We start from the raw sequence: 144179 nt of genomic DNA on the forward strand, positions 1-144179 counted from the left end.
GATGGGCTTTTTTCTCCATTAACTCAAATCACTCAGACATTTTAATTTTAAAATATTTAACTCCTTGTAACAGTTTTACATTTCTTTTATAATAGGACAAAAAGTACACCCTATTTGCATAGTGCACTTTGCTTTAAATTAGCAGAGCTACATGAAGGGTTTCATTTAGTGAACAGAACTGTAATTTTTTACTTTCCATCCAAGAAAACAATGTAACAGTTTTAATAAAGACAGTGGTTCACTAATAAAGTCAAACAAGTCTCGAAGGCCAGGTTCCGAAGCATACTTATTTTAAATCTTTGTTTGCTCAGTGTTATTTACAGGATACCCTCAGAATAAAGACAGCAGTAGGACATCATGGGAAATATAGCACTAGCACATGTCTGTACAAACAAGATGAATGTCAGGTTATGATGTCCAACTTAGTTTATAAGTATCTACATAATGGATATACCAGGGTATTAGTACTGCAATTAACATTAGCTAGTGGATATTTTTATCATCTCTTCTGATTACTAGATTGAGGTCAAGATGTTTACTATTGTTAGTGCTAGCCTAGGTGGATGCACTCAGACTATACATTCTGTTCTGTCTAATAAGAGGTAGTTAAACATAAATTAGTTCTTTGATTTTACAGAAGCCATGAGCCACATTCTTTATAATCCTAAAACTACATATTATAGTCCAGTTTAAAGAAAATTAGAATACAGAATCCTTTTATTGCAGATGTGTTTTTATCTTTGATGTACAGTTCTAGTTGCAAACAATCCACATTTTAGCAGCAAACAATTAAGATCCTTCTCTAACATTTCACAATACATTAATTTTCAAATCTGTATTTTTCTATTAAAGCAGTTTACATTAGATTATAAATCAACTGAACACTAAAGCAGTAATTTCAAATATGTTCAATCAAAATAAAATACCTATTCAGTATTAAAACAATTGGTATAGATGAAATTAAATCACAATACAAGTAAAAATGTAAACATGTTAAGCTAACATCTAAGATACAATTGCAAAAATTAGCTCCACCTACATACAAAAACCACATAAAATAGTTAGGACATTCTGTACAGTACAAGAGATTACTACCGTATTAATCTTCTCATAGCCAGTGGTTCAAGCATCACAATAAAGAAACACTTTTACTGAATTTCTACAAAATGAAAGGTTGTGCCATCATTGACATCTAAATTGTAGTTCACAGTATATAGGGCTTGTGGACTATTTCCAGCACCCGTCCTCAAGGTCTCAACCACACAATTTTTAAAAATTGCATTAACATAAAACTGTACCAGGTTGTTCTTTAACTCTAGATTGGGATGAAACGGATTAATTTTTAAGGCCTGGTCTACACCTTGCTATGTCACACAGGGCTATGAAAAATCTTAAACCCTGAGCACCGTAATTAGGTTGAGCTAATCCCCTGGTGTAGACATGGCTAGGTGGATGGATGAATTCTTCTGTTGACCTAGGGTACTGCCTCTCGGAGAGGTGGATTACCTACAATGATGGAATACCCCCTTCTGTTGATGTAGGAAATGTCTACTCTATCGTGCTGCAGCTGTGTCATAGCGTAGACATAGCCTAAGCATGAAGCTAAAGGTCCTGAAAAAAAATACTTAGTGCTGAGAATACAAATATGATTAAGTGACAAATGAGATGCATAAAACTCACTCATTTCTCTTTTCATTGTGCTACATTCAAAATGTTTTGGCAATACATTAAAACACAAAGGTTCAAGTGTTTTCAAATGAGTTGTAACAGGCGCCCTGATAGATGGCACCCCTGCTCGACTGCCCAAAAATACAGGATAATGAATTTCAATGACTGCGGATAAGCTGCATGCCTGGTGCTGTCTAGTAAACCTAGTCACAGAAATAAATGTGTGAATTTGTATTAGCTAAAAAATTTCCTCTTTTGTGGACCTTTATTTATTTCATGTTGCTTTACTGTTCAGTTATGGATGCTAATCAAATAAGACTTGGGTTTTTTTAATGCTTTCTACACTGCTTATCTTTAGTTCAAGTCATGAAATAAAAGCAAATATCATTACAATGTATTATGAGTCTCATAACTGACAAGATAAATGAACTGGCGTAGTCTTCTGAGTACCAGGAAGTGCCAATTAAGAGAATTCCATTATATTCATTCAGGTATCAGACAACTTAAGTAATACTATCCCTTTGCTACATGCTTTACTCCTCAACAAACAACTTGGAAGATAGAGGTAAACAAGAAAGCAGATTACAATTTGTCCAACCCAGAATACTACTGTTATAAAAGCTTCAGCATGGATTTTGTACCATATATTCACATCTTGGGAAATAAACTGACGAAAAATCTTAAAAAGTACCTTACCAAACTTCAGTAAAATGCTGAAATTAAAAATACAATATAATTGCATTTTTAAAGGACCATTGGAGCGTTTGAGGTTTTGAACAACATTAAAACCAAAAAGCAATAAAAGTAAACAAACATTCATGTTACAATTCTAACCAATCAAGACATTTAAAAGTGAAACTCAGAAAAAGCAAGGGGGGAAGAAAGAGGAAGGTCAGATTTCTAGAAAGTGTATGTATGATAAAGAGAAATTTGCAGCTTTTTCGGTATTGGTAACCAAGTATGTAACCATGCATAATGTAGAACAGGGGTCAGCAACCTTTCAGAAGTGGTGTGCCGAGTCTTCATTTATTCACTCTAATTTAAGGTTTCGCGTGCCAGTAATACCTTCTAAAAATGTTAAAATGTCTCTTTCTATAAGTCTATAATATATAACTAAACTATTGTTGTATGTAAAGTAAATAAGGTTTTTAAAATGTTTAAGAAGCTTCATTTAAAATTAAATTAAAATGCAGAGCCCCCCGGACCAGTGGCCAGGACCTGGGCAGTGAGAGTGCCACTGAAAATTAGTTCACGTGCCACCTTTGGCACACGTGCCAGAGGTTGCCTACCCCTGATGTAGAAGAACAAATAAACATTTCCTCTCCATATCTAGATTTTTAACTATAGTAATGTTGCAAAAACTTTGTTTCAGGTGTATTACTGAAATGTTTGTTCTCTTTTATGGACAAAACTTAATAAGTAAGCCCCCGAAAACATTGTTTAAAAGTTATTTTCCATCCCCTCCCCTCTGTTCTCCTGCACCAAAAAGTTTTGTTTACAACTTTATTCCCTGGAAATAGCTTTATTTCTAAGGTCAAAGTGTGCCATCAAAATGAAGAAAAAAAAGCACCTGGAATGAAGCTACTGGATTTGGGACATTGGGCACACATGCCAGGACTTGACTCCTTAAAGAGACTATAAATTCCTCATATGGGGAAGAGGGAGAAACAACTTTGGGCATGCTTGGGGCACAGTCAAAGACCTGAAAACTTATGAGGAAAATGTGACTAAAGCCAACTGATGGTGAAATAAATACCTATGCATTTTTTTAAGAATCTCTCCATCTGTCTTCCTTTTTCCACCCCACTTCTATGATAAGCAGGTCATTCTGACCCACCATTGAGTCCTTGATAACAAGGAGATTCTGCCTCTCTAAGAATGAGGAAAAATCTTTGTTTGGTAAAAATAGTCTGAATAGGAGTAATGAGATTGCATAGTTGTTATTACTGAAACCTGATGGGAGGATTCACAGATTGGAAAGTTAGGGCAGGTCTATGCTACAGAGTGAAGTTGACTTAAGTTAGGCAACTCCAGCTACATGAATAACGTAGCTGGAGTCGACGTAGCTTAGGTTGACTTATTGCGCTCTCTACACTAAACCTGCGAAATCGACCCCAGGTGGATCAATTGCCACAGCGTCAATCCACGGTAAGTGTAGACATACCCTTAGGCACTGGCTAAATCTATATTGGAAAGATGATGAGGGTTGGTGCTGTACACCAAAGACAACATTCCCTGTTTTAGAATTGACAACATGGAAGCAGAGGCTCTTGAATGTTTATGCATCAATGTTTTCACTCATAAAGCACAAGATTAAATAATCATGAGGGAAGCTACAGGCCAAATCAGACTAGAAAACAGGATGTAAGCATTTACAACCTGAAGAGAAAAAAAATGACCTTACCATGGGGGATTATAGCCTGGGGGAATAAATCCCGGAGGACTCATCCTGCCAGTACTAAAGTGACCGTGGAGTTTACCAATTAGATGCGAATTTCTTTAAAAAAAATATTGGACCTTATTCTGACAGATAAAGATGAATTGATCACTGAAATAAAAAGCAGTGTTTGCCTAAGTGCAAATGAACAAAATTGATTAAGAAAAATGTCAAAAGTAATGTGAAAAAAATTCTAAATAGTTTACAAACACTTTACTAGATGCCCAAATTGCTACAATTCCTGTCTCTCTCTCTCTCTCTCTCTCTCACACACACACACACACACACACACACACACACACACACACACACACACACACAGTTTACTTAATTAAAAAAACTGATTAAAAGGGGGATGTGAAAGCAGCAATAAAAAAGTCAATATATAATAGAAAGGAAATAGAAGTTGATGGCTATAAATATAAGTTAAATTGCAGGCAATTTACAAGACAAGCTAAAAGTATGAATAAAAAAAATCTAGGGCAATAGACTTAAGGGCAATGAAAATAATTTAAAAAAAAAATTCTGACAGTACGAGCCAGAAAAAAAATCTCGTAGATCTCCGACTGAGCTGGCAGAGTTGTTCAAAAACTTCTTAATTTATAAATTGAGCACATCTGATATGGAGACACTGAAACAAACCTTGGAATTACTTTTTAGAGCATGACCATGCTTTAAGGGTAGCACAGAAATTTCAGATATTGCATGTAGTGTGGAGAAGGACAAAAGTTTAAACATCTTGGAGATGTTCCCTTCTACCACCCACCCACCTACAGTACCCTTTATACTTCACTAGAGAAATTCTTTAGATCTTGACAGTGACAAGCTGGGCTGAGATTGCAATACAAAGTATGGGCTTAGAATTATATATATTAAAAATAGTTGTAATGGCCCAGTTCTTATCAAAGACTCAGGTCACTGTCAAATACTAGTAAACTTTATATGTTGGTCACTTTCATAAACTAAATGTTACACTTGTGACTGCAACCATGATCTAGGGTCTAGTATTTCTTTGATGGATTTCTGTCTAGGAGCTGGCACTGGTTTGGTTTCAGACTCTGTCTCAGTAACTGAAGAGAGGGGATTTTCACTGTCAATTGAGCTACTTTTCCTGCAAGGAACCAGTTTGCGAGGAGCAGCAATGGGCCTCTGCAACTGATGCATCATGGAAGATAACTTGGCATCAAAAGAAGAAGAGGTCCTACGTGCAATGGCAGGCTTCTTCCACAAGTTTTCCTTGTCCAACTGATCTGTGTTCATCTGAGTTTTTGAGCTGTATGGTAGCTTATCAGACGGTGGAAGTGGAGCTCTTCTTTTCTTTCCTTTGCCATCATTAGGACTTACTATCTCACTATTTGCATCTGGAAACACAGTATTTTTCTGGACAAGCATCTGGTGAGAACCATCAAATAATGGGGCCCATACAGAAGGTACAGACTCCTTCTGCTGGCCAATAAGGAACTCTCCATCAGTCTCCTCAATTTTCCTTTGTATGATATCTGTTAAACCTTCATGTTTCACTGGAGAATCAATACCTACAATTTTAGAAGAAATTAGATGAACTCTGATTAAAATGGTTCCTAAATATTTTACTCACCCTGAGTGTGGTTATTAATTGATTGAATACAAAACTGTGCAAAGTATGTGCCCCAAATCTTAGACTAGCATTAAGACCTACAACAGTCTAGAAATGGAAAAGATCATATTTACAGAAAAAGGTCTAGAAGCTTTTCATGGTTTCTAGGACTCATGCGCTTAGTAGCTGGGGTCACAGTTTAATTTTTATTTATTTTTGTGGAAAAATAAAAAATGCAATGCATTACTAGAAATAGATCTAGCTATAATAATGTTGTTGTACACTACTTGAAACATTTCATTTCAGCAAAGGTGTACAGAATCTATGCACAAAGATCAATGCAAAAAAACCTAAATCTCACATATTTAAGTGTGCAAAAGTCAAAACTATTAAATATTCTTGTCCTCCCCCCCCCCTTTACCTCCAAAGGACACTTTTACACTCAAGGTTTTTTCTTCAGTAAATTCTTGAAGATAGCCCAGTCCAATTCCTCCTCCCCCCATAATGTAATTTACAGTGCATCAGCCAGAATATATGCATAGTTTGTTGATTTCCCTGTTTATAGATCAGTATCACTTGTGCTACCTCTGTCTCTAAAACATCAATAAGAGCATAAAGATATCACAGTGTGACACTGCACCCCATATTCTTCATAGTGATATTATTATGATATGATTATGGCATAATTATGATGCATTTTGTACAAGACGGGACATGTAAGGTGTCATTGGAAAAGTTATGATTTGCTGAATAGGATTATCCTATTTGTATGCATGTATCATTTTTTTTATCTGAAGTTATGAATATTGATTATGTATCTGTATGTCACATGTAGTCCCACCTGGGTGACACTCAATAGGCAAGATGCTTCCAACTAAATACCTGGTTGTGAAGAGCCCATTCAGGGTAATGGGCAATTAGGAAGAACAATAGCCCTTAGGAGAAACTTATCCCTCACCCAGTGAGCCTTCCTGTGAACGTTTCGGCCAATATGTAAGTAATTGCTGCTATGACTCTGCAAGGGCATGTGACCAGCTCACAAGACTCTGGACTCCATTTTGGGGGCCTGTATTTTTCCCACAAACTGGGCTGGGAACTCTTTTTGAACCAAAGGGTTCCAGCCATATGCTAAAGCTATGTAAGTCAGGGAGCGACATCATCTGTTGTTCTTCACTCCCCCACAACTCAACATCTGAGAGAAGCTCCTAAAGAAAAGGACTTGGAATGGGGTCGGAGATCCCAAGCTGTAAAACAAATGCAGCTTGTTCCTTAAGAATCTGCAAGCCTGCTTATACCATCAGCCAGTCAGCCAGGGTGAGAATTTGCTAATTCATATCCTATCTTTCTAATATCTTAGGCTTAGTTTGCAGTTTTGTTTATTTATTAGGTAATCTGCTTTGATCTGTTTGCTATCACTTATAATCACATAAAATCTATCTTCTTGTAGTTAATAAACGCGCTTCTATTTTAATCTAAACCAGTGTGCTTTTTGTGCGAAGTGTCTGGGGAAAAATCTCATCTTGGTTACCACCAGTGTGCATATTCCTCTCCACACTGAGGGAGGGGCAGACATATTAATGAGTTTACACTGTACAGATCCCTGTGCAGTGCAAGGCGATATAATTTTGGGTTTATACTCCCGGGGTGGGGGAGGGGAGCACGGTGTGTGCCTGGGGAGGTGGCTGGAGTCTGCTGTTTGTACTTGGGTGGCTTAGGTAAAGCACTCTCAGGTAGCTCAGTTTGGGTGTGTAACACCACCTGCTGTTGTGTTGGGTGATAACAGGGCCTGGGTGAGGCTGGCTGTGTCCCCAATCCGGGAAGCAATGTGAGTACAACTCAACGGTCAGAGGGGTGCAAAGGTTTCTCACGGCTCCCAGACTGCACCCCAGGGTGACAACCCATCACACACAGATCCTACATAAATAACTTTAACAAATTCTTAGCATCTAGATTATGGATTTGTATTTATTTATGAATGCCATAATTGGTCAGGAAACACTTAAAATTCCTCAGTGATGTCTCTAAATATCTGCAGCACCATGCTACAAAACTTAATATATACCCTCATATGTCTTATGTGATTTAGTGTTTTTCTGCTCTTCATTCATAGTTCAAATATGACTCTTTAGACTGTTAAATTAATGCACGGATGCATTATTACTCAATGACCCACATGTCAATTTGAGCATTTTTGCAATTCAGACAGGAGATCAAGCAGCAGGCAATCAGACATTTAAACTTATCCCTATAAAATGTTTTTCAGCCAATACCACATCAGATCCATTAAAATAGAGTGACCTACTTCTAGTCTATAAAAAACTATTTATATAACATATTTTATTAAAATAATCCCTCTGAATTGTATTTCACTATGCAAAAATTGATGTCTGAACATTGGTACAGGTCAAATACATTTTAGAGAGATTTTTTACAAGTCTATTTTTCAAGGTTGTTGCCAGCAACCACACAATAAGTTCTAAGTAGATCTTACATAACTTGGAAAAAACAGGTAATTGAATGCAACTAGTTAAAGGCATGATTGGTCTATAGTCTGGACTATTTAAAACCATTACATTTTAATCCTCTGGATTTTGAACTATTTCTATGGTGAGTGTTTATTTCTAGCGACAGCTTTTTTGTTTAAATGTTTTCAGGGCTCCTTAATTACAGCTCATATTGAATTTTTTTGTTCAAGGTATGAAAATGTGTTCAATATTTTTGTCCTCTTATTAAGAAAAATATTTAATATGAACTCCTTGGTGTGCAATTATGGTGCTCTATTATATTATCTGAATTGCCTTTGAAAAATTCAGCATTTTAACACCAACAGCAGAAGCTATTTGAATAGAGACAACATTGTTTCTGTTACCCTGCAGCTTGAAAAGACAAATCCCACTTACTCATATCATGGTAGACTGAGGTTGCCTCTTTTGTCAAGAACAAAGGTGGTTTCCGTGGTGACATAATCTCAATTTTCATAAATTCTTCACAACAATGTTTCCACTGGCCTGAGAGGGAAGAGAACAATGATTAGAACTTAAACACTCCACCTTTTAAAGAGTTTGAAGTCATTAAGTTGCATTTGTGAACTACCTATAACAGGCAAATCTGGACAGTATCTATATTTAATGTTGCAACAGTCCTCACTAGATAATGTATTTTCAACTGAAATTTCATCCTAACCCTTAACACAAAGATTATAAACAGATATTAAGCTAAGAGCTCCAATTTAATCAACCCAGCAGTACTATCAGACAGCAAGGCTAAAACCCCATAATTCACACAAAAATCCTCAAAAACAAGCCTACAAGTGTTTACATGTCTTCAAATATAAGATAAAAGGTAAGAGTTTAAAGCAAGGAAGCTTCATGCAAGTTATTCATCTGAAAGTATAAGAATCCAGTATACAGCAAACCTACTGTTATACCATGGCTATTCTTGGTAGTTTTGACTTTAATAATTTTCTTGGCTATCAGAGCACGAAAAGCCTCTTAGCAGTTAACCAAAGCCAAGGAAACCTCTGTTTCTATTAATAGATTTTGACCTTAAGGAAAATAGGCCCTGCAAGTAAAATTGCTTTTTACAAACTAATCTCTCACTCCCATTTCTTTTCTGACCACGTTAGTTTTAAGAGAATTTTAGAACGACCAAGGAACAACAGGCATTTGAATGCCAAGTGACCTAGTTTTTCCCATACTACAAGAAATTGTCTCAGAAAATCCACTGGTATTCTAATGTTATCTATAATGGGGGGGCGGGGGAGAAATAGTCCTTTCACCCCTCCCATCTAACATAAGGAGGATATTCTAGTTTTTACATTGTGTTTTTTCTAATTGATAGAATATCTTATTGTAATCAAGACAGAGCTATAAAAGAAGAAATACAAACTACAGAACAATACCCAGTTTCTAAAACCCCAGTTCTTTGATTTTATTGATGTGGTTCCCAATTCAATACTGATACTCTGTATCTACCTGGCTCAGTTTCCCCATGATCTGATGAAGAATATGATTTTCAGACTCCAGCTAATTTTTTTTATTTAGTCCATCAAATGGTATCTATTCTTTATATACTTAGGCATTTAACTTGCTATATTTAAAGGTATAGCAGTGGGAAGACTATGGGCAGTTTTATACTAGAAGCACTACAGCATCAGTGCAGCTGCGCCACTGTAGCACGTCTGGTGAAGACGCTCTATGCTGATGGGAGAACGCTCTTCCATCGGCATAATTACTCCACCTCCACGAGAGGCGGAAACTACATCAGCAGGAGATCGTCTCCCACCAACATAGCACCTGTGTGGAGTGCTTAGGTCGCTGTAACTTGCGTCGCTCAGGGGAGGTGTCTTGACTTATGCGTAGACCTGCCTTAAGATTAACCAATCCCTCTGCACTCTTCATCTTGTTAATATTTGGAGTTAAGTTTAAACAAGCAACACAATATATTACTTAAAGAGACTAAAAAGGCAAGTGAGATTTCACTGTCCTACACCTAGAGAGCATATATTTTATCTAGAGTAAGAACAGTGAAGTCACACTGTTTAGCCAATGTCAGTAAGTGATCTTCCTCTAGAAATCTAAAAGTGAACACACTGAAACATTTCACCACTGGAAAAACAAGACTAGGGAACAAGGCAGCAATTATCTCATTTGTCTCTTGAGCAGTAAAGCCCCCCCTACTTTTTTATTAGCCCTAAGCAAACAGTCATGTGCCAGGTGGGAGTGGGAAATGCCAGGTATAAAACCTTATGGTCAGGAGGGGTATCAAAACGGAGGAGGTACCACTGGAGTCAAATTATCCCTGACTGCTTAGTTCTATAAGACTGACAACTCCTTCACCCAGAGTGCTATCTGAGCAAAAGCTGAATCATGGGTGCCACAATCCTACATAGTTGGGCCTAAGTCATTATGTACCTTTTCTCTTTGCAATAGTTAATCCAATTTTGATCCAAAACAAGTTTGCAATAAATTTCAAAGGTCAACCATCAGCTCAGCATCCTCAGGTTCCCTCTAATGCTTCATACCCAAAGGTTTCTATTTTTCTCAAATGATGTCAGGATTCTATAAAATAAGTAACTATATTTTACTACTACAGATGAGGGAAGAATGGTGAGACTCCAGCAGGCCTTTGAAAGATAACCTAGTTAAATTGCTAAACAGACCAATCTCTTCTGAAACATACACACAGAAAACACAGGAAGTCTACGTCTATTTTGATTTCCGGAGAAAATTCAGACTGTATGTTTCTGGGCTTATTGGCATTTATAGGATGATTTAAAAATCATAGAGCCCTGAGGAGTTGACTATGGTTCAGTAAAATACCTCTATTTTTCAGTGGCAGAGAACACACTACCTACTGTGTTCATGGAGAACATTTTTGTTCTCATTACAGGTGACAGATTATTATGTAATTTCAGTTCACATTGTTCAACATTTCTTTTGATGTTACATAGCTACACCACTAAAAGGACATGCTGCCAAAACTGCATACTTACTAAGATCGTAGAAATGCTGCCAGAAAGCTTCCATCCACTTATGAAGTTCTTCCCTGCTGTCAGCTGCAAAAAGTTGAGTCACAGCCTCTCCATCCACAGGGTTGATAACAGTAAAGTTATTAATTCTTTTCTCGGTGCCCTTATCCACAGCACGGATTCTGGTTTCCTATGAGTCACAATATTGAGACTCTGGTAATCAGTTATTTCTCCACCCAATCATAAATCTTCAGTTCATCACAGGCAGATACAAATTAGGGTATTTATCCAGTGTAGGTTTAGTTTGTTTGGTGGTGGGGGTTTTTTTTTGGTTTTGTTTTTTTTTGGGGGTGGAGGGAGGACTTATGAAAAGGTAAACAGAATAACTGACAATACAAATTAATTTCTTACATAATTATTAAAAGAAAAGGTAACCAATATAAAAGATAAGACAATAAAGCTGAGTTGATGCAGTATATGTTAAGAGATGCACCACGGAAACATATTATAAGTTATTTGTTCCTTAAACAGTTCATCCTGCTGTGGCTCACCCTTCCTCAGTACAGTTCAGTTGATAACTTAATAGAGACAGTAAGTTATTGTGTTTCTCAATTATTATTCTGGTCATATTTCTATAGATGGTATTTAGTTTTCGGACAACAACAATGGAAGACGTTTCTTTTGGCTGCAGTTGTGCATTCTCAACTGGAACTATTTTAGTTTAGTTTCAGAAAATCAAGGCATTTGTCAAATACCATAGTTATAGGAATTTGGAAAAGGAAACTATCCAGTCCAAGTTGAAAGGGACATTTATAGAAAGTTACCCACACAGATCTAATGGAACAAATTTCCAATATTCAAAAATTCAAACTTCTGAGTATTATAAGTCTTACATTTTACCCTCATGCCAAAATTCCATCTGCTCCTTTAAATGAAATATTTGAGTATGTAACAGCCGTATTTAGTGAGTTCTGGCTAGATCCAATTAAAATATTATTGTCCCATAGCATAAACTAAAACAAGGTTCTAGCCAACAGTATGGAAAGAACTTTGCTGTTTTAATAGTGTTCTTGAACTATGCTGCAGCACTACTCAGCCCAAGGTTTTGCACTGTTCAGGGACATGGTTAAAACAGTTTCAAAATATATACTGGACCTAATGGTATTTTAATCATATGTGGGTTCCCTGATATGATGTTACTACAGTGCAAAATAGCACTTGTTGCAATCTGATTAAAAATAGAGGTTAGGTCATCATAAGTATTTTTTCTAATGTAAGATACCAAAATATTTTAAGAGACTAAAAAACTTGTAAGGTACAGAGTAAAATATTCTAACACACACTTTGACAATAATGATGCTTTGCAGTACCCACACTCATTCCATGAAATAAAATATAGCCATTAACCATACTTCATTTACAAGCAAAAATCTAGATTACACTGAAATGAGACATTACTTTCTCCTTTAAACTTCTTTCACTTCAAACTGATTGAACTCCCCTCCCTGCAACCCATTTCAAACTAATGCTAAACACCAGTTACAGATTTCAAATGTAGAACTATAGAAATTAAGTTATATATTTTGTCCTCTAGGAATAATCCTAGTGCTGATAGTATTTCAAATGGTTACCTCAGTAATGCATTTAAAAATCTGGGGGATGTTCTACAGAACAATCTTTGTTTTTCAGACTAACACAGCTGTTTGCAGCATAACTGATGGATTTGCTCATTTAAATTCTTCTGTCTAAAAATAGGAGATGAAGTAATTCATCCATAAGTGCTGAACATCCCATTAACTCAGGTAACCATAGATACTGGCAAAAAATTAAATAAAACAGATTAACATTTGACAGGCAAAAACTTCAAGCATACCCTATATAAGTTTATTATATGATGTTTGCTGCAAGGTTTATTCCACAAATATGTTGTTATTCTAAGGAGATAAATTCTCAAGCAACAATCTATACCTCACACTTGAGTATTTAAGTAGTGATACAAGATGCCACTAGAGTAATGAGCTGATCAGTTTACCTACCAGTGCTGCATTACACTACATGCACAGCTTCACCAAAAACAAATACAAAAATGTACCATAAGGCACCATGTTATAATACAACAGCGTTCCTACCTTTCACAATGTTAAAATTATTGAACAAATTATGCTACAGCCCTTGTAAAGGCCAGGACCATCATGCTGGTTGAGTTCAGTGCTTCTCGTGTAGGCAGTCCTGAGGAGTTGGTATTGCTCCTGTTGGGGACAGTTTTGTGCTCCAAGTATGCATGATGCATTCTTGAAGGGGTGGAGAAATGTAAGGAAGAGAAACGGAAATTCCATGACATTGTATGATAAAGCTTAGAACTTCCCTTTCTCACTGTCCCAAAACCAAAGTTCCTTTGCCCGGCAGTACCCCTCTCCCAGGAAATTTCCATATGTGAAGGGTTGTTATAAAAGGGAGGGCCTCAGGGTTAGCTCAGAAGATTCATTTCAAAACACAAGAACTAATTAAGTTTCTGAAGTCAAGACAAATGCTAAATAGTTTAGAAACTTTGTATACTCTAAGATTAAACACAATTTATCATTTATGACACAGTTCATTTTTATTCAAGTTTTAATCCAGAAACAGATAAAGATAGCTTTAAAATCAAAAGAGTCTGTTTGTGCACTGTTTTTATCTGTCATGTCAAAAGTAATCTACAATTTCCCCTAGTTTTGTTTCAGGTTGGCAGAGAATTAGGATTAGACTTAGAACAATGCTCTCAAACTTGTTAATAGTGAAGATCACATTTTACAGATTAGCTCATGGATATCTCCCCTCCCTTTCATCATTCTGAACCACCTCCCTCCCATTTGTAATTACATAATATCCATGTGACAACTACAGCAAATGCCTATGCAGAATAGGAACTTTAGGAAAGCACATGATGTATTTTTAGCAATGTAGCAGCCAGAAACAAGGAGAAGGAATCAGCACCACATGACAAGCCAGCCCTCAGTGGAGTACCAATTGGCCCTGAAACATAGTTGCAAAACCACACAATTTGAACATTTATGTTGCAAGATCCATCATGTGGGATCTGGATATGAGATCTGCTTCCCAGGGTCAAATCCACAAATTCTTTCAAGCAACCGTAAAACTGAGTTGATTGATACCACTTGGATTATCATAAAGATCAGAGATTTGGAAGGATTTTACTAATGTTTGCATTCCCACTGTATCTTCATGTGTTTTTTTTTTTTTTTTTTGCTGCTTACCCAAGGCTATTAGCCAGGTAGCAAGACTGTAGATCTAACCACAGGGGAGATTGCCACAATCAGGACTGTGGAAGAGGAATCAGTCCCACAAAGGTGATTTAAGCTTCTTACTTCCAAGATCCCAAACTGTGGCGACGTCTGCCACAGGGACTTTATTGATCAGGTAAGAGATATTAGTCCACTTTAGGGGTCAAGAAATGTCAAGAGGTTGTGTCCTTTTCAACACACACACTTTTTGTGACAACATATTGGTACCCCTCACACAATCAATTTGGGTAGGGAGTCTGGCTTGAATAATCTACCCTGCCATCAATATAACCCTTTCTCTGATAACTGAAGAAAATGAACTTTGCCAGGAGGGTTTTGTACTCTTCTTCCACAAACCTTTCCCTCCTCTCCCCCCGCCCCCCAACTCTTGCTTTCTCAGTGAGGACTAGTTCAGAGTAAATGAAGGGGGGAACAGACTGGAGGAATAAAAGATAGACAAAAAAGAAGGGTCCCCATCAGGACTAGCCATGATGCAGGAGACAGACTTAGGTGGTATAAAATGATGGCCTTGGGCTAAAAGCATCACTGAGATACATGACAACCCTAGGTCATAGGAAATACCTTTAGGTAAGAGGAAAATAGGAATGTGTTCAAGGCTGTGCCGATGGGCTGGAGGCACGTCACTAAAAATGTGAGGACAGATGTGAGGAACCAGCAGGAGAGCAGTCATAGGATGCACTGGGGAAGAGGGTCCAGCAGGAGAAACAGGGTTAGTTGATGCCATCAGTCCGGCTTTTACATTTTAGAAGTCTCAGTTGAACTGGGCCTGCAGAGCCTGAACAATCAGTAGTGCGGAAGGAAGCAGAGTTGGTGTGCATGAGATGAGGGAGTGAACTGGGCAAATCTGCTTTCATCAGGCCAGTGGTAGGGTCCCCCTCATGTGCATGTTGAGCTGAAAGTGGGGGGGAAAGCCACAGAGAAGAAAGTATGGATCAGATTCCTAGTAAGACCTAGAAGAGAAGGGGCCTGCCAACTGGCTGGAAGGACAGAGATGCTGCTGTGAAGTTGTGGAGCTATTGTACTGGAAGGTGCTCCTATGCCTATAGCTCCCAGGAATTAGGCTCCAACAAAATTAATTTCCCAGAGATTTTCCTTTGTGACAACAGTCCTGGGTAGAACTCCCCAGCAGACCTGGTACTGGACACAGTATGAAAATCTGGGCACCTCTGAGCATGAGCAACTCATGACGAGCATGTCCAAGTTAGCACAACTGAAAAGCCTGTCCCCAAGCAAATGTTAATTATCATGTCAAGTCAAAAGGAGACACTATCATATTTTCAAGTTATATTTTTAAAGGGTAAATTCAAAGGTCTTTACTCAGATTTGACTCCGGCAAACTTCCTTGGTTACAAGGAAAGATTGCTTCTTGCTCTAGTTGCTTATGCAACATAAAGTGCTTCAGTGGCATTTATTTGGCAACATAGTAGGTTCTATGACGCCTCTTTTGCAAGTGTTGAGACATTCCTGCTCAACAATGTTTGCACTGAAGTCATTTGAAGTTGAAGTGATGACTTTCAAGTTAAGGGCTACTTCAAGTTTGGATTCAGAGGGGGAAGGGAATAGTTCTGTTGATGTGAATATTTCTATGGCTAGTTTCTTGTAAGGCTATGTCAAGTTCATTCATTTTAAAGATAAACCATCTTTGAAAGAATAAGGGTAAGAGATCACATCCAGCACTAAGAATAAAAAATGCTATGTATCTTAGCAACTAGAGGAGATTTTAGCTTGAATGTCAACTTTAGAAGTTCTCTAAATCTTATTTTTTAAATTGCTATTTCCATACAACAGGGAGGGGAGGTAAAAATGAGTATTGTTAGATTAATTTTAGCGCATTTAAGGATCTGATATCCAGACATTTCTAGACAAAACTCAGTATACAACTATTGGCATTAAAAAAATATTTTCAGTAGACAGTTTAAGTAGAAAGGTACTCATATATGTTTTGAACTGTGAATTTATTTGGTTTTAATTTAACTGAAGATAGATTCCTTTTCTTCATTCTCTCTAGCAGCTTATATACAGCAGCCATAAATGTCTGACATTTTCATAAAAAAGGCCATGGATTCATGTATCGCATACATATTATCTTCGACGAGAATCTGCATCAAACATGTGGACCAATTCCTGGCAAAACCATGAAAATGGATTTTAGGTTGTAAGTGTATTTATAACTTCAGGGAGAACAATCACCTTAATAGAATGCTGTAGTTTTAAATGACAAAAAAAATCTCTGACTTGCAAAAAATACAAAACTAGGCTATAGACTAAAATGGTGATCTACAAAGAAAAGCTATAAGGGTGGTCTGAAAAAGTCTAAAATATTTTTGCTGCTTTTTTAATGTTATAAATTCTATTAATATATTTTCCCCTGAATGGCATTATGAACAACTGGAGGGTGGTAGAACTACGACATTAGAGAAGCCATGCAATTAAACCTGATTGAAAGAGTAAGTGACTTTTAGTCAGGTTGTTTAAATCTGTATCATGTTTTTAAAAAAAAAACCCACCTATTTAACTCAAATACTCAAAACAGCTTTGTTAAAAATTCAACACTATTAGAAAGGGTGCCCTTTCTGTTAAGGATTCACCTCAACAAGTTAAAATAAAATCTTACAGCTTGCCCTGGCTACAGTAATGTGCTGGTTAAAGTTAACATTTTTAAAACATGTTTTATGCTAGACTGGACAAGGATTCAGAGTCAAGACCAACTTGTGTTGTAATACCATCTCCCAACACATTCAATTTGCTTACATAGTCGTGCTCAGAATCTGCAACTAGGTCAACAGGAAAAAATGTTAACTCGTTCTATTCATCTCTATGAGGTGTTAACTGCAATCTTTCAGCACTTATGAGTATTGTACCACAAACATCCTGTGAAAGCACAGATTCACTGTAGCATTCACTGGAAAGGCCTTCTGTGGAAATAACACGGCAAATATACTATACCTTTGATTACACCACTACCCCGATATAATGCGACCCTATACATCACTAATTCGGATGTAACGCGGTAAAGCAGTGCTCCAGGGGAGCGGGGCTGCGCACTCTGGTGGATCAAAGCAAGTTCGATATAACGCGGTTTCACCTATAATGCGATAAGATTTTTTGGCTCCTGAGGACAGCGTTATATCGAGGTAAAGGTGTATTCGGATAGAGCTATTTGTTAATTTTAAATATGATATCTTTAAATGATGGTAGAAATGGTGCCATCTTTAAAGTACTGAAGTCCTTTTGCATAGTTTGTAAGTTAAGATAGGTTTTATATAAAATTTTGGATCATTATTAGCAAAAGGAGTTTATTTTAAAAAGCTAAAATATTTCTGATTCACGCTCATTATGATTAAGAGTAAGGCCAAGTAACATTATGAACAATTAAAATAAAATTGCAGAAATTCCACAGATTTGGGGACAAAAGTCTAAGAGAACATTGCCTACATACCGTGCAGATCTGCATGATGCCTCATGTGTAACTTAAAAACTGTCATAATGTATCAGTTTTTCTAAAGGAAAAGGCTTTTTTTTCCTCCTTGAGGATTTGTGTTGGTTTGACCCATTTCTAGTACAGCAGAAGGAGCCTATGTCCATTGCTAAGAACTTACATGCCACTCCTGAATCAGCTACAAGGGGTTGTTTAGGCCTGGTCTACACTACCAAGCTAGGTTGACGCAAGGCAGCGTACATCAACTTAACTCTGTAAGTGTCTACACTAAAATTTTGCTCCCACCAATGTAACTCACTCATTACGCTGACTTAAGTCCACCTCTGCAAGAGGCATAGCACTTAGGTCAATGGAGTGTCAGTGTAGACACTGAGTTACTTACATCTTTAGTGGCGTCCAGGAGCTATCCCACAATGCCCCACCATGACCACTCTGGTCACCATGTTGAACTCTGCTGCCCAGTGGCCAGGTACACGCCCCTCCCCTTTTAAAGCCCCACAAATATTTGAAATTCCGTTTCCAGTTTGCTCGAGATGGAGAGCCCACCTAGCAACTGCCCAGTTCACCATGCCGGCTCCATGTTGCAGAGGCACTGCTGCATGGAGTACACAGGAGATGTTGGATCTCCTGGTTCTGTGGGGAGAAGAGGCTTTGCAGGCACAGCTCTGATCCAGCAGTAGAAACATCAATATGTATGAGCAGATCGCTCCAGGTGCGGGGGAGAAGGGCTATAACAGGGATCTGCAGCTCTGCAACATGAAAGCCAAGGAGCTGTGGCAGGTGTACCAAAAGGCAAGGGACGCTAACAGTCACTCTGGTGTGGAGCTGAACACATGCCACTTTTACAAAGAGCTGCATGCCAACCTCGGTGGAAACCCCACCACCACGATACTTTGGGGGAGCTGCAGTCACAGGCCCCAGAGTGAACAGTGGGGAGGTGGTGTTGCATGAGGAAGGAGGAGGAGGAGGCAGAGCATGGGGGACAGGCGATTGGGGGATCTAGTGGCATGAGGCAGGACGTGTTTTTGACTCCAGAGCAGTAAAGCCAGTCCCTATAGTCCAGCCTGGTGAGCCTGATGGAGGGGAAGTATGCAGTTTGTTTTGATATTGCAGGAACACATCTGTTCATTTACTTTTTTAATCATGCTAGAAGAGGTAGTGAAATAACCAATAGACTTTCTGCTTCTCGTTCCCCTGTGCAGTTAAGGCAGAAGGGGCCCTGAAGAATAGTTTGTTTATGTGCACTGGGATAGAGATCTCGAGGAAACTTTCCTGGGGATAGTTTGCAATCCTCTTCTGAAGGTTTCTGGGGAGAGCTGCATTATTTCTTCCGCCGCAGTAAGACACTTTCCCACACCACTCAGTAATTACTTCACCAGGCACTATTGCAGCACACAGGCTAGCAGAATATGAACCCAGTCTGCAAGAGCTGTTCCCTTTCAGTTTCTGTTACCCTCAGGAGTGAGAGATCGGCTAAAATGATCTCCACCTGTGGAAAACTGTGCCTGTATTATGCCCGTGAGCTACCCCTCCCCCCCCCCTTATTGTCCCAACTCACCCCCTCCCTCCCAAGCCATACTCACCATGGCTGGGACTACTGTGGTGCTCTATGAATCCCAAGGAGAAATGAGAATGTAGTGCTTGTAACTTGCATGGATCAAGGGGAGTGAGTTCAGTGTACCAAGTTTTCATTTATCTTGTGAATACTTCTACACAGTAGTACTTCTGTGCATTGTCTCTCTCCATCCACACTAGTGGAGCGGCTCAGCCAGAGAAGGCTAAGGAAGAAGCATGATGACATGTTCCAATGGCCTTTCAAATGGCCAAAGATACATTCAACTGTCATTCTGCACATGCTGAGCCTGTAGTTGAAGCGCTTCTTGCTGCTGTCGAGGTGTCTGGTGTACGGCTTCATAAACCATGAGAGTAAGGGGTAGGCTGGATCTCCCAGAATCACTATTGGCATTTCAACACCCCCAATGGTAAACCTCTCGTCTGGAAAGAAAGTCCCTGCTTGCAGCATTCTGAACAGGCTTGTGTTCTTAAAGATGTGTACGTAATGCGCCTTCCCTGACCATCCCGTGTTGATGTTGGTAAAACATCCCTGGCAATCCACCAGTGATTGCAATCACTATAGAAAAGTAGCCCTTTTTGTTGATGTACTTGGTGGCAAGGTGGTCTGGTGCCAAAATAGGGATATGCGTGCCAGCTATTGTAGTCCACCGCAGTATGTATACCCCTTTGCTGCAAAACCATCCACTATGTCCTGCACTTTGTCCAGAGTCACAGTACTTTGCAACAAGATGCGATTAATGGCCCTGCACACTTGCATCACAGCAACCCCTACAGTGGATTTCCCAACTCCAAATTGATTCCTGACTGATCAGTAGCAATCTGGCATTGCAAACTTCCACACAGCAATTGCCACTCATTTCTTCACTATCAATGCAGCTCTCATTTTGGTGTCGCTGTGCTGGAGAGCTGGGATGAGCTCTGCACACAATTCCAAGAATGTGACCTTGCACATCCGAAAGTTCTGCAGCCACTACTCATCATCCCATACCTGCATAAAGATGCGATCCTACCAGTCAGTGCTTGTTTCTCCGGTCCAGAACTAGTGCTCCATGGTCTGCAACTACTCTGTGAATGCCAACAATAATCTTGAATTGTTTCTATGTCCCACAGCAAGCTAGCCTCTAAGGAATTGCATGTTCCCCGCAGCTCCTCTGGAGGCTTTGCAAATACTGCAGGATCAGGCGTGTTGTGCTCGTAATGCTCGTCACAATAATGCAGAGCTGTGCAGGATCCATGCTTCTCACATAGATGTCGGACATGCAGGTTTGGGGGGCTTTTGAAAAGAGGTGTGAAACATTATGGGATGCTGACAGAATTATGGGATGGAGAAAACTCCATCATGGGGTGTTGAAACCATGTTCCCAGTTACCCCTGCACAACTCGTTTGTCCCCATAAGGCATTGAAACCCTTCGCAAAACACCCTGCGCTATATGGTGGCAAGTTGCACAGCGGGATAGCTACCCACAGTGCACTATTCTCTGCATCGATGCAAGCACTAGTGAGGATGCACACTGCCGAACCAAGGAGCGTAGTGTGGACATGCAAAAGTGATTTAATTACTGCGACAGCTGTAAATTGACATAACTTAGGTTGACTTAATTTTGTAGTGCCCTTAATAGTGAAACAAGGCATACCCCTCACACATGCTTCTTGCAGAGTACTTTGCAGCTTGTCAGCTTGGGACCCAAATTAGACTATGTGAAAAACTGTTAAATTTACCTTGTTGATGGAAACTGTCAAAGCTGGCTCCACGTTCGCTTCAATTTCTTCGGGTGTATAATAACAAAAGAGTTTACCACCTCTTAGTACACAGTACAGCCTCCTCCAGTTAGTCAGGCTTCCTACCATTTGCTAAAAAGGAGAAACATTCAGTAAGTTGCTAGTCATACATTAGCTTAACAACAACCTAATTTATGGATTACTCAAAGTTGTATTGAATTTCCATGGGTTACATCTAACGGAGTCCATCTTGTGAACTATACAGTCTGATGTCTGAAAGATCAGAGCTGCGCACAACACACTGTCAGAAAGGAATGGCTCCTGCAGAATATTTTACTGTGTCACTCAAGGACTTAATTATTAGTAACATTCAGCCAAGCCAGATGTTTGTTTAACTGAATATCCTTCAGTGTTTTACAGTTTTGCCAATAATAGTGTCTCATGGTACTCTTGGAATATGGAATGTGCTGGTTGGCCGATAAGGAAAAAAAGAGTAATTTTATTTCTAATGGAATCTACCATTAGAAGAAAACTTTAATGGCTACACTAACTTAGCTGGTTACAGGAAGGGAGCAAAGGAATGTCCTCTCATTTTAAAAATTATGACTTTAAAAATTAGACATGCAGCTATACATACCAATTTTCATACCAGCTAGACACTTACAATTAATTGGTCTTTATGCAGCAATCTAGGCTGTTTTACTAATAATCCCACTGAGGAAACATTTGATTATCTTACTCTTAGCCACACAGTGATTGCCATTAAAAGATCAGTGTTTAATAGCAGCCACCACAAGATAACAGCTTCCTGCATACTTAGAGTAAGAGATACCAGTCCTCAAGATACCACCAAAGGAAACTACTCACTTTTTAATACCACTGAAAGTCTATTGTTAATATGAGCAACATTCCCTGTAAATTGCACGCATGCATGGCTGCACAGCTGTCTTGAATATACAATACATGTACACAAACTGAGCCACTCAGCTGCCCACAGCATATGTGATAGCAGGTGGGCCAGACCAGGTGACTGCTGGGCTGTGGCAAGATAAGAGGCTGTGAGGTTTTGCTCCACTGGTGGCTGCAACGTGTCACTAGCTCCTTCCTCCGCTCTGCAGATGGGTGGTGAGTTCCTCCTACCTCCCCTCCCCCCAAGCCCGTAGAATTGGTCATCTCCCTCCAGGTCCCAGAGACCCACACTCCTCTGGGAGCACATCCCTTCTGGGTATCCCATCACCTTCCCCAACCCCAAGGAACCTCCCCTTCCCCCCGCAACTTACCAAATTGACTCTCCCCGATCTCCCCAAAATTCCCCGTCACAAATATTCCCAAGGCATTCCACTCCCTCCTTCCCCTGTCAAGAAACTCCAGGAAATAAGGGGGTGCAACCTCTCTAGCCCTGGTGGTGGGATTGATGTTGCCTCCAGGAGCCCTCTGACTCCATGGGGCTGAACAAGAAGGACTCGCCGTTTCCACCTGTGAGCTCACCCTTCCCACCCCTGCCCCAGCAGTTTCTGCAACCTCCAGTGTCCCCCACAGGTATTCAGGCTCCTGTTCTCTCCCTGTAGTCTGCATCATGAGATGCCAAAAATTCCGGATTTCCAAGATAGGCAAGGACTGGTTCTTCCTGATCCTGCTGGAGCTGCTAATAGCACTAGTGAGTTGGGACAGTGTCAGCCAAATAAACAGGCATCAGGGTATGTGTGGCTGGGTATGCTGTCAGTCAGGGGAGCAGGACCCAGGGGGGCGGAGGGAGGTAGCTGCATTTGGAGTCAGCCAAAAAAAAAAAAAAAAAAAAAAGAGCAACTTAAAACATGGCACATATATAGTAGTAGCAACACAGTGATTCATTAGTTCAGTGTAAGCAAAAGTGTAAACTTCTCCAACGACAAAAATGTACTGCTCAGTGGAGTTTGCAGAAAATTTAGAGGGAACTTGGAGATTAGAGGATATAAATCAAGTAAACTCGTTTTACCTGCTGATTAAGAAATCCTGTCATCACATCCTTGGTCATGCAGAATGGCTGAGCAACTAAACGACAACACATGCTTCCATATAAGGGAAACCAGAACGACGACTCCTCTAAAAGAAAAATTATAAAGTTATGACCATTGACCATAAACTCACAGATTAGGGATCTGCATACATTTTAACTTAAGAACATATTAAAGAAGTAAATCTTTTCATATAAGCAAAGACTGAAAATAGGAGTTTGTCCTCTCTCTCTTTTCTATGACTGACAGGTCTACAAAAAGCAGTAGATCGGAGAGGCACCATTCTTGACAGTAGTCATGCTGGTTTGTTCTTATGTTCGGAAGTATTTTATGGGTATCTTTAATTATCTTTTCAAACAATTTAGCCAATATTTAAGTTAGGCTCACTGCTCTAATTCTCCAGATCACCACTAGCACCTTCTTTGAAAATAAATACATTTGCTAGCCTCCACTCATTCAATATAGCAGCTGATTTTAACAAGAGATTGCATATTTTTTCTAGCAATTCAGGCACTTCATCCTTAAGTACTATCAGAACTCTTGGATGAATGCTGTCTGGTCCTGGTGACTAGTTGTGTTTAATGATTTGTTCCAGCACCTCTTCCTAACACCTTAATGGCTGACAGTGCATCACCTTTACTATCCAAGAGAAGTATCTCCCCAGTAGCCTCTGGGATGAAGAGTGATACAAAAATCATCTCCCTGTTCTCACTCCTTGGTAGCCACATGCAGCCAGACACAGACTCCCTCCTGATATACTGAAAAATTTTACAGGGTGTATATTTTGGCTATTTCATCATCAAATTCTCTTAATCTTTCTAATATTCACCTCACCTTTTATCTGACATGTGGATGCTCCTTTCTCTAGGCTTCACTTGGGTTGGATTTCCATTTTTTGAAGAAGATGCATATGATTTGATTAATCTTTTGAACATTACAATTTAATTATAATAGTTTTTCTTACCTTTCTGGTTCATTTTTTGTTAAGAAGTACACATGCCTTTTATGTCTATTATGGTATGTTTAAAATTCTTAGATCATTTGGACCTACTTCATTTCCTCACTTTTAACTCACTTTTTTAAAAAAATGCAAATTCCTAAAATATGCTATAATAGGGCTAGCTATTGGTACAGCCCCTCTTGGAAGAATGAGGAGCTTAATTAAATTGTGGTCATTATTCTTTAGGGGCTCAGGTATAATTATTTCTTAAACGAACTCCTATGTTATTTTGGACTAAGTTTATAGTAATTTCTCATCTTGTGCTTTCCACAACAGGTTCCAAGAAGAAACCACTTAAGGTACCAAGAAACTGCTTTTCTATTCCTTTCTCATCATGTCATATGACCAATTTATGTATGGCTAGCTAGCCTCTCATTACTGTTGTACTGGATTTAGTTGCCTCTTCCTCAGTGCTGTGCACTTAACATCCTATTCCTGATTACAAGGGCAGAAGTATAATCATAGCTAACATTTGTATTCCTACAGTTTGTGATTTGTAATCCTATCAATTTCTACTGTATAGTCTTCTATAGTCAGAAATTTCATCGGATATTCTAAGGCATTTTTCAGGTATAGTAGTATTCCCCTCATCTCTGCAACATAATTGGTCCTTTCTTATTTAGTTTAGACCCAGATATTCTAGTGTTCCATTGACTGGCCATTCAGCACCATTTCAGAAATGCTTATTATAGATCAAAGAAATCCCTATTATGTCAAGTTGCAGTTCTTGACTCACGGACCAAGGTAGGTTGTGATACTAAGTTATGGTCAACATAAAATTGAATCTAAGGAAAAAAGAGTCTAAAATATTGATCTTTGTTGGGCTGCAACTGTAGGGTACAAGTGTGAAAAGACTCTCAGAGGACATGATATATATCTAGAGAAAATTTTGAATTATTAAATGTAATAAGCCTGGAAATACAAGATATCATCTTACCTCTTTTCAATAAAAAAGCTAAAAGAATGAAGTTTTCTTTGGGGGAAAGCTGTAAACTTGTATCAGATAAAGATACTATGAGCTAAAACAAAATAAAGTAACAAGTCCAGGGTTTTATATATTACCTGCTGCCATGATTGCAGCAGCCCCAGGTTAGCACGCTAGATCTGAGGCTGCTAGTAGTTACTTGTGCTGTCTCAATGCTGGGATCTACCTAGGGGCAAGAACTCTTGCTGAAAATAACTTTTAATTAGGACCCCCAGTACAATAAAGCACTTATGCGTGTGCTTAACTGAGGTGTTGAATCGGTGCCTAAAAGACCTAATGGCGTTTGAGCCTCTACTCTGTTTACCGCTTCTCCTTCTGCCTACAGAGGAAGAAACAGCTCTCTTTCCTGTGACACTGTTCCTTTCTTGTGAGGAAAGGAGAGAATTTCTATACAGCTATAGGAATTGGAATGAAAATGGCAGAGAAAACTCTCAGCGGCTGTGCGAGACTTTTGTGAGGGGAGAGGGAGATGCAGCTCCTGGAACCAGTTCCTGGATACTCTATTCCCAGCCACTGCAAGACTGTATACTGGGGGAGATGATGCAGGAGTCATTGCAGTGAGGTAGCATTGTGGACAGAACAAATGCACTTGGGGCTGAGTGACTGGACAGTCAGTTAAGTGGATTTTGGGGTGGAGAGATATAGAGATTCTTACGAGATTCTGGAGACCGGGGACAGCAAGGGAAATCAAACTAAAGCTAAAAATCAAACTAAAGTGAGATTGAAGGGAAGAAGAAAGAAAACAAACCATAGAGTGGGTTTAAAAAGGAAGGAACAATCAGGTTTAGAAGAGCTCAAAACAACATGTGGAAATAAGCAAAAAGAAAAATATAACAAGATAAAAAGTTAAATGAAGGGTAGGAAATAGGAAAAATATGAATTATAACAAGTTAATTTTTTAAAGAGTTAAATGTTAAAATATTGTAATGAAGTAGACATGAGTAGCGTGTATGTATACACACTGAAGGCCAGGGTGCAGAAGTAGGGGATGCCCGTCTCTGGTACAGTTCATCTCCCTTCTCTGGATACTGTTTAACCATCTGCAATAGGAATTCTCTTTTGAGTTCGAATATACTTCTGAAGCACATCACTTGTTTTGGAATAAGCATTTCATCCAATAGCCAGACATTTTCCCATATACCCAGGCTTCCTCAGACCCCCTAACATGGAAATTACTTGTATCTATTTAGGGGAAACACTCTTGCTACAGTCTGCCTGTATACACAGAGCATTTCTCCCTTGCATCCCTTCCACAACTGCTTTATTCACAGCAATACATGTTCCTACCTACCATTTATGACACTAAAAGCATTTCCACACCGACAGAATAAAGAGTATAGTATTCAGACCACAAAATCCACACGAGTATTGAATCTTTCCTTATAAGTGATCAGAAGATATTAATGTGGGTAAAAATGTTACCCATACATGTGATGCATTAAATTTGGATCTGAACTTTAAAAGAGAAGTTTTACAAGTCTTTTTTCAATTTAGTAAGTTACACGTAGATGTTTATTTTTAAACAGTTGAAAATATTTTATTTAAAGTTGCCACATATTAAGTACCAATAAAAATAATCTAAATCTTATAAGCCTTTTAGTTTACTAAAAATGGAAATACATGATTTTACTAGCTTTTTTTTTTTTTTAAACATACTTCCTTAAATCGGGACCCTGTGTACTTACCATTTCCTGTAATGGTAAGGTTGTGGGTCCTGAAATTGTCCTCAGCACTCTCCAACCCCAAAGTGGTATGTGCCAGCAAACTGTATTTTGCACCACTGATTGTGAAAAACAAGGCAAGGTTTAAATATTTCTACATGACTTTTCTCAGGCAGTTATTAAAAGGAGTCTAGACAGTCCTAGAGATAACCATCCCACCGTATCTAAATATGTTAACTGCCAGGCAGCACTTGTTAATAACCACAAAGTTTAGCTAATCACCAAGAGTCTGCATATGCCTGTTTTAGCTCTTTGTCCCCACAAAATAGTTTGTGTACCTTTTTGAGAATATTTCTGTTTATCATGTATTCACATTGCTTGGAAATAGCCACTCTGAATCACTGAGTGAAGGATTTTAATTGTATCACCCGTTGCCATTAAAGGAATATTTTGTGAGAGAGGCAGAGGTTTTATGACTGACATGTTCTGTTCTTCATTTACACTAAAACTAACTTGGGTATTCTCTTTTATTTTTATTTCACATTTATTCCTTCGAACAAACATCTTGTTTGAAAAACTATTTTGTTGACTTTTATGACCCATATGCCATTATGTTTCATAATATATTTAGTACTTAGCCTGGTCGGTTTTCTTATGTTATTCTAATTGCATATCTCTTTAAAAAAAAAAAAGTTTTATAGAGCTCTGTGTTCTATGCTTTGGTTTGCCTTTATAGCAGGGACCAAATCACACGTTCTAGCAGGACTGTAATATGGTTTTGTAATATTAGTATAACAGTTTGATTCTTTCTATACAGAAAGACCAGGCTATGCGGTAATGAAATCATTGACAGTAAGTTTTATAGTGTAGATGGATCATTTGACAAATTGCACTTACAAACCTCAGAACATTAAGTTTTTGTTCTGGCTTTTATCTAGTGGGGGGAAAAAATCATAATTAGAATTCAGCATAGTGCATGTGGAATGCTGCTCTTGAAATGACCTAGTACAAACTTTGTTCATGTTTAATCTTTTTTCAAATACACTTCAGACAGATTAACAGATTTATAGCCCAGCAATGTAATACTTATTCCCTTTGGCTAATGAGTTTAAACTAAGTGAAGTTCACAAGAAAACTGCTCAATACCACTCACTATTCACACTAATAGCTTTAGCATCATACCCTTAAAATATCTTCAGTACAAAGTAAGACTATTGAGTAATAGGGGAAAAGGACAGAAAGCAAAATTAGATTAAAAGATACTTAAAGTTTTGCTCTCCCATCACCTTCTACTCTTACTAAAGTATATTAATATGTTTTTAATAATGTTTCTCCTAATGGCATTGCAGAAACAGGCGCCAAAGAGGAAGCACGAGCTGCCCTGCCCTATTCCTACCTGTAGGAGAGGAAGCCAAAAAAGGAAACATAGCTGGCAAAGAGGTAGTGCCTCCATTCTAATACTCAACTACCTCATGGCAGTGTTGAGAGGCTTGTGATACTGGCATTGTGTGTGTCAAGTATTATTGTTGTATAACCTATTAAGAGGTGGGGTGGGAGGGGGGGAATCCTTACATGCCTGAACACAAAAGTGTCAGCATACATGTATGCATCGTGATAAACTGTCCCCAAGCAAAAGATTCTCCATAACTAGGTACCAATATGGTATAAATATAATGTATAAATCAATCATCTGTGACTGTGCTATTTAAACTGTACACAGTTTAGTTTCTTCTCATAAATTTTTGTACTGATTTTCAAGTTACATCAAGCATGACTAATTATAGCAGTAACTTTGCCAAAGAAAACGACTTCATTTTTAAAATATGTTTTACAGTAATGTTTTCTAAAATTTAACAGTCATTCCTTTCAGCCAACTTCAATATGATTTCCAAAAGTTTTAATTTAAAAAATAAGTACTAATAATGGGCTAATCAGCATTGCTGACAGTGTTTTGTCTATACATTTGAGATAATTAGCTGACTGTCTTGTATTTCAGTTTCTTTGTGGTCACATCTAACCATTCTTGGTCAAATGTCACTTATGGAATAGTATTCTGCAGTTGTATAGCAACCTTCCATCTAACAACCTCAAAAGTGCTTTATCAAGTCATATTCACAACATTTGTGAGGTAGAGGAACATACCTATATACTGATAAGGGAATAGAGACACAGAGGTTAGTAACCAGATGCTCTGACTCTTAGTCCTGTTCCTTAACCACATGACCACCTTTCCTATCAATGGACATTTGTTCATTTCAGATGCCTAAACTCTAAATAAATAAATATCAAGCAAAGATTCTCTAAGTTATCCACAACCAGATGCTATAACACAGTTGTTCCCCAGAACCTCACAGGTAGCCACCTTGAAAAAAATATATTGACGGCTTTTCTATCAGGCCTGTTAAAGATGCAAGAGTCACTACTAAATGATATAGGTTGGAAGTGGCATCTCTCAAGGAAAGATGGGAAGCAAAATTTGATAAATTACCATTAGATAAAGAAGCTGTTAACTAAAATATTTAAGTGATAGTGTGTGCAACTGAAATTAAAACTGTTTTTTTGGGATGAATGACTGTGATTTGTCAGTCCCCAAATGTTACTGTTAATAGCACGTAACACTTCAAATTGAGTTTTGCTAGTACCAACCGAGCTACAGTGACACTAATTTGGTCACATCTCATTTATAGCATAAGAAAAAAGTTAATAGTGGAAACAGTAATCCATATATGTGTATAATGTCAGTGTTACCTAAGAAGAAACTCATTTCATTATTTGAATATTTACATTTTTAACGTTAACATTCCATTTACTCCTCTCCTACCCCCACCCCCAATCCCCTTCCATTAACATGTTGAAGGGCATCTCTCCTCCCAAAAGAAAGATAGTAGAATCTATCTCAGGAGGCTCTTAGTCACCAGGAGTCAAGACAGAGAGCTCAGGAGAGAAGAGGGCTACTTTTAGATGGTTTGCTGTTACTTTTCTCTTTGAAAGCTGTAAACCATATGCAGGTAAATATGGCTAACAACTAATTTATCTGCTACACCTAAAAACAAAACAAAGCCATTGAAGGGATGTCTCTGCTTAACTTGGATACATGGCAAATGCATCTAGCTGAGCTAATCACCAGACCCTCTGCAACATATTTCTTTCTAAATTAACCCATTACTCCAACACAGGCCTACTCAAAACCATTGACGACAATAAAGTTGAAGCAGCTAAATGAACATGCCTAAATCCTCTCATTGCCTTAGCCACTAGAGTTCTTTTTAAAACAAAAGTGTTGGATAAATGTTTGGTTGGTGTTTAGGGGTTTCAGATACTCAAGTAATTATTTAAATAAATTTGTGTACCATTTCTGAGAACAATAGTTCAGGACCTGGAACAGAAGATAGGCTAGAACTAATGTGATTAAAATTGTTACCAACCAGATTTTTGTATTTGCTATCGATGTTGCCTCTTCAGACTTCTAATAACACTTTAAGAGGCTGGCCAATTCCTATGAAAAATGTGGGAGACTGGAGACTAGGTGAGGCCTCACTGGTGCACAGTATTACTCTTTAAAATTCAGATACTTTTAGGACTATTGCTTATTGATACATGGACCAAATTGTATACATTGTACTGAGTTGGAGCATGCTGGAATGAGCTTTCCAAGATTTTGTTTCGTCCTACTGGGTAAGATTTCTTGGAACAGGCCTGTTTTTGAGCTAAAGCCAATAAACAGTCTTGCTAGTTTGACAAAGAAAACTGGAATTTTTTTAACGTTTCCCTTTACAAAGCAGTAGAACAGATTTATGAACCATGACTCTGGCTTCACTTAATGTCTAACCTAGAATATGACACTAAAGAGTACCACTATTCTGTCTTACCTTTTTATCCACAGAAACAACATCCATTGAATAGTTTTTTAAAAGTTCCTAATAATTACCATTGAGGCACTCTGTTTAAATCACAGGCAAACTAAAAATGTTGGAAAATGTTACTGGGCAAACTACAAAAGTTTAAAGATTATTTTAAAAATGACTATTTATTATGGGAACAGCACTTACAGATTGTGTGACTGTGGAAAAACATGGAATCAAAAAGGGGAGGTTACTTACCTGTAACTGGAGGTTCCTCGAGATGTGTGGTCCCTATCTGTATTCCACTGAGGGTTATGTGCAAGTGCCATGTACCCGGAGCTTTTGAAAATAGTATTGTTCAGTGGTCCGCACATGTGCCCCTGTATTGCTTTGTGGTTTCGCCCAAGACAATAAAGGGCCAGACGGACTGCCACCATCTCCAGTTCCTTCTCCACCACAGATTTATCAGATTCACAGTAGAGGGGAAGGAGGGTGGGATTGGAATACAGATAGGGACCGCACACCTCAAATAACCTCCAGATACAGGCAAGTAACCTCCCCTTCTTCTTCGAGTGATGGTCCTATGGTATTCCACTGAGGGTGATTGACAAGCAGCGTCTAGATAGGAGGAGAATGTGAGGAAGATGACGGAACTGTAGAACGGAGGCTCACTGTACCGAATGAGGCGTCTGTCGTGGAATCACATACTAGAGCGTAGTGGAGGAAAAGGTGTGTACCAAACTCCACGTGGCTACATTACATATATCTGCAAGGGGCATGTCGTGGAGTGCAGCTGCGGTTGATACTTGCGCTCTCATTGAATGGGCCTGTATCCAACCTGGAAGGAAGCATCCCAACAATTGATAGCAGTGCATAATACACCCGGAGACCCATTTAGAGATTCTCTGGATGGAAATGACCTGCTCTTTAATTCTCTCTGCTATGGTGACAAATAGCCTTGGAGACTTCTGGAATGGCTTTGTCCTCTGGAGGCAAAAGACCAGGGCTTTACACACATCAAGGGAATGAAGTCGTCATTCCTCATTAGAGGTATGTGGTTTGGGGAAGACGACAGGTAGATATACGTGTCGGTTGAGGTGGAATCAGGAAACCACCTTTGGTAGGAACTTGGGATGCAATCAGAGTTAGACCTTGTCTTTATGGAATGTAGCGAAAGGGGGGTCTGCTATCAAGGCTCCCAGTTCAACCACCACTCCCCCCCGCTGAGGTAATGGCAACAAGGAAAGGGAAAAAAAGAGCAGAAGGCCAATGGTTCAACTGGGGGCTCATTAATGAGGTAAGGACTAGGTTGAGGTCCCATTGGGCAGTGATAGGTTGAACAGGCAGGTATTTATATAAAATGCCCTTCCAGAATCGGGCAGTCAAGGGGTGGGTAAAAATCAAATGGCCATCCACAGGAGAGTGGAAGGCGCTAATGGGAGCTTCATGAACTTTGATGGTGCTGAGAGTGAGACCTGAGGTTTTCAGATAGAGGAAATAATCTAAGAGCTTTGGGATGCCCACAGCCTTGCCGTTGGGCCCAGGAAGTGAAACACCCATTTGGCCTGATAGGAGCATCTCGTGGAGTCCTTTCGGCCAGTGGAGAGGACTTCTTGCACTGCTAATGAGCAGTCTCACGCTAATGGAGGTGTCCGTCCAAAAACCAAGCTTTCAGGTGTAGCATCCGTGGATTTGAGTGCTTGAGTCTGCTATTGTGTTGTGTCAGCTTGGCGAAGAAGGGCATCCCAGTGGTAAGGAGATGACTTCCAGTGGGATGCCGAGTATAGTGTCCAAAGATTGGTGTATAGAAGAGTAGACCCTTTGCAGCCATAGCTGTAGTCCAGCCGAGGAGAAGACCTTTCGACCCATAAAGGTCTTACTTTCCCTGTCTGCCGGGATGGAGCATGGGTGCTGCTGTTTGGTTTGCTCCCACACAGCCTATATCACCAAGGAGTTTGGCGGAGGATGTGAAAATAGAAATTCTGACACCTTAGTGGGGACATAGTAACCTTTCTTAGCCACCTTGGTGGTGCACACGTGGCCAGGGTATGCCACATGGTGTGTGCTGGTTGAAGAATGGCCTCGTTGATTGCCAGAGCCACCCTTGCTGGTACCGATGCATGCAGAATGTCTAGTAACTGATGTTGACTGTTCTACAGCTCTCTTAGTGGGATCTCAAAACCATTGGCTATCCTCTGTAGCAGCTCTTGAAACTGTCGGCAGTCCTCTGGTGGGGAGGAAATTGTCGATGACTGGCAGCATCTGGAGACAACAAAGGGAGTCTCTCCATATTCACCAGTACCATCTGAACCGGGCAAATCAGTGTGTCATCTAACCCCATTACTGAACGTCTGCCGGAAGAAGGTTGTGGGGATGAGATGGGGGAGTCCTTTTGAGGCAAACAGGACCGCTCTGAAGGCAAATACTGAGGCCGTGAGCTCCAATATGGCCAACGTGGTTGATCTTGCTGCTGTTGAGCTCGTGCACAAGGAGCAGGGTACCAGCTCCATGGGTAAGGCAAAGTGCGGAACTGCCACGGTGCCGTCAGAACCCTTCCGTAGTTGTGCTCCGAGAGTGGGAGTGGCAGGCTGTGTCGAATGTTCATATCCTCCGAATTGGAGACCTCCACAAATGGCGTTGCCGATAGAACCATTGGAACGGGGTGTGTCAGAGTAGCATGGGTAGCATGTGGCAGAAGTAGTGGGGGAGGAAGGGGCCGTCTCAGAAGGTGAGCACGTCAGAGCACGGGGAGACCTCAGTCCCTCCAAGGCGAATAGCTCATGGGGGCCCCAGGAACACTTCTGAGTCTCCCAGGCATCAGTGGTATCCGGTCTGTTGATGGGACCAGAACTGGTAAGGGCATCTGTCTCAGAACCGACGGTTCACGAGAAGCTGGGACTCATGACTGGGCCTCAGCACGGGGTCCGCAGCACTGATACCAGCAGAGCCGAATGGAGGTTCCGCGGTACAGGGAGGGCTTTTAGGTTGCTCAGGCTGATGTACAGGGGGGTTCGCTGGCTAGGATCCAATTTCGGCCCCATGGCAGCCTCCATTAAGTGCTTTTTGAGTCAAAGAACTTGGCTTTTCCAACTATGGGCAAGGAAGGAGAGGCAGATACTACACCTGGACACAATGTGGGACTCCTCCAAACAGCACTGATGTTCATCACTGATGGAAAATGAATGAGGGCAGAAAGCGTATGTTTTGAATCCTGGCATCTTTGGTCTAATCCAGTACCCAGGCATGGATGGGTGGGGAGGAGGGATTGTTTGGCAGGAAAACCGCTGAAGCTGCATTCCAAGTCCTTAATCCTATCAGCTACTATGAAACTAGAAAGTACTTATAAAAAAAAAAAATCCTAAAACAATAAAACCATAACTATGAATGAGGCCAAAATCAATTTTTCTAAAATCTGTTGACAATGTGTCACTAAGGACAAGAAAGCAACAAAAGCTCTGACTTGGACCATGCAGCAGTGAGAAGGAACTGGAGTCGCTGGTGGTCCATCCCACCCTTTATCACCTCGGGCAAAACCACGAGGCAATAGAAGGGCACATGCTGAACAACACTACTTTCAAAAGTTCTGGCTCCGGGCACATGCGCATAACCTTCAGTGGAATACAATAGAGACCATCGCTTGAAGAAAATACTGTTCTGTGCCAAATTCAATTAAGTAAGCTCCTGCCAAGTGGCTAGTAAGCATTTAATGCCTTAGATATTGCACACACTTGTGTTTTACAGCAAGTGGGCAGAAAAGCTGCTATAAGCATATACTGTGGAAACAACAACAAATGAGAAACTTTGGACACTGGTGCATGAATGCAGAGTGGAGATAATAATGCAGAGAGGATAAAAGAGCAATCTTTCTAATAAAAAAATCTAGTACATTTTACTTTGTTTCTTCCAACATACAACAGAGTAGAACACAATGTTGGGAAAATAGGGAGGTAATATACCCTTTTTCTAAGTCACTGTAGCATAAACATATATGATAGTGAACTGTGTAAAGTGCTGGCTGCCTCAGTATAAAATATTAAAGATATGAAATATTTAGAGTACAGCTATCAAGGTGTTAAAATGCTTGAGGAGTTCTGTATAAGAAAAAAAAACAGAGCTGCAGGTGTATGGCTTAGGGGAAAAGGAGCTTACATACTTAGAGTTTACACATCTGAAAGAACAAGTACTGTGATACAGAGAAGGATAATTAGGAGTACCAGAAAAAAGGGTTTTTAAAAAGTATAAAGGTATTTCTATTAGAAAGAATAGTTCAAATATGGAACAGGAACCAAGGTAAGATGCAGAAGCTCCATCACTAAATACACTATTCATAATTAGGGCTTTCAAGTGATTAAAAAAATTAATAATAGAAAACTATTTAAATATTTTTGGATGTTTTCTACATTTTCAAATATTTTGCTTCAATTACAACACAGAATATGAAGTGTACCGTGCTCATTTTATATTTATTTTTATTACAAATATTTGCATGGTAAAAAAACAAAAGCAATAGTATTTTTCAATTCACCTAATACAAGGACTGTAGAGCAATCTCTTTATCATGAAAGATGAACTTACAAATGTAAAATTAGTTACAAAAAATAACTGCTTTCAAAAATACAAACAAACAATGTAAAACTTTAGAGCCTAGAAAGTCCACCCAGTGTTTCTTCTTGTACAGCCAATTGCTCAGACAAACAAGTTTGTTTACATTTGCAGGAGATAATGCTGCCTACTTCTTGTTTACAATGTCATCTGAAAGTGAGAACAGGTGTTCGTATGGCACTGTTATAGCTGCTGTCGCGAGATATTTACATTCCAGATATGCTAAAGATTCTTATGTCCCTTTATGTTTCAACCACCGTTCCAGAGGACATGCATCCATGCTGACAACAGGATCTGTCAGATAATGATCCAAAGCAGCGCATGTTCATCATCTGAATCAGATGCCACCAGCAGAAGGCTGATTTTCCTTTTTGGTGGTTCGGGTTCTGTAGTTTCCACGAGAGACTTCTGAAAGCATGCTCCACACTTCGTCCCTCTCAGATTTTGGAAGGCACTTCAGATTCTTAAACTTTGGGTAAAGTGCTCTATCTATCTTTAGAAATTTCACATTGGTACCTTTTTGCATTTTGTCAAATCTGCAGTGAAAGTGTTCTTAAAATGAACATGTGCTGGGTCATCATCTGAGACTGCTATAACAGGAAATATATGGCAGAATGTGGGTAAAACAGAGCCGGAGACATACAATTCTCCCCCAAGGAGTTCAGTCATAAATTTAATTAAATGCATTATTTTTTTAACGAGCGTCGTCAGCATGTCCTCTGATATGGTGGCTGAAGAATGAAGAGGCATACGAATGTTTAGCATATATGTCACGTAAATACCTTGCAATGCCAGCTACAAAAGTGCCATACAAATGCCTGTTCTCACTTTCACATGACATTGTAAATAAGAAGTGGACAGCATTATCTCTCGTAAATGTAAACAAACTTATTTGTCTTGGCGATTGGCTGAACAAGAAGTACGACTGAGTGGACTTATAGGCTCTAAAGTTTCACATTGTTTTGTTTTTGAATACAGTTATATAACAAACAAAAAAATCTATGTTTGTAAGTTGCACTTTCACAATAAAGAGATTGCACTACAGTACTTGTATGAGGTGAATTGAAAAATATTATTTCTTCTGTTTATCATTTTTACAGTGCAAATATTAGTAATCAAAAATAATAATATAAAGTGAGCACTATACACTTTGTATTCTGTGTTGTAATGAAAATAAATACATTTGAAAATGTAGAAAAACATCCAAAAATATTTAATACATTTCAATTGGTATTCTATTGTTTAACAGTATGATTAAAACTGCTATTGACCACGATTAATTTTTTTAATCGCCATTAATTTTTTTTAGTTAATCACATGAGTTAACTGTGATTAATAGGCAGCCCTATTCACAATATGTTAGATATGGTATAGTCAGTACGGACAGTACTGAGTACTGCACAAAAGGTGGACTAGAGGGCCTCATAGATTTTTCCCACCTTAAAAAGTCTAATCATTACATTAACAGTTTTTTTCCATTTAATATTAAAGAATTAAGATTTCAAACAGCAGTATTAAAGGGTATCAAGTGTGCTTGGCACCCACAAATCCCACTACAGTCAAAGAGAACAGAAGGTACTGTGTACCTTTGAAAATCAGGCCACTTCTATTTATATAGATTAATGAGGCCTAACTTTAAGCACCCCAATTTGAAAACCTCAGTCAAAATATTTGTCAACTATTCCACACTGCACAGTGTGCAGTTGTGGTGTTCCACCTGCTGATTACTACCATGTATGTTTTCTCATGTCTGTTTAAAAAAGAAATTGATTATGTAGCTTGTAAACAATAGTAGATTTTTGTAGCAGTATGGTGATGAGGTAATACCTGTTCATGTATTTAAGGTCAGAATCAGGACCCAAGGCTGATGTACATGATGTGAATTCACTCCTGCATTCTGATTTTCACTTGAAATGAAAATTGTGTTCCACATGGACATATATTGAAATACTCGTATCTTAGCAATTTCCTAAAGTTCTACAAGATATTTTAGCCTACAAGAAACAATTAAAAAAAATAGCTTACGGTATGATTGGATCAGTGAATGAAAAGGATTCAGGGTTGTCTTCTTCTAGCAAAGAGTTGATTTTCTTTCCAGTAGCTTTACCAATGGATGTCTTAAGCTTCTTGGCTAGCTTCTTAGGAGTGTTTGTTATAGTTGGAGATTGGTCTGTACAGCAACTATACACTTCAAACTTTACTTGGAAGTCTGGCCCCGCTTCATCACTGAAAACAATTTTTTTGGATAGTTTGTGAATTAACTGAGTACAAATTGAAGGTACAATAACATATACTGTTCATTAAGGTAAAGAATTCCATAGAGTACGTATCAGCAATTTAAGGATAGAAATCATTATAGTGATGTTATAATTATCCCATAAACTAACATTATAAATACAGATTTCTAAGTGATGGTTATGAAAAGTCTAGATTTGTAGAAAATGAACTGCATAAATAGTAAAAAAAAGTGTATAATAAAAAAAATAAATATTCTTAACACACTGAAATTGTTTGGTTTAAACTATGCCTTTGGATTAGTTTCTCCAAGAGCCCTGCATTCTCTAATGTGCCTTTGCTATATGTATCAACAACAGCTGCGTGGATTGAAATGTTCTCTCAAGTTGTTAGACAGAAACCTGGGCAATTAAGGGGTTGACTTAAGAAGATCTACAAATATTTTTTAAATAGTTTGTTGCCCTTTCTACTTTTTTATGCTTTAGAAAGAAAGATTTTATAAAAATTCTTTAAACTTAGAAACATCAGGAATATCAAAATAGTCTTCTGTGGTTTGCTGCGAGACTTACTGCGGGTCTACTGTTAGCTCTCCCATCCTTTAAGGGGTGGAGTTAAATCTTTGCCTTAAATATTCATTTGAATAGGGGTTAACAAAAAACATTCTTAAAGTCTGTTTAAAAATCCCTTTCCTTCTCAACGTCTCAGTTTTTAGTCTATCAACTTTTGTTTTAACTAGTTCTTGAGTTACCAGAGAGCTTCCAGGGTAGATATGATTCAAATTTCTAATTAAAAACGAGGAAAAAAAACCTAAGTGCCTCACAACCTTTCTTTGTACTTTAAAAACACACAAAGGAATACAAGCCCAATTCCTCCTCCACCTTTAAATGGGGAATTAATAACTTCCTGTCCAGTTTTCACAAGGAGAAGGATGGTGGCTATGGCACAGGCTCATGAAGGTGCAGTGGACGATCAAGCAGGGAGTTTGTTTGTTTTTCAATACCTAGTGTCAATAAGGAGGTGAACTATGGGATCCTTAACATAAAAAAAAACAAAACAAACAAACAAACAAAAACATAGCAGCCGTATGTGGTGTTTGCATCCAACATTTTAAGTATTAATGTTTCTTGTTTACGTGAAGCTCTGTATACTTTCAGTTTCAATGCATTAATTTAATTTCACACACACACACACACACACACACACCAGCCCCACTCCTTTAAATCACAATAAGACATTTCTGAATATGACACAATGGAAACGGCATATAGTGATGCAGCTAAATATAGCATCACTATACAGGAGCCCAAATTCCTTGGGTAAAGAGATGGATTCAACACCCATCCAAGTCATCAGAAGAACTTCCATTTATTTCAGTAGCTGTTGGATCAAGACCATATCACTTCATGTCTTTTTTCATAAGAAAACACAAAAGTTAACACGTTTACTTCGTTCAACAAAAATTGATACTCACAATATGGTTACATTTTCAAAACAGATATCAGTTATTGCTTTATCCACAATAACCATGTCTGTATCAAAAACCTCAGCTCCCATTTTGAATAAGCAAAAAATTGCATAGCGCTGTGATCCTGGGAAGAACCAAAGAAACGTTTTAGCAGAGATGTTATGTAACACAACGTTAAAGGTTTCCTGTAAATGAAGACACTGAAATGAGTTTCAAATGAAATTTAACTTGAATCTATGATGCGTTATCAAAGAATTCTTGTAATCATAAATTATACATTCTAGAGTGTTATGCATTTTGTAGTTGAACCATCAAACCTACTGCATCTGTAGAGCAACATTTCTAGAAAAAAAATTAATTTCAACCTCTACTCAAGCATTCCTTTCCACAGGCATTTATAATATTTGCTAATAATTTCAGAAACTTTAATAAAAAGTATTTGTGCTCAATAGGATTGATTTAAAACAAAACAAAAACAGCTGAACACCAGAGTGCATACTGTATTATGAATGCACTCATGGATTAGAGTATTTTGCCATACTAAGCCCCTTTGACCCTACTGAAAAATCAAAGTGAAATCAATGCCTGGTGACAGCTGGAACAGATTTAGGGTTAATCTCCATTACATAGCAAAGTATGTGTATTTGTGAAGACTACCAAATAATCCGCTCAATGTCAACAGACAGAACTTCCATTTAAATTCTTCTTTGGCAAAGGCATCTCCCACCAAATACTCTTTCAAACTCAGGCAAAAAGATACAAGAAGTTTATTCTGAATTTTTTCAGCTATTAGTCAACTTAGTGGTGCCACTTTTCTATTTCTTCCTCTGAAGTTTCAATCTTTCTCTCTCAAAAGCATCTCCAACACCCACCTAACATACAGTATTAGAGTTTCATTCAGCTCATATATGCCCAAGCTTCTCCACAGCACCACTTTCTCAGTAGTAGCAATTTAAATGAATAGAAACTGCATCATTCTAACCTATTTTAAACGGCTGCCACCACTACCTTCAGGGTAAGGGCTACTGTGCAGTAGTGCAGATAGTACATAGTCCTGAAAAACTCTCTCAAAAAAAATAGGTGAAAAAGAGGGTCTCAACTCCATGTCGTTTAAACTTTGATTAACATTACCTGTTTATATAACAGTTCAATAAAATCTAACATACTTTCTTTGTTGTTGAAGTGATCAGAGCCTTTCCACATTAATGGTATGCGAATATCTAAAGAAGAAAAGGAAAAATTAAGTTATAAGCAACAGTGTAGACCTGCAGTCCAAATAAAACACAGAATATTTCTGGTCTGTTTTTCTACCGTTCTATTTCTGGCCATAGTAGGGCCTACTCTTTCTATCCAACAAATAGCATAACTAATTCTATCGCTACCACTAGTGCCAAAAGAAACTTCATAATTTAACTAGTTCAATATGAAGTGTCATTCTCCTTTAGAAATGTTCTTTATCCCAGCATAATTTATAAACTTATTTAAGAATCTGAAATAACATCTCCGGGTGGCTGCTGGAACGTGGCTCTGAGTGATATTTAAGTCCATTGTACAGTGAAGACATGTTAAGTGAAATACTCTTGCTATGTTTGTGCTCGGAACCACTCATTTTGCTACAAGAAAGACAACCCCTCTATATTTAAGGCTAACTTGGAGAAGTTTGTGCGGCAAGTGCTTTTTCTTGCCTTCCCAGTCATTGAGCAAATACCACTTGAAATTACATACCAAGTTTGGATCACCTTAGCTGACACAAAAATTTTAAAAAAGCTTTTTAGAAGGGCTGTCAATTAATCGCAGTTAACTCACGCGATTAACTCAAAAAAATTAAGCATAATTTAAAAAATTAATCATGATTAGTCGTAGTTTTAATTGCACTGTTAAATAATAGAATACCAATTGAAATTTATTAAATATTTTGGATGTTTTTCTACATTTTCATATATATTGTATTCTGTGTTGTAATTGAAATTAAAGTGTATATTATTTTTGCTTACAAATATTTGCACTGTAAAAATGATAAACAAAAGAAATAGTCTTTCAATTCACCTCATACAAGCACTTTCTTACAATCTCTTTGCTGTTAAAGTGAAACTTACAAATGTAGATTTTTTTTTACATAACTGCACTCAAAAACAAAACAATGCAAAACTTCAGAGCCTACAAGTCCACTCAGTCCTACTTCTCATTCAGCCAATCGCTAAGACAAACAAGTTTGTTTACATTTAAGGGAGATATTGCTGCCCGCTTATTTACAATGTCACCAGAAAGTGAGAACGGGCATTTGCATGGCACTTTTGTAGCTGGCATTGCAAGGTATTTACGTGACAGATATGCTAACCAGTCGTATGCCCCTTCATGCTTCTGCCACCATTCCAGAGGAGCTGATGATGCTCACTAAAAAAAATAATGTGTTAATTAAATTTCTGACTGAACACCTTGGGGGAGAATTGTATGTCCCCTGTTCTGTTTTACCCGCATTCTGCCACATATTTCCTGTTATAGCAGTCTCGGATGATGTCCCAGCACATGCTCATTTTAAGAACACTTTCACCACAGATTACACAAAACGCAAAGAAGGTACCAATGTGAGATTTCTAAAGATAGCTACAGCATTTTACCCAAGGTTTAAGAATCTGAAGTGCCTTCCAAAATCTGGGAGGGATGAGGTATGGAGCATGCTTTCAGAAGTCTTAAAAGAGCAACACTCCGATGTGGAAACTACAAAACCTGAACTACCAAAAAATAAAATCCACCTTCTGCTGGTGGCATCTGACTCAGATAATGAAAATGAACATGCGTCGGTCCGCACTGCTTTGGATCGTTATCGAGCAGAACCCGTCATCAGCATGGACCCATGTCTTCTGGAATGGTGGTTGAAGTATGAAGGGACATGTGAATCTTTAGCGCATCTGGCACATAAATATCTTGCGATGCCGTTTACAACAGTGCCATGAGAACACCTGTTCTCACTTTCAGGTGACATTGTAAACAAGAAGTGGGTAGTATTATCTGCTGCTAATTTAAACAAACTTGTTTGTCTGAGCAATTGGCTGAACAAGAAGGAGGGCTGAGTGGACTTGTAGGCTCTAAAATTTTACATTGTTTTATTTTTGAATGCAAGTATTTTTGTACATAATTCTACATTTGTAAGTTCAACTTTCATGATAAAGAGATTGCACTACAATTCTTCTATTAGGTGAATTGAAAAATACTATTTCTTTTGTTTTTTTACACTGCAAATACTTGTAATCAAACAAATATTAAGTGAGCACTGTACACTTTGTATTCTGTGTTGTAATTGAAATCAGTATATTTGAAAATGTAGAAAACACCCAAAAATATTTAAAGAAATGGTGCGATTAATCACGATTAATTTTTTTAATCACTTGATAACCCTATTTTTTAGTTAAAAGAAAAGGTTACCTTTTACTTTATAACCATATTAAAGGGCTAAAGGCAGAGCAGCTTACTTCTTCTAAGTCACTTGCTGTCGGTAACTAATAATGGAGTTGGTATTTCTTTAAACAAACATATTAGTTCATCTATCCTGTTAAGTTCAATTATATCTGACACTGGCAGACAGCAGTGCCTATTGTTATTTATAGATTTATTCCTCAAATACATGTCACATGAAGCAAACTCCATAAAACAAAGTTGGCTCCAGAAGTACAATACAGCAACTGTATAAAGAGTATGCAATATATTAGGTGACTTGGGACTGTGAACGGCATTAGTGCAAATATGCTGGTTTTCATTAAAAATCTTTAACACATTTTTATATAGGAACTTTACTGGTTGTGGAATTGGTCTGTACAGAAAGTACACAGAAAAAATACACAGATACTTCTTCAGCAAATTCCATTAGTCAGTTATTCCCAGAGGATTTTTCATCCAAGGTTTCTTGTTGTTTTAATTGTAACAACCTTAATGCTGGTCCAAAGTGTTTGTTCAGTACGCAAGTTATCTAGACCAGCAGCTTTGCCATTCTTGAGGTTAATTCGGTTATTTTCCATTGTGCCTCAAAATTATAAATTTCCTGCTCTTCTTGCTACTCAAGCTGCAATTTGGGTTGTCTGTTTGGTGCCCTGCTATTTTCGAAGAGTTGGTGTTTGACCTGGTCTGCAAGAATGTGGTAGTGTTGCTCTGCCTTTCTTGGGTCGTTGTTAAGCTTCCAAATGGTAATCCATGCTCTCTTACTGCTATGGGTCATATCCGTACTTGCAATAAGATTCTGCCATGACTTCCATTTTTCCTCCATTAGTGCAGAGACCAGTTCTTCACAATTGTAGTCTGTGCACATTTTAGCTACCAGGTTGTGTTTGGCACACCAGAGCCCTTTGACATTTGCTGATATTATTGTCAGTGCTGTCTTGATGAGGACCATTTTGAATGACATTGACGACTGCTTTGATGTTCAGGTACAGTCAGTCGGTTATGCTGACGACTGAGTTGGTCTGCAAGCATAGAAATTCTTTGGTTATATTGTAGTCACAGGTGTTCAGCAGGATTTACAGCTTTAGAGAATCTAGCCACCAGATTAGCTGACATTCGGACTGACCAAATCAAACACTTTGAAGCAGCAACAAAGAACCGGTTACTTACGTTGTTTAAAGTGCTCAGCTACACACAAAACAATGAGCATGTGTTGCGGCACTCCTGAAGCCACAGAAGGATGCAGTGGAGCCGAAGAATTCAGGCTTATATCACTATTATCACCTCTGCAAACTGTACAAGCATCACATCTCAAATCATCTATCACCACATGTTGAAAAGCAACTAATCCCAGAGTAAGGTGGATTCTACCCAGGAAAATTATGCACCGGAAAAGTACTAAACATCAGTCAATACTACAAAGATGGCCTTGAAAAGGATATGGTAACAGGCACTATGTTTGTTGTCCTATCAGCAGGATATGACATAATAAATTACTGAAGGCTCCTCTCTAAAAAATACAACACTTTGAATAACTGATACAATCTCTACTAGAGCACTGATGTTCTTACATTGAACGACACAGGAAGCAGAGCTTATGGCAGCAAAAGAAAATGGCCTACCACAAGTGAGCATACTCTTGCAGATACTCTTCAACATCTACACGAATGATCAACTGTTCCATCTCGGCACAAGAAGTTTTATCTATGCCGACGATCTATGTGTTGCTGCTCCAGCCAAGGATCTCACCCTGATGTAAGCTACATTAATATCGGCACCATCTGGTCTATTACACTAAGAACCAGTTGCATGCCAACACAGCCAAAACACAAGTGAGTCTCTTCCATCCTCAGCATCTGAGGCCAATATACAGCACATCATCATCTGGAATGGGGTATTGGTTACTCAGCACTGAAATCCTGTCTACCTTCGAGTGACACTATACGGCACTCTCTCCTCCAAGGCACACATGAAGAAGACAACAGGCAAAGTTAGCACCTGGAACAACATACTCAGGAAACTTGCAAATTCTAAATGGGGAACCAACCCAGCAACACTAACAGCCACTGCACTTGCACTTTGCTATTCGACAGCTGAATATGCACGTCAACTGTGGGAAAGATCAGCTCACACAAAGAACCTGGACCATGTGCTGAATTAACAGCTACTGCTACACCATATGATGCCTAAATCAAACAGTGAGCAGCCTTCTTGTGCTTGCTGGAACTGCTTCTGTGGCTATTAGGAGAGCAATTACAAGCAAAATAGAATGATTGCAACAGGTTGAAGATACCAGACATCTGCTTCATGGTCACAGCAGTTAGTTGCCTGAAATCTTGGAAAAGCTTCCTAACTGCAACAGAACCACTTAAAAAGTCACTGACAGCTACACAAGTGGAAATGTGGCTCACGTGGCTCAAAATACTCAATGAGGATGTCAAATGCATAACTACATTGCCAAACACCTTCCCCTAGGTGCAGAAAAGGATTGGTTAACCTGGAGATGTTTAAATCACCTCTGAACAAGAGCTGGCAGGTCAAGAGTCAATATGCAGAAGTGGAGCTATTCCAACTACCCAGACACATATGACTGAGGAGAACTGCAAACCACAGAAAATCTATTTTCCTCCTGGAGGAACTGTGCACCAGGAAAGATCTCACCAGGATTACGGATCAGGCCATATCACGTGCCCAACACTGGAAAAATCTATGGTTGTGGTAGAGGGACACAAGAACATGAACCAGAATAACTGTAGAAACAGTTTCAGGAGTTACATTAAATACAAATAATTTACATTTAGGCAAGATTCACTATATTAAGTGTCACAATGGTGGAGCTTACAGGCTCATCTATTTTTAAGCGTGTACAGGAGACCTGATGAATTTTCTTTTAGTCTTTAAGGTGCCACCAGACTTCTTCTTGTTTTTGTGGATACAGACTAACACGGCTACACCTGATACAGTGGATGGTGAGTATACAATTTTAGATGATCCTAACTTTTAAAAATCAATGCCAAATAGTCAAACTAAGCCAAGACACATTCTGAAATTTCCTTTCAGTTTCAAAATTTCAGTCATTCTAGAGGTCTAAAAGTAACGGTTTTTAAAATAAGAAAAGTATTTTTGTCCATTTTCCTTTTATTAATTCAAAAAGCTACAAGAATCTCTCAAATTAAAAAAAAAAAGAGCATGGAAAATTTCAACCTTAAAAGACAAAGGTCTGAAAGTTATAAAATATATGGAAACGGAGTTACAGTAGAAAAGTTTTTGAAACTTTAACCATGGAAAGTCATGAATGACTGCTTTAAAGCTCTAAAAAACTACGTTGGCTAACAATTAAAAGTACTTTTGTATGCCTCCTTCTACATCATGAAAGATGAAAAATTTACGCCTTAATCAGAAAAAGTCATCAGGATATAGACACTCAATTACTTGAACAAGTTTAACATGATACTTACAAACCATTTATCAAAAATTCGGATCAATTTTCACACATTTTAATTTCAGTTACAATTAGCTGTAAAACCATATGGATTTAAATTAGATACATTCATGTAGTACAATTAATCAGTTTTAAATCCAATGATTCCTTTTGACATTTTATTTATAGATCATTATAAAAACAGACCTTTAAATTACAGTTATGCTTTTTGATCAACATTTAATTTATTGTCTGCTGACAAAGTAATTGGTAAAACAGATAAATTACATAGTTTATTCATGCAAGGGGGATTTAAATGCGTGAAAACAATATAAGAGCAAGAAAAATTATGGATAATGAATGTATTCCCCACTCCATGCTGAGATAAAGCTGCCACCCTTCTGAGTCTATTCTATGTGCCCTCGCATCCAACAAAATGATTACAAGATTCCATTAAGCCTTGGTGACAGAACAGCATATTTCACACACCCCAAAAAAGAAAAGACAAATTTAACTTACTTTAAAACTTTCTCTACTGTAATAAAAAATAGAGTCATTTTAATTTGTGTTTTTTGGTGTTTATTGCTCATTTAAGCAGTGAATTAAAAAAAAGCATTGTCAATGTCTACCAGATTTTTGCGGGCACCATCAGCAACCAACCTCAGTCGTGGTTAAGGCTACAAGTCAGTCACGGATTCCGTGATTTTATGAGACCTCTCTGACTTCCTGAAAATGTCAATGATTCAGCCCTGCAACACTTGGGCTCCAGCTTCAGGGCTCCGGCTTCAGCCCCATGGCAGTGGCTTCAATAAATCTGTAATTTATTGTTCATTGCCCATGTCCTGTTCGTGACTTAATAAAAATACCTGTGCCAAAATCATAGCCTTAGTCATGGTATAAGGTCAACAGAGTAGCACATGTTTACATTAAGGCTAAAGCTGTCCCAACATGTACACGTGCTTGTTTAGGTGCAGAACCTACAGTATAACCTTTTTAAAAATGTATTAAGGAAGTGAACACTTGATTCATCAAGTCGGAAGAACCTCAATTCCTATCATAAAATTTTGAAAGATACATTTGGAATCTAACATTTCAGTTTCCCTGTAGTTTCCTTACTTATCTTGTGTCAAATCATGTCAAAAATCAGTGGCGTATCTGTAAATTGAGGATAATACTCCTTCCCTACCCCATAGGGGTGCTGTGAGAATAAATAAAGGATTGTGAAGCACTTTGAGATGTACTGATGAAGTGCTAAATAAAAGTTAATTATTATTACAGTAAACGCTCATTAGTAGCAACATATTGGTGCCCTTTTGCTATGTTGCTCCTAAGGGTACGTCTATACCCAGCCGCTAGTTCGGCGGCTGGCAATCGAACTTCTGGGTTCGACTTATCGCGTCTTGTCTGGACGCGATAAGTCGAACCCGGAAGTGCTCGCCGTCGACTGCGGTACTCCAGCTAGACAAGAGGAGTACCGCGGAGTCGACGGGGGAGCCTGCCTGCCGCGTGTGGACCGAGGTAAGATCGAACTAAGGTACTTGGAACTTCAGCTACGTTATTCACGTAGCTGAAGTTGCGTACCTTAGTTCGATTTGGGGGGTTAGTGTAGACCAAGCCTAAGTGGCTGTTGCTGTTATGGGGAGTGTTGACAATTCACAACAGAGAAAGTGTTCCCAGGGGAAGTGGTGCTCGTAAGCAGCGGTTGCTCTTACACGGTGTTGCTGCAAACAAATGTCTACTATATTATATTATGTATCAGAGGGGTAGCCGTGTTAGTCTGAATCTGTAAAAAGCAACAGAGGGTCCTGTGGCACCTTTGAGACTAACAGAAGTACTGGGAGCATAAGCTTTCGTGGGTAAGAACCTCACTTCTTCAGATGCAAGACTTTGGGTAGACAAGACTTCTTGCATCTGAAGAAGTGAGGTTCTTACCCACGAAAGCTTATGCTCCCAGTACTTCTGTTAGTCTCAAAGGTGCCACAGGACCCTCTGTTGCTATATTATATTATAAGATCCTACAGATTTCATGATAGGATCATGTAGAAGTTGGGCTATGAGGGATCACAGAAAACATTTTTAAAAGCACCTAACACAAATCCTATTCACTTTCAAAAGGATTTGGGCACTTTTCAAATTTTTATCCCAAGACTTTAACACATTTATTTTCAAGTAAATGAATATATTTACCTTTCAAATGTGTTTAAGCATTTAGGCAGATACAAAAGCATTCCATAATATGAAAGTCCTTCAAAGTAGTAGGAAGATCTTGGATGGGGTTTTCAAAAGCCCCCAAATTACTAAAGAGCACAAGTTCCACTGAAAGGCAATGGCTTATGCTCCTAAATCAATTAGGCATTTTTTAAAATCCCACCTTGTTTGTATATTTGGCCAAATGAAAAAAACTGTCCAATCATATATACTTTGTAATGCTTGAGAACTGCTAATATATATAATTTATTAGATTTTTCTACATTTACTACAAAATGAAACGGTCACCCAGTTGTGTACCTGATATGGCAACCTTTCCTCTACATGCTGCACGCTCTTTAGTCCGAACATCTGAACACCTGCCAAAAGAAACAGAAGGCTTGGAATAATGTACTTTTACCTCTAAAAGCAAGCTTTTGAATAACATTAGCAGTTTTTAAAACTTCCACAGCTGAATAGGTTTAAGATTAAAGTTTCACACATGCTCAGTCCAGATGCTTTTCTTTAAAGAAGAATTTGGGTACCTTTGGATGCAGAGGAGCCCACGCTTAAGTTGTTGGGCTCTGCGTATTCTTGACGGAAGATATTGTAAATTTACCTAATTTCACAGAGGATTGGATCCTTAAACCGTATAAACTGGACATTAAAGGGTAAGTGAGCAAATTTGTCTTCCCTGCATTTTCCAACTCCAAGAGAATCTAGTAATGCCTATTGCTTCTCCCTTTCACACACACACACACACACACACGAAGAGACTATAATTTACTTTCTCCATTTGTTGTATTAAAAGTTGGAGAGATAAACATTTCCTCCTCAACTAACAGAAGTTCTTATTGCCAAGTGTTGTGTTTTCAGGGTGATAATTAAAATGCAGATTACCTGAGATTTTGATAAGGGAAAAACTCTAATCAATACACCTTGAAATGAACCTAGAAACAAATCCAATACAGCCAATACAATCTCCGAAGCACTGGTGTGGAGTATTCCCTGAGAGAACCACCACCACTAAATATGTGGCCAGCTATATTCTGTACTAACTGAAGTTCCAAGATGTCTTCAAAGTAGTCCCATGTAAATCATATTGGAATGGACCAATCCGGAGGTAACAAAGGAATGAACAGTAGTGAGCCCCATATCCATTTGCAACCTTTCCTATCTCCTGGGCAAGTTAAATTAACAGTTCCTAGTCACTACTGATATCTGGGCATCCAGAAGCAGCTAGAACACCAGACTGTAAATCTAAGTAAGAAGAGGTGAGCACACCACTCATTTGCGAGGGCAGAAGTCACTTCCACAATTACAACCAATTGCCTCCCATATGCCTCAGACACCAGTGTTATCTGGATTAAATCTCAACCAAATGTCAGACACTGGAACAGATGATCCACTACATTATGACCATTCAACAAAGCAGGGACAAAATCCAAGGCCTGGCCTATACTACATTGGTATACTTATATCACTCGGGTGTGAAAAATCCACTCGCCTGAGCGACGTAGTTATGCCGACCTAACCCCCTGTGTAGACAGCGTTATGTCGATGGGAGAGCGTCTACTGACTCTTGCGAAGGTGGATTAACTCTGCTGATGGCAAAAGCTGCACCAGTGCAGCTGCGACATTGCAACTCTTTAAGTGTAGACCTGCCCCCAATGTTGTCAGAATACTGATGGCACTGCAACACAAAGCTAATGGTTTCAGGTGCCCGCTGAACGGGGAGGAGACAGAACTCTATACAGTCCCTGTCAAAGAGAGCTTTTTGGGTAGACAAGCAGCCATCCAGTACTGTTCTCTAAATCACTGAGGGGAAAAAGAAAAAAAAAAAAAAAAAAAAAAAAGGTGGATTGGTTTAAATCACCTAATGGAAAGAATCAAGTTAAATAATGTATTTTAATCAACTTTTCCATTTGTATGTCAGTTATTATCTAAAGAATGGTGCATTCTCATTGGTTGATATAGCCATTATGACATGTTGATTTACAAGTAAATAAAGCCTTTACACTAGATTTGGTACATCTTTTTGCTACCTAGGAGGATACACTATAACTATATACATTTATTTAAGCAATTATATAGTTTAATATTTTCAGACTCTCATTACTTGTACATTTCAGTGTGTCAGAAAATGGTGAACAACATACTGATTATTTACTAAATAATTAATGTTTTGCTCAAGATTTGTGTCAAGCTGCATTAGGATAGTAACTTGAATTTAATTAAACATACAAAACAGCATATAAAATGTATTTTTATTAAACAACACAATCTTAAATGTTTTGGATCCATAAATTTCTCTTATCAAACCAGGTTTCGCATTTACAACTAAATGATTTATTAAACCGTAGGATTAACTATACTCAGCTAATTTAACTGATTATTTCAGGTCAGTTGGGGAAAATTTTAAAATATTCCTAAATGAAAGTGATCGAAGCTTAATTTCCTACTCACCTAAGTCTCTTGACAATAAGACAGTCTCTTAAGTTAGTTAGACTGACCTACTGTGCCATATTTATAAAGCTTGACCTCAAAATCTAGAATTAGGGGGGGAAATATCTTTCTTTATATAGAAAAGCAGCCTTTAACTCAAAGTTTTTGATAGAGGCTCATGGAGTCAGCATATTTTAAGAGATTGTAATAAGTTTAGACTTTACAATATTTTGTATTAAATTCAAATTTCATTTTAAACATTCTTTAAAAAAAACTATTTAAATATTAAAAATATCTGATTTAAATACAAAAGTCCATTTTTTTAATTTAATTTTGTTAACATCATAGGTATTTAGCCACCCTAACCACTACCTTGTAGTCAATGATATCAAAGGCCTACAGATCTAAGAGTCAGCATAAATATTTGGTCTTTCTGCTTTTGGTGATGGAGAAAGAAAAGAATGTCATATAAGTCTTTAACTTATTATGAAAAAGCAATATAACTGGTAAAAGTTTGATGATGCCATAAAATGTACTGTGGTTATATGCATATGCAATAATTTTAAAAATTAGCTTTAATCATCAGGGTTAATCTGGCCACAAAATAAAATTCTCTAGCTTTCTCCCCAAAAGGCAACATTTCTAGATGCAAAATGTTAGAAGTTTGTTGCTATGGATACATTGGGACTAAGCCCATAGTTGCTTGAAGAGATTCTGCACTGAATTGCTACATAATACTTCATTAAAATGATAATCTGAAAGAAACGGTAGCTCTATTCTCAATATTGCATACAAGTTCTATTCCCTTTTGCAGAGCAACATTTTACAAGTAAGCTGGTTATGGTTTAACTCACCCAGCAATTATATTTCGGGCATATTTTCAACCAAGCATTTGTCTTCATGTTTGTGAAGAATTGTGTATTTTGATTACTATGATGTAGTTAACTAAAATGGCCAGCAGAGGGTACCAATTAACCATTGTGTACAGTCTATCATTAAAGTACATTTAGAACAGGGGTTCTCAAACTGTGGGTCAAGACCCCTCAAGGGGTTGCAAAGTTATTACATGGGGGGGTCGCGAGCTGTCAGCTTCCAACCCAAACCATGCTTTGCCTCTAGCATTTATAAAGGTGTTAAATAATTTATAACGGGGGGTCACACTCAGAGGCTTGCTGTATGAAAAGGGTCACTAGTACAAAAGTTTGAGAACCGCTGATTTAGAAAGAGTAAAAGATTGAAAACTAGAAATAAAGGTATGCTGGTTTGGAGATATTCCCGTAAGTAAAGCCCTACTTAGCTTGCAATATTGAGGATTCCACAATATTAGTCTTCCACTGTGTGTGGAGCTGACAGTGGGAGCCCCAGTCACCCCGGGACGGAGAGCAGGAGCCCCTGCTGTCAGCCCTGTATTCCCGCTGTCAGCCCCGGGCCCTCACTCTCAGTCCCAGGTGGCCGACAGCGGAAAAGTAATAAGGTCCATTATTACTTTTCTGCAATTTTACATGGTTTGTCCACAACTCAGCTGCAATTTTTTGACAATCATCCTGCAATTCAAGTAGGGGCTTACCCATAAGGTTTTCCATGCTTTGTTCCTTCACACACCTAACCTGATATCTCTGCACATGTTCAACATAAACTTCTCTTGTACAAAACATGCTCATCAGGGTATCCCATACTTACATCTTGAACACTAATGGATAATGCCCATAATATGTTTTAGTAGAGAACAAATTACCTCAATTTACATTTTCTAAAATACCAAACCCAGTAGCTTGAAATGAGGTTATGAAATGCAGATTTAATGCTCCAGTACAATGCAAAGATCAAGTTGCTGTAGGTTTTTGTTTTGGGTTTTGTTGGGGGGGGGGGGGAGGGAGGAGAGAGGAGGACAAGCCAGTACTAGATCCAATTTTCTGGGTAAGCCTCCTGATACAACACTAACAATTACCTAAACTGTTTTATTTTATTTTTTTAAATCACAACCTAGAGTTTGCCATTGAATTCTCAATTTGTAACGAAACACTCAAGATTGTTACTCACCTTCCTCCTATTCCGTACATGACTGGTTCCTCTTTTTGTTTCTGTAGTTCTGTCTTGTAGGCAAGAACGCGAGCATTGCAAACCATCAGGTTTTTAACTGCATGCAGCACTTGATCTTTTTGGGTGCTCACTGCAAGCAGTTTACAGATTCCCTCTCGCATGCGGATTTCAAAGTCAATCTTTTCTTGAATGCTGCATTCCTAGATATCAAGATACATACAAGATTGTCAAGAGACCAAACATTGTAGAACTACAATAAAATCCAATTAATAACAGTACAGAAATTCAGAGTGGTAGCCGTGTTAGTCTGTATCAGCAAAAACAACACGAAAGTTTATGCCCAAATAAATGTGTTAGTCTCTAAGGTGCCACAAGTACTCCTCATTGTTACTACAGAAATTGCATTAAGTATTTTTTAGAAGAACTAAGTATTTACTATATCATCGAAAGAGTATGGTACCCTAGGTCTTTAATCACTACACAGTCAGTAAGACTGTTTCAGTATTTGAAATGAGTATATTTTTTCATATATAAAAGAGAATACTGGATTATGCATTCAACCAGAAAATTAGGGTGAGCTCTAATTCAGGTACTGACATTGACTCACTGTATGATCTGAAAGTTACTTAACATATATGCTTCAGTCACCCCATTTGTAAAATAATGATGTTTCTCTACATCATATAGGTCAGAGGTGGGCAAACTACGGCCCACGGGACGGTCCTGCCCATCCCCTGAGCTCCTGGCCCAGAAGGCTAGCCCTGGGCCCCTCCCCCACTGTTCTCGCTCCCCCGCAGCCACAATGTTGGAAAAGGGGCAGGGGGTTCTGGGGGGCAGTCAGAGGACAGGGAGCAGGAGGCAGTTGGATGGGACAGACGTTCTTCAGGCAGCGGTTAGGGGATGGGGAACAGGGGGCGGTTGGATAGGGCAGAGGTTCTGGGGGGGGGACAGGGGATGGGGAACAGGGGGTTAGATAGCAGGTGGGGTCCCGGGGGAGGCGGTTAGGGGCGGGGGTCCTGGGAGGGGGCGGTCAGGTGACAAGGAGCGGGGGGGGGAGAGGGTTGGATGGGTGGGGGTCTCTGAGGGAGGCAGTCAGGGGGCGGGAGGTGGGAAGGGCCAGATATGGGGTGGGGGCCAGGCTGTTTGTGGCGGCACAGCCTTCCCTACCGGCCCTCCATACAGTTCCGCACCCCAATGTGGCCCTCAGGCCAAAAAGTTTGCCCACCCTTGATATAGGTGTTGTGAGCCCTAATTAAACAATACTTACAGAGTATAAAACTTTTAAACATTCCACTTAAAAAATGTTTTTCAGTGGAGCATCTGTGTATTAAGGGGAACACAGTACAACTAAAGGAGATGGGAAAGATTTGAAATTAACTAAAATATTTTTTTTCCTCTTCTTTGGTCATCTTGAAGGGGATATAATCAATAGTGACATCCACTTTTTGGTAAATGTAACTAAAGAGTTCAAATACACCTGAATATGTAAAAATGTAGACTGCAGGATGCTACTGTCCTTTGTTTAAATAGGATATGAATTTAATGCTTATTAAAGTGAACTAAAAATCAGACTTCAATTAGCTTGTAATAGTTTAAAGATTAACCTACAAAAAGTTCATTCTCTCTGACAGATGAATTAATATTTATAAAGCACTTTTCCTCCAGAAGGAAGCTACGTATATATTATAAAATATTATCTCACTTACCACTGAAATACAGCATGAAATATATTACCTTGCTATTTTGGGAGGTGGGGAAATATTCTCTGTGCATTATACTTAAGATCTTGTGGGAAATATGAATTTTAGTTAACTTTCCATATTACCTTCCAAAATATTGAAAATCTGCAAGGGTTACTTGCACTATATCTTCTTGATTTGCAAATTAAAATTGGTCAACTATTCATATTAATATAGAGGAGAATTAATGTTAAAGGAAGCCAGGTCTCACAGCTAGCACAATGTTGGGGAGCAAGGAAACAGGAGGGTGTATAACACACAGCAGATTGCCATTGGCAGTTGGCCCCTCTCAGCCAGTTCTCTCATTAAATGGGCTAGCACTAGTCAGAAGATGGCAGTTTGTAAAAGGTAGCACTGATCAGAATCAGGTCTTTCTTCACTCCAACTGCTACAGACCATCACAGTAACTTTTTCTTTCGGTTACTGGTTGTATAGGCTATCAATTTGCTATTGTAGTGAAGGAGGTTGGATCGTGCATCGGGTTAGAGCAGTGATGCTCAGATTGAGGCTTGCGAGCTACAAGCAGCTATTTAATGTGTCTCCTGCAGCTCTTTGCAGCATATGATATTGAAACTCTGATTTAATTATTATCCAGTCAGGATGTTTTTACTATGTTATTAATCAATTGTCGTTGATAAAATAATAATACTTGGTCAGCCATTTTTCTGTGAGAAAAAACATTTTATTTATATATGTATGTATGTATGTATGTAAAAATAGTAAATGAAACAATCAATTCAACATTACTGTGGCTCTTTTGGGTAATGTTGATTGCTAATTTGGCTCCTGAACCACTGAGGTCTGAGTATCACTGGGATACAGCAATGCGTCTTGATCTCAATTGATGGTGAGGGCATAAATTACTTCTGGACTATGAAGCAATGGGGCAGGTTTGTATTGAATGGGTGTGTTTATTCCACAGGGCAACTGCCCAGTGCCCTGTGGAATAAACAAACGACACCTCTACCTCGATATAACGCTGTCCTGGGGAGCCAAAAAATCTTACCACGTTATAAGTGAAACCGTGTTATATTGAACTTGCTTTGATCCACCGGAATGTGCAGCCCTGCCCCCCGGAGCACTGCTTTACTGCGTTATATGCGAATTCGTGTTATATCAGGTTGCGTTATATCGGGGTAGAGGTGTATGTTAGCAAATAATTGAGGTTTTGTGGTACAATTAATTTGTCTTGTTTAAAAGACTGAAAACCTTAAGATGCCTGCTCCTGGCAGCAAGCAATGGATTCCTCTCAAAAAGGGTAGAATTAAAAGGTGCACCAGCTGCTTCTCACAACCCTGCAGAGGTTGGAAGTTTGGAGAAATTTCCTTTTTCAGTAAATTTGACAACAGCCCACCTTCAATGCAGGGGAGGGGGGAAAAAAGCAGGTTTCTTCCATTCCCTTCTCCTTACTCTATCCCCTCCATCATTTATTATCCTCCCTCCCCGATTCATTCCATATCCCACATTCATTATCTCCTCCTCCTCCTCCCACTCATGATCTCCCTCTGTCCTGCTCTCTCTCTCACACAGGAGAGAAAGAGAAGTAGGGAGCCCCAGAGCCTACTGCCCTCCAGCTAGCGGGAGTAAAAATGGCAAGGAGAGAGGATGGCGAGCCCTTACTTCTGGCAAAGAACATCAGCTGAAATGGAGAAGGGCCTCCTCCCAGATGTCTCCTAATTCAGGAAGCAAACATGCAGTTTAGGGTAAACTTGCTTGACAACCACTACCACGACCCACCTTTTTTTGCAGAGCTCTTTGGTTGCTTCTGGCCAGGCTTTTCTGCTGCTGTACAGAAGGCCCTCAATCTTCCAGCTGGCGCTCCTCTCTCACCGCTACACTCCAGAAGCCCCACTTTCCCTATTTTTAAAGGGATCAGCATCTCAGAGTTTCTGTCTCCCGCCTCCCAGCTTTAAAAAAGGGAGCAGCTCCCATTACTCCTTTCCTCTGTCTTCAATCCTGTTAACAGAGCAGTGGTTCACAGACCACTATACTCCTTTCCTGTCCCATTCTAAAGAGTCAGTAGCTTCCTAACCACAGTCAGTCCATTTGCTAAGGCAAAATTTCTCCTTCTCTCAGTAAGTGGGTTTTCCAAGCCCTGAACTTGTTTCTGCTTGGGCAAGTCAGTTAAGATGGGCAGAGGGAAAGACAGAAATTAACAAGATATCTTGAGGCAAATTCTGTTAAAAAAAATCTTTGTGATAGGGTATTTAGGACTCAGAACAGTTGTGGTGATTGCTTATGCTATGCAGTTCTTCAGCATGCTGGTTGGAAGTGCTCCTCATGTTCAGTTGAACTTGGGACCTTCCCCAGGAGTGGAATAGTCATACATTACTTACATCCATCCCCACACTATTGTGTTTCCTATCATTGCCAGCTTCAGTATAACTGCAGAACAGGCAAAGTGCAAACACTCACCAGTTTTTTCAGAGTAGCCCTAGATGACTAAAGAGAGGCAACTAATTGATTAGAGGAGTGATTTAGTGGCCTAATTTGGGAATCACTTGGGTTCCTTTTATCGGCAAAGGATTGCTTGATCTTTTCTAAATCGTACCGAGCTTCCCTCTGAAAGTAATAGCATGCCATTGAGAGGACTGGCAGACCATAATTTAATCAAAGGCTGAGTTTACCAGTACATTAGTCTTTTTATGCCAACAAGTTTCTCCCATTGTTAATTTCACCAATTCAGTTCCATCACTGGTAGCAATAGCATGGACAGGGATCCAGACAGGCACAGCCATTTTAAGCACTCTAGTCTAAAGGATTGTCTATAGGGGGAAATAGCCCACAATGGGTAGTCTGCAATAGCTTCCCTGTGGACACTTATTTAGCTGAATTCGACGTATTGCAGCCGACTTACCCCGTTGTGAGGACGGCGGCAAAATCGACTTCTGCCGCTTTTTGTCGGCGGCGCTTACTACCACCTCCGCTGGTGGAGTTAGAGCGCCGATTCGGGGATTGATTGTCGCGTCCCGACGGGACGCAATAAATCGATCCCCGAGAGGTCGATTTCTACCCGCCGATTCAGGCGGGTAGTATAGACCAGACCTAAGAGTGCTTGTGTGAGGTTTAGCTTAATCTACTTTACAAGTGAATTAAACTAAAGTGTACACAGTCATTTAGTGCAGAAATATCCATGTGGGAAGCTATTACAGCATAACTACTGCCCTTTAAATTCACACCCTTGCTTACTTCACAATAGCGTCTCCCTGTAGACGAGACCTAACTCTTCTCAAAGCAGGTTTCCCTTTGCAGGTTACACTTAACAGGACCGGCTCCAGGGTTTTTGCCACCCCAAGCGGCGGGGGGAAAAAGAAAAAAAAAAAAAGCTGCGATCGCAATTGCGATCAGCGGCACTCCGGCGGCAGCTCCACCGCGCCACTTTCTTCTTCGGCGGGAATTCGTCGGCAGGTGCTTCCCTCCGAGAGGGACCCACCGCCGAATTGCCGCTGAACAGCCCGACATGCTGCCCCTTCCCCTTGGCCGCCCCAAGCACCTGCTTGCTGGGCTGGTGCCTGGAGCCAGCCCTGACACTTAAGCTGCCACAAGTTCCCAGGGCCTTATCCTCGTTAGTGGTTTCTTAGCATTCCTACTTTTGGTGCAAAATTCTAGAAAGTTTCCCAGTGTTGACAGGGCCAGGGAGTCTCACCAAAATAAAAGCAGCTATGGATTATAAAATATAAATTGACTATATTTATAAAGAATGCCCAAGTTACTCTTACCTACAGAACTGCTATCACAACATTCTTGGAGCATTTCAGGGCTAAAGCAATGGGCTTTTTTCCCTTCATTGAAAGACTTTTAAACGTTACATTTATAATCATTCCTGGAAAAAAAGCCATAGAAATCAGTTGGAATGGAGAAGTTAATTTACTAAGCTTTTAGTGGACAAAAAATCATCTATGCCACAATAGCTACTATATATCATATACTGTAAATAGATGGGTTCTCGGTATCTCAACTTTTGGTCTAAGCAAGAGTACAAGTGCTGTTTACATCAGTAAATCATTTATTAACAATTCATATGTTCCACAATTTGGAAGCAAATAATTTTCAAAAATGCATGCAGTTCTTTGCAATGGCTTTTCATACACTTTGAGCAGGGGTCTCAAACACACGGCACGCGGGCCATTTCTTGTGGCCCGCCGAGCGGCCCACGCCCACCACCTCGGCCTACCTCCAGGCCAGGGGTGGGCAAACTACACCCGGGGGATTGCCCCCCTCGAGCCCTGCGCTGGCTGGCATCACGTCCCTGTGGCCGGAGATAGGGGGGCCAGGAGGGGAGAGAAGCAGAAGGCTCCGTCCATGTGTTGCCCTGGCTTCCAGGCACGCCCCCCCGTAGCTCCCATTGGCCAGGAACGGGGAACTGCGGCCAATGGGAGTTTCGGGGGAAGTACCTGGAGGAGCGCAAGCTGCGTGCGGAGCCCTGCATCCCCCTCCCCCAGGGGCCGCAGGGACATGGTTCCAGCTACTTCGCGGAGCGCAGCGGGAGTGGGGCTGGGGCCGGGAGCCAGCACCCTGCCCTGGCCCTGGCCCTGGCCCCGGCCCGGTGTGTACCGCTGCCACCCCGGAGCCCGAAGCCCTCCTGCATCCCGCCCCCCAACTCCCTGCCCTGAGCCGCCTGCCTGCACCTCAACCCCCTGCCTGCACCCCAACCCCCTGCCCTGAGCACCCTTTCTGCACCCCCAACCCCCTGTCCTGAGCCCCCTGCTGCATCCCATACCCCTTCTGCACCCCAACTCCCTGCCCTGAGCCCCCTGCCTGCACCCCAACCCCCTGCCCTGAGCCTCCTACCACATCCCACACCCCTCCTGCACCCCAACTTCCTGCCCTGGGCCCCCTGCTGCATCCCACACCCCTTCTGCACCCTGAGCCCCCTGCCTGCACCCCAACCCCCTGCTGCACCTCAACTCCCTGCCCTGAGCCCCCGCCACACCCCTCATGCACCCTCTGGGGGCAGGGAGGGGGCAGAGTTGGAATGGGGACTTCAGGGCAGGGGCTGGAATGGAGGCAGGGAAGGGGTCGGAAGAGGCGGGGCCTCATGGAAGGGGTGGAGTGGGGGCAGGGCCGGGGGCAGTAAGGGGTGTGTGTGTCAGTGATGAGGCCCTCGGGTCAATGAACTAGCCCTCATGTGGCCCTCGTGATCATTTGAGTTTGAGACTCCTGCTTTAGAGTATCTCTTCTACAGAATTTTGCAATAAAATAATAAAGCATGTTTAATCTAGATGATAGCACTGCAATAATTTATTTCCGACAACTAGTTTCTTGCTGTGAAGCTTTTGTACTGAAGTGCTAACTGTTTTTATCATGACAAAATGCATTACCATGTTCTGATTACCCTTTTGCTTCCTCCACGCACAGAATCTTAGTGGTCCAATAATAGTACCTTGCACCTACATAATGTTTTTCATCTGTATCTCACAAAGCACTTTAGAAGTGAGTACAAGTATGGGCCCCATATTACAGATGGGGAAAATGAGAGAGAGTAAATGCAAATCAAATCAAGGGCACAACTGACAATAAAACCCAAGCCTCTTGATGCCAAGTCCTGTGACCTAACCATTAGATCAGACTGCCTCCCTATCTGGGAGAATTCTTGAAGTACATAGTATTAGAAAAATGGGATTCCTCCCTGTTTGCAACTCATAAAAGTACTGGTGTTTGGCTCCAACAGCAATTGATCTTTACTGTATTTAGATGTATGTTAAAAAATAAGGGACACCTATCCAACACTCTATACACACATCCTGCCGTAATTTACAAAAATAAAATTAAACTCCTCTCCATCTCCACATGCTCAACCCTTATCAAAATTCACCTGCAGTGGCAACCCACACAAATAGCGGGCATCTTGCAGTGTGCTCTGAAATTCAAAGTATATCCATTTACAGAGTTATAAAACTGATACTGCTCTAGCCAATACAATAGAATTTTTGTTATTGTGGTAATATTGCTGTAGTGCCCCCTCAGGACTTGATTCTGCTAGGTATTAGGTGTGTGTGTTTAATAAAAAGGGGGTCCCAGCCCCAACTAGTGTGTAATCCAAGGCCCCGATTCTGCAAACACTTACATACTTGCTTAATATTAATAGCATGAGTAATCCCATTGATTTCATTGGGATAGTACTTAATGTCATCAGCTGCTGAGCCTTATATCCACTAGTGTCCCCACGGTTGACCCTGCTGATTTCAATGACATTGATCACGTGAATAAGTGTTGAATTCTGAATCCTGATGAGAATGATTTTAAGATTATGAATTAATACATAGGACAACAAATAGGAACACCTGCACCCTCCTATCCAAGTAAATATTAAGCAACTGAATTTGACTTCAGGCAATTCAAATATGGCTGAATAGATTAAGTAAATTGTCATGAATAAGTTATTTTTTGTCATAAGTATAAATTAATTCCTTTTAAAACATTGCTAATTTGAAGTTATCTTGATTTTAAGTGGATTTAAATTTTAGCATGGCAGACCGACAGCATGGGAAACCAAAGTCATATACGCATCCATCAACACAGGTAAAGCACAAAAGTCCCTACATGAGAAAGGGGTGCCGCATCATTCCATCAGTATGTTTCATCCTTGTCATGGAATGAAAATGTCTGAGAATGAAGGTGTTTGTTACTACTATTATTATTTAAGAGCCCTAGTCATGGACCAGGATCCCAATGTACTAACTGCTGAACAGGATTCCACACAAAGGAATCCTCTGCCCCAAAGAGCTTACAATCTAAATGAGAGAGACAAGGTGGTGGAGGTAATATTTTCTATTAAGACCAACTTCTGTTGGACGAAGAGACAAGCTGTTGAGCTTCAGAGATCTCTTCTTGAGGTCTGGGAAAGGTAACCAGAGAACCACAGCTAAATACAAAGTAGGACAAATTGTTAAGCATAAGGGATTAACACATGTTGCAAGAAACCTTTTCAAATGAAGTGGGTAATCCTGGGACCAATACATCTACAAAACTGCAAACTACAAGCGAAGTATAGTACTATAGACAACAGATGGATACAGATAGATTAAAAGGGGCCACAAGGAACAATGAGACAACATTGGTCAACATGATAGGCTGTGGTCTTAGCACACGAGTGGCCTAACCACTGTCCTGCCTCAATGCACAAACATTAGTCTCACCATGGAGACTGTCAACAAGGGCAACTATCATAGCTTGGTATGGGGCTAGATGGCTCAGGGGACAGTAAGCTGGCTAACGTCATTTACTCATGTTTGGTTAACAGTATGTTGTAGATCGTTGGGGATAAGGTCCATGTTACAAGACCCACCCATTTTATTTTTAATGAGACAGGGCCATAGTTGTCAGATGGAAAGAGTTAAGCCAGTGACACAGTTCTTTCTCCTATTATTAATCATAGAATATCAGGGTTGGAAGGGACCTCAGGAGGTCATCTAGTCCAACCCCCTGCTCAAAGCAGGACCAATTCCCAACTAAATCATCCCAGCCAGGGCTTTGTCAAGCCTGAACTTAAAAACCTCTAAGGAAGGAGATTCCACCACCTCCTTAGGTAACCCATTCCAGTGCTTCATCACCCTCCTAGTTAAAAAGTTTTTCCTAATATCCAACCTAAACCTCCCCAACTGCAACTTGAGACCATTACTCCTTCTTCTGTCATCAGGTACCACTGAGAACAGTCTAGATCCATCCTCTTTGGAATCCCCTTTCAGGTAGTTGAAAGCAGCTATCAAATCCCCCCTCATTCTTCTCTTCTGCGGACTAAACAATCCCAGTTCCCTCAGCCTCTCCTCATAAGTCATGTGCTCCAGCCCCCTAATCAGTTTTGTTGCCCTCTGCTGGACTCTTTCCAATTTTTCCACATCCTTCTTTTAGTGTGGGGCCCAAAACTGGACACACCAATGTCGAATAGAGGGGAACGATCACGTTCCTCGATCTGCTGGCAATGCCGCTACTTATACAGCCCAAAATTCCGTTAGCCTTCTTGGCAACAAGGGCACACTGTTGACTCATATCCAGCTTCTCCAGCATATCCACTGTAACCCCTAGGTCCTTTTCTGCAGAACTGCTTCCTAGCCATTTGGTCCCTAGTCTGTAACCGTGAATGGAATTCTTCCGTCCCAAGTGCAGGACTCTGCACTTGTCCTTGTTGAACCTCATCAGGTTTCTTTTGGCCCAATCCTCTAATTTGTCTAGGTCTCTCTGTATCCTGTCCCTACCCTCCAGCGTATCTACCACTCCTCCCAGTTTAATGTCATTTGCAAACTTGCTGAGAGTGCAGTCCACGCCATCCTCCTGATCATTAATGAAGATATTGAACAAAACCGGCCCCAGGACCGACCCCTGGGGCACTCCGCTTGAAACCGGCTGCCAACTAGACATCATGTTTATTTCAGTATTACCTAGGATCCACCCAAGGTCAGGGCCTCATTATGCTAGGTGCTGTACAGAGCAGCACAGTCCCTGTCTTGAAGATCTGGGGAGAATTACTCCTAGTTTGGAAATTATGGCAGTTGCAGTATTTTAAAGCGGCCACCTTTGTAGGACTAGGAAGGCCAAGGTGCCCAACTGGGCACTGAGAAGACACCTGCTAGAGGAGGTGGCCAGACCCAGCCTGTGACCACAATGAGGGTATTAACAGCCCAGCACTGCAGAGTGGCTTGCTTGGGTTGAACAGGGGAAAAAGCCGGAAACCACCCCCCAATCCATCCTGCTGAGGACTGAATGACCCCAGCCACCTCCCAGATGGCACAGACTGAGTGCAAGACAATCACAGGACTGTGGCCTCCCGCCAAACAGGCACGTTATGTGGGCAGAAAGGGGATAGGACCAGGGCAGGACCCTATGATCAGGCCAACTCCGTTCAGCAGGCTGCACAGGGGTTGTTACAAACTGCTACCATCACAATTTGCTACCAGCAGCAGTTACTGACATTGATTGGTGTTCTTTTTTGCAGCCTCATCACAATGTGCTACCTCTCACCTTTCCTGTCCTCTGGTCCTGGCAGGGCTGGATTATGACATTCTGAGGCCTAAGCTATGTCAAGTGTAAGAGGCCCCATACCATTAAAAAAAAATTAATTTATTATTTTCACAGAAAGGAAATTGAATATATAAACATGAAAGCTTTATATTTGCATATATACAACAGCAAAGTTGCAAAAATAGAATAAAAATCTAAAACACGTCTTGCAATATGCCTGTTTGCATTATAAAATTGTTTCAAATTAACACATTTTTGTCTATGATTTCTTAATTAGTAGATATGAAAACTTTATATCTACAGCAACACAAAAGCAGTTACACTTACACAGACGAGCTTACTTAATGGAATCAGTACAACCTGCAGTATGTCTGTCTGCACATAACATTAATTTTAACACTGAAATTTAAAACATTTTCTTTCATGATTTTTAGAGAGTAAAGTCACTGATGATGTCCTCAAATGATAACCTATGGAGTTTCAATGCACAGAATGCTTAGGGCAGATAGATTTTCTTGCAGCATTTTCTAAGCAGACATCTCTCTTCGCGTTTGCTTTTCTATCCTCAGTCTCCCCCAGGACCACTAATTAATCTCGAGTAAACACCTCAGACACAGAATGACAACAAGCTATATGCGCGAAAGAGAAAAAGAATTTATCAGAAAAAAGACTGGTAATCTCTAGAAATTGCATCGAGAAAGTGAAAAAAACTAGCCTATATTCAAGCAAATATAATGAATATTATAGGCTTTAATAGCCTATAAATCATATATGCACGTAGTTTGAAATAACTTGCTCACCAAGTACTCAGAATATTTTGATATATATGCACATCTTCCTTCACTTCTCTCAAAACCCTCTATTTATCCTTTCATCAGCACTCTCTGATATTTACTGCTAAGGTTCCCGAAACTGATGGAGGGAAGCCAACACAAATGTATCCTCCTCAAGATCCACTCGACCCAAGTCCATAAGACAATCATCTGCAAACTCAATCATGCGAAGCATGGATAGTGCATGAAGCAGAAAGCGGCGTGTGCACTAAAATATACAATGGTATGTATGTACAGATCAAAAGAAGAAAGAACACACTAACACTTAAGAAAATGAAGAAAAACAGGAGCGAAGGCACTATACGACTGAGCATGCTGGACCGTAAACAAAATAGCCCCCTTCCGGCTATTACCAGGCAAGGGGGACGCTAAACATGACAGTTTTCAGAGTGGTAGCCATGTTAGTCAGCAAAAACAACGAGGAGTCCTTGTGGCACCTTAGAGACTAACAAATTTATTTGAGCATAAGCTTTCGTGGCCTAGAACCCGCTCCTAGGATGAGTCCCTTACAAGTATGAGCTTGGCAGGATTGCTTCATGACACTGCCGTTTCCGACCTCACATTTTCCCCCGATTCCATCGGCAGTGAGATTATTTATTTAAATAAGTTATGAAAGCACGGTCTGAATTTTACCAGTATCAGCTGGCCAACAAAATGCTGCCTTAAGAGACTGATAGACTTACTTGTAGGAATACTAATTTTACAAGTGCAATTATGGTTTTTTCTCAGCCCTGGCCTCTCATCTGTCAATAATGAACAATTAGTGAAGGGTAAGGTAAGAGTATTTGTGTAACCAGATATGTATATTTTTATCATATTTGAACAAAAGTGTCTATCTTTAGAGAGACTCTTTTTCCCCCGTATCTCCTTTATTTATCATCCGATTTTGATAAAATTTAAAATGGAGTCAGTTTTTTCTGTTTTTAGAGGCCCCTCATATTGCAAGGCCCTAAACTGTAGTTTAGTTAGCTTATGCTTTAATCCGGCTGAGGGGTTATAAATTGTGATGGTTGGGTGTACACTTGTCAGAATGTTGCTATCTATCATTCTAAGTGCTAAGAGTAAGCAAGATAGCATTTTTAAAAGTAAATAATTTAAAGGAGCAAAACTAGATTTACAGTGGATTACAAGAAAAAGGTAGTCCAATTCAGGCAGTGAAAGGAGCAGCTGAGACAGATTTGTAAACGGCTATAGGGCTTTATGCAGATATATAAGTGGCTAAGGAATTATTTTAAAACATTAAAATAAGTAAAATAATTATAATTTTGGAAGGGGATGGCATGTGAAATATTTCACTGAATCAAGTCTGCTTTTGCAGCTCAATGTATCATACCAAAGGGAAGCGCTGCTGTTTATAAAGCAACAAAGAATCCTGTGGCACCTTATAGACTAAGAAACGTATTGGAGCATAAGCTTTCCTGGGTGAATACCCACTTCGTCAGACGCATGCTGTGTCTAGGCACTGGGAGGCATTACGCCTCTAAGAACACAGCCCTGGGAAGTGGGAGCTGAGCGGCACCGTCCTGCCGGGGGAGGGGGGGGGGGAGAAGCCCCGCTACCCCCCACACCCTATTTTTTGTAGCCCCTACAGAAGTCTCAGCCCGGCCGGGTAACTCCCCCGGGACCCTCCCTAGCCCGGCGGGGGCTCCCCTCGGACTCCATCTGGCAGCGCCCCTAGCCCCGGCCCTGACTGTGCCCCTCAGCCCCCCTCGCAGCCAGGCTGCCCCGCGCAGACTGCTCCCCTCTGAGCAGCAGGGAGCAACTGTAATCCCCAGCGAGGGCAGTGGCTTCAGCGGACGTTACTGAGCATGCTCAGTTCGTAAGCGCACGCTGGACACCAGCTGCGGCCCTGCCTCACTCCCCCCCGGGTGCTGGCCTGGGGGTGCCGGCCGGCCGGCTCGCTCCTCACACACTTGCCGGAGGGAAGCGGCCCGGGACCCGGCTCGGCAGGCTCCAAGCACGGGGCAGCCTCACGGAACAACGCGCGGGGAGCTGCTCACCGGCTCCTCCTGCTCCGGGCAGGTGGCCCAGGGTCCCCGGCAGCGCTGCATCTCGAGCCGCCCGCACCAGCGTTCAAAACTCCCGCTCCCAGCCTCCCATCCGGCCCAACGGCAGCCTCGGTCCCGCCCACAAAGGGAGAGCTCGGCCCTAGCCCCGCCCCCACGCAGGGCTCTTCAGCGGGCCCCGCCCCCACGGCGACTTCCCATCCTAGCCCGTCCGGCGAGCAGCGCTCAGTGGTACCCGCCGCAGGCCCGTGTCTGTTGCTGTCATGCCCGTCATGCTGCTTGGCTGGAACTGAGCATGCTCAGTAATATCCAGTGAAGCCTCTGCCCTGGCGAGGGCTAGGGACTCGGGTGACAGTTACCCGGCCAGGGCAGGGTGAGCTGTCTGCTGAGGGGCTGCAGCAAAATTAGGGGGGGGGGTGGGCAGCGGGGTCCCCCCCCGGCAGGACGGTGCCGCTCAGCGCTCGGTTCCCAGGGCTGTGTTCTTAGAGGCGTGGTGCCTCCCAGTGCCTAGACCCAGCAGCGCTTCCCCATCTGGGCTGAGGTATGGCGCTGCTAAAGGAGACTTGGAAGTGTCCCCCACCCATCTGTCGCAACTTGCTACCCCTGCTGGACTAGAGGATGGTGAAAGGCAGAGGCTGCTAATTGTGGCAGAGGCAGTAAAACAGCACACCCATCCTTGTCGGTAATAAAGTTATGTGAAGGGATGGAGGTATAGAAATTGAAAGGATGCCAATATTTATAAATGATAACAAAATGTATACTTTACTAAAGTTAATATTTGTGGTGTTTGCAATAAAGTTCTGCATTTTCAGAGTATTAGCAAGTATATTCATCAAGAATATAATCATGCATCATTAAAATACATTATTTTGAATACTTGGATAACATTATTAAAACATTTAATAATTTCATAATGTCTAACCAGGAAAATCAATCAAAGTTGAATAATGACCTGTTTCAAGAGATTAATTTTCTTGACATTCATTTTCTTTACTATTCATTATCTTATTTTTTTCTAAAATAGGTCAATACCAGTTCTTTCAGATTTATATTCGTTAAACAGACTGAAAACAGACAACTGTTCCTGAGCTTTTAACAGTAGGAGTGCCATATGTATTCAGAGTTCAAAATGAAGTAATACATCAATTTTTAACTGTATTTTTGGGATGTCAATTTTCCTTTTAATTATGCAATATTAATGTGATGATACTTCAGTAATTGTGTTAGTTCTGCTAGTTATGTGTATTGTGAAAAATTAAACATGTAATTATTCATCACATTTAACATCATAAGAATAGAAACCATCTCTGTCTTCTGCAGTTTTGCAGAGGCGGGTTTCCTTTACCAACTCTAACCTTGCTCAAAAGCGTGTTTGGTTGGGCTTCTAAGTACTACCTCTTCCTCTCATTTGTTAGACCTTGGCTTTTCCCTTTAAGCCTTTCCTTAGATAATAATTCCCATTTACTCTCATGAAACCACATTTCTTCAGAAAATATAAGTTAGCATTTGTGACACAACTGAATGCTGGAGAGGGATAAATACTTGTTGTTAGTAGCAAAAGGCATGGCTTTATGGAGAAGACAGAATGGATGGGACAATATGTTAATATAAAGTACAAAAATGTGATTTAGAGAATCTAAAACCCCATTGCTTCATCAGGGTTACACAGGCACGTTTGAGATTTTATGTAGTGCAAAGGGCCTTATGCTGGATTGAATTTCATCCACTGTGAGAGGCCACCTCTTCCCAAAATTTAAAATCATCTTTACTGCAATGTGTCAGGGCTCTACTGGCCTAGGCAAAAACGATCCATGTACTAAACTTGCATCCCCTACATATTTTAATACTAAACCACAGACTTAGCAGAATATTTTGGGGGACATTTCCATAAGTATGAATGATTTCTAAGAATTGCTTTGAAAATTGATTCAGAAGGCTAGAGGTTCTTAGTCCCATCCCAAACTGTTAAACAGAGCATGTTATGATACTGCATAACCCGTAACATGATTCCAATGAATAGAACATGCTAATTATTACTTATTTGTCTTTTGGTAGCACCTAGAGGCCATGACTCCATTGTGCTAGTGTAACCCACACACCTTCTGGGTGTGGTGTTCTGTCCCATCTAGAGGCACCGAGACCAATTAGAGAGAGAGATTGAGTCTACTCTACAGCCTTAGCTAACAACCAATTGGCTTTTGGCGCATGCTTTAAGCTCCAGAGGCCCCAGGTTCGATCAGGGTCTGTTGGCTTTACACTAGGTACTTGCAATGCAGATACAACACCATGCATCTGCAACCCAATAGTTGCTCTCGGTGTTTTACAACTTAGCCAGTTCTTCCAATCGATCACCCCAGAACAAATCAAGTTATATTTAAGTTTCCCAGGAGCACTTGCTTCCAGAAATACTACAGAGTTTAACAAGATACATGTCTCAAGAGCACAGAGAATGGTTCTGCCAAAAACAATGTGGGTGTGTGGCTGTGATAAATCATTGCAAGGACAAGTGAGGCCAGTCTCCATTAACTACTCTTTTAACATCTCTTAAAGAGGGTTTTTTTTCCCCTGTAGTGAAGACAACCAATGGGATTCTGTGGGAGTCTTGCTAGAATTTTACATTGCTAATTAGAATGCTTGTGAGGCACACTTTGTCAAATCCGCCTTAATGGACCCTACATTGTGATTCTATTAATAGCATAAAGGGGGTCATGCCTGCAGTCCTTACACATTTAGCAGACATTGACTTGAATTGGAACCAAGAAGAAATCAATGAAAGTTGTGTGTGTATAATCACAGTGTGGCTGGGTCCCAATGAATGTGAATATTTATTACTCTCCTTGAGTCAATTTTTTTTCCTACCTGGTTCAAAAATCATTTTATTTTATACTAGAAACATTTTAAATTCAAAATGTAGTCTTTCATTCAGTTCCATTTCTATTTGCTTTGGTTGTAATTTGTTTTTATTTACTAAGCCCCTAGTTTTGCTATCAAATCAGGGTTTATTATTCATTTGAGCTGAAAGATGTTTAAGTTAAAAAATAAAACATGTCAAAAGAGGGTTCCCAACAAAAGTGTTATTCCTTTTCTCTTAAATAAATGTGGGATTGATATTTTTACAAAGAGTGAGTTGTTTTTGTTTTTGCAGGCCAGGCTTGATTAACTCTCTGACTAGGTTGACCTGCTGTGGAGATACTGGCAGATATTCTGAACTGGGGATGAAGGGGGCTTTATGCCACCTTTGCAGTCGAGTGGCATAAAGCTGCTGTGCTGGCCCTTTGCCACAAGTGGAGTTTCTAGATAGTCAGTAAAACCAGCCTCTGGCTCCTTTATTCTGCTGGAGATGGAGCAGCACAAAACAGCAGGAGGAGGCCAGAATTAGGCCCAGGGTCCATATCCTGGCTTTGGCGATGCACAGGCAGAAGATTTTTTCAGAAGAATCAGCACCTCAAACCATCCTTTTATTTACCACCTGTTTGTACATCACAGCAGTTAAATGGTTAAAAGGTTTAGCTTTCTTTTAGCAGAAGAGAAGTTGGGTAGTAGAGGAAACATCACTATCTATCTAAATTACTGCACTGTTTGAGTGTTGCATCAGCAAATTATTCTAAATGTAAGGCCTTTCCTTTTAGTTTAGCGCGTATAAAATGTCTACACTTAGTCTTGAAAGCATTGCAATATTTTTCTTGGTTCCCACAGCTTGTTACACCTACTCTTTGAATATCAAAGCTTTCTGGCAGAAATGTGTTCAACGCATACTGTACCTATTTAGATATTCTCCTAAGTGGAAATACGTCAGATATAAATCTTTGTATAGGCAAGTATTTGCAAGGCTTTATAGCATTTGGTTTCTCAGAGTTTAATTTTAAACTGAAAAAGGAAGCTTTACTATGGATTACCATCACATGCCACCATTTTAGATACAGCTAATGGCACAAATTTATCACCGAAGGAATTTAGTTCAACTTTGATCTTCTTCTGCTTCTTATTAAAGTAAAGTTAGTGCTAATTTAAAGAGGCAGATGTTAGCCCTAGCAACAAACATCTTTTATTTGAGCCTGGTCCAACAACAGTTGAAGTCAATGAGAGTCCTTCCATTGACCTAAATAGTCAGTGGATCAAGCTTTTTGTCCATAAAACATGCTGACTACAAAAAGGGGGGAGGGATAGCTCAGTGGTTTGAGCATTGGCCTGCTAAACCCAGTGTTGTGAGTTCAATCCTTAAGGGGACCACTTAGGGATCTGGGGCAAAAATTAGTACTTGGTCCTGCTAGTGAAGGCAGGGGGCTGGACTTGATGACCATTCAGGGTCCCTTCCAGCTCTATGAGATAGGTATATCTCCATTTTAAAATTCTTTCCATGTGTGTCTCAGTCTTGACCTGGATAAATGTCCTTTATGAGGGTGAATGTCATCCTTTGGATGAGAGACAGCTGGCTAAAACCTAATTCAAACAAGATGGAAATGATGGATGAAGAAAGGACATTGAGGGTTTGATGGGTAATAGTTTGCCCATCTTTTGTTCAAGAGTTTTACAATTTTGGAGTGCTCTGCTAGTTGCTTCTGCAATTCCAGATGGCAATGGAAATTAAATTAGATTAAGAAAGTGCTTTTCTACAGTATTCACGGCAACATCAGAGATTTACCAGATCAATAAAATATGTCGGTAGTATCTGTAGTTTGTAATATTTCTAGCAGAAATATTAAAAGACTAAAACAGTATAAGGCTAATAATTATTAGCATGTGCTTTTCTCCTATCATATAGAATCCAGAAATTGGGACTACTCTAGGACTAGATAGCTCAGCTTCTTGCAAATGGCTTTATTTTGGATAAATGCAGTCAGAATATATTTTGTAATAGAAATATACAGTTACAAAAAATCTTCCCAAGTAAATTTGGAAAGCAGTTTTGAGTTGGTCAAACAATTATATTCATAATTAAGGCAACTACATCTCTAGTCCTGAACTTCAATTTGACATTGCTTTAGATACTAAAATTGCTCATACAAAGTTTCTTACCCCATTATCACTGTGTTGGGTTTTTTTGAGAAGTGTTGTGCACAGATTCCACTTCTGTTGCACACACGCCCATGCACATGAGATCAAATTATTTTGGCCAGCAGTGTCTACTAGATGCTCCCATGCCCTGCCTCCCTGCCCCCATCTGAGGGCATAAAGGGCAAAGCAGCTCCAACTGTCCCTCAGTTCCTTTGCCAATACAGAATCTATGTGTATATGACTCTGTAGTAGTCAGAAGGAAGGGGGTCATGAAATTCATGTGGATAACACATCTCAAATAATCAGTTACCGTGAGGTACATAACATTTTTCTCTTTTTCGAGTGATTGACAATATGTATTCCACATCTAGTGATTCAGAAGCAGTGACCTCATAGACAGTGGATGTTCAGAATCTATTTACAGAATACTTCCAGGGCCTCAAAGGGAGGACCCATTAACCCAGATCAAACTATATTAAGATCCCATGTAGGAGGGAGCTCCCAGCCTGGGGAGGACACATGAATGAGGCCCTTTAAGAATTTAGCTATCTGACAGATTCCCCTGGGCTCAGATCACTATCTTTTCCCCTACCCCCAGGACAGGAGTCTGGCAAATTTTGTTTTTATCTATGGTAAACAGATCTATTATCTGGCATGCCTACTTGTAGAAGATATACTGTAGGACAGAGCCCTTCACAACCCATTCTAGTGAATTGCCTGCTTCACTGGTTTGCTTGGATATTGTAAAAGCCTGGAAGGGGCAGAGTTACTGATGTGGTTTTGTGATGAATACACCAGAAGTATTCAAACCCAACTGAAGGTACTCTATAGTGCTTGTCTACCTTTTTGGAGGTTGGCACCACAGATGCTAGGATCTGCCAAAGATGGTTTTCTGGCTCTAACAGCCGCTCATTAACTGGCAGGGCCAATCTTCCACGCATTGACATGTGCACTGTGTCAAGCAGCTTGTGAGATTTTTTTTCTGCTCTACCTCTACAGGGATTTCAATAGTAACTGTCATTCGGAGCTGAAGTTCTTGAAATGTCTAATAATCATCTGGTTGAATAAAAGTAGTGGACACAACTGCATCACATGGGGAGGACGAGGAGATAGCTGCTGGAATCAGTGGTTCCTTAGTTTGCAGGTGTTCATCTTCACTACCTTGTTCTTGCTGAAAAGTGTGAGGAGTGAGCGCCACCTGTGCCTCTTGAATAAACCTGTGGGATTTTCCAGGGAATGGAGATCTAGCTTTAGAGGAGGAAGTAGAGCTCGGTTTCCTTGCTGGCTGCATGTCACAGGCCCTCAGTAGGGCCAGGATCTAACACAGGGATCTCAAACTCAAATCACCACAAGGGCCACATGAGGACTAGTACATTGGCCCAAGAGCCGGATCACTGAAACCTTTTCATACAACGATACAAAAGTATAGTCAAAAGTGAAAAAAATGAAGAGTAATATAGTATGCTATTAAAAGTCAGTGTATTAACTTTTTTAAAACTGTAATGTGAAAAGTCAGTGCTAATTTTGATAGTCATTTCATTTTTGGCCACTTAGCTGGCAGCATTTTGCATCAACCAGAGCATCAATATTAGGTTTGATATCCTGAGACGAAACCAATCTCAGTGTAGCTTGCAAATATTCATCAGTGAGCCTTGACCTTAACACAAATTTGTTAATCTTCATGGAAAAGAAAAACTGTTCACATATCTAAGTATTTCCAAACATTGTCATTATCTTTGCGGATGCAGAGAATAACATGGGAAATCTTTCTTGTGAAAGAAACCGATAGAATTCTGGAATTCCAACATCTGTATACTTCTGTTTCAAAATGGTATCACACTGAAGCTCCACTAACTCCATCTGCATTTCCTCTGCAACATTGTCAATTTCCACAGCAAATGGTATGGAAAAAAGTTGAAAATGTGGTTCAAGTGCCTTGAAATCTTTAAACCGCACATCAAACTGTTTGTGTAAGTTAGAAATGATATCTGCATATTCTTTCAAGGATTTGGGTTCAACTTTTCCTAAGGAATTCAAAGTCGAGAAATGAACGAAATTGCCAGCAGTCAGCTGTTTCTCCCACAAAGTAAGCTTGACTTTGAATGACTTAACACTGTCATACATCTGTGTTATCACCTGTTTTCTACCCTGAAGCTTCAAGTTCAGTGCATTCAGGTGATCAGTTCAATCTGTAAGAAAAGCAAGGTTGCAGATAAAAGTGGAATCAGCAAGCTGTGGAACCTCCTTGTTTTTCATTTTCATGAAGGACTCAATCTCCTCTCTAAGTGCAAAAAAACGCTTCAAAACATTTCCACGACTCAGCCATCTAACTTCACTGTAATACAGAAGTTCCCCATATTCGCTGTCCATATATTGACTTCAGTGGAGCCAGAATTTCACTCTAAATAATTAGGGACAAATATGGCAAACTCCTGTTGAGACAGATCCTTTGAGGAGCTGAGTATGCCCAACTGGAATTTAGGATGAAGTGAAGTGAAGTGAAGTTTTTCCAGAGTAAAAATCCTGAATCTCAGGATTTGATACATGGTCAGTATTTAAAAAAAAAACATAATAAAACAACAAAATAATAAAAAAACTGGAAGACCTTTATAGCCTATAGGATTTCTATTGAAGTATGTACAATAGAGTACCTGAATTTGACCATATCTTATTTAAGACGCTGAAGTTACGCCAATGCATAAATTTAAGTTCAAGTAATAAAAATCTTAGTATGTTTGCAGACAATTAACAAACAGGAAGAAGGCTATAATAACTGAATAGTTCACCCAACTCTGCTGTCAAACAAGCACCTTCTCCTGTTATAATGAGAGCATAAATGTCCCCCCCTCTGACCCTGCCCCCACTCCACCCCTTCCATGAGGCCCCACCCCTTCCCCACCCCCATTCCAACCCCTTCCCCGAAGTCCCTGCCCCAACTCCTCCCCCTCCCTGCCCCTATTCCAACCCCTTCCCCAAATCCCCGCCCCGACCCTGCCTCTTCTCCGCCTCCTCCCCTGAACGCGCCGCATCCCCACTCCTCCTCCTTCCCTCCAGGAAAGTCCTAAGCGGGAAGCGCTGGGAGGTAGGCAGAGGAGCGGGAACGCAGCGTGCTGGGGGGGGGGAAGAGGGATAGAGGGTGAGGGGAGCTTGGTTGCTGGTGGGTACAGAGAACCGACTAATTTTTTCCCATGGGTGCTCCAGCCCCGGAGCTACATGTTTGAGACCCCTGATCTAACATTATAGGGGTCAGGGTCTAGTTGCAATGCCGATGGATACTGTGGTGAGTGCACTTTCCTAGAGCCCTAATGGTTATAGTAATGGTACTAGACTCGCTGTCTGACCAGTAGGGGTCAAGTGAATGGGGCTGAGAGGAGTGGGTAGTGGATGCTCTAAAGTGGAGGAAGAACAGGCATACTCCTCCTCTAGCAGTGGGGCTACCCTCACAGGGGTTCCAGGGTGAGCTAAGTCTGCCTTTTGTTGGCACTGAAGAAGTGTTTAGCGCCATCATGGTGTCATTGGTCAGTACTGTACAAGGCACTCTCAGAGTCACAGACAGTAATGGTGACTTAGGCTGTGCAGTCCCTTTTGGTACAGAGCGATCTGAGAAATACTTTGGTGCTCTCAGTGGTGAGAGCAACTGTTTTGTGATGGCTCGCACCTTGGTTGTGGGTAACAGGGCTGTCGGCACTAGGTGTGCTGATGTAGGTTCTAAGCAATTGGTACCAGGTGAAGTACGGAGGTCCACTCAAGATGGTATTGTTGTTTGGAGACTGGGCTCTGTCCGGGTGTCAGAGGAACCCAATTTTCGCAGTGAACCCTTCGAGCAGCTTGAAGTGATGTATGCCTTTTATTTTTTACTAGGTCCTGGAGAGGGTGACAAATCAGTTTTCCTTTCTACCCCCTTTCATATGACAGCTGGAGGAGGACTTAGCTGCTATACCAGTCTCAATAGATGATGCCTTCTTTGGTGAATGAGCCCAGGAGCTCGGAGTTAAACCACAGCTCACACTCACAGGAGCGCTCAGGGATGAAGCCTGTTCAGGTCTGTTAGAGCTGTGGTTGCCAAACTTTTCACTAAGGTGACCCACCAACTTCATTTTCTCTTTTTTTCTACCCACAATTAAATATCTACCCTGGCACTGCAACCCTAATCGTGGCCCACTGTGGAGGGAAGCACTAGGGAGGGGGGTGGAGACAGAGCCTGACCCACACTCATGACTCCCCTACAGCAGCAGCTCCTGTCCCACTGGGCTGTGCCCAGCTTTCTGCTCTAGATGTTGCAACCTGGCCTATGTAGGATCACAGCACCACTCAGGTTTGGCCCAGTAGGCCTAGCCTCACATGAGAGGAGCTGCCAGTGCAGGGTGAGTGCAGGTCAGGCTCGCTCTCCATACCCAGCCCCCTCTTTCTAGGCCTCTCCTCCTCACAATGGTAAGAGAAACATATGTTTGCTTTGGGTGCCACAACCCATCTAGAACTTTCCTGAGACTCACTAGTGGGTCAGGACATAAGAACGGCCATACTGGGTCAGACCAAAGGTCCATCTAGCCCAGTATCCTGTCTTCAGATGGTGGCCAATGCCAAGTGCCCCAGAGGGAATGAACAGACCAGGTAATCATCAAGTGATCCATCCCCTGTTGTCCATTCCCAGCTTCTGGCAAACAGAGGCTAGGGACACCATCCCTGTCCATCCTGGCTAATAGCCATTGATGGACCTATCCTTCATGGACTTATCTATTTCTTTTTTGAAGGACCCACCGCTTAGGAAACATTGTGTTACAGCCTTTTTCCTCTAGATCTGAGGAGGCTCTCATGAAGCACTCCAGGAGAAATAGTTTAAGGTGGGACTCTCTCACTGTTTGAGTCCTCTTCGAAAAAGAAAGACAAACTGAATACATATTGAGCATATGTCTGTCCCCAGGGCAAATGTCATTTTGAGTGCCCATTTTTCAGTGGAATAGTCGCATTCACAAGAGGGAAAAGTATTGAAGGATGAGGACTTTGCTTCAGTCATGAAGGCTAAATCCCAGTGTCGGGGTAGTTCCTAACACTAACAAAGTTGTTCTTTTTTTTACAGCCAACAGAGAGAAAAAAATAATCAGACCAACTACACAAACTAACAACTATATTATCTATGCTAATAAACACCTCTACCTCGATATAACGCTGTCCTCGGAAGCCAAAAAACCTTACCGCATTATAGGTGAAACCGCGTTATATCGAACTTGCTTTGATCCACCGGAATGCGCAGCCCCGCCCCCCGGAGCACTGCTTTACCGCGTTATTTCCGAATTCGTGTTATATCAGGTCGCGTTATATCGAGGTAGCGGTGTACTAATTAACTATATAAACAAAAAGGATTTGAGTTGCACAATGTGCACAAGAAGTGGACACTGCCAAGGATTCTCTCTTACAAACACAGCAGTAAGAAGGAATCAAGAGATGGTTGGGCCTGCTCCACCCTTTATGTTCTTGGATAGAGGTGTGTGTGTGTGAGAGCATGGTCCCACAAAACATTGCTGGCCAAAAAAACCAATGTCGTGTGCATGGGGCGCATGCACACTAGAAGTGGAATCCATGTGGGCAATCACTTGAAGAAGAATATATATGGTAATAGCTCTAGGACTGGTTGGAAAAAAAAAAAAAAAGAATGCCCCTGAGAAAAGCACTTTCTTAGTTAACAGTTCAATTATTAATTCAGATAACAGATGGAAGAAACAGCACCTGTTTGGTATGTGTAGTGAAAAAATGAACAGGAGCAAATACTATTTGTTCACCTCATCATTTAAAGTCTTCAAGATTGTTGTGATATAGTTTGTGAATGAGTGGCAGGATATTAGAGGGCCACTGGTGTAGGAATATTTAATCGTGTGCAAAAGCATCACTCTGCCTGCAGAAATGTTGTTTCTACTCAGTAAGCAATTAGTTTGCCTCATTAGCTATCTTAGTTATACTTAGGGGTCTAAGATATCTATATTTTAGTAAATTTGTTTGATCTGCATATAAAAAATTTATAAATATGCTGTCTAGTCACAAGACTATTATTTTTGTTAGCTTCTTCTAAGTCACGAATTGGCTGTGAACTGCATAGGTAGGTGAGTTTCTGTCATTTTGGCGGGACAAAAGGAAAGAGAGGAGATATAGAAAGGATTAAGGTAAAAGGTTACATTGGGGTATGTAAGTAAATTCCCAATGAGAAATAATAAATCATTACTAAATAATGTTTTTTTAAAAATCAGCATGGTAATCATTTGTGGTTGGAGATTTATTTATGGGTCTTACTCCTGCAGGCCTTACTCAGGTAAAACTTCCAAACTATCAGTTCTGTGCTTTCCCAAGGGTGTATATATCAAGATATTACAGAGTAGTTCAGAGTTTTTATTTCTAAAGACATAACACCAGTCAGGAAAAATAGTTTTTAAATTTGGGGCTGACTGTTAGTTTTCCATTTGGAAGGTTTCCATCTTCTACTTTTCTACTATTTGTTCCTGCTAAGTCAGAACTCTACTATCCTTCTCTCTATCCTACATTATTAGAGGTAAATCTGTACTCTTTGAATGGTTGTGTTCATTGCAGCATTATGAAGCCATATGAAATCGGAGGATGGGATGTGTGTTGTTTATGAGGTTTTTGCTTTGTTGTCTGTATGAGAGTTTAGAGATATTTACTTACCATATAGACACGATCATAAGCCGGTTCGTTTATAAGCCGATCCGCCCAGGATGGATAAGTAAAAATGGAAAATTTTTATAACCCGTTCATAAGCCGACCCTATAATTCAAGGGTCAGCAAACTTTGGCTCCCGGGCCATCAGGATAAGCCGCTGGTGAGCCGAGATGGTTTGTTTACCTCAAGCGCCCGCAGGCATGGAGGTAAACCGAAGTAAACAAAGTGTTCTGGTGCACCAGCTGCTTACCGACGGGCCAGGACAGCAACTGGTGGGGAAATTTTTGAGGGGAGAGAAGCTGGGAGTCAGGGGAGTAACCCCGGTGACCACCCCCCACATGACCTCACCCTTAGCCCAGGACCCCCACACTCTCCCCATCCCTTATCTGGGGAGGATGTCTCTGGCCTGGATGGAGTTGCTCCGGCAGGCTGGGCAGCACGGCCATAGCCTGCTCCGACGGGCCGGACCGGGCGGCACGGCCACAGCATGTTCCAGCAGGCTGGGCCAGGTGGCACAGCCGCAGCGTGCTACAGCGGGCCGGGCGCCGCGGCCACAGCCTGCTCTGGGGGACGGGGCTGAGCAGCACGGCTGCAGCCTGCCAGCCCCAGAACTGTAGCTGCTTTGGAGGCTGGGGGGAGAGCAACGTGGCCAGAAGCAGAGACACTCTGGTCCCGCCTCTTCCCTTCTGGCTCTGCTGGCTGTGCTGCCTCTCCTTGCTCCCTCTGTTGGGGGGAGGAACTGTGTCCCGCCTCTCCCCCTCTATACCCGTTCATAAGCCGGCCCCCTTCTCTGGTGCTTCCCTTTTTTACTAAAAAAATTTGGCTTATGAATGTGTATATACGGTATTTATTTAGAATGAAAGATACATGTGAAAGAGTTTGTCCCTATGAAATATTCCCACAAGGAATCTAATCTGAAATCTGGTGAGTCATCCTTAGGTTTGGAAGGATTCGATTTTTATGGACAAATGTCAGTAATTGTAGATTTCACTGCACACACACACACACACACACACACACACACACACACACACACACACAAAAAATATATTTCCTTTGATAATAAGCAATAATAATAATAAGCAATGCTAGATAACTTATTAGGGTTTGATTTAAGAATATTGACTTTGTATATTTTACATATTATGTTGTTAACTTGCAGCTAACGGCAATAAAGTTTTAATTTTTCGAATCTCAACGTCTACTGTCATTAAATAATTATCTGCCCCACCCCCACATTTCTCCCAACTTTGAAATTTAAATAGATAAAAATAAATGCTTAAAAATAAACAGATATCTGTTGAAAATATAAAAAAAACAAAAATTGCATTCTGCCAAGCCTAGTCATATTAATATCAAATGCTTGAACATGCTATAGAGATGAAGTAGTATTTTTGCTGAGTCAGTCTGAGGTTAGCTCAATTTTGGCTGGTCTGGTAGAAGAGGGGTTAGACTGTATCTCTCTCAGGCAGATGGATATAGGGGAAGAGAGAAGTCAAGAAAATTCTATGATGAAATCCTGGCTCTACAACAGTCTGCTGTGTTGCGACCTCTGCCTATCATGCTGACCACAATTGTCTCATTGTTTCCTTGTAGTCTCCCATATGTCTGTATCCACCTTGTTTTACACGGAGATTGTAAGCTCCTTGGGGCAGGACCCATCTTTTTTGTTCTATGTTTGTACAGCACCTAGAACAGTGGGGTCCTGATCCATGACCAGGGCTCCTAAGTACTACTGTAATACAAATAATAAAATAATAATAATAATATGTCAATAAAGCCAGGATTTCACGCTAGGCACAACCAAGCTATTTTTGCTGTTGTTTAATTTAACATTAAGGTCAAACCCCAGGAAGAGGATAAGTTTCCATTCTATCCAAGATGTGTATATGCTCTTAGTGCAAGGTGCTAATTATGCTATTTTTGCCTCTGAGGAAGAACTGTTTTATTCAGAGTTATTATAAAGCTCAGATTTAATAGTGAGCACATTTTATCTATGGTTGGGTTGTCAGATATTTCTATGGTCCTTCTAACTGTTTCATGATCTGCTATATGAGCAGAGACAACATCCTATTTCATTTTTATTGTTTTCAGTTATAAATAATAGCAATAATAAATAGTATCTTACATTTTTATAGCCCATTTCATCCTGAAGAATAAAAAAGAACCTGTGTGTGTGTGTGTGTGTGTGTGTGTGTGTGTGTGTGAGAGAGAGAGAGAGAGAGAGAGAGAGAGAGAAAAGAGATACACACAAGTCTATCCATATTTGGTTGCACAGATTTTCTAGAATTTGTGTATAGTCAACATAATTATGTAAATAAAGTTATTTTAAAAACAAACTAGAATTCTAGAGCACTGTCTCTACTCTTCCCAGACACTATTTCAACCTGGAAAAAAAAGCCATTTAACAAATTAAGAAATGTTTTAGGTTCGTTTTCGTCCTCTCTTAAATAACTACACCTCTACCCCGATATAACGTGACCTAATATAACACAAATTCAGATATAACATGGCAAAGCAGCGCTCCCGGGGGGGGGGGCAGGGCTGCGCACTCCGGCGGATCAAAGCAAGTTCGATATAACGCGATTTCACCTATAATGCAGTAAGATTTTTTGGCTCCCGAGGACAGCGTTATATCGGGGTAGAGGTTTATATAATATTTTTTAAATTTAAAAAATTGGGGAATATTTCACACTCCTCATTACTTTTTTCCAAAACAGGTAATATATGTTGAACAAAAGAATTAGTCACTTAATTTGGGGATGGATATGGGAGCAAAGCATATTTTGATGTGGGCAATTTGTTCTTGTTCTGTAGATCCAAATTATATTGAGCTAACAGGCATCTGCCTGCAACAAAATATGAAAGAAAGGCATCGGCGTTTTCCTTTGGGTTAGCCACATTCTTCCAATTTTCAATCTCAAATTTAGCCAGATGTGGTTAATCACACATGCCTTCAAGACTGTATCCAGCATATTGCATGGAAAAAAGGAATTTGACCTGAAAATGTTTATTTTGCATGTGAAGAATCTTGCTGCACATGGGCTTGATTTTTCAAGATGATGAACACTCTCAGCTTTCGTTGCACATCAGACCACATGTTTGTTTAGTAATGTCCAGTGATTGACGTCTTTTATAACTGTCTGCAATAGTGCTTAGCATACAGCTGTTTGAAAAGGTCTTGGATGTTATCTGTTATTTGAAGTCTTCAGTATTTCATTTTAGTCCATCTAAATGAGAACATCTCCAATTCCTGAAACTTCTTTGTGCACAAAATCACTTGCCCATGTCAGTGACTTAAATTACGGACATTTTTCTGGTACGAGTCTTATAAATAGTAAGTATGAAATAAGATAATACCACCAGCTTGTTTCGACCAAAACAGATCTAAGAATTCTAATGGGTAAAATTAATCAAAACCAATACATTAAAATGCATTTAAATTGCAATGTTAACCTCATCACTCTTGTGTGTAACGTTGTACTATTTGGGCATTATTTTGAGGCAAAAGGCAAAGGTAACCAAAGACCCAGTCCTGCAATAAATTCTGTGCGGACATACCATGTCACTCAGATAGGTCTCACTGCAGGATTGGGGCCAATCCAGCAGACCTTACTCATGCAAGAAGTTCCACTGAATTTAGTGGGATTGTTTCCCTAAGAATTGTTTGCATGGGAAAAGGTTACAGGGACAAGCCCTAGAAACAGCAATATTTTAAATAGATAACTGGCTGAAATTTACTCCAGTGCAGAAGGTCAACACAAGCCCTATGCAGTACTAAGATCAAAATAGGGCTTAAATGATGTATAGTCCTCATGCTGGCCCTCTGCACCAAGGTGAATTTCACCCTAAGTGCCTATCAAATTGTTCTTATTCTTCGCATCATGATGTCTCCATCATTAATATAAGCAACCTTTTATGGAAGAGGAAAAGAACTTCTAATTGGCTGTATTGCTGTGCTTTTTTCTTTCTTGACTTGACCTGTTACTTGGTTACTGCATGAATATTGAACACTAATGTCAGTCTAATACCTGAGAGCACCAAGCACTTTCATCTCATGGATGTTTAGGAACTAATAAGCACTCTATACTTTCCTTTTAAATCCACCCTTTTATTGCCTTCCTTTTCTTCATCCTATAGGAAGCCCATTGGTTTGACTGAGCCTTTTTGAAGATGTTATTGTAAAGAAATATCTTCCTCTAGTTAACTTGTAGTTTAAAAGGTTCATTAATGCCATTCATTTAGTGCACCTTTCAGGTGCAGGGACTTTCATCCTGCAAACCTTTCTTCCAGTGGACCAATGATTGGGCCCACAGTCATTCACACCAAATGCAAAATAGAAACTATAAATACCAGCAACACAGAAGAGAAGGAAGCAAGGAAGGAAAGGTGGGGAGAGAGGGTCTGAAGAAGGGGAGGTTTGGAAACATCTTACTGCTCATTTCCCCCAGGTATCCAGTAAAATCACTATTATTTTAGATGGGTTTGAAGACACAGGGATTGATTGTCTCCAGTGCCAGACCTCTGGTTGGCACAGGTAGTGGGCGGGGGCAGTGCCGGATAGCTCCCTGAGTCCAAGGGCCATTCCTACTCAGAGCTACTTCCAGGCAGCTCTGATGTGCATCACTCATGCAGGATCCTTAATGGACCTTATGTCAGTACAGCAGTGCTCTCTTGTACCCTATCCCTGACATGCCCCCTCTCTTCCTCAACATGCCCCTGAAACCAGGAAGATAAGGAAGAGGAGCAGGGACTGGCTTTGGTGCAGATGTGCCAGTAGGGAATTCCCTTCCAACAGTGGCTGCTGAGTGCCATATAAACCTGGTTGAGACTCTGGCCCTTTTTGTTGTCAAGGAGAGGCCTTTCCATGCTCCCTTATATCCTGTCAAATACTCCCATCTTCTGCAGCGACTTCTCCAAGAGCCATGAATTTCTGTTGGTGGGGGGTACAAAGTGTGTTCATCTAGGGTGACCAGACAGCAAATGTGAAAAATTGGGACGGGGTGGGGAGTAATAGGAGCCTATATAAGACAAAGCCCCAAATATCGGGACTGGCCCTATAAAATCGGGACATATGGTCACCCTATGTTCACCCCAGATCCTACCCATTACTTACCCCCTCTTCCTTCCTGTCTGGACCTACAGACAGACACGTACAACATCCAGAGAAGGGAGCAATGATGCTGTGGAGGCATCTGGCTCCCACTTCCCTCTAAGAGAAGAGATTAACACAAAGAGGAGGGTCTCCTCTGCATGCAAATCAGATCTCAGGGAGGTGGGATGCGGGGGGGGGGGGAATAGGGGAAACAGACTCATACAGTTTACATTATGCTTGGTGGAGACGGCACACCACATTCCCTGATATAGAGGTGGACAGTCACCACAGGTTTGGGCGGGGAGCGGGTTGGGGGGTAGACTTGCTCTTTTTACATTATTCTATTGCATTTCTAATTTTAGAAACTTGGCTTCTGTGATTTAGATACTAGTACAAACTAATTAGTTGCAGATGGTAACTCTCAGTTCCTTTTATACAGCCTTCTTCAAAATAAGAAAGCCAGATTTCTTTCACTAGGGAAATCAGTGTGATTTATTTAACATTTAGTTCCTGCATATGCAGAAGACATTTGGTATGAAACCTTTAAAGGGATGTGTTCCTCACCATGCAATCTCAATTAGAGAGGAGCACTATCAGAATGAAACTGCTCAAGATTCTGCTTTGATGGTGTGCTTTTTTCATTTCTTTTTCTTTCGCAGAAAATGTCTATATTTTAATAAGTCCCAATGAGGAAAACGCTTTGCTGTAGGGAGAAATCTTTCTTTAAAGATATTGTGACATGCCTTCTTGCTTTCTTTCATTCTCTTTTTTCCTTTGCTGTGTGGGGCAGCTTTTTTTTTTTCAAAAACAAGATCCTATTCTGTTAAGCAGATCTCATCTCATTTTGAAAGCACTCTGGCAGCAATGGCCATTCTTTATGGTGAATTATACTCCTCTGCTTTGCTCTTTTATCTGTTGGGGCACATACCTTTAGCTAGTTGTACAATAGGTAACTGAACTGTTTGTAATTCAACTTGCAGGACTGCTTTAAGGAAAAACTTTTCATTGCATCCATTCTAGCCATACTGCTTAGTTTAAGAACAATTACAGGTTTGTCCTACATCCATACTACAGCTATTCTAAACCTTTTCAAGTTACAATGCCCTCTAGGTATGTGTCTGTTACATACCAGGGTACAATTCAGACCAGTGGGGGGCTGTGTCACCTCTGCCCTGCAACCTTGGGTGCCTTACAATGCCTTGCTGAAGTAGCTCCCTCCTGGGCCACTCACAAACAGCCTTCCAGCATGCAAGTCACACCCTGAGTGTTTGTGTGTAACTGCAGCCTGCCAGTTACACCCTGGCCTCACCAGCCTTGGTTATACTGCAGGGTGACCCCAACACACCTCCACTCCCGGATTTAACCCCAGAAATGTATGTTCTGTACTGCCCTCTCCTGGACCATAGAAATATTTTAAGTCCATTATTCCTTTAAGGGAATAATACACCATCTTATTATCTTAAATAGAGTTACCCAGACACTTCAACTTGAACACATTGGATTAGATAAAACAGTAAAACAAGTTTATTAACTACAAAGAGAAATTTTAAGTGACTACAAGTAATGAGGCATAAAAGTCAGAAATGGTTACAAGAAAAATAAAGACACAATGCTTACTAGTGCCTAACTTAACAAACTATATTAGATTAAAGCAAAATTCCTCACCATATGCTTCCAGCAAGGTTACTGACCTAACTCTTCAGGTCCAGACCCCTCCCCCAAACTCCAATAGCTTTTTCCTTTTGGGGTGTTTGCTCCTTTTTATAGTCTCCTCTTCCTCTTTGAAAAGTATTTCCAGCTGGGAACTAGGAGACAAAGAGTCTATGTGGAAGGATGTCCCCTGCTGGCTTTTTTCACCTGTTTTGAGTGTTCTTTGTTTTCCCTTCCTGCTTGATGACTCCGTTTACTGCTTAAATGCAAATTAAGGTAAGCACACATTCCTTCCTTTGTTTAGGACAGACCTGACTTCTGCCTGGGCAGGGCTTTGGGGTTTCAAACGTGTTAATATCATACAGAAAAATCGTATAACTTCACAAGCAATGTTGCCACATATATTTTATCAGGACAATACTGACTAGCAAATTATGCATTTTAAAATGATACCTTGCAAGGCATTCCATGTGCAAAGATTATTACAATAGTGTGTAGGGTGTGAATACAGGAGTGTATTCTGTCACAATGTCCTACAGTTCCCAAACGCAGTGTGTTCTGGGAGATTTCAAAAGGCCATCAGGCCACTGGAGGACAGCAGTGGGAGGACAAGGTGAACTGTTTTGGCTTTTTCATGTCCACACTGGCACTGAAATGGTTTAGATTGAACCAGTCCCAGGCCTGTTAAATGCACTATCTATTCCAAACAGTTCTCTAACTGGTTTAGTTCTACACACTTTTATATGTGGATGAGAAGCACTTCAGAGAGTACGCTAAAGCAGTGGCTCCCAGCCAGGGGTCTGGGGCCTCCTGGAGGGCCACGAGCAGGTTTCAGGGGGTCCTCCTAGCAGGGCCAGTGTTAGACTCACTGGGGTCCAGGGCAGAAAGCCAAAGCCCCACCACATGGGGCTGAAGCCTGGGGCCCTGAGCCCTGCCACCCGGGGCTGAAACCAAAGCCTGAGCAACTTAGCTTTGCAGTTCCCCTTGTGGCATGGGGCCCTAGGCAATTGCCCTGCTTGTACCCCCTAATGCTGGCCCTGGCTTTTATATGCAGAAAATGAGTTGTTGTGGCACAGCTGGGCCGTGGAGTTTTTATAGCATGTTGGGGGAGGGGAGAGGTTGAGAGAAAAAGGTTGAGAACCCCTGCCCTAAAGTACTTCAAATAGTAGTTTATATAAAGCTACTGTAGCTTAGTAGATACGTCACTAGACAAGATGTTAGAGAACCTGGGTTCAAGTCCTGGTTCTTCCATTAGCCTGCTAGGTGAGCTTGGGCAAGTCATTTTCTTCCCCATGCCTCAGTTTCCCCATCTGTAAAATGGGAAGAATGCTACTAATCACCTTTGTAAAGCACTTTAAGCTCTAATGATGAAAAGAGCTAGGTTTTATCATCCCCATTTTACAGGGGAAACTGAGGCACAAAGAATTTAAGTAACTTGCTCAAGGTCAGGCAGGGAATCAGTCAGATAGTCTGGAATGGAATCCTGGTCTCCTAGTACTGTACTCAGTCCACTAGGCTATAGGTGTTTGCACCATGCTTGCATGCTTAAGGCACTTGCACACACTTTTCCCCTTAGATTGAGCACAGTGTAAAATAACCAAATTGCACCCTCCCTACCTTTACTTTTAATTCCTGAGCAAGATATAGGGAAGTATCTCTCTGGCTCTTCTTGAGAAGGTTCTCTTCCAGGGATTTTCGGTGTCCTAGATGAAAGGTGTTCAGTGGGAGGGATTTTTCCCCCCTGCCATATTTGACTATTTTGCTGCAGCACTAGCTCATTTGAGAAAAATCAAGAACCTCAAAATGCAAAGCCCAGTCATTACTGACACCTCTTTTTTCCTTTTTGTTCCTATTTCATCTCTTGTATGTAATTCCACAGCCTTCTCTCCACATTAGAACCACTAACATTGAGACTTCTTGAAAATCATCCATTATGGGACACACTGCTCATAACATCTAGTAAGAAAATGGCTCATTCCTTTTCTTATTCAGAAAAGCATGAAACAATAATTGCTCAGAAGAGGAAAGCTAGTCACAGTCAGCTCCACAGAGGGACTACCTATGAGAGTAGTAATCACTTCTCAGAATCCACAGAAGGGCTGGACGCTGCTGACGTACTTGGCCTGACAAAATGCTACAGGATTCATAGAATTCTTGCTATCTGCACTCCTTTTGTTGCCTTGACAACAAATCTCATTTGAAATAGAAAGATTTCTTTTATTTTTAGTAAATTGGCTTTAAATGACCAAAACTCAGCTTTTTAATAATTAACTTAAATGCACAACTTATACCTCCCCTAAAAAACAGCGTGCACTTGGCTAAACAGTAACATGGAGCCAGTACGTACAATAATATTTTCTCATCTTCAATTCTCCAGATACAAGGCAACCTTTCCCTCAACTATTGTGGCAGAAAGACACTGGAAAAATTCTTTATCTTTTCAAGTCGGTATATTTCATGTAATAAATTTACAGTTCATTTTATTTATGTATAATACAGTGTATATGCACACAAAGCTAGCACGGGGAACTGATCATAGGTGCTACTGTAATACAAGTAATTAATAATTGCTAAAAATTCCATGGGCAAAACCCTTAAGTCTTCACTTGGAAGTGGGCTGTAGTCCACGAAAGCTTATGCTCTAATAAATTTGTTAGTCTCTAAGGTGCCACAAGTCCTCCTGTTCTTCTTTTTGCGGATACAGACTAACACGGCTGCTACTCTGAAACTTGGATTTTAGTTCATCAGGACTCTGGCAAATGCCCATTCCACACACTAAGGATGGACTCAGTAATGAACTCAGGATTTGGCCCAGTATCAGTAACAGATAGGGATCAGTATTACAAATTATCATGTGTATTTGTGACAGGGACTACTTCCCATTAATACTACAAAGAAAAATGCTGCACTTTCCTGTTCATGCTACAGTTGAAAAAAATACACCATTGCTGACCAATACATGCATACACCTATATGTAAATGATATGCAGTAAATACTGGGCCAGATTGTTAGTTCACTTACCTTGGTATTAATCAGGAATAACTACTGAATTCAGTGTAGCTACACTAGTATAAAACTGGCATGAGATCAGTGTTGGGTCCATTGACCAGTATTTGAGTTTACAGTGAAAATCTATTTCTCAGTTTAAAAAAAAAATCAATACTGCAGCATAATATTTTAAAAATCACAGCAAACTCAAGTCTACCTGACTATACCTAGAAAATAACTGGGGTCCTGAGTAGCACAGTGAAGACCTTGGTAAAAATCTGAAAATTCTGTCACTCAGCCTCATCTTCTGACCCCTTTAACAAAAACAAAACAAAACCGGAAGGGCGATGTCAGTGAATGGAAGCCAAAGAGACCATACTGAATCTGAATCTACCACTAGAAAAATTAAAACAAACAACAAAATTTCACCTTACAGCTCAAACACTGCAGCACTGTGAACCTGACAGCAGAAGTGACTATAAACAAAAGTGAAACTGACATGTCCAGACTGAAAGAAATTTAAAAAGGAAACAAACAGCATAAACAGAGAAATAATTTTACAAATCTAATGTACCTGTTTCAATAATCTGCAGTAAATGCTGAGCACGCTTAACTTCTATTTCTCCCCCTCACATGCATCTCCCCATATGTTGGCACTCTACACCATTGTGTGACTTCCACTTTTTTGGAAATCTTGAAGTGCTTAGAAAGATCTTGACTAAAAGCTGTGCATACAAATAACCTGAAAAATATCCTCCCATCTCTTGGCAAGATTTCAAACATGAGTCATATGCTGTAGCTGTGTGAATTTGGGCTTTGGGTAATTTAGGTGATAGTGCTAGATTCTGCCAATTTCAGATTTAAATTATAGATTAAACTCAGATGAAGAGAATGAAGTATATTCTCTCTGCAAAAATGCACACAACTCCTATTGGCATATGAAGGGGACGCTACTCGCCAATACTGTTAACTTTAGGAATAGAAAACATGCATACTAAGGACCTGATCCATCAAAACACTTTTGCACATACTTCACTCTAAGCATGTCAGTAGCTCCTGTGAAGTCAGGGAAGAGGAAAGGAGTAGGAGGAGTTGGAGAGCTACAGGAGCCTAGATCCAACCTTGCTGTTTCAGGTAAACCGGCAAGTGGCTCCTTGTAAGCCATTTATTTTCCCTTCCTAATTCCATGGTGGTCCCTGTTGTAGCCAACTAAAGCTCCTGAGTACACAGATGGAGGCTCATGTAGCACCCTGACAGCCCAAGTTAAAGCCTGGCACACCTGTGAAACTCAGTCCAGCCTCTGAGTGGCACCACTGAATGCTCCTGCCTCCCAATGTGGAGCAACATATGTGTGTGTGGGCGGGGAGGGGGGACAAGTAACAGCAGTAAAGGGGAACATGAGAGAGTAGGGACAGTATCAGGTCAGTAATACTTCCAAAGTTAGCCTCCCACAAACCCCAAAAAGGTGAAGGTTGTAATGCATGGCTTTGGAGCTTTTTGTGGTTTAGCATTCTCTTGTCCCCTTCCTTTTGTTGGTAATGCTTGGTCAGAGCAGAAGGTCAGATTGTCACTTTTTTGACAAACATAATGGAGCACAAATAGCTCCTACAAAAAGTTTCATCCTGGCTAGTACACACACTTTAGGGATTAGAAGATGATGCTCTGAGTTTCAACAGGAATCACTTCCTCTGAGGTACTGTTCTGGTGAACCATTTAGCCTTAATCACATCAAAGGCACTGATCAGAGTGCCTCTATTTTCGAATGTCTAGAGCTATGTCAATACTTCGCTTATTAAATAAATGTACTATACCAATGCTGAACATTTCTCTCTCCCACATTAAAAAAACCAACCCATAACACGTGACACGGGGTATCATTAAACAACTAAAACGCATACTCATCCTGAAAGAAATCTTTCCCAAATCCCCTCTTCTGGCCTTCAAACAAACCCCCAACCTCACCAAGCTCATCATCAGAAGCAAGCTCCCCACAGACCAGGACCCACCAACTCAAAGAAGCACCAGACTCTGCAATAACAACAGATGTAAAACCAGCAGACATAGCTCCACTGCTACCAGGATTAGTACCCCCACAATACACCATTCAAGATCCATGGGTCTTACACATGCCTATCACAACATGTGGATTTATGATTTACTACAACCATCTGTAAATCACTAACCCCCATTTTTTGTCCTCTGACTGCAGAGTTGCTAATGGGCCACTTCACCTTGACCAGTCTCTAAGGTTACATCTACACTATCTGCCAAATCGGCAGGTAGTGATCCATCCCCGATCGCTCTGCCATTGACTCCTGTACTCCACTGCGACGAGAGGCGGAAGCGGAGTCGACGGGGGAGCAGCGGCAATTGACCCTGCACCATGAGGACGCGAGGTAAGTCGACCTAAAATACGTCAACTTCAGCTATGCTATTCTCGTAGCTGAAGTTGCATATCTTAGGTTGATTTGCCCCCCCACCGCCCTGTAGATCAGGCCTTAGAATATGTGTTAACTTCTTATGCTAAACAATCTGTTCCATCTCGTATTTAGCTGTGACAACGAGCTCTGTGTAAGCTCAAAATCTTGTTACTTTCACTAACAGAAGTTGGTCCAATAAAAGATATTCTCACCAACCCATAACATTTGACAATAATGGTCTCAAACCAGGGTGGCCCATCCATATAGCCAACTAGGCAGTCGCCTAGGGTGCCAAGTTAAATGGGTCACCAAATTTGAGGGGGGAAAATCTAATTAAAAAAAAAATGAAAAAATGAAAAAAAATACAAATAAAATAACGAAGATGTCATTATTTCAATTCCCATGCGCGTATGGAGGGAATATGAATTATAATTCATTTCTCTACATTTCTGAGAATTTATTAATGTCAAATCTTTTATTTACTGCAAAAATAAATAATATTTTAGCTAATTTTTTTCAATTTGCACTCTGCAATTTTGATAAGCAATAACTCAGCCACAATGAAACACATCTGCCAGCAGCAAGACCTGCAATGCTAGTGACACCTAACTCGAATATACATCAAGGTCGCATAGCCGGAAATTCATGTAGAGCAGAGATATCGCGAGTTGATACATGTCAAACGATCATTTTAACACACGTCACAGGTAGATGGTTAAGAATCGAGTGAATACTGTGGAAAATTGTGTTTCTTGGTGCCAAAGAATAAAGAATAACATCTTTGAGCATTATAAATCCAAAATGTGAGTATCTTTAAGTGTTATTAAACCTTAGCGTTATATTATACAGCGGGCTGTATAATTATGAATTTTTCTTTATTATGACTGGTTCACATGTAATAAATAAGGTCCATAAAAGAAAAGAAAAGTAACAGCGTTAATGCTTAATTGACTAGGAAAGTGATGACGTCACACTCCAAGCGGGTAACCGTGAGGAAGGGGATTACTTTCCAAACAACTGGTGTCAGGTTATAACGTCAAAAAAGGTCATTTTGTTTCCATGTAAATGCTATAACTAACTATTTTAATAGGTAAGTGAGTGTATGTTACTAATCATTGAACCTTTAAACAGTGAAAAGATGTGTTGGGATGGCTGCAATGTGGTTTAAATTGCCAACCATGTGGTGTGTCAGCCATCCTTAACGCTATAATGCTTGCAGTTGGGAGCACAGTACTTAGCAATTTTCAAATGCCCCAGGCAGAAAGAGGAAAGAGAAAACCCTCAGGAGCTGAGTATCGTAAATGAAAGGCTGAGAAGGAAAAGGACCAAGCAAAACAGCAGGGATCCTTTCTGAAATATCTTCTCTTTAATCCAAATAAAGAAGCAGTTCACAGCATCCAGATGAAGGAATTTTACTTGGAGAGGAGGTTAGCTCACATCCGCTTGGAAGCAGTTTGGAACATCAAGATGATGGAAACTTACTTCTAGATGAAGGCAGCTCACAGCATCAGACTGATATGGAATATTTTCACCTTCAGAGACCCATGCAGAAATTGAAGTAAATGAAGTAGAAGGAAGAAAGGATAAGGAAATCACAAACAAGTTACAATATGGGGACCCAGCTTCATGGCCCAGATGTGATGACTGTGTGCAACAAATTCTCATGGAACATGGACCCGAACAAGTTCATGAATTTCCCTTCCCTAATGAATGAAATGATGGATGGAAATGAAAGAAAATTCTCTCCTCAGCATTACAAGAGGAAACTCATTAATGGGGAAGAAATTCATCGAAACTGGTTACAATATTCAGTGTCGAAGGGCTCTGTGTTTTGCTTTTGCTACAAGTTGTTTAGAAATCAAGCAATTGGTACATTACTTACTGAAAATGGTTCAAAGGACTGGAAAAACGTATCTTCAATTCTCTCTTCACATGAAAGAAGTACAGAACATTTGGAATGTTTTCAAAATTGGAAAGAACTTGCATTACGATTGAAAAAAGGAAAAACTAAACAAAGAAAATTTACATGTGATCAAGGAAAAAGAAGAATATTGGCAACAAATATTAGAGCGCCTGATTGCTTTAGTGAGAGTTCTCGGTGGGCAAAATTTAGCATTCCGTGGCCGTGGTAGAAATAAAAAATTATACACTCCAGGTAATGGAAACTTTTTAAAATTTGTTGAATACTTAGCTTTGTTTGATCCAGTCATGAAGGAGCATCTACGTAAAATAACTGATCATAAAACACAGGTTCATGACTTAGGAAAAAAATATGCAGAATGAACTGATTCAAATCCTAGCAAATGCCATTAAAAAGAAAATTGTAGAAGCTGCCCATTCTGCAAAATACTTTTCAATAATACTGGACTCTAAGCCAGATGTGAGTCATGTTGAACAAATGACGATCATTTGTTTTGTGGATACGGAAAAGTCTGCAGAAAGATAATATTGAAGTGCTCATAAAGGAACATATTTTGGGTTTCATACCACTGAAGGAGACAACTTGAGCATTTATGACCGAAGCTATTCTTCAAGAGCTTGAAACAATGTCATTATCTGTTGAAAACTTACATGGCCAAGGCTATGATAATGGGAGTAATATGAAGGGTAAAGACAATGGTGTGCAAAGGAAAAGGATGGAAATCAATCCTAGGGCCTTTTTGTTCCTTGCAGTGCGCATTCTCTGAATTTTGTTGTCAATGCTACTGCTAAATGCTGTTTGGAGGCAAGCAGTTTCTTTGACCTGGTGCAAAGTGTTTGTGTTTTTCTCAGGCTCAACACACACGTTGGGAGATTCTGACTCGCCATGTGAATTCTCTAACTGTTAAACGACTTAGTCAGACAAGATCGGAGAGTCACATTGATGCTTTGAAGCCTCTTTGCTATGAACTTGGAAACATTTTTGATACCCTAATTGAAATTTCTGATACTACCTTTACTGGATCATCTGGCAATACGGCACGTTCAGATGCAGAAGCTCTTGCAAATGGCCTTTCCAAGTTCAAATTTGTGACATCACTCATTTTGTGGTATAATATCCTTTTCGAGATTAACCTCACTAGTAAGCAGCTTCAGGAAAAGAACTTGAACATACATTCTGCTATTCAAAAACTGCAGCAAACTAAAAATATTCTGGAGGAATTCAGAAGTGATGAAGAGTTCGAAAGAACACTGGTAGATTCTCTCAAGCTTGCTGAAGAAATAGACTTTCCGACAGAATTTGAACCAGAGCCAGTTTGCATTCGGCAAAAGAAACAGCAGTTTTCATATGAAAGACAAGACACACCCATTCAGAACCCAAAACAAAGGTTCAAAGTGAATTTCTACTTTGCAGTCCTTGATATGGCTATTCACTCAGTTGACGAAAGATTTCAACAGATGCAGCAGCTAGAGTCAGTATTTGGCTTTCTATATGATATCCACAGCTTGCAAAAGAAAACAGCAAAACAGATAAGAGAATTTTGTATAAAACTGGAGTCGGCATTGACTCATGAAAATTCAAAAGACATTGATGTTACAGATTTGTGTAGTGAGCTTCAGGCTTTTTCAAGACGACTTAAGAAACATTCAACTCCTGAAGAAGTACTGAAGTTTGTTTGTGAAAATAAACTCAGACAGTTTTCCAAACATTTTTATAGCTCTACACGTTCTTTTAACTTTGCCAGTTTCTGTAGCTAGTGGGGAACGTAGCTTCTCAAAGTTAAAATTGATAAAAACATATCTGCGTTCAATAATGGTGCAAGAGAGACTTGTTGGACTTGCCACAATGTCAATAGAGCATGAAATAGCTGGTAAACTGGATCTAAAAGAACTAGTGACTGAATTTTCAAAACTTAAAGCAAGAAAGGTCATGTTTTAAGAGCACAGAGTGATTTTTATTCAGAGTGTTTTGTAAATACAGGTTAAAGTTCATTGAAGAGTTTTCTTATTTCTTTCTTTATTGGATGTGGTGGTAATGGCAGTTAAAGTAGGATAGCATAATGGATGATTTTGGATTTGTAATAATAAAAATTATAATTCACATTTTTAATGCATTTTTATTTGAAATCGGACTGAAATATCATCTAGCTGTCATGTACAAATCTATTCTGAAAATTTTGTGTCTCTATTTTATCTGATCTCAGAAACATTGGTTGGAGAGACGGATGGACAGACAAACCGAATAATTAAGCCTCTGTTTAAAGCTTAAAAAAAATTAAAAGGAAAAAAGGGGCAAAATGTTTCCCATTTGCTAAAAACCTCAGCCTAGATCTGCCCTTGGGGTTTGGGCGCCGATTGCATGGTTCGCCTAGGGCACCAGTTGCTGGCAGCTAGTCTAGGGCCGCCCCTGTCTCAAACACTACATTTTAGAACAGAGATACTTCACTATCATTCCAAGAAACTTACACTTCATATTCAGCCTTAATATAGTCTCCCAAAATTTGCAAAAATATGTTCAATGGTCAAGATTATAAAATGATTACAAATCTCATTTTCTAGTCAAGGGATCAATGTCTAATCTATTATTAAAGTGGAGGCCTGGCCTGACATGAGTAATTAACACATGGAGGGAGGCCTCATTTTTTGGGAGATAGAATTAGGGATATAAATGAATCATCGGGTTGCAAACAGAATGTTTGTGCTACATAAGATAAGTAAATATGTCAGTAGGCTAAAAAGACAGAATGTCTGAGCCAACTAAGAGAAGAAGGGAGAACACCCAGGGAACTATTTACTATGAGCTAGATAACGAGGGACATAATAAGTTAGGAATGTAGACATCAGGTAAAGAGAAAGTTGAAATATGGGCAGTACATGGACAGCACATGCTGCACAGGGATTGGTTCCTGCGAAGTAACCAATCCAATCCAATCCAATCCAAAAAGTATGCAATGTATAGTGAATGCAATGAGATATGTAATGTATATAAAGGGAGAGGTTACTGTGTAACTTTGGAGATGCGATGTACCTTGCATTCATCTCTCCCCCCCACACACACACACTCCGCGCATTTGAATCTAATCAGCAGATCATTGCTGTATAATGAATAAAGATACCTGAGTGATGAAAGGAACTGAGTTATTGGGAAGCCGAGTGGAAAGTGGTCTCAGAAGTTATCCCTCCATTAGTGGTACTGTGATTCAACCAGGATCCATTCATCTGGAACAGGTAACGTGTAGTTTATTATATGTGTAGCTTTTCTGTCAAGGTTCACAACCCAGCAGCTGATATGATGGGAGAAAGCTCTCCTCTTAGAGCAGGTACATTAGAGAGCTTACAGTGGCGCACTAAACTCTCTAGTGTAGCCATACCCCATTCCTGCAAATGGCAGCCAAACAAACAGGTGTCTACCAGCATGGACTGGGGCATTAGTCACTATAAAAGCCCCTTCCTCTATCACGTCCTGTGCTTCTGTCACGTCCTGTGCAACATAGTGAGGTCAGCCTACCCTCCCTCCCACTGGAGATGTAGCTAGGTCAATGGGAGAATTCTTCCCTCAAGCTAGCTACCACCTCTTGAGAAGGTGGATTTACTGTAGCAGGGGGAAAACCCCTTCTGTAGCAAGTGGCCGCTGTGCTTCTGGAGTGCTTGTAGCACAGACATATCCTTACTATAATTCAAAATACAAACTTGCAAACCCTACTACACTTACATCAGCTTACGCTGCCATATGATCAACACGTCAGTGACAGTAAGATGTGTCTACAGTGGCAAAAGTCCCATCAACTGCAGCAGGACCAGGATTTTATCCAATATGTCCTAATGGCTCAGTATTGTTCTTGCCTTGCAAAATGCTTCGGTCCCTCCTCCCTACCGTTACTTATCATTAAATTGTTTGTGTCTAGTTTGCACTTGTTTGCTTCTATATTAAATGATCAGATGACGTGTATAGATTTAGAGGCTGATTTCTCTTGCTCTCCCTCTTTTCCCTCTCTCATCTTCTCTGTTTCCAGTTGCCTTTACGCAGGCTGTTTTTCTGCTCCTTCTATGCTGGCCTGAAGTGGATTTTGCTTTGTGCTCTGCCTAAGCTCTCAGCTTTAGCCCAGCCCCGTCCTTCCTCCAGATGCTCCTCCCCGCTCACTGCTCAGCTCTATGTATTGGTGTGAATGAATGAGAAAGGGGGGTGTGAATAAGTGTGACTCTGCTGGGCTCAGCGTGATTTACGGCTCTGCTGAAAACTGCTTCCCCTGCAGCTTCAGCACCACCACCACCACAGCAGCAGCAACAAGTCAGGTAAGTGCTGCTCTCTGCACCACAGAGCCTGGAGGCGGGGGGAGAAAGAGAAAAGATGTGCTTCCTGCAATCAGTGCATGTGTTTGTCAGTGCAGGGAGGAATGGGGTTTAGGGGTGTGCCTGAGGGAACTGGACTGAGCTCAGAGCCCTCGGAATCCTGGGTCTTGGGAATCCAGGGAGACAGCATCAGGCATCGTACACACTGGAGGAGATGGGTCGCCTAACACACACACACACACACACGCACGCAGTAGAGAGCGGTTGGAGCTCTGCCTAATCTTCCCCAGCCCACGCAGAAATAGTGACCTTGTCTTATTTAGTCCACTGTACCTTAAACATCTTTGTGCCCTCCGCATGCACACTGCACAGCCCCCCTCTTTTGCATGTAAGTAGCCTCTCCTTGCCCCCTTCTGCTTGAAGTCCTCCTCTTGCATCCCTCTGCCACCCCCCTTCAGCTTTTCTGTGTGTAAGCTACCCAGCCCCCATTTGTCCCCATCTGCTGAGTTCATGTCACCACCAGTACTGTCACCTATCTGCATGCACACCTATATGCATATATATGCACAGGTACAATTTTAGATTTGTCTTATCGATGGAAACAGGTATCAGGTCTTATTGCTTACTAATCAACATAATGAATATAAAAAACTTGTTACTGGCCTTTGTCTGTGAGTAAGGAATAATAATGAAAGTATGAAAAAGCATAGTAAGCTATTTAGTTTCTGAGCATGCTACACTACAGACTAACATTGTACAACAGGCTAGCTTTTCATATATACGTAGTCTGACTGTTAAACAACTGCTTCAGGGTTAGTTGCTCTCAATATCATGATGTTTCAGCTTAAATGAGAGCCTAATGAGGGCTTTGAGGCAGCTAAAGAAAGTTACAAATTAATTTGTTGATTTTATTCTGCTGTGTGATGTGCTGCCATTCGAATGACATGGTTGAATTTGCTTTCCCAGGAACCGGTTTGAAAAAAATCAGTCTGAAAGTTTGTTCTTACTTCTTGGTTTGTATTAGCAAAATATGCACCACTTTCCTCAGTATGCAATAAGAGCATCTTTTTGAACAAACCTGAAAATTAGTTGGTCTTTTCTTTCCTTCCAGGATTCAGAGAGTAATGCAACAGAACACTTTTGAAGAAAGCAGACACCCTTGGCAGGAGTCATTTGAAAATGTCAGTATCTGCATGCCATTTCGTTGCCCACGATGCGGTGACCACACTAGATTCAGAAGCCTTTCTTCTCTGAGGGCACATCTGGAGTATAATCATAGGTATGAAGAAAGAAGCCTTCTGACAAAATGCAACCTATTTTCTTCCCTCAAAAATGCAGACTTGCTCTCTTCCTCAGAGACCGTGACTCAAGGAAAACTGGGGAACACCAGCAATGCAATAAAACAAAAACCATCCTACATAAATTTTTGTGACACATCACATGAGTACCCAAAGAACAGAAAATCACTGGAGGTGGAAGCTGAAAGGCCTGTCTCTTTTGTGGCAAATTACGGGTCAGCTGACTTCACAGATGAGCAAATTTCTAAACCTGGTGTTCCAACAACAGACTCCAAAGCCTCTTTTGAGGCACATGTACGAGAAAAGTTTAATAGGATGGTAGAAGCTGTAGATAAAACAATAGAGAAGAGAATTGACAAGCTTACCAAAGAGCTGGCCCAAAAAACTGCTGAGCTGTTGGAAGTTCAGGCGGCTTTTGCGCAGCTATCTCAGAAGAAACAGGAAGTTCAGAGGCGAGAGAGGGACCTGAACAGACAGGTGGATGTTGCAGTTGAGATGATTGCTGTACTGAAGCAACGTCTTACAGAGTCTGAGGAAGAACTTCACAGGAAAGAAGAGTAAGTGGAAGGGCAATAGAAGCACAGAGTTGATGGCTTTGCATGTGCTTGGAGAATATGTGCAATATTAGAGTAGATTTTATATATATATATATAACGATCATGGGTACTATTGTTAACTGAATATGAGGGCATATAGGCGGTGTGTCTGGTGTTCTTTTGCTTCTCTATTTTATTTCCAGAGTAGTAACCCCTACCACACTGGCATTATCTATTTGCAGTTGCCACCAAAGTCTTACTATGGGTTTCATGTCACAAGAACCCCTAGGTCATCACTCCACATTGCAATTGCTTACATCAAATTTTACTCTCCATTATGCGAGTGTAATTTCTTTGACTTCAATGGAGTGGCGCAGGTGTCACTGAGACTAAACTTTGACTTAATAAATGAATTGACATGCATGCTGCATATAATTTTTTAAAAGTGAGGTTTAATAAGGGCCAGATTGTGTTGCCCTTATCATTCAGACTAGTAGCTTACTCTGAGCAGTCCTATCAAAGTGGTGCTACTCGTAGAAGAAGATATTCAGTGAGTAAGGGTATCAAGATCTAGCTCTAGCAGAGGGCTAACGCCTGCCTTGTGTTGTATGGATGCAGCAAGAGGAAGCGGTAAAAGGAATTTCTTCTCCCCTATGGAGCAGCAAGGCATGGCTGCAAGCAATTGCTCAAGAGTGCACTTCTAGAAAAACCTGGGAAGGGGTTTTGAGGGGAGGGGAAGTAGATCTATAAAAACAGAATTTTGTGTATCACTGGAACCACAAGCAGATTCCAGACTCGTTTGGCAAGCCTAGTCCATCTAAAAATATGTTCATGATGCACCCATTAAAAATGTAGCAGTGTTTGTTACATTATTTATGGATGAACTACTTACAGTATTTAGCATTCTCAGAAACCCTTTCAGACAGTTCGCAATAACTTATTTTTAGTAAAATGCATGTTCCTTAAAATGTGATGCTCCTAAACTGGTTCATTAGTTACCAAAAAGAACTATGAGGACCCCTAGTAGATATGACAGTGATTTTAAACAGACGTAAGTTTCCAAAATAATAGATCTAATCCAGCAGCACTTTTTCATGTGGGCTGGATCCAGCTCCCATTGAAGTCAAAGGGGGTATTGCCAGGGACTTCAGTGGGGCCAGCATTTTGCATTCTTTCAATTACATGAGAAGTCTTACTAATGGCAATCAGAGCAGTGGTCAGACAGGGGGGAAAAATAAGTGGTGGTACTCTCCAAAGCTGTGCCCAGATGTGGGGTCAAAGTGAGATGCATTAAGTAGATTGTGCAAATCTTTGTAATAAGATCACACTTCTCCCTTTTGTGTGAATGCTTCGATCAACAGAAACACTTTAAATGACAACATGGTTAGGCCTCAGAGTTAACATCCCACTGTGCTCCATGGGAGCAGTTTACACCTCTCAGAAATATTCTTTTAGGCTGCTGGCAGACTCAGGCCTGGTCTACACATAGATGTTGTGCTGGTATAACTATTTAGTTTAGAGGTTTGGTAGTGAATGTCCCCCCCACACACACCAAGGTTTTGCACTTGCTTAAAGTGCCATAGGCCGCAGAGGACATGGCCTGACCAATTCTTAACAGTGATCCTGTATTAACTCAGTAGCAGCTGCTGCCGGAGCACTACTCAACTGTGTGGTCGCAGTGCCACTGAAATTTGATTCAGACAAGTCTCAGTGAATGGGATTGCAACCTGACACAGGACTGCAACAGCACTGAACTTTAGCCCAGCCACTCCCTGTCCAGAGAGAGGAGCAACCAGACAAATGGTGTTGTGATCTGTCACACTGGGCGTCAGTTCCTGTATGGCACAGTGCATGGAGTCCACCAAGAACTTGACTCCTGACAGCACCTGCTGATGTGAGTAAGAGCGAGGGGAAGCTCCTCAGCCTAAGAAACCTAGGGGCCCTGCAGCAGGTGAGGGGAAAGCAGGAACCAGAACATGGTCCTGGCTGGGAAGGGGCAGTAGGGATGCCAATTTTGGTTGGACGTATTCCTGGAGGTTTCATCACATGACAATCTTTAATTAAAGATTAATCTTTAATTCCTGGAGACTCCAGGAGAATCCTGGAGAGTTAGCAACCCTAAGGGGCAAGGACTGGAATTTGCTCTCCCCTGCCCCACTCCCAGACATATTTAAATTGGTGCCACTGCCTTACTGGAATAACCATATCAGTATAAAGCACCCTTGTATTGCTATAACTGTCTAGATTAGGGGGGCTGGACTGCCTACCTGTACCAATATACTTAAAGTGGCACAACTGGTGTGTGTATATGAGCCCTCAGGCAGACACCTGAGGTGGAACACCCTCAGGGGCATCACTCAAAGAAGAAAGGCCAGAGATTTCAGTTTCTTTTGCAAAAGAAAGTTTAATACTCTAGAACACTAGATACAGTCAACAAAGATAACTCAGGCCACTGAGCCACCTCAATCTGACCCATGACTGAGACCACGCAGATGAGTAAAGGTTGTGGGATTAAGCTGTGAGTGGAGCCCTTGAGCAAATTTCAGAGTTAATTGGAAAATGTGGGCAGAAAGGAAATACTCAATTTTTGATGAAGGAGAGTGAGAGTCAGCATGAATACTGTGAGCTTCAGAATACCACAGAAACCTGCACAAAGGGAATACATTTTAAGCTACCAATTAGATCACTGCAGCTAAGAGCAATTATGAGTTCAAGAGGGCATCTAGAGGCTTGTTTCTGGAAAATAAGGGGATTTATTGGTATGGTGAGAAAAAAAAATCAAGCAAAAGGGGTTTGATTTTAATAAACCTAGACAGAGTAAGCATGCAAGGCCAGGGGACATTTGTGCACCCCTAAATTTTAGTATGAGAAATATTTAAAAGATTAGAGACCTGGGCCTAAGTAGTTCTCTCTGCCTTGATCATTACTTACTGACCTTAGTCATAACAATCAGCAGGAACTCTCCCTTTACAGAAAAAAACAGTGCTGATTTTAATCCAAAATCTAGAATTTCTACTGGCATTTTCTTTTTGTTTTGTCTATTTGGTCTTTCTGTGTTCTCTGGCTTTAGTATAAGAGCAAGATATAAGGACACTTATTAAAGGCCAAACTTTCAGTACTTAGACAAAACTTCCATTGGCTTCCCTCTATCACCCACCTTTCATATTGTTAGTTTCTTACTCTCAATGTAGAGTCATTATTCTGGAATAAAAGTCACTTTAACTCTGGAAGAGTGTGTCCACATAGGAAGCTATTGTGGAACAGCTTATTCCAACAGAGCTATGCCAATCAACTTCCCCATGAAGAGCAGGCCTTGGGGCCAGATTGTGACTTGTTTTTCCATGGCAGTTCACAGAGCTGTTCCCTTATGCCCCTAAGTAGCAAACTGACACAGCTGTGGTCAGTGGCTCTTTGGAGTACATATCCTATTCCTTCTGTGCACCTCTTGGGATGCCCAGAGGGGAAAGGGAAGGAGCAGAGCCCTGGTCACATCCACTTGCACAGAGAACAGAAAGGGGATTCAGAATACTGGAGGTCTTCAACTCAAGCCAGGTGTGTCAAATTTCACAGAAACTTGAAAGGGGAGTTGGGCACCACATTGAAAGTCTGTGGGAGTTGGGTGCCTACCTTTCCTTCGTATCTTTGAAAAATCTCCTTCAGTTAGTTAATGCTTATCATTGGTGTACATTTAGGGTCACTTAGGATGTGGAAACTATCGAGGCATTGCCTTGCTATCTACAGGAGGGGAAATTTTTGCCCGTATCCTCTTAAACCAATTACTTCCTCTTGTTGAGGAAATATTGGCTGAATCTCAGTGCGGTTTTAGACCATCCCATGGGACAACTGACATGATCTTTGTTGCCTGCCAAATCCAGGAAAAATCTTGGAAGCAAAATTAGGATCTCTACATGGCTTTCATTGATTTGACAAAGGCCTTTGACTCTGTCAATTGCAAAGCCCTGTGGAAGGTGCTGGCCAGATCTGGCTGCCCTCCAAAATTTATTAAGGTCCTAAGGCTTCTCCATGATCAGATGACTGCCACAATTCTCTGTAATGGCCTTGAGAAGGAACCTTTCATTATCAAAACTGGGGTTAAGCAAGGATGCGTTGTTGCCCCAGCCCTGTTTTCCATCTACTTAGCAGTCATTTTGGTCCTTGTTAAAGCTCACCAACTCCCCAGTGGAGTTGACATTCAATGAATGGTTGGGCAGCTCTTTAATCTTTGACATCTCCGCTCAACATCTAAAGTCTTCAGGGGGTCCATTACTGATATTCAGTATGCTGATGATTGTGTCATCCTTGTGCACACTGACAATGACCTTCAGTCCATACTGGATTTTCATGCACAAGCTTACCAAAGCCTAGGTCTCTCACTCAATACTGAGAAGACTAAAGTGCTCTATCAATCTGCTTCAGGCCTTGCACATGACTCACCACAAATCACCATCGAAGGTCAGACTTTGAAGACAGTTGAGCACTTTTGCTAGCTCAATAGCAAACTTTCTCCAAATGCAAAAATCAACAGTGAGATCCAGCACAGGATCCAGTGCGCAAGTGCTTCCTTTGGAAAATTGCTCCGACGCATTTTCACGGGCCGTGACCTATGGCAGGATACCAAGATCCAGGTCTATAGGACAATTGTTGTTCCTACACTCCTCTATGGATGGGAAACCTGGGTGACCGATCAACAACACCTCAAGAGTCTGGAGAGGTACCACAAACGATGCCTCTGGAAGATCCTTCATGTCAAGTGGCAAGATGACCGCATTAGCGCCAGCATCCTTGCTAAAGCAAATGTTACCAGCATTGAAGCAATGATCCTCATTCACCAACTACGCTGGGCTGGACATTATGTGCAGATGCCAGACTCTTAGCCCCCAAAACAAGTCCTCTACTCTCAGCTCACACAAGCTGGGAAGAGCAAGCTACCAACTGACCCCAATGGCACCATATCTCCACCAGGCAGCGGCCCACTTTGAGGAGAAGCGCCTTGCCCTTGAAGCTGAAGAGAGAGAGAGAGAGAGAAGGAAAAAGAAATAACTTTCTCCCAGCAGGCTGCTGGCCTGCCACAAAATGTCTATCTACTGCGGGCAGATTTGCGGTTCCAGGGTCGGACTCCTGAGTCATCTCAGGACCCATATGTAAATCCATGGTAGAGATCATCCTCGAATCAAGGGATTGCCAATCGATTGCCAATCAATCATTTAGGGTCACAGAAGAGGTTTTTTTGTGAATGGGTGACATCTTAGGGCCAAATTGAGACCCTCCTGACTCATCCTACTGATGCAAATAACTACTCACCAATGGGAATACGAGGTTCACAATCGGACAGAGACCAGCGCAACTCATGCTTTTTTAAAGTACACAGTGGAATGTGTTTCTGATTATTTTCAGCAAAGACAGTCTTTGCATTGCCTGTAAGTATAGTAATTAGTAGGGCCAACCAGCCTTAAGGTGATAATACTTACTGGGCTGATGAAATACCATTAAGACAGCAACCTTAATTTCTAACCAGGCCTCAATATTTATGTGGTACTTTACCAACCGAAGAACTAAAAAATAAAGCTTGCTGTATTATAAATTAGCAACATTCCACGTCTTAAAACAACTTGAGGGGGAGGAGGTTTGGACAAAATTGTTCAAAACTGTAATTTAGGGTTTTGACTCCAAATCTTAGTAAGTATCTTAGTATTTTTCTCCATTTAAAAAGTTTACTGGAGGAGAGGATACTGTTGCAATTGACTGTAAATAATACACCATATTCTCAGAATCTGTTGGAAGGTTCAATCCAGATAGCTGACAGAATCTGTTATCCCTTCCTGTGCATAGATTTTAAGTAATGAGAAACATCTTCACCCTTAGAGTTACACCCAAACACTACCTCTGTCTCTACAAAAGCATATAATTACTTACAAATTGAAAATATTTTAGATATTCAAGGTATCTACAAACGTCCACAATTCGTAACACCAAGAGGGCTCAAGGAAACAAGAAACCAAAGTATTGGTTCAAATGATGTTGCAGGACCAGCGTGAAATCCATAGACTAAACAAAGTCATAAGAGTGAATCTCACCTATTCCTGTCTATGTTTTGTGACTCCTTGCTGACCAGGCCTTATGCTGGTTTGGAGGGACCAGCCTCTGTGAATAAGTCCATAGAGATTCTGAGCTCCACTGAATAAAGCCATCACTGCTTGGAAGGTGTCCAAGCAGGGCTCAGCATCTTATGCTCTATATATTTTAAGGCATTGTTTTAAGTGATAGCAGATAAATGAGGTATTTTTGAAGAAACGAAAGGTAGGAATCCTCAGGCTGAATGACTATGGAAAGGAGAGCCAACAGATTACATTTGGGGGAAGTGAGGAAGGGGTTAATGTTGAAAATGGAGGGGTTCAGGTGGGTTTAATAACCCTAGAGAGCCTGTTTAGAAATATTAGGGGAGTACACAGGGTGTAGCATAGCGAGCATGACCTAAAGGAGTTCTCTTTTGAAGGTACAGTGCCCCAGCTTTGAGGCAGCCCTTATCAAATGTTTCCCACTTCACCTTGAATTTGCAGAAGAGGCTAGTTTGTGAGGACATTGGTCCCAACTGTCTTGCCTTGGTATATTGTGTGTATTCTCCATTCTGTCCCTCTAAACAGAGGGCCCCAAAATGGGGAGGATGCCACTGACTTCATTAGCATCTGACCATACCATAGTGAGTGTCAGTTTTTCTGTGAAGCAAAGGAGTGAAAAATGGGGACATTCAGTGTAGGTAATATTAACAAAATCCAAATTAGCTAGCATAGGCAAGGTGTGAACGGGAACTAAAGAGAAAAAATAAAAAGCACATAGCTATTAGTTATATATATATTAAAAATAGATCTGAAGCAAGAAGGTCATATATAAGCCTGTGAGTAAGACCATGCAAACTGCCTGGAGCGAAGGAGGCAATTAAAAAGACAATGTAGCTGTGGTGAAGTTAAATGGTTTGTTGAATCAGTCTTCTCTAGAATGGATGATGAGGGGAAAAATTCCCCAGTGAACAACTTCTAGGTAATCAAGGCATAGCAATGGCAGAGAGAAAGATGTCTCTAAGGAAGAGGGTTGGAACAACTAAAGAAACTTAATAGCATCAAATCCTTAGGGCTTGATGTTGTTGTTAAAGGAAGTACAAAATATAATAATTATAAGATTGCAGAGCTACTAACAAGTATGGATTCTACCTTAACAGAACAGGAGAGGTGCCTGAGGACCAGAGAATTGCTACTGTGGTTCCTATCTTTAAAAAGAGAGTAAAACCCACCCTGGGAGTTATAGAGTGGGGAGGCTCACTTCTGTAGGGAGCAAATTAGTTGACAGTAAAGTCATTAAAGACACATTAATAAACTGCTTGGATGAATCTACACTAAAAAGCACAGGATTTACCATCCTCAATCAGACCATCTAGCTTGGTGTCCTGCCTTTGACAGTGATCTCAATCTTCCAAAGGAAAATCAATCCCTTACATAATATATCTAGCCAACTATGAATGTGAAGGAAGGGGAAATTACTTTCTGCCCTCTGCAGGTGATCCATGCATACCCTAGAAAAGGAGATTATGTCTCCTTTTAATGATCTTTCCTGGAATAGGTACAAATATCATTAGTATTCATGAAATTATCCAGCCCATCTTACAGCAACTGCCAATTATTCAACTCTAGACATGCTGTCGTACTGAATCCCACCAGGATGACTATGTACTTCAAAAAGTTGTAGCTTCTCATTGTTCTAAATTGGCTGGTTCAGTAGCTGATCCTCCTGCTGTTTCTGAGGGAAGGAAAACCAACTATCTGCTCCTCTCCCTGGCAAAGAGTAATGGATTGTTACTCACAAAAAAAACAGGCCAGCCCACCTATACCCTATATACGCTCAAGGCGTGACCCAATCAATTTAGGCCCCCCCACCCTTTCCCTTCCAAGGGCTCAGGGTGTAAGGTGCCTATCCTTACCCATGGGGCTCAGGAAGAAAGTCAATTTAAGTACCTGCCCGTTTCCTCGGGGCTCAGGGCTTTACAGGTTTGCTGGACCTTTTCCCAGTGAGAGAGCCTTACACAGCTGTGTTCTAAACATCTATTTATTAGCAACACACATAGAATACATATACCAAGCAAATCTCTTATGCTCACCACTCTCAATATACAGACAAAATTCACCTGATGGCCAGTCAGGATCCTCTTGTCTGGGGTTCCGGCGATGCCTCTGCACATCACGGTAGTGCAGAGGGGTCAGAGTTTGATGTTAAATTCCAATCTGGAGATGGTTCCCAAAGAGCTTTTTTGGGGGGGGGGGGGGGAGAGTTTACATCATATAGGCAAAACTAGCTACCTCCTTTAACTTTACTAAACCTATCACATTATTCAGTTCCCCTAGGTAACCAAATTTAACCAATCACATACTGGCATCTATGTTTTCTCCTCCCTGCTCAACTCTTTTTATATTTTATCTCTCATGCCCAAATTGTAACTTATGACCTTCTTTGTATGTGCAGATGGTCAGCTTAAATTCACTGGACAGAGCTTATTGTATCTATTTTACCAATTCTTTCTGTTTCTTCCCTAAACTTTCCAGCACCTGGGTGTCTCTACTTTACAATCCTTAGTGTTATAACTCTTGTTAGGGGCATTCCTGAGGTGGGGGCACCTTAGCAGCAGTGGAGCATTTCTCCCCCTTAATTCTAGTGGAAAAATCATGGAGTTTCACCCAAGGCTGGTTTAGTATGGGGTGAGTTAAGTCTCAGGCCTACAGTATAACAAACTGCAAGTTTCCATGTCTTTGAGTTTCCTGTCCCCTACTAAACAGTACGGCATGTAGGAAATGAGAAGGCACTTTGTTAATGCAAATTAATTATTATTTTCTGTAAAGTCTGTTGCAAAACATTGTGTCATGTAATCTATGCAATAACATGTGGGCAGACATATTCATTAGATCGTTTCTGGGAGGAGTAACACTGTAAGACAGATTTTTTTTTTTTGTAAACAAAGTAAAACATTTCCTCTGACACATACAGGGACTTTTGATTTGCTGTCCAGATAAGTGTAAGATTCCAAGGGCCTCTATTTGCTCTTGCATCAGTATAAATCCAGAGTAATTTCATGGAAGTCAAAGGAGTTACAACGATGTAAGTGAGTTAGTGAGAGGAGAGTCAAGTGCTAAAATTCATCTTGGTTTTAGTGTTAGCATTATCCTAAACTCTGATCTGTGCCTTTTACCTGTTTGTAGAAAACCTCATGTTATTCTGGAGCAAGCCGATAGTGACAGAAACCATACATAGCCATAAAACTGGTATTACCCAGTAGACAGTTTAAGAAATAAGGTTCCCATTATCTCATTCTTGCTTGTCACTAGCAAAATCTGGACTATGTGTAAGTAAATATCCTAAAAGGCGCTGGAATGAAAGACAAAGCCTTTGTGTGTGCCTTTAAACCACCATTCCTGGAGCACCTTCCACTTCCACTCCTGCTAGATTAGAGAGTTTTTTAGTGCATTCTGGTATTGTTTGCAGCAAAATCCAGAGGTAAATCAAATTCTGCATGTAAAGATTCCATAGTCATTTGCTTGTGCCTGAAACTGCTCATGGGACAGATTCAGTTCATGGTTTGTTGGGCAGAAAAACTGTAAGGACGCTATTATCTACATACAACTATGTGGTATTAAAACAGTTTTTTAGATAAATTTAGATGAAATGCAAAGAGAAACTTCTGAGTGCTGATGAAGAAACAGGGCTTTAGAAGGTCATCACCACTATAATGTTTTTCTTTTTAGCCACTGTTTATAGCACTCTCATCTCAGACTACATTTTCCCCTCGCCAGTTTTGTCCTTTTTTATTTACCAAACACTGATTTCCCCCCTCCCATATTCTGTGTTTTGAATGAAGCTAAAACATGGTTGTATTTGCATACCAGTAACCTCAGTTTATCTAGCACTTCGTGATTGGGGCAAATCTGACATGCTCAGAATTGCATTTAACCAGCTCACTCTTCACCCTGCCCCTTTCCTTACCATGGCAGTGTAGAGGGATTATGCCTCAGGCAGTCTTACTTAGCCTTACTCACACTTTTGTCTGGAACACAAGTCTTTTTCTGCCTTATTGTGCCCTTTGTAATGATCAAGCCAAAATACAATTTAATGGGCCTGTCAACAGTGGCTCTGTTGAATAATGAAGAGCTGATGTTTTAAAATAAAGCTATTTGGGAATCATAAAATTGTTTCATTTAATTTAATTTACAGGATGGATGAGAAGTTTTAGGTTTCTTTTCATTTCTAGTCATATTTCAGGGTTAAGTGTCAAACTAGTGTGTATGTAAACAGGGGAAATGGCATCACGCTTGCAATTAAACATTAAGGAAGTGTCAATTTTGGAATGTACTAAATGTTGTTTTTACAAAATCTCTCCAGCCACCACAGTTGGTGATGAAGGTTATTTCTGAGATTATATGGGAGATCCTCATCTACAATGTGTTGGCCTTTCATATTGCTCATTATGAGTGATTTTAGTGCTGTTGGCAAGGATCTTACGAGATTAATTTGTCAAGAGCGTCTGAGGTGGAATTTCCATTTAAGGAAGGAAGTTGTCTGAATCACATTTTGCTAAATCTATCCCATATTTGCATGTTTTTATTTTAAGGCACAGCTCTGAGCAGGGGATATTCTGTGCATCATCCTGGCCCAGAAGAAGCTCCAGGAGGCCACTGTGCTTTAGTAAGTTCCTGGGAAACACAGCAGCTGTGCCATCCCTTAAGGAGTGCACGGGGGTATGTGGCATAGCAGGGCAACCTTCCTACCCTTTGTGGGGTGGCCTGCACCTCCAGGACTGCTAGCAGGAGAACAAGGAAAATCTATAGGATTAGGAAAGCCTCTCCAAGAAATTCCAAGTCTTTGTCTTTTTTTCTTATTTCCAATCATTTACATAACCAGAAAAAAAGAGAAATATGGCAGTAAACACAAAGGCATTGGTAGCAGATTTCTAGAATACAGGTGAGAATCCCCTTTCCACTGCTGTTTCTTAGCAACAGTTACAACAACAAAAAAGCCAAGACTCTTTCCAATACTATGATGTTGCTATATTTCAAATACTTTTGTCTTACAGAGAGGTTGTTACTTTTAACCACTTCCTGGAAGAGGCAGCTGAGAAAGAGGTCCGTGGGAAAGCCAGGCTCCAACACTTCATTGAGAATCTATTGCAGCGGGTTGATCTGGCAGAAAGACAACTAGAATATTATCAAAATCAGCAGATAATGTGCAATTACAATGATGTCAATGAACACATGGTAAGCACACAAAATTGTCATCTCATGCAGGGGTTCTCAAACTGTGGACCAGGACCCCAAAGTAGGTCATAACCTTGTTTTAATGGGGTCACCAGGGCTGGTGTTAGACTTGTGGGGCCTGGGACAAAAGCTCAAGCTTGGGCTGTGGGGCTCAGGCTTTGGCTTCAGCCCTGGGCAGCAGTGGGGCTCATGTTGCAACCCCAGGCATGGGTTGGTGAGGCTTGAGGTTTGCATCCCTCCCCCACACACACCCAGGTGACGGTGCTCAGATGGGCTGAGGCTTCAATCCCGCCTCCTGGGGTTGTGTAGTAATTTTTGTTGTCCGAAGGGGGTCGTGGTGCAATGAAGTTTGAGAACCCCTGATCTAATGAATTATACTGTAGTTCACTGCTCCAGGGAAAGTACCTGAATTTCAATGTGAATAGACTCAACAAGACTGAATCATTTAGAAACCAATCAGATTGTACTTGTAAAATGTCTGTATTTCTGTGAACTTTTGTTTTATTTGTGTTGTTAAGCTGTTGCTCTACATGGGCAACAAACTGTGCATATGCTGCGTGGTAACTGATAATAGGCGCAGGTCAAGCACTTGTGAATGTTATAGAAACCTGAGAAGTCCTGAGTCACATCTGAATTTTATTTGAAGCTTTAAAATTCTATTTTAATTGTAATGGTAAACAAATTTAAACACAGACCTAAAGTAATGAATTAGATGCGATAATTAAGAGTGGCAGAAGAAAGAGTGCATTTTGTTTTGTAAATCCACAAATGACAGCTAAATAGCTACTGCTGGAAACAAAAGCATTACACACCACTCTAAACATTACTAGTAATGGACAGGCAATGCTCCATGTCCATCATTCCTCGATCTCTAGCCGGGACTGATTACAAAGGTATCATTAGTGATGTGGATACCAGCCACATTTAAATTAATGGGAATTAGGCAACGCCCTTTGAGGATCTGGGCCACAGAAATGTAGTACAGGTTACTGAACAGCCAATAGACGGTAACCCCTACCAATATGGGTTGTATACAAAGCTTTAACCTAGCAGTAGAGTTGAATGAGTAGCTGATATTTTGGTTCAGGAACTGAACTAAAAAATCTCCCCCTCCCAAAAAATTTGAGTTAATTTAAAACCAAAAAACCTGATTTTTTCCAGTTTTTCTTGCCAAAATGAAAAAAAAACAAAATAATAATTTTGGATCAAAAATACTTATGAAACATAACTGAAAAAATGTGGTATTTTGGGGGCATGTCACCCCTTTTGTTTAAAATACAGCTCCATTTTTAAATAAAACATTGTTTCAAAATGTTTCATTTCAAAAAGGTCCAAACTAAACCTTATGACTTTTTAAAAAATATTTTCACATTTTTTGGCTGAAACTATGTGCCAAATTTGATGCACATTTTGCAAATTCAAAAATGTTTCGCTCCCTCCCCCCTCCCCCGCCCCCCCCCCCAATGTATTTTTGGGCAAATTTACTATTTGCAGAAAAATGTCACTTATCTCTACCTAGCAGTGAAAAACTCACTTATGACTTTGGCTGATGTATCTATAAATGTAGCTGCACTGTACAACTATTTATGCAGAGAATTAAGAATTCCACTATTTTTTTTAAAGATTTCATGCCATCCAGTCATGTGGCTGGGGGAGCAACACATACAGAAGCTCAGTTCATCCCAACCCCATTCCTTCCCTACCACTCAGCCAGACTTCATTATTCCTCACTTTCTCCTTCCCATATTTGGCTACTGCTGTCCTTTTCCTCTCTTCTCTATGATTGCCATCATTTGCTGAAAAGAAAATGCAGGCAATCTTAGAGAAGAGAGGAAAAGGACAGCAGTAGCCAAAGATGGGAAGGAGAAAGTGAGGAATAATGAAACGTCCATCTGCCCTTTTGCTGAAAGGTCTTGCCTTTGGGACAAATAGCCGATATAATTTTTTCCATTAATAACCACTACTATTACTTTGAGTCAGTAATTTCCCTCTAATATACTACATTTGTGTGGCAAGCTTCATCTACAAGAATTCCAAAGGACTTTTGACATTTAAATGGATACAGAGGACAAACTGTACCTAGAATGGACTTCATCCATCATGGAAATGCAGCTACGTTAGGTGAAAAAAGCAACTACTGTTTGTCTGCACACAGTGCTTAAAGGTAGTTTAAGGGCAGAAAGCAAAGGTCACCTTAACTTGAAATAGAAGGATCTTTTGGTAGGTACTGAAATAACATGAGAGTAGAAATTTGGTATGGAAACCAAGCTGATATCTCAGAAAGTGCTGAGAGATCTTTAAAGAAGACTATGGGTAAGAACCTTTGTTTTAAATTGCATCTGAAAGAGTACTTCCAATAGCACAGTACCTTTTAACAGCATACTGATCTATTGTCTCATGGAGGGAGCACTGCCTTCTGAATCAGCTGCACTACCAAACGCTGACCAGCCTGACCTTCCTGAGTTCACCAAGTTACCACAGAAACCAACATGGTGTGACTACAGGCACACTCATCCTAATAGACTCAAAAGACAATGGAAATCAGATCAAAACTCCAACAGAAAAGAGTAAAAAAATACAGGGGTGGGGGAAGGATTTACTGGACCAATAATTATTTTTAAATGCTGAATTTGGGAGACAAATTTATTTCAGGATCAAACTTTCAGCTGTGGACACTAGTTTTTTGTGAGTATATTAGACAATTAGAAATCTAAACACTCACTACAAATGTGCTAATAGTTGTGCAGGAGACAAAATTTATTGTGTAAGTTTACAGGTTGTGTCAACAGTAAATGCCTTCAAAGTCATTTGTCCTCGGGCTTGTCTTCACTACCCGCCTGGATCAGCGGGTAGAAATCGATCTCTTGGGGATCTAATTATCGCGTCTCGTCAGGACGCGACAATCGATCCCCGAATTGACACGCATACTTCACCAGCGCAGGTCGGAGTAAGTGCCGTCGACGGGGGAGCCGCGGGGGTCGATTTGCTGCCGTCCTCACAGCGGGGTAAGTCGGCTCGGATACGTCAAATTCAGCTACTTTATTCGCCTAGCTGAATTTGCGTATCTTAAATCGATCCCTCCCCCCCAGTGTAGACCTAGCCCTCTTGATTCTAAGAGCATTATTTTCTTTTTGAAATGTGTGTTGTCCAAAAGTTGTTACTATCTGATGGCTTTTAGCCATAGCTGGAGTCCTATGTGAAATGATTATTTGGTGTCTTAGTCCCCTTCTCAGTGAACAACAGTGATTAGTGACAGGTTTCAGAGTGGTAGCCATGTTAGTCTGTATCAGTAAAAACAACGAGGAGTCCTTGTGGCACCTTAGAGACTAACAAATTTGGGCATAAGTTTTCATGGGATGTAACCCACTTCATCAGATGAATGGATTGGAAAATACAGTAAGCAGGTATAAATATACAGCACATGAAAAGATAGGAGTTGCCTTACCAAGTGGGGGTTCAGTGCTAACGAGGCCAATTCAATTAGGGTGGATGTGGCCCATTCTCAACAGTTGACAAGAAGGTGTGAATATCAACAGTGAGAAAATTATTTTTTGTAACCCAGCCACTCCCAGTCTTTATTCAGGCTTAATTTGATGGTGTCAAGTTTACAAATTAATTCCAGTTCTGCAGCTTCTTGTTGAAGAATGGCAACTTTTAAGTCTGTTATTGAGTGTTCAGGGAGACTGAAGTGCTCTCCTACTGGATTTTGAATGTTACAATTCTTGATGTCTGATTTGTGTCCATTTATTCTTTTGCATAGAGACTGTCCAGGTTGGCCAATGTACATGGCAGAGGGGCATTGCTGGCACATGATGGCATATATCACATTGGTAGATGTGCAGGTGAACAAGCCCTTCACGGTGTTGCTGATGTAGTTGGGTCCTTTGAATAGATATGCAGACAAAATTGGCAACAGGGTTTGTTGCAGGGGTTGGTGTTTCTGTTGTGTGGTGTGTAGTTGCTGGTGAGTATTTGCTTCATGTTGGGGGGCTGTCTGTAAGCAAGGACTAGCCTGTCTCCCAAGGTCTGTGAGAGTGAGGAATCATCCTTCAGGATAGATTGTAGATCCTTGATGATGCGCTGGAGAGGTTTTAGTTGGGAGCTGTAGGTGACTGATAGTGGCGTTGTTACTTTCTTTGTTGGGTCTGTCCTGTAGAAGGTGACTTCTGGGTACCATTCTGGTTCCGTCAATCTGTTTCTTCACTTCTCCAGGTGGGTATTGTAGTTTTAAGAATGCCTGATAGAGATCCTGTAGGTGTTTGTCTCGGTCTGAGGGACTGGAGCAAATGCGCTTGTATCTGAGGGCTTGGCTGTAGACAATGGATCATGTGATGTGGTCTGGATGAAAGCTGGAGGCATGTAGGTAAGTATAGCGGTCAGTAGGTTTCCAGTACAGAGTGGTGTTTATGTGACCATCGCTTATTTGTACTGTAGTGTCCAGGAAGTGGATCTCTTGTGTGGACTGGGTCACTACAAAACATTTTTCCTCTGTTGATACTCACACCTTGTCAACTGCTGGGAATGGGCCACATCCACCCTAATTGAATTGGCCTCGTTAGCACTGACACCCCCCCTCCCCACACTTGGTAAGGCAACTCCCATCTTTCATGTGCTGTATATGTATACCTGCTTACTGTATTTTCCAGTCCATGCATCTGATGAAGTGGGTTATATCCCACGAAAGCTTATGCCCAAATAAATTTGTTAGTCTCTAAGGTGCCACAAGGGCTCCTCATTGTTTTTAGTGATTATTGAGCAACACAAATACCGCCCCAACCTTTGGCACTAATCGGCTCTCCATTAGCAATTTCAGTAGCAAGATCAAAAAATGAATGAACATGGAAATGGAACTCCCCAGGGCATCAATGAGAGTCAAGCACATTGGTTGGACAATAGCAGGGAGACATGGTCCGTCATTGCTGTCTATTTTTAAAGATCTCCAGAGCTGTCAATATGGCACCTTTCAGAAGCACTAAAATTCACATTAATATTTGGAAAGGGAAGTGTTTAATTTGGGGCTTCAGGCAGGCAATGTTGGTAGATATTGGGAGTTCTAACAGTGTATTGTACTTGAATTCAGTCATGGACAGATCATTGATTGGAAGGGCATGAGAGATCACAGTAGACCTCCTGTGAATTGAGGAATTGCAAAATGGACAAAATGTGATCCAGGAAGCTGGTGCAATGCCACCCAGATGCATAAAACCATTCCCCGACCCCAGCAGAGAATGTTTTCCTCTCCAGTTTTCTTTAGGCCCCATTCCTATACAGTGCTCAAACTTCAGAGCATTGTGCTGCAGGTAGGGTTGAAGGTTAGGGAGAGGAAAGCAAAAATTGTGGATCTTTGTTATTCTTTGCTAATATTTAACTCGGGTTTTGCCACAAAACTCTTGCAATGCAAAAGTTGGGATTTTGGCATGGCTCTTTGGCCTGCTATTTGGGGGGATAAAGTCAGAGTATTTGAAAACACTGTTCAGGAAGACTTATTACTTGAGTCAAATGTGTCAATCCTTTCATCTTGCCATATGGCCTGATACTGCAGTCCTTACTCAAGCAAAACTCCCTTTGACAGTCTTGCTTGAATAAGGACTGTAAGAATGGCTCAGACTGACTGTGTATGATTATCCCATGCAGAAAAACAGATAACAATTCTGAGACTGGAAACCCTCCAGTGAATGCTGCTCTTGGCATAGCTGAGAATGTAGCTTAGAGAGTTTTAGTTGTTCTTGTAGAATAAATATATTTTGGCAAAATTAAAGGTTGTGAAGGAAAATTTATTTAATCCAGTTTAATGGGGAACAATGGCTTATTAATTATCTTGAACACAATAATTACTTCTCATTGTATCTAGACTGTATAATCAAATGTGAAGTACCTACAGTCAGCCTTTGCTATTCTTCTTTAGCAATTTACTTTGATTATAGTTACAATAAAAAAATTGTAAATACCTGCTGGTAAATGAACTAACAAGGCATGCATAATTACAAGATTTAAGATTATTTATTAAATTGGAAGAGTTGTTAGTAGGAAAAGAAACAAAGAATTTTTTGTTTAAATGTTCCTAGTGGTGAAAGAAGGGAAAGATGGAAATATGATTCTGCATACTGAATATACAAAATTGTTTTTGTAACTAGAATAGTTTAAAAATATTCCACTATTGCACTTCAGTCATTTTAAATTTGGCTTTAAATTTTAATTGAATTAAAAATATGAGCAACTGGACTAAAATATACAGCTGGAAGATAATTTCATAGCCTTTGGGCTGGTCTACACGGGGAAGCGTATAGCGTAGCTGAAGTCGAAGTATCTTGGATCGAATTACCTGGGGTCCACACGGCACGGAATCGACGGCCGTGGCTCCCCCGTCAACTGCGCTACCACCGCTCACTGTGGTGGAGTTCCGGAGTCGACGGTGAGCGCGTTCGGGGATCGATTGCTACCCGCTGATACGGCGGGTAGTGAAGACGTACCCTTAGATTGCATGGCCTCAAGATGAGAGAATAACAGTGGCTTAACTAAGGAGTTTAGGTGGGTGAGGTAATATTTTTTATCGAAACAACTTCTGTTGTTGAGAGAGAAGCTTTCAAGCCACACAGAGCTCTGCTTCAGGTTTGCAAATTACACCTACAGTTGCAGTGTACACATAGCTAAAAGTGACCAGATGACCCAAAATATGGGTTTTGTATTTAAAAAGAAATCCCTTTATTTGTTTCCAAACAAACTGTTATTAAGCTATGACAAACGTCCAATAACTACTTCTTTTCTTCCACTACAAATACTGGGCTACATGCTAACAATATGTAGAATTTACTGCATAGGAGTTAGGAAGCACTGCAAGTTTCCACCTGTTGAATTTCCTAACTTTGAGGAGGACAAAATAAATCTCTCTTCTTTCCCCTCAACCCCTAGAGCAGGCAATGAGTTCCACCTCTTAACATACTGATGTCCTGAAATCTGTGTAGTCTAGGGGTGCCCCTGACTGAGGTTAAAGTTAAACACATGTGTAGATCTTTGCAGGATCAGAGCCTTAGATATACGTTGTTTTTTATAGATATTAAGTGATTTAAAGTATCAGGGGTTAGCCGTGTTAGTCTGTATCTACAAAAACAACAAGGAGTCTGGTGGCATCTTAAAGACTAACAGATTTATTTGGGCATAAGCTTTCGTGGGTAAAAACCTCACTTCTTCAGATGCATTTAAGTGATTTAAATGACCAAAGACCACTGTGCATAGGTGGCATGTGAGTTTTTTGTTTCGGGAGGCTACACCCAGGAGCGCCAGAAGCTCCCTAGAAGTGGCGGGGCCACAGGAGCCCAGACAGTTCCCCCTGCTTCCCCGCTCTGGCCCTCTCCCTGAGGCCCCACCCCGCCGCTCGCTTCTCTAAGCCCTCCCCCCCACCCGTCAATCGCCCTTAAGGCACGAAAAAAGTGGGAAGGCTTGTGTATGTCATTTCATTTTGCTATTATCTTCATTTATCTATATGTCCTCCCCTTTTTTTCCTGCCTTAAGGGCAAACGATGGACTGGAGGGGGCGGAAAGGAGCGAGCAGGAGGCAGGGCCTCAGGAGAAGAGGAGCCAGGGTGGAGTGACATGGAATGGTGGTGGTGCCCCCCCGCCGCCGCCACTTCTGGGAGCTTCCGGTGCTCCTGCTCCCAAGGCACAAAGGCGGCAGGCAGGCACGCCTCCAAAGGGAGGTGACTCACCTCCATCATTTGCCCCCTACATGGCCTGTCTTTTTTATTTTAGGGAGGCTTAGCCTCTCTAAGCCTCTTATACGCGCCACTCATGTCACTATGATATTTGCTCATAATATGAACATTTCTGTTTTTTTTCCAGTTTACAGACCTCTCATCAAATAAGAAACCCAGATGCCTGTATGTATGTCATTTCATTTTTCTATCATTTAAACATGCTTGTATTTTAACATGCTTACATTTCTGCGTATGCTGTATAACCCTGATCCTAAGTCCATTACACTGACTTCCGTGGGCTTTGGAGCAGGTCCTATATTTGATGATATATATGCATTTTGCATAATAAAGGAAAACCAGGTGTTTTGCTAAATTAAAAATAAACATTTTATTCAAGAAAAAATAGAATCCTTTTATGCCAATAAATTACTGCTTCCTGTTTGACTGTATGAGGTTTTCACAAAGTTTGAATCTACCAAATGAACACGTACTAAGTTTCAGATGAAAATGTCTTTAACATTCTGTCATGGACATTCTTGAGTACCATATACGGGAGATTTATACTTGCCATTTATGTCAGATTTTTTTAAAGGGGGCACAACTTAAAAATACCATATTATGAACAAAATTTCCTGACCTATATAGTATGTGACTAAAACAGCTTCAGTTTTTAAAATCAAATTTAAAAATGCAACTTACACCTCTACCCTGATATAACGCTGTCCTCGGGAGCCAAAAAATCTTACCATGTTATAGGTGAAACCACGTTATATCGAACTTGCTTTGATCCACCGGAGCGTGCAGCCCCGCCCCCCCCCAGAGTGCTGCTTTACCACGTTATATCCAAATTCGTGTTATATCGGGTCGTGTTATATCAGGGTAGAGGTGTTCTTTTCACTTTGTTTATTTTTTAATTTCTTAGCTTGGACAATGAAAATTATTGGAATCAGTTTCACTTTTGCCGATAGTGTAGGAATTATTAATTAACAGTGCAGGAGTTGGTGATTTTTGTGTTGTTTTTTTAACAATTTATTCCATTTGAAGTTTTTCTAAAAAATCATGAAACATTTCTCTACTGGTTTTAGATTAGTAAAAACAAACTTTTTTTCAAAAACCTCTATTTGAGCTGACAGTGTCTCTAAATTTCAGACCCCTATCACTGTTTATATCATTGGAAGAAGTGGGAGAATGCATGAAATGAAACATGATGTGACACATTCACCTAAGTGGTTATAACTCCACTGGAGTCAATGGAGTTGCACCCACTTATGTCAGCATTGTAGAAATAAGACATATCAGGCCCAGTTCAATAAAACTTATGTATTGAAATCAGATGTGGGTAAGTGACATGGACATGGATAATTGACGGGATTGGTAACAGCATATACAAGCCACTGGTTTAAAGCAGCACAGTTTAGCAGAATCCAGTAGTTGCCACCATCTGCTGGGATTTCAGTGGCCTATATGAAATAACTTGCAGGTATTCATCCAGCCACTGATAAGCAGTTGTCCTTATGAAAAACACCATTAGAACGCGCACTGATTAGCACCCCAGCAATCTCAGCAGATACACCAAGGACTGAATCAGCAGATGGACTGAAATTACCTGCTATTTTATAGAGATGGTTACCACAAACAGAGCTGAGGCAGTATGGGGAAGCTCCTATTGCTGCTATGCCTGTTCTGCGGATGAAGAGATAACTTCAGTTTCCATAACTGTCAAGCCAGCTGTTTTTGAGATCACATTACAAATTAAGTTAAAGGTAAAAGAGTTAAGCAAGCATTATATGCATCAGCTGATTTGACATACTGTATCTCTATAGTTTACTCTCCATAAAACAAATATGTTGGCAATTCGATGAAGTTTCAACTACAAAAGAATTTTTCTACAATATTTTTATTTTTAAAAAGTAGCATTGTGGGTCACTGGTTGTTCAAGCAAGAGAACCAGGTTTGAGTCCCACCAACACTCTGGGAGGAGAATCCTCATTTGGTGTAAGCAGCTATAGCCCCACTGGGCCTATAACATTTTACATCAGTGTCCTACCACCTTATGTCAGAATGTGCTACTAATTAGAGGTGAAACCGAGGATAGGACAGTTGTCAGAACCAACTGTCAAAAGATGTCAAATGCATCTTTGCTGTAATAACTCAGTAACTCTCACTGTACACTATCTCAGCATCTAGCAACACAGACTAGTTCATAACTGGTTGGTGTGATCTTTTACCATTATGATCTGTTTTAATAAGATAAAAAGTATTTTTAAATACATTGAAGTTTTTTTAAGTTAATTTGCCTTCCATATGCACTGAAGTCTATAACCATGAGGACTGTAAATCATTTGTGTCTGTAACCGTGTAGCACCCACCTCTCATGAGTCCCCCTTCTGGTCCGATGTGTCTTCGGTCGTTAGCCAGTCCTGGCCGTGGTATTGAGGCATGCTTTCTCCAGTAAATGGTTTATTAAAAGTACAAAGACATTTGCTAATGCTTAATAACAACCCAGTTGAGTTTCGGTGTGGTGCTTTCTAACAGGCAGATTGGCATTTTCCTCATTCCAACCCCCTCTTTTCTGTTGTTATAAACTGTAAATTAGAGACATAGGTCCGATCTGTGTCACACTGCCATTTAATTTCTATGAGGTTTGGACACCTAACTCCCTTTAAAAATATCACCCTTGATATATTTTGTTTTGAATAACATTACTGAGTACAGTAATAATGTGACTGAAATCATACTTTGGGATAGGTCTATAATTTGCCTCTGCCTTGAGAACAAATGAGTCAGCTTCACGATGTTATATTTGACAAATACAAACCGCCATATCTTTCAACATCAACCAATTAATTGGTCCAACATACAGTTCCATGAATGCAATGTCTTAAAGCAGCAGTCACAGTGACATCTGTAACAATTTTCTGTTCCTATGGACAAGATTTCACACTGGGCTACATTTGAAGGAAAAGAAGATTATTTATAGAAAATTTATCTTGCCAGTAGTTTTCTGTACTCTTCCTGCTATTACTGAATCATTTAAGTTGGACCTAATCCTCCAGTCATTCGCTGAGCAGAACTTTCACATTGAACAAAGTATTAGGCCATGCTACAGTTTCAAAATGTTTATGGCTAGTGTTCTAAAATTGAAGTTCAAACATAAAAAATATAGCCTGCAACATGGAACTCTGATTAATTGGCAATGCTGCTTGGAATTCTATGAATATGGGGTTTGAATTGCATGCATTTGACCAGTTGCACCTTTTTCTAGAAAGGTCTATCAAATGTGCAGTACAGTTTAATGTTCTGTACAATTAATACTATGAGGTTTGCAGAAAGAATAAGATTTGGAAAATGGTAGCCCTTACACAGATTGATTTATGTCAAACCAGCTGTTCTTTGCTTCATTTGCAGTATTTGGGTAGACATGTGTTGGTGCCTTACATTGAGTAATACTGTTTTTATAGTATGCATATCTACTGTAAATGTTTCAATATGCTGTAAAAATGGAATTGTCATGGTTTTATTTAATAAAAATGCGACAATATTTTTAAATGTTGGGTTCAAGATAGAATTTCAGAATAGAGCACCTGGTTTTGCTCTCACTTACAATGGTGTCGATCTGAAGTAGCTCTGTTCAAGTCAATTTACTTCAATAAAGTCACACTAGGCATGAACTAGGACAAACAAAAGAAGGGGGAGGAGGTTGGCTTGTTTATAGGCTTACATTCTTTTTCTTTTCCCCAAACCAATTACTTATTACTATTGATCCACACACACCCCAAAAATTCAGAATTAAGGTTAACTCAACAAGCATGATTTAAAAACTAAAAAACTTCCTCAATTGGTCAGCCAGCCAGAGGCTTCAGACTTGAATTTGCAATACTGACTGTCGGCTGGCTTACAAATAAAAGGCAGAACACCCCCAGGGGGATCTGCCAGCACCACAGCAACCAAAGATCCAGCTGAGTGCCCACCACTGAGACATCACCAGAGTCCCACTCCCCTCTCTCCACTGCAGTATAGGTCAATATTATTATTTAAAAATCAGGGTGAAATTCATCCTTCGCAGAGGGAAGTCCTGTGCACCACTTAAGTCCCTTAAATCCCTTTAAGATATCAAATTAGGACACGTATGCCTTGTGCTGGCCCGCAGCACATGGACAAATTTCACTCTAAATGAACACGCACTGAAAGTGCATCCGATAATGCACATAGCGATCTAGTAAGAAATGTGAATGTCTATATTTCCTTGGAGTAAAGGGAAACTACTATATGTTAGTCTCAACTCTTACATAACACTCTCCAAAGCAAAAGAACAATTTACAGTTGTCATTCTAAAAATGCTATTTTTACCATGCAATGCCCCGGTAGCTGCAAGTGCTCAGCACCTTTAAAAATCAGACCATTTGCCACCTTTGCAAAATCTGACTGACTTTTTTTTTAATTTCAGAAGCCGAGGAAATCAGCATGGTTCATATAATATACCTGATGCAAAACCTCATTCCCTTCAAAAAGGTAGACTGTTCCTAAAGAAAACCAAGGATGAGAAGAACAGCATCCAGCCAGTTATATTCTTCTATGAGCCTGTTGACTGCTCAAGAGAGCTATGGAGGCCACAGAAAAAAGGTGAACCTGTGAGTGCTGCCCGAAAGGTGAATTCAAAATCCAAGCAGGGTAAAAAAGGCAAATAGCTACAGTAACAGATTATATTATATAACAACATGCAGGAGCTACTGGCACAAGGCTTCAACAAAACAGATATTGAATCATGTCTGTTAGCTAAGCATTGTACTTTTTCTTATTCATTTGTTCATGCCATAAAATATTAAATATAAATATATATATAATATATACAGTATGAAAGAATATTTATATTATTTAGTAATTTTGTTTCCATTGGAGGGTCTATAAGTGAAGTAACATTTATTTATGTCAGTTTGCATTTGATTTTTCTATTTATGTAATGCTAGAGCCTATTGAAAATGATCCCAGTATCTTGCTGTATGCTATTGTGGCCATATGTTTTATAACCAGATATTTTAGTGGCAGTATGTGGTTTACTAATCTAATTTTCATCCATGTCATTGCATTAGTTCAGAAGAATCCATTTAATTGGCATCCTGATACTCAGTCTTTGCACTTAATTGGTGTGATTGCCAGGAAATATGTTCAATGACAAATCACTACATATACCAGCACACTTAGTTGTGAGAAGTGCATTTTAGTGTAATCCTACAGTGCTGTCTTCAAAGCTGTTCATAGCAGCAGATTGGTATTTGCAATCCTGAATTTTCTCTGTACAGCCCTGCATGTTCATTTCATGCTCCTTCCATGCTTTACTATAGCTCCTATTGGGATCCAAGAAGTGGGCAGGCTTTGCCCACCCACTGCTAAAGGATCTCCCCCCACCCAGCCTAAGGGGGGTCCACAGGACCTGGAGACCAAAAAATTACAGGGGACAACTAATAAAAGAACAGGGACAGGAGTGAGGTCAAAGGGTGCTTTACTATAGCTGCTAAACAAATTGATTTTACTCAGGGCCAAATTCCAAGCTTGTGTAAATTACACAGATCAATTAACTTCAGTGCTTGCTTTGAAAATGCTGCATGCTTTGTATTTTCAGTACCGTTTCAACTTCTGCCATTGTTGATCAGCAGGAATTGAACTGAGGCCTACAATCAGAAGCTACTTTGTCCATGTCTACACTGCAGTTAGACATCTGCAGCTGGTCCATGTCAGCTGATGCGGGCTCACGCCAGGGCTCAGGCTGAGGGGTTGTTCAATTGCAGTGTAAATGTTTGGACTCAGACTACAGCCCGAGTTCTGGTACCCTCCCACTTTGTAGGGTCTTAGAGCTCAGACTTCAGCCCAAGCCTAAACGTCTACACTGCAATTAAACAGCTTCCCAGACCGAGTCAGCTGGCACAGGCCAGCCTCAGGTGTCTAACTGCAGAGTAGACATACCCTTTGAGCTAACGGAATAACTCCATTACCAAGTAGCAGTAGTAGTTTCTTTCCCTCTGTGGATCAGCAGCTAGAGGGAAAGATAAGTTACGCTATGTGCCAGCATGTTCCACTGTAATATGTGTTTTTAGGCAATTAATGAATATTTACCAGCACAGTGTACTACATGATCCTCTTAATTGGGATGATAATTGAGGACCCAATCTTGCTAATTTTTATCTGTATGAATACTCCTTTCACACACTAATACTCCCATGGATTTCAAATAAATACATACGAGTACGGATGTTAGAAAGGATTGCAGGATTGGAACCTTAACTGGAATGTCTCTACTTCCACTGGTTTGTGCCAATTAAAAGGATTCTACTTGATCATAATGTTCTTCAGAATTCATTTTGTGTGTATATTTTTGGTAGCATTAATCCTTATGCCAAGTTTATAAATATTAGCATCCTGTTGAGATTACTGGCAAGAACTGTTTTCTTGAGAAGAGAATAAATAGCCGAGTCAAGTCTCTGTTTACTTTATTTTTTAAATGCTCTTAACAGACGTAAATTGTCTTTGTGGAAGCTGGTTTTTAAAGTACATATATAAAGATGTGCAGAAAATGTTACTTGTTTTTTATAATTATGACTGTAAGCATAACTGAGTGAGAAGAAGCAGAAGAAAACATATCACCATGACTATTGCTGCAATAAACTCTAGATTTGCAATATATTTGATGTAGACGATAACTAATATGCTAAAATGCAGGAAACAACAAATGTCACATTTTTCATTGTATATAATTCCCAGAGTGTATCATAGTGAAGAATGAAACGATTGAGTTCTCACTTTTATTTAAGATAATGTATATGGAACTATCACGTGTGTTTAAACTTTCATAACACTGTTTCAACTGAAAGTCACAGTGTAAAAAAAATCAGGTATTTAAATTGTTGACATTTTAATATATGTTTAGATATCTCATTGTCAAATTTAACGTTATGTCATGTTAGATGTCATGTGCTGGTAAAAAAAATGATTTGTTAATTGTATTGCATGCTGTTTTTTGTCTGATGAGAACCATCTTTTGCAATCCATGCAGCCAAAAATTCTTTAAACTTTTCTACTGCTTCCCACATTATCAGCTTTCTTAGAAAAAAATTGCCGATCTTTTACTGCAGATAATAAAAGGGGATGTTTAGAAAGAATTTAAGTAAAACCCATTAGCCCACTCTTTATTAGTCAAAAGTAAAAGTAGTCTTTTTATTTTTCAGTACCTTGTCTACTTTTTTTGGATGATAAGTCACCAAAGTTAAGCACAACTATTCATATTTCATGCATGAGAGGCTTATTTTATTATTTATCATCACTTGAAATCTTTACTATAAGTTGTCCTTTAAAAAAAAGTTGCATGTTCTTTAACTTCCTAAATCCTAAATTGTTAAAGACACCATTTGCTGAATCAGTGCCAAACTAGTCAGTTGCAAAGAAGTTGAAATATACTGTAACCCCCAGAAAAAGAATGTAGAATATAAAAATTCTAAAATAAAGCTATATTTCTCAGGTATTGTGTTTATGAACTATGTAATAGTACAATGCATGTTTTTTGCAATGATGGCAGGCAGGGGCATGAATACAAAAGAAAAATATCCCCCCTGATGGCACTGTTCATTAGTTAGTTGCTTGTTACATAAATGAGACAAGATGGATAAGGTCATATCTTTTATTGGACCAACTCTGTAGGTGAGAGAGACAAGTTTTTGAGAAGAACTCTGAAGAAGAGCTCTGTGGAGCTCAAAAGCTTGACTCTTTCAGCCACAGAAGTTAGTCCAATAAAAGCTATTGCCTCATTTGCCTTGTCTCTCTCATATCCTGGGACCACCACAGCTACACCACCGCATTACATTAAGTGGCAGTTTACATAAGTGTAAGTTAATTGGGCCCCAATCCTGCAAAGATGTACAAATGAATTTGAAACAAACGACATGAAAATAAAATGCCTTTTTCTGAAAAGATTTAATTTCTTTTTGAGGAAGAAAACTTCTATAGAAACAAAAGCTGCGGGAAGAAGTGGTATTAAGACATTGTAAAAGGAGATGAAAAACCTCTAAAGGATATCTTCAAGTCTGAATATTATTAATTCGTTACTCTGTAGGCCAAAATGGCTCCTGCATGGAAATACCTTGCAATTCTGTAGACATGTTTTTAAGTGAATGTCTGATCTTCAGCTGAACATAATTGCTTCACCAACGCTACAAAGTATCTATCATGTCCATTATTTTATGGCAGAGATAATAATAATGATAGGTACATTTTAAAAATAGGGGGAGGATCTATATATGCAGTACATTTAATGTAACCTTTTTTTGTTTAGGTGGGGGGGTTTTGCCTATTCTACAATTTTGGAATGTAAAAATATTCATTTAAAATTAAAAAGCTTTTTCTTTTTAAAATTAAAATAGAAATACAAATATCTGAAGCCAAGAACTATTAGGCTAGTATCTTCAAATGCGCCTAAGCAAGTTAGGCAGCTGAATCCAATGGAAAGTGAATAAGAGTTGGGTGCCTAGTTCCTTTTAGATCCTTTTGAAAATTGCTGCTTCAAGTCCTACATCTTCTATCACTTTAAAATGATTCAATGGATGTTGAAATCTCAAAACAGCGTGCACTCATTTAGACCTTATGGGTCAGCTTTTATCTTAAAACAAAATGTTCTAACAGCCTTGTAACATTTCAGTGCAGGAAAATAGGAGACTCTAATGGAAATCCTGACAGACCCTTAATTATAGTAGTACAGAGAAGCACCACTACCATTTTGATGTACTCCTGTCAGTTGAAGAAATAGCCTGTTTTAAAGCACTTGAAGGCATTTGACCCCTCCGTATCTCAACAATACAGGGAATTTCAGGCTATTTGAGGCACTCTAAATACATGTCTTTTGTTTCCAGAAGAGTTACTGGAAATATTCAAATATTCATATTCAAGGGAATAGGCATCAACTATGTCTACCAAATTACCACTTCTGCTGTCCCTAATAATGCACTACAATGATAGTCAACTCCTTGAGTCTACTTGAGCGAAATCCTGTCCCTTTATTCTGCATCACCAAATGGTTGCTGCTATTTCTTCTTGCATCATCCTAATGTTGATTATTTCCAGAGATCCTGTCTGAAGTGGTTGGAGTAGACTATTTTAGTGTTTTGTGTACAAGCAGTAGTTCTTTTTATTCCAGAAGTGATTTTACTGGATGAAACATTCAATAGACTCTTATAAATAGAACCTGGTGTTGTGAACAAAATGTCCATTCTCATTTCATTGCTAATGCCACATTCTATTTAGCTTCAATGTTTTGCAATCTGGTTCTTCCCTCTGGGATGGGAGATATAAACAAACAATTATCTTTAAATGCATTTGGTGGTTTGGCAAACTCATTTTATCTTTCTTGATGTTATCTACATGAAGCAGGCATAGTTTCAACATTGGCTTAAATGATGTATAAAATAATTAGTAAAAACATATACTTTATATTGTTTCAATAAAACTAGAATGTAAAGGTAGAAAGGGCTGTACAGAATTGACAAATGGCAATCAATACTCAACTTGTGTGAGGAGTAACTTTCAAAAAGCGAATATAACAGGCCCTCAAACAAATTCCAGACTATCATGGAAATTTTGTTGATGAATTAAGTTCTCATTTTAAGCAGCAATGGCAGAAGGAACTTCAGGTGTTTATTTCTTATGCATATTCCCAAAAGCAGTGCATTACAATTTCACTGCATGCTATGTGTTTCTTAGCCCTCTCTGATGCTACTTGTTGCCTAGGTCCCAAAATATAACTCTAAATGGTAGTCAACCTGTCATGCTAATACCTTAAATCACTGTTTGAAAAGACAGAAAGGAGGCTAAGAATTAATTTCACAAAAGTAGATTTTAGGTCCAAATTTTTAAAGAAGTCCTCTGAGTCTAATGGGCAATTGTATTTTTAGGACATTGCCATAGTCTTCAATGGGCTTTGGGTCAGGCCAATAAATAGCTTTTAAAATTGTATGTTCTGGATTTGCTCTGTTATAGCTTTTCACGCAAAGCAGAACTGTTCTGAGTGGCATGTAGCCTGGCTAATCTGTGGTACCTCCACTCATTTACAGTCAAGTTTTTCCTCACTTTGAGGATTTTTCATGTTGCTTTGCAGACAACACTTCTGCTTCATAATTTCAGAGCAATATCCTAAAGGAATAAATGCAAGGTCTTCTCTGCTTCAGGCTACAAGCTGTGAACTGGAGCTATGTCCATCCTGGCTAGTCAAGGCAAAGAGAGCGACATGATGTCTGTTTTGGAGGAGACTGTCAATGCTTCCAATGTTGTATGCAGTGTTATTGTAGCCATGTTAGTCCAGGATATTAGAGAGACAAAGTCAGGGAGGTAATAACTTTTATTAGTCCAACTTCTGTTGGTGAGAGAGACATGCTTTCAAGCTACACAGAGCTCTTCTTCAGGTTCTGGGGAAAGTATTCAGAGGGTCACAATTACATACAAGATGGAACAGATTGTTTAGAATAGATACCACATATTTTAAGGGACCATTCAAAGTGGATTGGTCTGTTAACACCTCTGCAGACACAGGAAAAAAAGGGAGAGAGAAGGGACAATGTGATGCTCAGAGTACCTTTCCCAGACCTGATGAAGAGCTCTGTATAGCTTGAAAGCTTGTCTCTCACCACCAGAAATTAGTCCAATAAAAGATGTTACCTCACCCACCTTGTCTCTCTAATGCTTCCAACAACAGCTAAATAAATAAATGACTACATACTGTTTTAGGGCCAAATCCTGCCCTCAGATATACAAGTGCAATTCATATTGACTTCAGTGGGCACTGCACATGGGTACATGAAACCGAATTTATCCCTTTGAGTCTGCACTTTCAGGAGAGATATCTCCCAGATGACACCAATTTATTTATGTAAATTTATCAAGCATTTGTGCAAACTTGCAAGCAATACTACATATTTTATAAAACTTATACAAATAAACCAATGGATTCATTTCCTTAAAATGCCCCCAGCCCCAAAAGTTCTCTTCCTCTCATATGTACAAATCCTTTCCCTCTTACTGCAAACAAATTTCTTCTTCCTCAGCCTGCTAATGCCATATACTACATTATTCAGATAAAGTTACAAATAGTCTTTCTTAACTGACCGCCAACAATTTGAGAGACTTTTGCCTAAACACAGCTACTCTGAAAACTTCCCCATCACCTTCTAATTTAAGATACACAAAGTAAATAGAATTCTACATATTACATTGGAAATATAAAATATAGGTATTTCACTATCTTTTATGGGCTTCCAACAATCATAACATACGGCTTATCAAAATAACAGCCTCAGCAGTATTTAAAGAGGAGAAATACAATACGATTGAATTCATATGAAATGCTTTCCTGGAGGAGTTACCATTAATAAATAACTTGGAAATTCTGAAAATTAAAAAAAAAGCAAGTCTGTAGTACAACCGTATATTGTATAACATTACAGGTGAGTGCAGTAATTTAAAAACAGAAACATGAAGACAAGCCTTCAAAATCATGGTAAACACTATTTGTGTACTTGATCCAAAACCCAGTGAAATCTTTGAGAGCCTTGCCTTTGACTTCAATGGGCCTTGGATCAGGCCAGGAATGAATGAATACGTCTAGTCAGTAGGGACTGTGGATAACCCACACGTGTAGCTTATCCAACTAAATAGCTAAAAAGCTTCTATAACAGTCAAAAGATTGATTTTCCCTCCTCTATACATATAGTTATTATGTGTGGGTCCTTAAGACAGTCTTGAGAGTTTCATATCAAGAAGATATGTGAGGCTATTTCAATTCAGGTTTAGTTTGTACATGATCCACATATACTTGTGGATTAATATTCTTAGAAATCGGATTACAACATTAAGGCCTTGATTCTACAGACACTTATGCATGAGATCCCATGAGATTGCTCACATGATTAAAGCTAAGTGTATATATAAGTGAAGGTGCAGAATCGGGGCCTTACTCTAAGAAATAAATTGCTACAAACATATACAAGATATAAATATATATAAAAATATAAATTTTATATCATTAGGAGAAAAAGAAATGGTCACTCTTGCCGCTGTTGTCCTTCAAGATATATTGTATATGTCCATTACACTAGGTGTGTGTGTGTGTCGTCCACCAGTGCTGGAGAGTTTTCCCTAGTGGTACCTTGCCCTGAGTGATTAGGGAAGGAGTGTGGGTCACATAATGGATATATGCAACTAGGGTGACCAGATGTCCCCATTTTATAGGGACAGTCCCGATTTTTGGGTCTTTTTCTTATATAGGCTCCTATTACCCCCCTGTCCCGATTTTTCACATTTGCTGTCTGGTCACCCTATATGCAACATATCTTGAAGTACAACAGTTACAAGAGGTAAATGTTTCTTCTTCGAGTGCTTGAATATGTCCACTACACTATGTAATTCCCAAGCAGTTTCCAATGGAGGTGGGGAGTCTCATTGGAAGAGGGGCTACAGGACTGCCTTCCCCATACTCAGATCATTCCCTAGCTGCGGTAGAAATTGCATAATGTCTAGCAAAGGTTTAAGCTGAAGACCACGTTGCTGCTCTGCAGATGTCCACGATAGGGACATTTTCCATCATTGTCCTGGAGGCTGAGCATGCTCTGACTGAATGTGCAGGCAGCTTTTCAGGAGGCATGATGCCTTTGGTCTTGTAGCACATGACAATACAGCTGGTGATTCACTTGGACAGTTGTTGCCCAGTTACAGGATGCCCTCTCATTCATTCTGCAGAGGAGATGAACAGCTGTGAAGAGACCAGAAAGGTCTCTGATTTATCCAGATAAAAGGCCAGTTCTTGGTGAATATCCAAAGTGTGGAGCTTTTGTTCATCTTCAGGAGCATGTGGCTTTGGCCAGAAGGCTGATAAATATATTGATTTGTTGAGGTGGAAATCAGACACTACCTTGGAGAGAACCTTGGGTGTGGGCTTTCCTGTACCTTGCCTTGTAAAAAACACAATGGATGGAGGATCTATTTACAGGGCACATAACTCTCTTACTTTCCTCACTGAGGTGTTGGCTGTTAGAAAGGGCACCTTTGCTGAGCGGTACAATAATGAACAGGAGGCTTTCACTTTGAAAGGGGGACACTTAAGGACTGGTAACACTGAGGCTTGTTCTACACTAACAACTTATGTCGGTATAGCTATGTTATTGAAGGGTGTGGAAAATCCACACTCCCGAGCAACATAGTTATGCTTGCCTGACTCCTAGGGTAGACAGCCCCATGTTGATAGCAGGGTTTCTCCCATTGATGTAGCATCTCCTCTCAGGGAGGTGGAGTACCTGTACTGAAGGGACAAGCCCTCCCATTGGCATAGGTAGCCTCTACACTGAAGAACTACAGTGGTGCTGCTGCAGCATTTTAAGTGTAAACAAGCCCTAAATTTAAATTCTACTGTGGAGTAGGGTCTCTGATAGAAAGATTGTTCCCACCTAAGCCTTTTAGGAACCTAGTAGTCACAGGATTAGAGAATACAGCCCCACCTGTAATATAGGGGTAAAATGCTCAGATTGTAGCCAGGTGCACTTTAATGGAGCTGACTGCCAAAAAACCTGACTCAGTAGTCCAAATAGTCCAAAATCTTTTGAATCATGGATTGTGTAGGAGACACACTGTGGCTAGCCATCCAGACAGAGAAACACTTCCACTTACAAAGGAAAGCAGCAATGGGTGGCCTGCATGAAGATGTACCTGAGATACTCCTTAATTTGCGTCTTAGTTCTCATCTTGAAGCCCCAGCAAATCAGACTGCCTGTCCCTGACGTGACCCTCACCCAAGCCCTTGAGACAGTGAGAATGAGGGCTGCTCACAGGCAACAGCTTGTGATACTGGAGCAGGGCTTGAAGCCAGGTGACCTTGGCATAGACTCCCCTGGTACAAGGCAGAGCCCAGAGTCCACTGACTACTAACCAGACATGCCAAACCCATGAAAAAAAAGACAGAAATGGGGCTTGTTTTTGGCTTAATTGGCTTGTGAGTTGCTTGTTGGCTAGTTTTTGGCTTGCTGCTTGTTTGGCTTGTTGCTTGTTGCTTCTTTTTTTTGATCGGCTCCTGGCAAGCGGGGGGCAAGGGGGGGCAAGCAGGGGCAAGGGGAGCAAAGGGGGAGAGAGTTGGGGGTGTACAGCAGGCCCACCACAGTCCCAGACTGCACGCTGGGGGGATCTAGTCACATAGAATGTTGGGGTTCTTAGGGATTGGCTTGTTTTGGCCTTATTTTGAAATGGGATTAGTTTGATTTTTGGCTTATTGCAAAAATTGTGGTGCTTATTTACCGCATGAAAGTTGGCAACTGTGTTATTAACAGCAGAACAAATAGTAGAAGAAAGAAAGGAAAGAAGAGAGAGGTCCAAGGGACCCAAAAACAATAGTTAGTACCACTAACTATTATTAACTACCAACTATAGTGGCCTGTTCACAGAAGGAACATGCTGACAGCACACTATGACCACCTTCATAAGAAGGAACTGAAAGATGGGCCGGGAGACTTTGCCCATTTATATCCTTAGCTCTGAGCACCAGGCATGTCAGGGCACAGCTGTGGCCACCCCTACGAGAACCGTGACTCTCTGGCACCAGTGCACAAGACACACACACGCCCAGTGTAACAGCCATAAGCAACCATTCAAAGAACTACTATAATTCCCTTTTTCAGACTTTAAAGGTTACAACACAGACATTATGCTTTTTACACCCGATGTTTATTTCATAGCTAAAAAGTAATTAAGAGCTAATAGTCTTTTCAACAAATTATCATTTCACATTCTACTATCCCAAAGCCTAGGAAATGAATTCCTTATCTGAATTTGATTCTCTCCAGCTGCAGTGCATCTCACTGACACAGACAGCTATTTGTGTGTGGGGAAAGGGGGGTTAAGTTGTAGTGCCTCTAATGTATTGACTTTATATCATCTGCACAGTGTGTCAAGTCCATCTTCTGTAATTCATTTTGCTCGTGTCTATTTGTAAATAGAATAATACCCTACCTAAAAGATAGATGATGTGCATTTGTTTGAAGGCATTGACACATCTTCAATGCATCAGTCAGGTGCTAGAAAATGAAAGTAACCTTGACTGAACTTTTACTCTATGGAATTATTTTCACAGGAATAATATAAATGTGGTTATTTCTCTTCTTTAAAGTTATGTCAGGAGTTATGGCCCTTCACTTCTTAAGGTACATGCAAAAATCCTGGACTGCATCAGTGTTGTGATTATTTTTGTGGGGGAGGAAAGAATGAAGTTAAGGTAATTCAAACATTAAATATGTATATTCACCCGGGGAGATATCCCAGGGAAGTTAGAGAGAGGAGTATTCAGTTTTTCATCACACTCTACATTTCAGCATTAAGATTTGATAACTACTTGATCCCAAAATACTGCATACAAATGGAAAAATTGATTTTAAAAATAAAGTTAAATAAGCTAGTCATTGTAATGTGTACAAAACATACATTTCCGTCCAAAATCAATTAAAACTGCAGAATATACATCTGAAATCATCTTTAAAGACTTTTCCAAACTGCACAAAAATCAATAGGAAAAATTGGCATGTTGTATCATAGACCAGCATTGCCCAACATCTGTAGTTCATCTGCTGAAACCCTAGCAGAACAGTAAAATATTCTGCATGTATGTTGCAATTCACAAAATTCCAGAGTTAGGATTTTAGGGCAGAACCAATCAATCAATTTCACATCTCAGATTCCTCTCCCCATCAATCTTCTTTGAGCATATAATTGAATGTGTTACAAATCATGTGGTTTTACCACGTTACTCCATGTAGTTTTAGCGGAATTATTTGCTTCAAAGGAACATGAATCAGTTACTGGCTTTGCTTGTACTCTGTACACCCTAGAATGTTTATGCTAAATTGTCACGTGACCACTTACTTGCAAAATGCGCCCAGAGGAAAGTGGGAACAGAGATCTGTGTGAGGTGCAGGAGAATGTACTGAGTGCAAACTAAAGCCTCCATATTGTGGCAAGTATAGTTTATACTGTAAAGGAATCAAATTCATTTCCACCCAGGACATAAAGAGATCTCTTGTACAACTGCTCCTGCTGCAATCTAAGTAACTTAGGCACATAGGGCCATATTTTTAAAGGTATTTAGGCATCTAAAGATGCAGATAAGCACCTACTGTGGTTTTTCAAAAGTGCCCGGGCCTCTCACTAGGTGCCTGTCTATCTTTAGATGCCTAAATACCTTTAAAAATCTGGTTCTGAGGAGTCTAAATCACATTGACTAAGTCACTTTTGAAAATGGAACTCCTAAGTCACTTAGGTGCTTTTAAAAATTGTATCTGTTAACAAGTAATGAAATTACAATCAGAGGGGAAAACAAGGAGCTATTTATGACATGGAGACCACACTGATAGCTAAACAAAGTTTTATTGTAGATTTTTTAAAAAATCAAATAGATTTTGTTTTAAGAAGGTACCCAGAAACTACCGAACGGTTTCATTCAAGTAAGAGCAACACGAAGAAATGGTCACAATGCAAAAAAAAAAAAAAAAAAAAAATCTAGATCCAAACATCACCAGACTTTGATGAGTTTGGGATATGGATCTGAACTCCATGGCCAGCATTTATTCCTATGATAGTTCAGACCAAAACCTCAGTTCCACACTACCCTGAATTTGGATCCAACCTCATTTTCACAGTCAGTTCCTATAATGAACACAATTAACATCTGCATGTTTATAAAATTGTGGTATTCACCTTTATTAGGTGTCACCAGCTCCTGGTGTGGACTTTTGAGGGGTCTCTGCTGCTCCTGACTAACCCTCTTTAGTTTGCCCCCAGTTGGGGCAGTTCTTGGACCCTCACCTCTAATTAAGTCTAGCAGTCTGCTTCAGTCTCTTGACTGTGTTCATGGAGACAGCCTGGTTTTTGGAATGTCACCCCTTTGCTGCCCCAGGCCTTTCTGCCCCCATTTCCTTCTCTGTTCTCTCCCTGTTATAGCAGGCTTGGTTTCCTCTATTGACTGAAGCTGTAGGTGCCTGCCTCTATGATTGGCAGCTCTGGCAGCTGCATGGGGGTGTGGTCAAGCTGCTTGCCTGTAAACAGAAGCACTCCTCCCCTTCTGTCTATGCTCAGTTTGGGGTTTGTAGACCCCATTATACCAGGGTATTTACAGTACATTTTCTTGTACATACCTGCCCTGAGTACAATGCTTATTGGCGGTTGCTTGGGACCCTGTTTGTGCTAGTGCTCTCACAGTTGAAAATTTTAGTGAGGAAAAAACCTAATGTAAGACACACAACCAACCAGTCTCTCTCCTCATGCTTTCTGATGTATTTTTCTAGCAATTAAATGCTCTAGATTCTTCAGGTATTTTCAAAATATCCCTGTTGGTATCACATGACAAGCACAAGCACATATGCCCTAGTTTATAATCCTTGAGTCCATAAGATCATCTTGTTTTGAAAAGTGAACTAATCACTGAAAATCTTCCCAAACTGGGGTTATGTTAACCTAGTTCTGGGCACTTTATCTCTAATTGAAGCATGAACATGGATAATAAATATGCGCCTCTTTTGACCTCCATATGTTGTAGATATGCCCAAATGACCTCAAAACATTTGAAATTGACAATGTTGATGTGGGTGAAGATGGCAAAAGAGCAGAATCCATATATTTACATTCTCCATGTTTATAGCCACATAAATTACGTCCAAACTAATCTTATTTTTAGTCTCCGATGGGGTTTGTTCTAAAATAAACCAATTGGCATTTTTAGTCTGTTCCATGCATGTTAACAAGAGGAAGAGAATATAACATCTATCTTGTTATTGATACAGTTCTGAAGCTTTCTATTTTTTCATCTGTCCTGCAGGAATGGAGTTAGTTGTTTTTAGGTTTATATTTTAAAAATTACAGGAACTCAATGAAATTCAATGGAATGCACCCTGTTTACGAGGGAATCTGCTAAAAGACAGGTGGAACTTTCAGCTTCCAGGACTGTACCTTGTGGAAATACAATGAAAAAGCAGAAACAGCAAATTATAGCTGTTAGCATAGTATATATTCATATAGAAGGGAATAATACCGCATTCCGTATATTGTAGTCTATGAACATAGCGATGTGCCAATTTTATTAAAGACCCCAATGACCATTCAGGGGCAAAGACAAGAATTATACAGAAAGGAAGAGAATAGAAAGCCACTTCCAAAATATCATATTTCTGAGTATGGACCCATTCCTCAAGTTTTTACCTATGCCTTTCTGATTCAGGATTGGTCCTTAAAGGGAAAAAAATCCAAAAGTTTCCATACATGTGTGTATATTATCCAACTATTTACTTTCCCAGAAGTTAAGTAAGAATTACTGCTCAGCCTGACTAAAATGAGAAGTATATATGGAAATTAATTTGTCACATGCTTTGCTGACAAAGGGGAGAGGGGAGTTATTCCTCAAAGTATGTTTGAGCTATAGACCATAAAATCCACATAAAAAACTGGATGACTAGATCCCCATTTGTTTTAGGATCAGGCTTGTGACTTCTCTGTTTATATCAAAAGAAGCCCAAGCCATAACATTTCACTCTTTGTTTGGAATTTGGATGTGTTTCTGTAATGGGCTAGAGGAATGGATTACATCTGAAGCTGGGTTTTGGTTCAAGACCATCTTTCTCTCCATCTGTTTATCACATGCAGCATATGCACAAGAACAAAATCAGACCCAGTAAACTTAAGTTTAATCAATGCATATGCTACATTTCTAATAGATAACAGGCGTGATTCTGATCTCATTTAAACTAGTGTAAAATAGAAGTTGCTCCACTGAAACAAATTAAATTACATTATTGTAAAAAACAGTGTGAGTTCAGAATCAGGCCCAAAAAATGGTAACCGAATGTAAAGATTTTATCTACTATTGACCTGATCTGAACATTTGTGGTTGGCAAAAATAGAGGTTGGCAAATTTATGTAGCTTGACTCCTTTTGCCACTAGGTGGTGATAGCTGATAATGAATTGATACAGAATTTAGACAATCATTCTATCAATCTTCATTTAAGAGTACTTTTGAATTTTTTCTCTACTCTGGTATTTTATATGCCTTTTATTTTATTTTTTACTCCCTTTAAACATGTTCCATTGTCGTCAGCCACCCTGCATAACATCTACTTTCTGTTTCAGCTGAAAAACATTTGAAGTTATCAAAATTAATTCCAGGATTTCTCTGATTACTTGAATAACTCGAAATCGCATTCAACCAGAAGTAGAATTAGAAGCTAAATAGAGGAGAGAGAGTAATAATTGCAGTATTACTGTTGATCATCATGGCAGCAGGATGTTAGTAATAAAATCCAATAGCAGTAGTTTAGTCAATCTCAGACTCACAAATGGAGTGGGAATGTTTAATATTTCTTTTCTTGAAATAGAGCCAGATCTTGAAACACTAATGGGCACAGTCTATAAGTAACAAAGAGAGTGTTCCATAAGAACGTTGCAAGATGAGGCCTATAGATCATGAGTAACTTGCTGTTATCACCATAAAACAGCATGGTAAAAGCACTGCAGACGGAATGGGCCAGATCCTCCTTCCCTCCCCTCAGACAATTTCTTTTGTGCTTTCTCAATTGGTGGACAATCCCCATAACCAGCTGGCATAAATTAGAACAGCACCTAGGCTGCTCTAAATCATGCCAGGGCCAGGAAGAGCACAGATCAACCCAGCCAGTCCCACGAGAGCTCTCCCTTCTGCCGTCCACTCACTGTCCTGGGGGCCCAACAGCTACTGCTCTGCTGATTAAATAAGTCGATGGTGATTTGGGTCCGCCCTAACCCTAATAAAAGGCTGTTGTTGACATTATAGCAATTACATCTACCTGAAAGAGAATGGCAATTTTCTCTTATAAAATGATTCATTTGTAAAAAAAAAAAAAAAAATGAAAAAGGTCTAATTCCCTGTGAAAGGCTAAAAGACCTAGCAGCAAATGGCATTTTGCTTTTACTGTTTACCTAGCAACATCTTAACTCTCCATCATGATAGTCACATCTGCATCTTTTAAAGAAGGATTGTGGACGGTTTGTAAAGATAATTTTAAAATACAGATTGCAAAAGAGAAGTGCCCTCCTTACAAGGACTCCTTAAGCCTGCAGTCCTGCAAGGGTTCCCCATAAGTGGGAGGGGGCTGATACCAGAAAGAGATTGGAATGACAGTGAGAGGTGGTGGGAGGAGGGTGGGGTATAATGGAGGAGGGGAGTGGAAGAGAAAAAGCAGTAATAGGCTCTGATTTGCACCAGCAATTATGAGAAAGGGAGATGCAGCACTCAGTGCCCTGAGGAAGGATCAGAAGGCAGTGGGGGTATAATCTCCCCTCCCTTCTCTCCCCGTCTATGCTGGGTCATCATCAGAGATGACTCTGCAAGGTGTGTGGGAAGGGAGCAGTACCTCATAACTCTTCAGTTTCACCTAGTTATTTGGCAGCAACTGAATATCAGAATTTTGGCCACAATTTGGATGAATACCTGTATTAGAAGCCAAATAGTTATCCAGCCCTAATCATCGCTGTCAAGTTTGGGGGAGCGCTTCTGGAGACACTTCTCGCAAATATGAGTGAAGTAAATGAGCTTTGATGAGAGCCTAGGGACTTGTCCCTCTGGGGAAATGTTGTTGGTTTGCTCCCCTCATACTACTGTGTTCTCTTTGATTATGCTACTCCCAATTCCCCTCACCCTAACCATGTTCCTCCAGCTGTAATCCCCCATTCCCCAGTTTGCATCTCTCCAATTCCCTTTGTAGAAAATGCAGAATGGCTAGTGTTATGACTACTCCCATCTGGGTAAGTTATAAATATTAGAGATTGGAGGAAGAACCATGTGTGTATTAGTTACAAGACTGGTTGTGACTGATGTCCATGTATTGTATCTATTAAATACCTACCAAGCCTGAAAAAGAGCTGCTTACCCCCAGGCAAAACACTTTGCTAAGATATATGGTTGCAAATATATATCAATTGCTGCCCTTATTGGAATGTTGCAGTTTTCAGGGAAGGGGAGGAATAAAAAAAAGCATGTTTAAAATATCCTAAAAATTCTTTAGTCCTGTTGGCCTAGGTTTGAGTTGCACAAATGGCTTCCGCTTATTCCCATCGGAAACCAAAAACCACGCTTGTTCTCATTTTTAAGGTTACATTCATCTAGTCTGGGAGCAGTATTGTATGACTAAGATGACCAGTCACTTAGGGTAATGAATAATAACAAACAGCAAATACATCTGCATTGTTTGACGCTCTGAGTACAATCCATAGGTTGAAATTTTTTTGCATGAAACATTAGTTAACTACCTTGAAGTAAAGAACAAATTAGTGTAAATCAAACTAATCAAATATATTACTTGCTGTGAATAGCTGGTTCCGTTATAACCCTGACATAAATTCTTACCTATGAAATTTCAGGCAGATTGGTTTCATTTTGGTCAAGCTTGGGTGAAAAGAAGAGAAAGTCATGTCACAATGGGCCTTATAGTGAAGGCTTCTTTCAAACTTAACTAAAAAAATGTCTAGCTTTTTATTCTTAAATTGATAGAATAAAAATTACTAAAATCTTTCTCAGATGCCCTTCATAGGTTGTTTATACTTTGGTTTCCCATTGAAGTAAGGTATGTTGACATTCACAACTTAAGCTTGTCCTTTGAGCACTGCACTATGAGTGTGGAGAGTACTTCTCACTTTGCTGGGAAACCTTTAAATAGCAAAGGGTAGCAACTCAGTGCTTCACAAAGAGCTACTTGAAGGCCTGGTTCCCCATGACAACAGCATTGCTTACGTATAGACAGCATGGTACAGAATTAAAGAGAAAAACAGTTTATGCTAGAAATGTGAGCATTTCAAAGACTAAAGAACAAAGAATCCCACATATGAATTACATCTTGATTAGCCCGGATGTCTACTAAATCACTGAAACCAGGGGCCAAATTCTATTTTGAGAACTGACTCACATAACTATGCCATTATTGTGAATGTCTGTTAAACACAGGTAGGTTGTCCCAGTGTTTCAGAAGATGTGATTGTTCATGGAAAAATTACAAATTATATTCTTGGGACCTTGCAAATCCAATGGAAGAAGAATCCAGATGCACATCACAAGATGGCCACAACTCAAACAAGCATGTGAACTAGTCCCAAGCCAACTCTAACCCAAGTCAGCAAAAAAGACCCAGCCCTAAACCTCACCCATGCCCAGAATCCAAACTGCCACCCTTCAAGTAGAGCCAGACAAAGACTTTGACTTGGTCCAAACTTTTACCATAGCCCTATCCTATGAATTGGCACTGACCCTAACCTAAGCCTGAAAGCACTAGTCAGCCCCAGCATTAAGCCTAGTCTGGGCCTACAAATAGATGCCAACCCAAACACTAGCCAGGCCTACAAATTGATACTGATACCAAGCCTACCCCAGGTTCGCAAGCCTAAGACGTAACTGCAACCAACTCTTACCAGAGCCTATAAATTGGTGCCAACTCTAATTCTAGCTTGGTTATATGAACTGGATCCAACAAAACCTTTGGACTTTCAAATCAGCCCTTACACTAACCCTATCCAAGAATTTACTCCAACCTCAGCCTTAGCTAGGACCCATTGCACAAGCCTGTCCCAGACTTATACCAAGGCCAAGCCCTCAAATTTGCCCCACTACTTCTCCTACCACAACCCATGAAATGACACCAAACCTGATCCTACCCTGAAATCACAAGCCAGCTGCAAAACGAACCACGTTTAAACCAGGTTAAACAAAAGGAAGTATTTCTGCACACAAAGCACAGTCAACCTGTAGAACTCTTTGGCAGAGGATGTTGTGAACGCCAAGATTGTAACAGGTTTCAAAAACAACTAGATAAATTCATGGAGATTAGGTCCACCAATGGCTATTAGTCAGGATGGGCAGGTATGGTGTCCCTAGCTGGGAATGGGCAACAGGGAATGGATCACTTGATGATTACCTGTTCTGTTCATTCCATTTGAAGCACCTGGCATTGGGCACTGTTGGAAGACAGGATACTGTGCTAGATGGACCTTTGATCTGACCCAATATGGCCATTCTTACATTCACAGTTTGGGCCCACAAATGGTCCCAACCCTACTTATTCGGCTACACTTACTCCTACACTCATCCCAAACTCAGCTCCAATCTCAATTCTAAATTCGGCCCGCAAACTTGTGTTGCGCCAACAAGCAATTGTCTGAGCAGACAAGCCAGTACCCACCCTAACTCCATCCCTTGCAAAAAATCCAGCTTCAGCCATATGTCTGGGGTGGCGGGTCGGGATTACAAACTGGCATAAAACTTTGTTTTAGGCCACTCACAATGAAGAATTAATCCAAACGCTAATATGAGGCTTTGATCATCTGTAAAATATATACTGTAGGTAGAAGAATTTGTATTTGTAATGATACACAAAAGGAGGACCAAGAGCTAAAATAATCTTTTGTGCTAGCAAAATGGTATGTCTGTGTTTGTGAGTGTATAATCTCTAGTTTGTAAAGATTTTAAGGGAAGGAATCTAAGTGGACAGTTCCAAGGTAACAACAAAGGAAGAACTATAGTGTAAGATAGAATTATAATATTCAGCATTACTGTGAGTATTAACATCATAATTGTGGCATTAATTGTCTCTCAGGATGAACAATGGCTATGGGGTGCTTGCCCAGCTACATATTTTTAAATAAATGCCATTATTAGTATGAGTCTCAGGAGCTGAAATACGAAAAATAGTGTGAGCTACCACAGCTTTATGGCAAAGAAAGAATTATCTACAGTTTTCCAAAGATTGGGTTGGCTTCCAAATTTTTGTATAGGTGTTTACTCAAAGCATTAATCAGTTTACATCACCTTGTATCCAGCTTCAGAAAAAAACACAGATGTTTTGTTAGAGGTGCTTAAGCTAACCTGCATGTGTTCTAGGTTTTATTTGTATGGAAGAAAAAAAGATGTTAGCATTTTGCTTAAAAGGAGAGAAAATTTAGATTCATATGGAGAGAGAAAAAAAAAGAGAGAGAGAGAGAAAGGGTGGCATTTGAGCAACTGCATTATGCAGAAGCATAACCTTTTCCCAGATTGTAGCCTTACACTGCATGAAAGTTATTCTATAATAATTGCCAAAGATTCATTTATATGTAATACTTATCAGTTAAGGATGTTAAAGCACTTTACAAATATTAATTAGTTAAGCCTCACTCCACTTCTGTCCAACTTACAGGTGGATAAATTGATCCACAGAAGAGTTCATTCAAAAGTACATAATGAGTCAGTGACAGAAGAGGAAAGAGAATATAGCACTCATTCTTAACTGCCTGCTCCAACCATTATAAACCACCCCCGGTGTGTGGGGGACCATCTTTACAATTGCCTTCTGTTTTAAATGCAAGCCGCTCACTAACTCTATAGACATCTAAGAGATTCATTTACTGACCTTTGTGAATATTTGCAACTTTAAAAACATATTAATTCCAGAGCAGAGCACCTCACCCTCCCTGATTGAACTAACCTCGTTATCTCCACACTGATATATACCTGCCTCTGGAGATTTCCATTACTTGCATCTGAAGAAGTGAGGTTCTTACCCACGAAAGCTTATGCTCCCAGTACTTCTGTTAGTCTCAAAGGTGCCACAGGACCCTCTGTTGCATATTAATTCCAGTAATTCATCACTGGCAGCAAATAGATTGTTGCTTTTGCTACAGAGGCTAACACATGGTGATATGGTGCCTGATTCTCTTCTCAATGACACTGGTAGAAATCGGAAGTAATGCCACTGAGGTCATTAAAGTTTCAACGGTGTAAAGGAAGGTATGTTGAAGGAGAATTGGGCCCCTATAGTTTAACTTACACATCTTTACAGGGATGTGTATTTCTGGAACTAGTGAAAACTTTTAAATGACAGTAAAGATTTTCACTAGAAATGTCACATTACATTTCTGTTATCTTAGCTGCTGTGCATAACTGTAATTAAGACACATTTGGATTTGTTTAATAGATATCCAAAGGGTGGTTTGTAATCTGTAAAATAATATGCCCCCAAGTGTTACAGGAAGTGTAGGATTTCATTAGTAGCAAAACAGGACCAAATATATTGTGGGTTAAAATTCCTAACAAGAGATCCTCTAAAATCTCTTATACTGTAATAGCTGTAATAGGAAAAAAGGCTTTTAGGTTTTTCTGATTTTTAAAGGACAGGAGTCTCTGGTATATAATTTCTGATGATTATCCAACCAGTGCACTGAGGCAATAGAATTTACACACACAGTATATATCTATAGAGTTTACACAGAGTGTATATATGAACACATACAAACACACAAAAGAAGATTAAAAATTTTAATAAGACCATGAATTATTAACAGTGATCGTCAAAGGAAAAACAAAACTGGGCTTTTTTGCTTCTTGATAAGGTATAAAGGAGGACTGAAAACTATTTTAAGGGTTAATTTATATGATTGTTTTTTTACGTTAGAAATTCAGATCCTGACTAGCTTAGAAGATTCAATGATGACTGGAGAACTAGAAAAATGACATCACAAGATTTGAGAAAATGAAAGCTGAGCAAGTAAGAGGGAGATGGAAAATGAGAAGGCAAAAACTAAGAGTGACATTTAATATCAGTCCCAGGGGCTAAGCCAGGGGTCTCTTCTCAGTGTAGTGTCTCTCAGCAGATTGCATCCCTGATCTTTGATTCATGATGTTTCATGTAAGGTCAGGTTTCAGAGTAGCAGTCGTGTTAGTCTGTATCCGCAAAAAGAACAGGAGTACTTGTGGCACCTTAGAGACTAACAAATTTATTAGAGGAATTCCACTATGATTTCAATAATTTCCATCCCATCATCAACCTCAGCCTAGATCAATCCACACAAGCGGTCCATTTCCTGGACACTACTGTGCTAATAAGCCATGGTCACATACCTACATGCCTCCAGCTTCCATCCAGGACACACCACACGATCCATTGTCTACAGCCAAGTTCTAAGATATAACCGCATTTGCACTGATCCCTCAGACAGAGACAAGCACTTACAAGATCTCTATCAAGCATTCTTAAAACTACAATACCCACCTGCCGAAGTGAAAAAACAGATTGACAGAGCCAGACGAGTACCCAGAAGTCACCTCCTACAAGACAGGCCCAACAAAGAAAATAACAGAACACCACTAGCTGTCACCTTCAGCCCCCAACTAAAACCTCTCCAGCGCATCATCAGAGATCTACAACCTATCCTGAAAGATGATCCCTCACTCTCACAGATCTTGGGAGACAGACCTGTCCTTGCTTACAGACAACCCCGCAACCTAAAGCAAATACTCACCAGCAACCACACATCACTGAACAAAAACACTGACCCAGGAACCTATCCTTGTAACAAAGCCCGAAGCCAACTCTGTCCACATATCTATTCAAGTGACATCATCATAGGACCTAATCACATCAGCCATACCATCAGGAGCTCGTTCACCTGCACATCTACCAATGTGATATATGCCATCATGTGCCAGCAATGCCCCTCTGCCATGTACATTGGCCAAACCGGACAGTCTCAACACAAAAGAATTAATGGACACAAATCTGACATCAGGAATCATAATACTCAAAAACCAGTGGGAGAACACTTTAACCTGTCTGGTCATTCAATGACAGACCTGCGGGTGGCTATTTTACAACAGAAAAACTTCAAAAACAGACGCCAACGAGAAACTGCTGAGCTGGAATTGATATGCAAACTAGATACAATCAATTTAGGATTGAATAAGGACTGGGAATGGCTGAGCCATTACAAACACTGAATCTATCTCCCCTTGTAAGTATTCTCACACTTCTTATCAAACTGTCTGTACTGGGCTATCTTGATTATCACTTCAAAAGTTTTTTTTTCCTCTTACATAATTGGCCTATCAGAGTTGGTAAGACAACTCCCACCTGTTCATGCTCTCTGTATATGTGTATATATATCTCCTCAATATATGTTCCATTCTATATACATCCAAAGAAGTGGGCTGTAGCCCACGAAAGCTTATGCTCTAATAAATTTGTTAGTCTCTAAGGTGCCACAAGTACTCCTGTTCTTTTCATAAAAAGAAGAACAGGAGTACTTGTGGCACCTTAGAGACTCTAAGGTGCCACAAGTACTCCTGTTCTTCTTTTTGCGGATACAGACTAACACGGCTGCTACTCTGAAACCTGTTCTTTTCATGTAAGGTCAGTGTCATTAAAATTACTATCTGATCATCCATGGCCCGAGAAAGGTTAAGGCTCATGTACAACAAATAG

At 40.3% G+C, this 144179-nt stretch overlaps 2 protein-coding genes across 4 annotated transcripts; one reads left to right on the forward strand and one right to left on the reverse strand.

Annotated features, from left to right (window-relative positions):
• Positions 1 to 699: 699 nt before the first annotated feature.
• Positions 700 to 66301, reverse strand: RTKN2 (rhotekin 2). 2 transcript variants are annotated; one of them, XM_065551885.1, is made up of 13 exons: positions 66027 to 66232; positions 55973 to 56092; positions 52497 to 52696; positions 48333 to 48391; positions 40138 to 40191; positions 38978 to 39095; positions 37297 to 37497; positions 26852 to 26946; positions 23163 to 23269; positions 21188 to 21319; positions 11176 to 11341; positions 8582 to 8689; positions 700 to 5640 (listed from the first exon to the last, which is right to left on the reverse strand). In XM_065551885.1, the coding sequence occupies exons 3-13, from the start codon at positions 52655 to 52657 to the stop codon at positions 5075 to 5077; spliced, it is 1767 nt and encodes a 588-aa protein (XP_065407957.1). In that variant the 5' UTR covers positions 52658 to 52696; positions 55973 to 56092; positions 66027 to 66232; the 3' UTR covers positions 700 to 5074. The 2 variants fall into 2 exon arrangements, with proteins under 2 accessions (XP_065407957.1, XP_005294372.2); XM_005294315.4 differs by lacking the exon at positions 55973 to 56092 and having other exon boundaries at positions 66027 to 66301.
• A 29657-nt stretch (positions 66302 to 95958) lies between these two features.
• On the forward strand, positions 95959 to 124379 carry ZNF365 (zinc finger protein 365). Of its 2 annotated transcripts, none has more exons than XM_005294317.3 (5): positions 95959 to 96060; positions 97169 to 97912; positions 108999 to 109179; positions 117016 to 117053; positions 121318 to 124379. In XM_005294317.3, the coding sequence occupies exons 2-5, from the start codon at positions 97182 to 97184 to the stop codon at positions 121556 to 121558; spliced, it is 1191 nt and encodes a 396-aa protein (XP_005294374.2). In that variant the 5' UTR covers positions 95959 to 96060; positions 97169 to 97181; the 3' UTR covers positions 121559 to 124379. The 2 variants fall into 2 exon arrangements, with proteins under 2 accessions (XP_005294374.2, XP_023956948.2); XM_024101180.3 differs by having other exon boundaries at positions 117016 to 117057; positions 121318 to 121493.
• The last annotated feature ends 19800 nt before the right edge of the window (positions 124380 to 144179 follow it).

This window comes from Chrysemys picta, chromosome 7 (genome assembly GCF_011386835.1).
Source record: "Chrysemys picta bellii isolate R12L10 chromosome 7, ASM1138683v2, whole genome shotgun sequence".
Classification (NCBI taxonomy): Eukaryota; Metazoa; Chordata; order Testudines; family Emydidae; genus Chrysemys; species Chrysemys picta.

Coding starts and splice junctions, on each gene's coding strand:
- RTKN2 (XM_005294315.4), bottom strand. CDS start 66,077: ATGCAGCGCTGCCGGGGACCCTGGGCCACCTGCCCGGAGCAGGAGGAG. Junction 11,342..21,187: donor TGACAGTTTCCATCAACAAG/GTAAATTTAACA, acceptor TGTGACTCATAG/GAAACCAGAATCCGTGCTGT. Junction 8,690..11,175: donor GCAGCATTTCTACGATCTTA/GTAAGTATGCAG, acceptor CTTCCCTCTCAG/GCCAGTGGAAACATTGTTGT.
- ZNF365 (XM_005294317.3), top strand. CDS start 97,182: ATGCAACAGAACACTTTTGAAGAAAGCAGACACCCTTGGCAGGAGTCA. Junction 97,913..108,998: donor GAACTTCACAGGAAAGAAGA/GTAAGTGGAAGG, acceptor TTTGTCTTACAG/AGAGGTTGTTACTTTTAACC. Junction 109,180..117,015: donor ATGATGTCAATGAACACATG/GTAAGCACACAA, acceptor TTTTTTTTCCAG/TTTACAGACCTCTCATCAAA.